Genomic DNA, 144,179 nt, shown 5'->3' on the forward strand with positions numbered 1-144,179 from the left:
GAGATTTATTTTAAAACGACACCTCATGTCTGGATGAACTGGCCTGCAGGAGTTGACAGGCGTTCAGCTGTAGCTCTCTGAAGGACAATTTAAAAATGTTGGTTGTGTTGAGTCTTGTTGTGGGTGAAGCTGCGATCTCTGAATGAAGACAGCCTCTACCCGCTCTATATACTGGTGATGAGTTCAAACCAGACTCACAGGGAAGATTTGCACCAAGGATAAAGTCTGACCTGGCCCCAATAAACAGATTAATAGTGCTAAATAAAACCTTTCTATTAGAAGAGCAGGTGACCCAGAACCTTCATCCAAAGTTATAACATGGACTTTTACAGACTGGACCTCGAGTATTTTTAATTTCATCAAATCAGTTTGAATGGTGCTCTGTCTGTTCATCAGGTGCTCATAACTAAGAACAAAACTGACTGTAACTGTCTCTCTCTCCACTTCAGATGGTCCAGAAATCTGTTAAGCACATACTGTAACAATGAGTTTACTTTAAGTTAAACTAAGAACGTGAAAATGCAAACTGACTGCAAAATGAAACACTGAAAAGAATATTTAATATTTTTTATAAATGATATTTGATGCCATTTTTCCTTCTTGTCCTCTCAGCTCTCAGCCCAGTAAATTAAACTCCAGCGTGCTCGCGTTGCGTAAAATCTCAAAGATTTTAAAAATGTAATCCACTGAATGTCAAAGTCTCTGCAAAGGCAATCAAGAGCCGAATCCATGTACAGTAACTCCTCATGTTTAAGATGAAACTTGTGAATTATTTTCTCTTGATTTTGACTGATACAGTACATATATATATTGAGAGTTTTTTCTTGATGCATAGATGAATATTTTATCAATTGCAAAAATACTGTAATTCTTGTAAGTACCTTAAGATGCTAAAGACACAGCATAATGCCTTAGATCTGTGATTCTCTGTCTGGTGTTTAACTGTAAAGGTTTACAGGAGTATTATATGTCTCTCATACTGCTGAGTGAGTGTCTGTAGGTGTAATCATTAGACAACCAGGGTTTTTATATTTTCCTCCCGTGAAGTGACACAGAACAACCTGTTTAAACCTGCGTATCAATAATGCGTTATGTGTTGGAAGTACAAATTATTTTGTTTGTAGCTGAAGTACGTGCATCAGGGAGATTCTCCCTCACTAACACAGTGTTTTTTTTGTTATTTTTAAAGGGGCATTCAGTGTATTTGATCTCTGTTGGTGACCAGTAATTACTGCAGCAACATCACTGTATATTTAAATGGCGTTTGAACTGCAGCAGCCTGTAAATCACATTAATAACTGTCAGAAATACAGGCAGTGATTTAACCCTTATGCAGGACTGTACTACTAATACAATCGTGCACCTCATTCTGCTTATAAAGTTTAATACTCTGCAAAAAGTGGAAAGAGAAAAGCATGCTTCTTTATGACAGCTGAAGAGATTTCACATTAAAAAAGCAGGAGATCATGTTTGATGTTTCAGTACCAAACTACTTTTCCCCAGTAAACTAATTGTTTTTCATTTAAGCTAAAAAGAAGCTAAAAATTCTCAAATATTAAATGTTATAGCTGTAAAAAGAATGACAAATACCAAAATAAAATTGTCCAAACTTTAAACAAACAAAAAATATTGAATTCACCTGGAAAAACTATTTTACTAAATGAAAGAAAAGTAAAAACTTAACACGATATAGGTTATCCTGACTTTGCTAGACCAGTTATATTTTACTTGGTTTTTGTCAATATTCAAATTTTACTGTCTAAATGTTTCCCATTTAGAGCCACTACATGTAAATGTCTACTCTTATTGTGTGAGTTCTTGTTGGAAGAAAAATGCAACAATCCCTGAAAAAATTGTGAATTTTGCTCATTTATCTGTTTCGCTGGGTTAGGGTGTTTTGTTATGATTCTACCACCAGATGGCGCCAAAGCCTAAATAATCTAATCCTACATGTAGTGGCTTTAAAGGAAAATGTCATCCTTAAAATGATCATTTGTATATCCATTATTCACCCTGTGTTACTTTGAATTCAAAAAGAGAACATTATTGTCTCGTTTGCCTCCACAGTGAACAAAAATGGAGTAAATCCTGGATAAAGTAATTCAAATAATAACAATTTTCTCCAAAATGTCCACCTCTATTGTCTCACGCTTGTGCAGGCTTAGTGCTGAATTATGAAACGATATTTTTTGTAGCTTGACTGAAAAGTTGAAGCATTTTATAGCTGAAATATTTCTTTATACAATAGTTGGTGAGAAGTTATTTTTTGAAAATTTAGATTTAAAATGAAACAAACTGGTGAAATAACCATTGAGTAAAACTACTGGGCCACAGAGACAGACATTTTATTTTTTGTGCTTAAATGTAGCAGAAAACTTACTCATTGTTGTTTTAGAATATTTTCCTGATACACTGTAATTAGGCTGCTGTATAATATTTCTCCTGAGTTTCTTTCTAAAACTGAACATGTTTCACTGTACAATGGTAAATCAGAGTAATATGTCATATTATATTTGATAATTTGAGGGTGTTGGTGTTAAAAATCACAGAATTTGTTTTATTGTCCTCTCTGCCCTGATGTTGATCTTTAAAATCTCAGTGGGGACACAGTCCAGTACATGCAGGTTCTTCAGAGCGTGAGTGTTTTATTATGCAAAAGTCCAGACGTTCACACCACTTTATGCAAGCTGTCGACTCTAACGTTGCTTTTGCCAATGCTGCTCGTTAATTTATGATTCATGCCACTGTAAATAAATTATTTTTATTGAGCGGGACTGACTCTGTCTTTTTATTTTTATCCATTAAAAAGCAGATTTCCTCTTGTTCATGTGTGTACTTCTGCATTATAATATACAATAATGTGCTGCAGAAATGACATTGACTGACATAAATAAAAAAAATTGTTTCCACCTACACTGTAAAAAAAAAATGTTGTTTTTACGGTAAAAAAACAGCAGCTGTGATTGCCAGAACTTTACCTTCATAAATACGGTAGAACTTTTTTTAATATTATGGTAAAAATATATTAGTACTGTTGATTTTATGTTTAAGATTGCCATTTTATTCCATTTTTTTTGCTGTATAAATAAAAGGTTTTTCCATCAAGAGAAACGCTGTTTTGCCATATAATTGACAAGAAAATACTTTATGAATGCTGCATAAATTAAAGATTTTACCATTAAATATTACAGTATATTTCTGTTAGAGATATGGTGTTTAGTACACAACAGTGAGAAAAAGTATTAATTACAGTGGTGGCTTGTGTATATATATTACATTAAATACATTTTACAGTGGAGTAATGTATTTTTCAAAAAACAAAACTGTTTTGGCTTATATATACATTAACGGTGTTTCATTGTTACTGAAACTGAATTAACCCATTAATCATTTTACAGTCTTTTACTGTCATGGTTTTTAAAATCTACTGACATTTATTACAGTGTACAAAGTTGTGTTAAAAGTATTCTGTAAAGCATTATATCTGAAAGTTTCGCAAAGTACTTAGTGTCTCAAAATAATCACTTAATATTGCAAAATAATTGAACAAAATTCCCCAAAATAGTGACTTTAATTTTGACTTAATATCTCAAAATAATGCAAAACTTTCACAAAATCATAAGAAAGTATCTACATAAAATGATGAATTATATTTTGAGAATGTTTATTTTTTCTATACTATCTTTTCATTTTGAGAATTTTTATTATAATTTTAAGACACAAACACATTATTTTAAGACAGTAACTCTAAAAAGTTTCTCTCTCTCTGTGTGTACAGCAGGGGGTGATGTTCTACAAGAATTTAAGTTAAAAGTGGTCATCATTTATTGAATAAGATCTCAAAAGTTCTCATCACTTTCCCCCTGAAGGTTCCTCTTATAGTCATGTGGTGTCATATTAATAATTCTACAGGTCAGTTATAAAATTACAATAAACAAACTGATATTTTACTCACAATAAGCATAATAAATATGACTTTGACCTAGCTATTTTATATCATATAACTATGTCATATACAATATTTATGGGTCAGTGACAAATAAGGGTTGGCAAGATGTCAAATGGTGTAACCACAAAAAATGATAAATATTAAATACTTCATCCACTGACATTGTATTTAAGTGGACTTATACATATAATTAATTAGTTTAAAAAAAACCATCAAATTATTCTTTTTTTTGTTGGTATTTCTACATTTACACATTTCGTCAATATTGAGCAGAACACATTCTAAATACAAGCATTTTTTTCAAAAGTTTTGACAAATTAAAAATTTGTTTTATACCATAGTGTTGCAATGTAAACGTGGATTGTATTTTTTCTCATTTTAGTTCACATTAATTTCCCTGTATATAATCAGATTTTTATGGGGAAAAAATTACTGGTTACACCAACTGACACTGTGTTAGATCACGTCATTGACCCATATAATGTGTTTTCTTATTGAAATTATAACTAAAATGTGATATTTTCAACATTTAATGGTTGGAAAAACATATTTTTGAACAATTTTATACATATTTTGCTGCTATTTATCCCAACATGGAGTGTAAAATAAGGAACACTGTTATGACACACCCAAGTTCCTTATTTTAAAAGTTAAGCTTGCATTTTGGAGAAGTGAGGAGCAGCCAAGTGTCATCAGTCAGGAGGATTGAACACATAATATCATACAGGGGCCACATTTCAGCTGTAAAAACAAGTAGACACACGTTCTTGTACTTCTATCTATATGAGGGCCCTCATTGGAATAGTGTATTCCCTTGCAAGGTAATAATGGTTTGGAATTTTTCATTAGTTTTGAATAGTGGGTTTTGAATTTTTGTTTTCAAATTCAGCTACTTTTAGTTAGTTTTTAGAGTGAGTTTGCTGGTTTTAGTTTAATATTTCTTTTTTGAAATGCTTTAGTTTTAGTTTAGTTTTTATTAATTTCAGTTTTTTGTAATGGGGTATTTGTTGGGTGAAGATCTTCATTATGTATGAAAAAAGTTGACAAAGACGAAAACGAAGGACATTTTCACTATAATTTTAGTTAGTTTGGTAACCTCACAATACATTTTCAGTTAATTATAATTTCTTTTAAAACTCTCATTTTTATTTTTATTTCAGTTAACAAAAATGTTTTTTCAATTCCAGTTTTCGGTATTTCGTTTTGTTTTTGTTAACTATAATAACCTTGTTCCCTAGCCCCTTACCCTAACCCTTAACCTAATCTTCACCATCACAACTAAATGCCCAACCCTAACCCTAATACATGGTTACCTTTACATAAACCTGATGTAACCTGAACCCTTAAACAAAGTCTGAACTCTCAAAAAAGCCTTTAAATAAGTGAGGACTGGCCGAAATGTCCTCACTTTGCAAAAATGTCCTCACTCTGTTGGTTAAAAAGGTGTTCTGGTCCTCACTTTGTAGGAAGTACAAGAACACACACACACACACACACACACACACACACACACACACTGTATTTCTCTGCAGAAAGGAACTTGAAACTGGTCCTGATGTCCTCTGAATGCCCCTTTACAATCTAATCACACAGCAGCTCCACTCTGACATATCTCACTCTCAAATAAAGCTTTTTGTCATGAATATATTGTTATGAAATATGACAAACTGTTGGCCTGAGATGCCATTTTGTGCTCGGAAAGATACAGTTACTGAGATAAAGCTTACAGCATGCAAACTATTGCTCAAGGTCATGAACTTCCCAAAAGGTCAGGAATTCAGATATACTTGTGTCTTACAGGCTTAAAACAATACTGTAATACTTTTTTTTAATTTGGCATATCATAACTTTGGAATATGTATAGAAAATACAAAAATGACCTGTTCCCATAGAAATAGTTTAGAATATCTGAGATTTCAGCATCTGTATTGACTTCTTTGTTGCTGCCGTTACACAAGCTGTGTAATAATCTATTTTCTTTGTGTTGAATTATGTCAACTTTTCATGCTGTTACAACATTTCTGTGTTTGTATTACAGAAAAACTGATGAATTGTAACTGTGGGTGTATTATTTCCTGACCGAAGCCCACCGTCTCTGTGGATTGGATGTTTCCGTACTACGTGATCTGGACGCTGATTGGATAATTGAACTGTCAGTCAGGAAAGCACTTTCCTTATTGGCTCTCTGACTCTGGATCTGAAGACAGGGTCGTGACAGCCAAAGAAGGTAAGAAAAAGTTAAGACATCTCACTCTGATTTATTTTCAGATTGCAAAAGAGAACAGCTTGAAAATATATCAAAACATTATGCTACAGATAATCTCTTTTTCTAAAACATTATAGTTTACTGATTCAATTTGAAGTAATTATAAGTAAGCAGGTGGTTGTCGTCAGAACTTTATGAAATTATTACAAAAATAATCTAGTTTTATTTTTTGTATGAGGTCTTGTTGTTTTTATATATTTATTTATTTTTATTTTTATTTTTTCCATCATAGTTCAAAGTTTTCATTTGTTACAACAGATTTTTTTCTGCACATCACTAGTGGCATCCACCTTTTATGAAAATTAGCTTTTAGCTAAATCTGGTACAATATATGTTAGTCACCCCTGTTAAATATAGAACACTAATAAATAAAAAAATTCAATATAGTTATTTTAAATAAACTAGAATATTTTAACATTTTGATATTCCTAATATATATATATATTTACAATTTTTACTGAAAAAATAGTATTGCCTATCGCAGGTTTATTATATCCATGCATTGTTTTGTCTTAAAATATGTAAAGAATTAGATATAATAAACATAAAATAATAATAATAATAATTATTATTATTATCATTATTATTATTATTATTATTATTATTAATAATAATAATAATAATAATAATAATAATAATAATAATAATAATAATAATGTCTTATTGTTATTATTGTTGTTGTTATTATTATTGTTAAGAATAATAATAATAATAATAATAATAATAATAATAATAATAATCATGATAATAACAACAATAATAATTATAACATAATATAATAAAGGAAAGGAAAGGAAAAATTAATATAATAAAATTAAAATATCCTGTGTTCAATCTGGAAACCATATAAATATGTAAAGAAAAATTGCTCTAATAAAATCATTGCTATTATAAGTTATAATATTATTGATGAACCGGTAATGTTTGTAGACCTACATGAAAAAAGTTAGATGTGAGACCACATTTGTTCCAGCATCAAACCAACTCAACAAACAAACAAACAAAAAATCTACATCTTGGGAGATAATAACTTCACACTATACGTGGTTGTCCCAGCAGAGCTTCCTGAATACACGATCTGTGTTGGGGGGTGTGACCGTGGATGCTGAGGGCGGTGACCACTGCAGTCCTACTACAGTATCCTCCTCCGTTAGATACCGTAAGTGTTACTTTACCGCCGCAGGACTGGTGGTTGAGCTGTACCTCTTTATTTTATTCCTCTGGGACAGGAGACAGGAGACAGGGACAGGACATGGCTGGCGCGGCGGCACCGAAGCGGCAGGACACCCGCAAATTCTTCGAGAATCTGTCCGGAGCTGGTAAATCCATCGCGGTGCTGACCAGCGGAGGAGATGCCCAAGGTAACGCTGCGCTACATCCATTATCGGACAGCTATTATTATCTATTATCTGCTGGCTCTCTAGTCAAATAATTAAAACACACACATTATAAGGTGTTGCTGATACAAAGCAGCAACAATAGCTTCAATTTCAGCTCATTGTTTGTGTCGTTTTTAGATAATGCATGCTTTGATTCGGTTTCTTAAAGCGGTAATATCACACTCAACACTCATTCCCAACAATTTTGTGTAATAGAATATATTTATAGTATTTCCCACTGTAACACTGTTTTTTGTGGATGTTTTACCAAACGTATTCATTCATATTCAGGTGGAGAAATGACACAAGCACGGTATCCACATAGCTGTCCGATAATGGATGTGTAGCTGCAATCTTGTCCGATAAAGGACTCGTTACATTACAGTTACTTTCTCCTGTTAATCAATTAAGGTGTGGTGTAAAACAGCCTCAGTGCACCAATAAAGAAACGTTTATTTCATTAATATACGTGTAGATCATATGTTTTCTTATTGTGCAGCCGCTTGATGCTGCCTCATTATTTATAGGCTGTAAATGAATCTGAACGGCGGTTATGCAACAGCTGACGCTCCCATTCACACTCCTGTCTCTCACAATTACACGAATACTATAATATTAATCACAGAGGAAGCAGTTTAGTGGTATTTAAACCTTATTGATAATCCAGACTTGCCAAAAAATGAGTCCAGGTTGTAATTTCGGTTTCTTTTGGATGATCTTGAAACCAGCACTAATAGCAACAAGTGATCGTGATAAATTAATAATTTATAAACCATCTCCATTTTCATGCATCCTGCATTATAGCGGGTATATGGGCTGACTGCATGGTATAGATGCGTGTCATTGTGCATCCCGCATGTTTAATGTAATTATCAACGCGAATTAATCATGATATTTATATAACATTCACATGATTAGTTCAGTCAGTTTACAATGACCTTGCTGCGGGGATTTTAGGCGATGTATTATTGACTTATAAATGTCAGGAGTTTAAAGGGTTACTTTTGCATTAAAATCCATATAAATATCAAATTTGTATAGACACGTAGTAGTTTATAACAGTTGGATTGAGTAATAAATGAAGTCATCATCCGGGAAATATCTCGTGTATGACAGTAGATGTGTAGAAACACGTGTCCTGCATCACTGAGTCTTCAGAGGACCAGTGTCAAGGTAGACACAGTAAAACATCACGCCTCCGAGTTAACCTTTCACAATAAATGTCACACGTTTCACTCTGCCATGCATCGCTTTAAATTTGAAGGCAGTATATCTATATATATCGACTTCCTGTGTGGTTGCTTCTAACTTTACCCTCCTCATCCCGGTGGCCTAAACCGCCTACGTGAGGAGCTGCGAGTATGCAGAGACGTGTGATGACTAAAAGGAACACTAAACCAGAACAAATAATAAAACACAAAACAGATTAAGTTTTTATCATGTTAAAATCGTTTTTATTATAATATATTGACAACCAATGTTCCTGGTCTGTTTCCATACTGATCTCATGACACATTATTGTGTTTCTGTGTCACTGATGCATCCTTGTAGAGCTTTTACAATGTTCCTGAAACATCATCAGAGCGTGCATTATTTTTTATTGTGACTCATATGATCTGCATATCTTTGGTCTCTATTGTTGTGCGTACATATCACAGCTATTGTTGGCTTACAGCTGTTACATAACACTGTGTTCCTATAGGCTGCAGCTTTGGCTCCCAGTCCCACGCTGCTTACTGCAGCAAGCCTAGTAGTAAGAACGTGTACGTGTACGTGTACGTGCATTTGTTCCTCCTGGCAGCATCTGTGATTTCATTGAAAGTGTACCTCATGACAAAGTGGGGCAAATGTTTCCAGCATTCTAAATTTCTTCCATTCATAACTGCTGGCTGCTGGTTTACAGTCAGGATTCCCATAGGCTCATAAGATGCCACTGAACAAAGTGTTTTTTATTGATAATTACTGTCTAGTTGTCAACATATGTGCCTTTTATGGTCCTAAATTTAATGCAATTAAAACAAAAAATGTTGATGCACATGCACTAAGTACTAATTACATTTTTGAACTATTCCATGCTTGCATACATCTATTTAAAAGCAATTACTTGATCACTGTATTTATAATTAATTCAAAAAAATATTTTGATAAAACACAAAAAACAAAATAAAACAAATAAATAATAAATGTATTTAATAAATAAATCTAATAACAACCACTAGATCTCTGTATTCATAAACACAAAAGCAGTGGAATTATTTCCCAAAAAAGGAAAAAAAAAAACCCATTTAATTAATTGTGTAAATAAAATAAAATAAAATAAAAATAAATAAGGTATGAAATAAAAGTATATATCCTCCATATTAATAATACAAAGGGATGACAGGCATTTGTGCATTTATTCATTTTAGTTTAATTTTTCCAAACACATTTTTAATGTGTTTGCACAGATCCCCTTCCACCGATCAACACTGTCCTCGTCTCTGAGCAACACCAGCTCCCCATCAGTTTGCACAGATTGTTTCCTCTGTGAAGGAAACCTCCCTCTGAGCATCTCTCCTGCGTGTGGTATTATTTATTCAATACTTTAAATAAGGACAGGGACAGGATGTACTTTATCACATATAAACACAATAAAAACATCTTGCAGATTAAAACTGTAACACCTTTATTAAAATAATTTTATTTAAGTTATTTTGTTCCTGAAATTATTAGTCGATTGACAGAAAACAAATTATTTGATAATCAGTATTTTTTTGTCAGACAAATGCAAAACATTTCCTGATTCCAGCCTCTCCCTTATGAGGATTTGCTGCATGTTTCAGGGCTTGAAATACCACGTACATCTGCACGGTCGTGCACGGGAAAATGTCCAACTCTACGCTCACCAGTGCATGTCACTTGATACGGAAGATATGTTGCAGGGTTGCTAACTCTTATGCATTCACTACGAGACTCGTGCAGTTGATTCTTGTCACATGCACTCATGCCACACATGCATTTTCTCACGCAGGAAAAAAATATTTTGTGCTTTAAAAGTTACATGGACCAGTGCACGTACACAGTTTAACATATTGGAACCATAATGTTTTGTCTTATGGGAAAGTTAACTGTTGTAATATCTTGTGGGTTTCTGGCTGAAAAAATAACTGGCATTGAGTATGAAACCATCAGCTGTCTGCACTGCAAAAAGATCACGTTTTACACTCCTGTTGGTCTTATGAAACCTTTTCACAAACCTCGATGGAACACTGTTCATCTGAGTTTTTGAAAATAGATTTTTTTTTTAGATTCTAGATAGGGCTGGGCAAAATGGACCAAAAGTCATATCCCGATATATTTAGGCTGAATATTGATATAAGATATATATGACAATATTTTTATCGCAAAGTGAGAGCAAATGTTCAGTCAAAGTCAAATATGACATGTCACAAGTAGTTTTATTGAAACCGTTTATTTAAGTAAAATGTAAATACTGTATAACAACAGTAGTATCTTTTTCTTTTTTTAAATCAAAGCTCCATAAAAAATTGTCTTTTTACAAAATATATTTATATGAGAAAAGAATAGCAAACATTACAAAAGAACTGAATATGACAAACCCTAGTAAGGGCAGCATTTATATATAAAGACATTATTTTTTTACTATCGATATTGGCTATATGGTCTAATTCCATATAACATTTAAAATATATATCGATATATCTTTTATATCGATATATCGCCCAGACCTAATTCTAGATAAACATTGTTGATGTTGCAGAATAATCTACAAGTCAGGTTTAACTGTTTAGCCAGGAGATTCTCCGTTTATCAGCCCTCAGCTTCAGTGAAATGAACAAGGAGGCTCCGTCTGTTTCATGCAGTGATATTTTTCTTCTAAACAGAGCTGAAATCATGACATTGTCATTGAGTAGTCATGTCCCTTGCACATTCTGCACACAGGGCAGTGAATGGATTGGCTTGTTGGAAGTGTGAGGTGTGGGAGGACGTTTGGCAGAGAGCTCTGTGGCTGTGAGGAGCAGCTTGGGCCTGCTGGGATCAGTGTTTGCCACAGAGAACAGGATCAGGAAGATGTCTTCCTGTCCCTCCCTTTTAAAAAATCATCATTTCATATCAGTTATACATCATGATAAAAGTCTTTGGTAATAATCCGGATGATTTAGGAGCAGCTCGTCTTCAGACCCTTCAGGCTGGTTGAAGTGAAGGTCTTTGTACATTGACATCGCCCCTAGCTTTGAGTACAAATTATTTTTTCATTTATTATTTTAATTTCTCTATCATTTATTTTATTTTATATATATATATATATATATATAATGTAGTATAATATAATACATGTAAATAAATGTATAATAATATATATAATATTTAATATAATATATGTATAATGACTTAAAATAATAATAATATAATAAAAATATAATACACTCAATATATATATATATATATATATATATATATATATATATATATTGTGTCTTTTTATTACATTATTATTATTTTTAATTCATTATATTATTTTATTATTTGGATTTATTTTTTCTTACGTAGACTTTACAATTTATGGGTTATTCAGGAAAAAAAGACCTGTATATGAACAGATTATTAAAATAAAAATTGGTTGCAGCTGTAATTCTCATTTGTATTCTTCTGTCCTTTGCAATGATCATTTATTATCGGCTTTCATCCCCAATTTCTCTAATCATTTTTATGTTTTCTCAGTCTGCATGTATCTGTTGCAGCGCTGAAGCAAAATGTAAACAAGACATCAAAAAGATAAAATCTCTATCGTCCAGCTGAACTTCAGTTGCTTTTATTAGATGAATCAATACCATCAGTGTATCAGTCTGTCTGCTTATTTAAACCTGTGATCAGTGTGTTGATCAGAGGTCTGGCCTGAGATTTACAGTCTGTCCAATTTCTAATTTCACTAAGTGCTCATGTGGCACAATGTTCTCAAGGGCAGTCTCTCTCTCCCTCTCTCTCTTTCTCTGTCTCTCTCTCTCTTTTGACCTTTTTACCTCTCATGTCTGCTGGTCTGTCTGGTTCCTGCTGCTCCCTCTTTATGCTGTTATTGTTACTATTTTCCTCTGTCTCTCTCTGTCATTTTTGACCTTACTAATGGCGATATATAAAAAGTTTGGTGGAAGAAAGGACCTTTTTTCTTCACTGAAATATTGCAGATGGAAAACTATGATAGAAACACTGTGACTGGAGCTTGTTTGTAGTCTCATTTCACCAAGAGTTTAACTGTAAATGTGAAATATATGACCAAACTGTTGTCTGTCGTTGCATTTAAAGTCTATTAGACATATTATTTATTAATGCTTTTGCACATAAATATCTTTTTCTTTTTCTGATACTCCTAAATTGTAGTTTTCCACTTGTTTTTGCTCGTCCAAACATGCTTTGGATATATGCACAGCATGTCCACATGAATGCATATTGAGGCAGTTTGTTTCCGTGGTAACACAAACTCTTCTGTGTCTGTTAACAGGTATGAACGGGGCGGTCCGCGCTGTCGTCCGGATGGGCATCTACGTGGGAGCAAAAGTCTTCTTCATCCACGAGGTGAGTCATGAGGCTCCAGACATGGCCTCTGGGGAGTCTGCAGCCTCTGTCACACTGAACTAAATCAGTCCTGACGAGGGCTCCTCATCGGGCTGTCATTGTCTTTGAGAGGACCAGCAGGACTCAAAGACCTGGTATTACCCTGCATTTGGTGACAGAGTCATGCATGATCTGGCTGTGAGCCTAAAAAGTCTGGATAACTTTTAGTGTTGAGTCATGGAACTGGATTTCAAAAATGACAAACAAACAAATTCAACATTGATTTCTCTTGTATAATGCTTTCCTTTTTTCCACGGCTTTGCTTAATAGTATCAGAAAAAGATGATTATTCCAGCATGTGAGGTTTATACAGGGTTAAAAAGATGTAATAGTGTAAATTCACCAATCACAAATCATATTTAATGCTAGGTTTAATAAGGGGAAAGCCAAAAAAGTGTGCCATCATCATAACATTTAAACATAAAATATCGAAGCTCTCTTTCTTCACAACACCTTGTTCTCCGGCATGTTTCACAGCCAACAATGAAAATAAATGAGGACTTATTAGCTCTTAAACAATAAGGACTAGCTAGCAAAATGGATTAGTAGATGGTCTCATTTACTTCTTGAAAGCAACTACATGAAACTTTTATTTTGGGTTGATTCAGCGACCCCTGTGGACAAAAGCGGTAATGTTTTTTCTTTATTTCCATGAGCACCACCACCTTGGGTTATAAAGATCTGGATCTGGCTGCTTGTGCATTAGTTTTGGAAGCGAGAGGAAGAAAGACACAACTTATTTTTTAATGATATTTTTCTGCTGTGTGCAGGATTCATATCAGTGAGATAATGTATCTATTTGTGGCTCTGTAAGATGAAATTCTATAATATGACAATCTTTGTTTCAGCCTCCAACGTAAATGTATGTAATACATACATTTACGTTGGAGGCTGAAACAAAGATTGTATAAATAAAATGTATTGATATAAAACCATATCTTACAATGTATTTCATAAATAAAATGACATATTACAAACCTGTCTAGGTGCTTCGAATAGTCAAACCTTTTATGAATCAATATGAGAAAAGAAAAGTATCAATAAATCCTGTTTCATTAATATCTCAGAGCTGTTTGATATTGACCGTCTGAGAATAGATGGTGTGCAGTCTGAATGGGCATGACGCCACTGATGACAGTGACCGAGGCAGATAGAGATGATCTGCTCTCAGTGTGCATATAATTGGATTACCAGGGGCAGACTTCATCCTTCACTGGGTGCACTGTCATCCCCATCAGCCTGAATAAGCACAGCACTGAGAGCAATGACAGCTGAGTGCCACCATGCTTTTATTTTGGGTTTTCCACTCCAGCTGATACTTTGGTTCAAGATATGCACCACTGTGACTAAAAAAACTGTTCAAGTCAACTCGGCAAAGATTATGTTAAAGTCATCATAATTATTTTTTTCTTGCAAAAACCATATGCAGATTAATTAATTAGCTGACGAGCAGAACATTTTTATATGTGAATGATCATGTAAGTCATTTATCTTGCAAAAAATCACAAAAATATTCAGGTTCCAGCTCCTTAAATATGAGGTTTTATCATCTTATGTAATTATAAACTTTGAGTTTTGTGCTGACTAAACAAGAAATTTGAAGATGTAATTTTTGCCTTTCTTACTTCTTTTTTACATTTTATAGAGGAAGTAATTGACTAAATTGTTTTCAAAAATGAAGAATAGATAGAATAGAGTAATTGATATAGAGATAGCATTTAGCTGCAGCTCTAAACCTTTTACGGCTTGGGATGAGAATAAAGTGAAATATTGGTCATATAGGCCTAAGATCAGATTTTGTTTGAGTCTTTTTTTGTTTTGTTGTAATTGTCTATGTATATGAATGTCCATTTTTTATTTATTTTCCTTCAGATAATTACAGTGAAACTCCCTGCTTATGTTCAAACTGTTCATACTGTTAATACATAAAAATGTTAAAAATTGGGCCTGGGAAGAAAACTGATGTTGATATATAACTATGGATACAGATGGAAAATCCTGATTGTTATCGTTTCTATGATTTAGTTTTCTTTTCCTTTTCTTATGTATCAGGAACCTGTAAATCTAAGAGAATTTATGTTTATTTTGGGGTTTTTTAAAAAAGGAGGAAAAATATCCTACGTTGTGTGAAACCTGTTGGCCTCAATAAAGATAAAATGAAAAACAAAAAAGAGAATAAAGTGAAATATAAAAACACAGATGTCATTAATCATATGTGTGTCTCCTCTCAGGGGTACCAGGGGATGGTGGACGGAGGAGACAACATCAAAGAGGCGACCTGGGAGAGCGTCTCCAGCATGCTGCAAGTGGTGAGCAGCCATCAGCTTCCTGCTGCTATTTCTGCTCACACACTCTTGATATAATTGCATTAGGCTCTAAAATCCAACTATAATTATAAGACTTAATCCTGCGTTAATGTCGTAAGTATGGCTGTATATTCTAGCACCGTGAAACGATGTGTGTGAATGCTTTCTGACAGAGCAGCAGCAGTGTGTGCCCCGGACCAACACTGTGGAATATGTGCTGTGTTGGTGGATGTCTGTGATGATCAGTGGAAGAGACTTGGCAACGAGGCCTTTAGCTTTGAGCCAAATGAGTCTGGGATTATTGAATTAGACCTTTTCAGTGTTTGTCATGGTCAGAGTTTTATTGTTTAAAGTGGATTACACTCAGTGCAACAGTGAGAAAGTAATATTATAAATAAGATAGATAGATGGCAGTAAAAGGAGCCATGCTGAATTAAAAAAACTCAATAATATTCGAGATGGTCCAATCAGGTTTTTTGGGACCGATACCGATCACCGATCACCTAAAGCCTCACCGATCCGATTATCGATCAGAACCGAACGATCACGTGGGACGATATTAATATTTATATTTTACTCTTGTTTTCCCCATCAATTCATCCACTCATATACAGGCCTATAGTCTCTCATTTATGTTCACCTTGTAATCATTTATTTACTAGATACTACTAGATTACCTAGATTGACCTTTATTTATTGCATAGCAGTAACTTTAATGTTCCTTCATAGCAGCAGTGGCACTATGGAAATTACGCCAAAATGGCCTCTATAGGGCAGTCAAGAACAGACAAGAGCTTTATGTTGAAAGTTCAGTCATTTATTGATAGTATCCATTTTCAATGGCTGTATTGTTGCATATATCGTATAAAATAAAATTCAAATAAAAATTGAGCCTATTTAACAGGCTAAACAAACTCAAAATGCCAGTCTGAATATTGGTGGCATTATTCCACATTGTTACACAGTACAGTGTAACATATTATTATTGCGCACTCTCACACTAACATTTCTCTAAATGTCTAAACCAGGGATGGGCAACTTAAATGCTGGAGGGGGCCACAATTTTTCATCGACACTACCACAGGGCCACATATAGGACCGTGCACTTAACTAGATATGATGAAACTACAATTTCAAATATGTTTACAGTGGTAACTTAACATATTTCATGCTCAAATGCATGTACACTGCAAAAAAGGGGTGTCTAAAGATAAGATAAAAACACTAAATCTGAAGGAAATGATCTTGCTGCATGAACAGATAATTTAACTTGACACGATTTCTTAAATTAAGATTGTTAAATCTAGAAATAAGCATGTTGAACCCTTAAAATAAGAAATTAACTCTTAAAACAAGATAAATTATCTTACACTTCTAAATCTAAGTTTGTTTTATCTTAAGAACCAAATAAGTTGCAGTGTATAACAGTATAAATAGGAATACAAAAGGTTTTTGAAGCAAATAAAAAAGTAACCACTTACTGTGAGCAGACCAACATTAATTTTGTGCATTTTTACACTGCACTTTTAAGAGTTCATGCTCAAATGCATGTAGTACTGAGGGCCAATTCAAGTGAGGGTGCGGGCCGTATGCGGCCCCCGGGCCTCCAGTTGCCCATCCCTGGTCTAAACGCTTGCATACATTTTTTTTATCATACCCTAAATAATATATAATATAATATAAAAAATTTAGATTTTTCATTTCATAGAAGGTCAGTTAAGGATAGCCTGATGTTGTTTTCCTCAGGGTGGCACAGTCATCGGCAGCGCCCGCTGCAAAGAGTTTCGTACCCACGAGGGCCGCCTGAAAGCCGCTCACAACCTGGTGCAGCGCAGCATCACCAACCTGTGTGTGATCGGAGGAGACGGCAGCCTGACCGGAGCCAACCTGTTCAGAGAGGAGTGGAGCGGCCTGCTGGATGAGCTCCTCCAGCAAGGTGAGTGCTCTCTGCAGGACTCTCAGTCTTTAAACCAAGGTTATAATAGCTTTGGACTTTTCATTAGTTTTAGTTTTAATTTCGTTGTGATTTTTTGTTTTCAAATTCAGTTAGTTTTAATTCGTTTTTAGAGTGAGTTTGCTGGTTTTAATTAGTTTTTTTGGGGGGGGAAAATGCTTGGTTTTAGTTTAGCTTTTATTAGTTTTAGTTTTTTGTAATGGGGTATTTGTTGGATGCCATATTCAAAAAAAGTAACAATAAATGTTGCCTTTATTTCCTCTGTCTGATCCATTTCTGCCCCAATAAGTTTATTAAGTCATAAAACCAAATAGATGAAATAGATTTCATATCAACCAAAGCAATAAAATTTCAGTTAGTTATGTTTTTTTTTAAACTCTCGTTTTTATTTTTATTTCAGTTAAGAAAAATGTTTTTTCAATTCTGGTTTTCGTTATATCGTTAGTTTTCGTTAACTATAATAACTTTGCTTTAAACACCACATGGCTCTAATTCGTTCTTATTGCATGATATGACTCTGCTCGACTTCACTCACATTTTGAACAATTAGCTTTTTTTAAATCTAGTGTACGGTATAGTTCTGTGAGCTGCCATTTTTTAGTATCTGGCTCCAGTGGATAAAAAGTGTTCTAACCTTTCAAAAATGTCCTCACTCTGTAGGGAAAATACTAAAATTGGTCCACAACACAAACTTCCTTATGACTTTTCAACATTGGTATTGGAGCATCAGATGTAGAAGAAAAACAACAATTGCTTACGTTTAACTATGTAATATGAATAGTCATGCATGCCTTCAACACAATAGAAACACAGCCAGCTGCTGCTTCCTGTGGCTAGAGAGACGCACACACACACACACACACACACACACACACACACACACATATACATTCCTGTCTCTTTATCTTTGTGAGGACACTGACATGATGTATTCTCTAGCACTTTGCTCAAACATGAACCTCATTCTAACCTGAACTTAAATACAAAGTTTAACCCTCAAACATGCCTTTAAAGAAGTAATGACGAGCTAAAAAAAAATGTCACTTTCCAAAATAGTAAAATTGGTCCACAACACAAACTTCTTTATGACTTTTCAACAATGGTATTTGAGCATCAGATGTAGAAGAAAAACAACAATTATTTACTATTAACTATGTACTCATGCATGCCTTCAACACAAAAATTCCAACCTCGACTCTGGTGGGACTCGAACCCACAACCTTTGAATCACTTCTCAAGTGTTTGACTAGAAGTCCAACGCGCTATCCATTGCGCCACAGAGCCAGCTGCTGCTCCTTTTGGCCAGAGAGTCACACACACATACACACACACATTCTTGTATCTCTATCCTTGTGAGGACACGCATTGACACAATGCATTATCTAGCCCTTTACTTTACTTTAACCTAAACCAGCTGCTGCTGCTGTAGACAGGCAGGGACACACACACATACACACATTCCTGTATCTCTATTCTTGTGAGGACACTCCTTGACATAATGCATTATCTAGTCCCAAAATAAACCTAATGCTAATCTGAATACAGAGTTTAACCCTCAAACATCCCTTTAAAGAAGTTATGACAGACTAAAATGTACTTTTGGATTTTTCAACATTGATCAGATGAAGAAGAAGTATTTACTTTTTCACTCTAACACTAGACTTGACTAGAAGTCCAACTCGCGATCCATTGCACCACAGAGCCAGCTGCTGCATGGTTTAGACCATTGGTGAGCAAGGTTTTCCATAAAAAGAGCCATTTTTGGTGAAAAGTCCATTTGGAGCTGCATCTTTGAGCCTTAAATGAGAGTAATTTTCCAATTTTCAGCCGCAGATCAAGAAGCACTGACGGTGAAAGAAAACAAATCTGTCTAATTTCCTCAGAGACTTTTCTGATATAACTAGTTTTTTTTCTCGAAGAGCCAGATGGTCATAAGCTATGGTGCACATTTCAACTAAAATATATATTTTTTTCTGTCTAGAGGGTACATATTTTTACAATTGGAGAATGTAGGAATCACTAACAACAATCAAAGCATCAGAAAGCCACTGGAGAGGGGCCAGAGAGCCACATCTGGCTCTGGAGTCTCATGTTGCCTACCCCTGGTTTAGACAGACAGAGACAGACACACACACACACACACACACACACACACACACATCCCTGTATCACTATTAGGACACCTATTGACATCATGCATTCTCTATTCCTAACATAAACCTAACATAAACCTTAATCTAACTTGAACTTAAATACCAGGTCTTAATTGTCAGACACCACTTTAAAGAAGTAATGAGCAGCTAAAATGTTCTCACTTTTCAAAAATGTCAAAAAACTAAAATTGGTCCTTGCACACAAACTTCTTGCTAACTTTTCAACATTGATATTGGAGCATCAGATGAAGAAAAAGAATTACTACTTTTTCACTTTGTAAAATGAATAGTCATGCATAGCTTAAACCATTAAAAACTACCTGTCACTATAGACAGACGCTTGGCCACTTGAAACCTTGACTAAGGTGTACCAAAGAAAGTACCAGTTGTGCCGTCATCCCAGGTGTAACAAGAATTTCTCTCTCTCTGTCTCTCTGTGTGTTTCAGGTCTGATCGATGAAGAGGCAGCTCGCAGTAACTCAGCGCTCCACATTGTTGGGATGGTCGGCTCCATCGATAATGACTTCTGCGGCACCGACATGACCATCGGCACTGACTCTGCACTTCACAGGATCATCGAGGTGGTGGACGCCATCATGACCACCGCTCAGAGGTGAACAGATCCTGACAGGAGCGGGTCAAGTAGAAGTGTTAAAAGGCAACAAAAAAAGTTGATTTGATAAGTTCTGACATTTCTTGTTTTTCACTGTTTTTTCAGCCACCAGAGGACATTTGTCCTGGAGGTTATGGGCAGACACTGCGGGTAGGTTCTTCACTGTGTGTTAGAGTATATCACATCACAGAGAAATTAAAAATAATTAAAATACACGAAGCACAAGAACACAAAGTCTCAATATTTTTATGGAAATGTTGAAGTTAGGCCCATGCATGCATGTTTGTCTTCATGTGTGATTCAAAACAATTAATAAAATATGTGTGTGTGTGTCCAGATACCTGGCCCTGGTCAGTGCCCTGGCCTGCGGAGCTGACTGGGTGTTTATTCCAGAAATGCCTCCTGAGGATGGCTGGGAGGACGCCATGTGTCAGAAACTGTCTGAGGTAACACACACACACACACACACACACACACACACACACAATGGATTTGCATACAAACATATGAATGAATTGCCTGTGTTTTCAGTATTTCAGACAAATTGGGAACGAAAGTAGTTTGATCAATGATGTTCTTCCAAAGAACTAAGCACACAGGGTAAAACCTGAATTTGGAACATTTTTAGGAAGATTTTCACTGAAAAAAAAAAATAGCCACAAATTTCAAGTAAGAACTTGCAGTGTCAGATGACCAAATACCTTGGTGAGGAAGATCAATTGTGCAAAATTTCAATTCTGGTGGGACTCAAACCCACAACCTTTGAATCACCTCTCAAGTGTTTGGATCACATCTCAAGTGTTTGACTAGAAGTCCAACGCGCTATCCATTGCGCCACAGAGCCAGCTGCTGCCTCCTGTGGCCAGAGAGACGCACCCACACACACACACACACACACACACACACACACACACACACACACATTCCTGTCTCTCTATCCTTGTGAGGACACCTACTGACATGATGTATTCTCCAAGCTCTTTACTCAGACATGAACCTCATTCTAACCTGAACTTGAATACCAAGTTTAACCCTCAAACATGCCTTTAAAGAAGTAATGATGAGCTAAAATAATGTCACTTTCCAAAAATGTCCTCACTGTTGGGAAAATACTAAAATTGGTCCACAACACTAACTTCTTTATGACCTTTCAACATTGCTATTTGAGCATCAGCTGTAGAACAAACAACAATTATTTACTTTTAACTATGTAAAATGAATAGTCATGCATGGCTTAAACACAAAAATTCTAACCTCGACTCTGGTGGGACTCGAACCCACAACCTTTGAATCACATCTCAAGTGTTTGACTAGAAGTCCAACGCGCTATCCATTGCGCCACAGAGCCAGCTGCTGCTGCCTGTAGACAGAGAGAGAGAGAGACACACATGCACACACACATTCCTGTATCTCTATCCTTGGGAGGACACTCATTGACACGATGCATTCCCTAGCCCTTTACTTTACTTTAACCTAAACCAGCTGCTGCTGCTGTAGACAGGCAGAGACACACACACATACACACATTCCTGTATCTCTATTCTTGTGAGGACACTTGTTGCCATAATGCATTATCTAGTCCCAACATAAACCTAATGCTAATCTGAATACAGAGTTTAACCCTCAAACATGCCTTTAAAGAAGTAATGACAGACTAAAATGTACTTTAGGATTTTTCAACATTGATACTGGAGCATCAGATGAAGTATTTACTTTTATAATAATCTTGTAAAGACACTGGAATGTATCTGGTATAACATCGACTCTGGTGGGACTCGAACCCACAACCTTTGAATCACATCTCAAGTGTTTGACTAGAAGTCCAACGCGCTATCCATTGCGCCACAGAGCCAGCTGCTGCTCCCTGTGGCCAGATAGTGAAACACACATACACACACATTCCTGTATCTCTATCCTTGTGAGGACACTCATTGACAAAATGCATTTCCTAGCCCTTTACTTTATTTTAACCTAAACTGTGAGCCAATTTAAACCTAAATACTAAGTTTTAACTCTCAGACACACCATTAGAGAAGTAATTACTGGATTACTTTCTAGAAATATCCTCCCTCTGTAGGGGAAATACTGAAATCAGACCTGACACACACACACTTCTTTAGGACTTTTTCAACATTGATATCGGAGCATTCAAAGTAGTCTGAACCCCCAAACACGGCTTTAAAGAAATAAGGTCAAGCGAACATGTTCTCACTTTCCAAAAATGTCCTCAATCTGTGCCACAGAGCCAGCTGCTGCCTCTTCATGTGGACACACACACACACACACACACACACACACACATACAGATATTCCTGCATCTCTATCTTTGTGAGGACACTTATTAACTCTTTACCTAAACATGAACTTAAATACCAGGTCTTAACCCTCAAACATGCCTTTAAAGAAGTAATGACTTTTTAACACTTTCTGACATTGAAGAAGAATTGATAATTTTTTATCTAGCTCTTTACCCAAACATGAATCTTATTCTAACCTGAACTCAAATAATACGTTTAACCCTTAAACATGCCTTTAAAGAAGTAATGAGCAGCTAAAATAATCTCACTTTCCAAAAATATCCTCACTGTGTAGGTAAGATACTGAAGTCAGTCCCCCCATACAAACTTCTTCAGGACTTTTCAACATTGATATTTGAACATCAGATGAAGTATTTTCTTTTTAACTTTTTGGGGGTCATGCATAACCTTAATACCAGCTACACAACATTTTTAACTTTGACTCTGGTGGGACTTGAACAGACAACACGCTGTCCATTGCGTCACAGAGCCACCTTTCAAAACCCCAACTCAATTTTCATCATTAACACAGTTTACTACGAATGTCATAACTCTAACATATTTTTTTTTTAGTTGCAGTGTAGTTGTCTAGTTGCTGGACTTCAAGTAGGGAGTGTATTGCAGCAGCTCAATGTTCAACTATAACAGTTTCTGTTAGATTTTGACTCTGGTGGGACTCGAACCCACAACCTTTGAATTGCATCTCAAGTGCTTGACTAGAAGTCCAATGCGCTGTCCATTGCGCCACAGAGCCAGCTGCTGCTGCATGTCGACGACAGAGAAACATATATACACACATTCCTACTATTTTCTAAGTAAAATGCAATGCCAGTACTCAATAGTACAAACACTTATTAACAATATTTCCTGACTCGCATTGATTAGTTTCCAGTAGATCTGATGTGTTGAGTGTTTGTTATTGTCCAGAGCCGCTCTCGAGGTTCCAGGTTGAACATTATCATAGTAGCTGAAGGAGCCATTGACAAACAAGGACAGACCATCTCCTCTGGCTTTGTGAAGGACGTGAGTAGCGCTCAGTTTCAGACTGACGCAGAGGGGGACCAGAAGCTGGACCAACATGCTGGATAGAAATAAGTCTGAAAAAAAAAAACCTACAGTGTAGTGTTTCACATTTTTCTGGTTGGTTTATCTACATTGTTTTGTCTACACTTGCAACATTATGAACAAATGATCAAATTGAATATTTTTGCAAAAATATCATGCTTTGTTGTGTCTATTTTGCGGTACTGTTCAACAATAATACTGGAAACAATGTGTCAGATGATTTTAACAAGTTCACAGCAGCGTGATCAGACTTTCCAGCTGGTCGAAAAAAAAAAAAAAATCCATCTTTGACTGACATGTTGGTGCTGTAAGTTAAACTGCATTTCCTGCCTGTCAGCTGGTGGCAGTAATGAGTATTTTAGTAATCTGTAACTGCTTTTAAAAGGCAAAGAAGAAGACTGTGAGTAAGCAAACAGGAAATCATTGAGTTAAACAGTGGAGAATTATAAATAACCAAAATATATACTTTCAAAATTTTTAAAGAAGGGAAGTCATGCAACACCTCTATTAGACCCTGAAAAAAATGAAAATTTCCTACCAGAATTAGTTTTAATAAGATATAATTATTAATCTGCTCTTCAGTTTTAAAACAAATTGTCCAAATATGAAACTTTTTCCACAATGTAGCAAGTGCCTGCTGAAGAAAGTCAACCAGCCAAATGTCAAACCCCCCTGGTGTTCTCTAAAGACGTGGATGTTTATCAGCAGTGGATCTGAGATTATCCTCCATCACTGGATCCAGCTTTTGGAAATGCAAAACATTTTCTGTCATGTTTTTTCAAATACTCGTGCTTCTTTATATCCCTGCAGAACCGGGCTGATAAGAAAAGGCTGAACATTATTATTGTAGCTGAGGGAGCCATAGACTCCCACAACAAGGCAATAACTCCTGATTATATCAAGGATGTAAGTACGGTGCAGACGCCTGAACACGTCACGGAGACACAAACTCTCTTCAGAAGCATGGATTCTTTTTTCCTTCACGATTTGCTGTTGTTTACTCTCCACTTTTTGGTTTACATGTTTCATGCAAGTTATCCCTTTTTCATTTAAACACCCACTCCCTTACATCTCTTGTTTCCATATATCCTTCAGGCATGAACACATTTTTGTATCTTTATGTAATTTCCATCCAACGTCCCTTCGCACCCTTATTTTTACTTCTGCAGGTTTGCCTCTGCATGCATTATTTTGCACTCGCTGACATGACAGGAGATGTTTTGCATGATTTCTCCTCTGTTGTTTTCTTTTGAATGCTTGACACTTGTATGGTCTATTTTTATTCTGCATTTTATTAATATTGTTTAATTTTAAGATGCTATGATATAGTTATATTTATGCAATATTATCTGAGTTATCTGAGACATGTTTAAACTTTAGTAAGAGCTACTATTTATTAGAATATGTGCTTATGTCATGTAATTATAAGATATAATAATGTATAGTAGATTTGACAGAACATTATTGTATGTAACTCCTTTATTGAGCTCTCAATCCTCACTATATTCTATCACCCTTCTTCGCTCTCCCTCAACATGCAGCTGGTTGTACGCTGCCTGGGTTTTGACACCAGGGTGACCATCCTGGGCCACGTGCAGAGAGGTGGGACCCCCTCTGCCTTTGACAGGATCTTGGTGAGTCACAGTGTCTGCAACACTTCTCAGTGTAAACATTTAAATGTGAAATCTCACATTCACATGATTAGTTGGTAGGCGGGTCAAAATATAATCATCTTCGCCATCTTCGTTTTTATTTACTGACATTGCAAACATCCTGCTGCACAGTATTGACCGTTGAATGACCTTTGACCCTTGCAGGCCAGCCGTATGGGTGTGGAGGCCGTGCTGGCGTTACTGGAGGCCTCTGCCACCACCCCGGCATGTGTTGTGTCACTGGTTGGAAACCAGGCTGTTCGACTGCCACTGATGGAGTGTGTTCAGATGGTAAGAGTGTATGAGACAGAAGTCATGCAGAGACCAAGTGTGCTCAGTGGAGAACAGAAAATCACTTCAATATGTTAGAATATGTGCTTTTAACCCTTAATAGGGCACTCATTGAAATACATGCAAATTCCAAATTTCAACCCTAGAGAATATTGGAGGATATTACATACTGCCAGAATGTGGACTGTGGATTGTGTAAAAAAAACATATGGACCCGGGGGAGGGGCGTAATATTTTGAGAAAAAAGTTACAAATTTATGACAAAAAATCTCAAATTAACGGTAAAAATGTTACAAATTCTTGAGAAAAAAATCTCAAATTTGTGACAAAAAAAATCTCAAAATTTACGGTAAAAAAGTTACAAATTTGTGACAAAAAAATATCAAATTTGTGACCAAAAAATATCAAATTAATGGTAAAAAAGTTTACGAGATTAAAGTGGCAAATCTGTGAGAAAAAAATGTGCAGATTTATGAGATTTAAAGTGGTGAATCTGCAAGAAAAAAGTAGTTTTTCCCCCCACTTTTTTCTCATAAATCTGCGACTTTTTTCGCGCAGATTTGCCACTTTAAATCTCTTAAATCTGCAACTTTTTTCTTGTAGATTTGCCACTTTAATCAAGTAAATTTGCAACTCTAAAAGTCAAGTTCTCCTGGTACAAGTCACTGAAGAATAACTCTGTTTGTACGACTGTTTCTTGCAGATTTTTTTTCTAAATTTTTCATTTTTACATTGGAGGTCAAGGTCAATAAAGTTAATATTATTATATTATTATCATACTGATTGGTCAGATGTCATGGTGTCACCATCTGTGACGTAGCCTGATCTTTGCTGATTAGCTGGAAGAAATCCATGTGGTTCTACGAGCTCACAGAGAGACACGGGGACCCCGTTTTGATAGCCGCTGAAGTTACCAAATATAGTTCTTCGCCCGATAAAGGGTTAATGTGACATTTTAAACCGTCACCCAAAGTAAGCACCAGTGGGAATAAAACAGCACTAAAACCCCTTATTTCTACTTATATTCTGCACATAAATCAGGTGGAACAGTGTTTGGGAGCATTAGATTGGGGTAAAATATGGTCACTATATACCTGCATGGCAGATGGAACAGGCCACAGCCATGGCCAAACAAAACCAGTAGCCTGTCAGAACAGGAAAGCAGACTTTTGTGTATGATGTGTATGATGAAGACACTGTTTTCTGTTTTGTCATCAGACCCAAGAGGTGCAGAAGGCCATGGATGAGAAGAAGTTTGAAGAAGCAGTGAGGCTGCGTGGCAGGTAATTTATGATGATTTATTATATCAAATATTGGATTAATTTGCCCACACTATGGCTTGCCGATACATCAATAAATATTCATTGTCAAAACGATATAAAAATGTTTACTTTACATATTTTCTATAGCATTTATATTCCAATGTCAAGAAGTGCATCAGGATAATATTTGTGTAATTTGACAGACAGAGGTGCTGTTTTGATGACACGTAGTGTGGAATATATGAAAATATATACGAAAATACCATGTGCACTGCAAAAAAAGGTGTGTCTAAAAACACTAAATATTAGGGAAATTATCTTGCTGCATGCACAGATCATTTCACTTAAAATATTTCTTGAATAAAGATTCTTAAATCTAGAAATAAGCATGTTATACACTTAAAATAAGAATTTAACTCTTAAAACAAGATACATTATCTAACACTTCTAAATCAAAGTTTTTTTATCTTGGTAAAAACCAAATAATTTGCAGTGTGGTTCTTTCATATGGCCATGTTTTCTGACTCACCAGAAAACATGCTATATTTTGATATGTATTGTTATAGAGATATGATATTATATTTATTATGATAGAAGGTTCAGGTCATATTGTGCAGCCCAAGGCTATAAACACATTAAAAAGCTTGAAAAAACACATTAAAAAGCTTGAAAAAACACATTAAAAGCTTAAATAAAGTGACCAGATAGTAATTTTAAAAGTATAAAGGAGTCCCTGTATCCTGTATGAAATGTATTTCTTGCTCAGGTTCCAGACAGCACTTACCCTTTTGCCTGTTCATCAGTGTGGCCCAGTTTAGTCTAACTGTGTTTGCATTGATTTCTAATTGACTCTGAAGGTTTGCTCTACAGCAGCAACATAGCTGACATCCACTGTGCATTTTCTACATTGTCTAACTTTGTGTTTTTTTCATGCATGTTTTCTGCAGGAGCTTTGAAAACAATCTGACCACCTACAGACTCCTCTCTTACCGGAAACCAGATTCTGAACTTCCAAATGTAAGTTCCTTAATGAAAAATATATTTAAAAACAATGATTATATCAATCACACGTTTATCACAATTTTAATTCTTCCAATGTATCTTTTCCACCAGCTGCTCTGAGATTTGTACGGTAGCATAAGGTACTTCCTGGTCAGGTGCCTTGTGGGTGCTGCAGTCTTTTTGTGACACTAACGGGAGTCTGTTTTTCTGTGACTGTCTCTGTCCTGAGGGAGAGGATGAGGCCAGGGACACAGAGCATGTATGTGATGAGTAATGAGGCTGCAGCTGAGCAGGCTGTAGAGCAGCTTCTGCAGGCGTAGTTCACACAGCAGACGGGCTTTTCTGCAACTAGTTTAGACTTTCTAGTTGATCTTTTTTTAATCATTCACTTGGCTTCTAATTCCCTCAAGCTGAGACCGAACATTTTAATATACACGAGTGGATTTCAGTTTTTTGCTTTTACTTTTTCAGAGGCAAATTTCTTTTTTCATAGTGACACAGTGCCACAAACTGACAGTGCTGGTGCTCATTGTCTGTCGCTCTGTCTGTCATTGCTTATTTCTTCATGGCTCTGCTTAGAAGAAGAAGAGTAGACATGCAGAGAGCTGCATTAGTGCTTCAGCGAAGTCGTCCCACCAGCCTCCCTGTCAAGGACAATCTCAGCGCCGGCTGTGATCTGCTTCAAATGAACCTGAAGTGGCCCTCCTTACAGTTTACTGTCAAGTCTGTGGAGACTCTGGCTCAAAGTGTCTTTGCTTATTCATGACTCAAACTGGACAGGCTCCATGCTCTCTCTATTTCAAAATCTCCACTGGTGTGGGGGGCTTTAAATATGATGTGAGAAATAAATGTGAGAATCTTGAGATTGGGGAATTCAAATATTTAACACTGGACCTAGGGCTGGGCGATCTGGACCAAAAGTCATATCCCGATATATTTTTGCTGAATATCGATATAAGATATATATCCTGATATTTTTATGGCAAAGTGAGAGCAAATGTTCAGTCAAAGCCAAATATGACATGTCCAGCTCCATAAAGGGCACATTTAAAAAAAAAATCTAAAAATAGCCTATGAAATAAAATAGGCCAATCGAAATAAATATATTTATATGAGAAAAGGATAATGAACATTACAAAAGAATATGACAAACCCTCGTAAGGGCAGCATTTATATATAAAGAAGGATTTTTTTAACTATATCAATATATGCGATATGGTCTAATTCCATTTCACATTTAAAAATATATCGATATATCTTTTATATCGATATATCACCCAGCCCTAACTGGACCTAATTGTAAACCAGAAACTAATGATATTATTGTGGAAGAATGACCGAATCACATTGATTTTAATTTATTTTATCATCTGTCAAACAATCAGAGGATTCCTTGATTTTGAAAATTTTAATGATATTTGATTTGTTGGAACCTTTCTTAAAAAACTTTTGACAATGTTTATCACTCACTAACATTTTTAAAGACTTTAGAGATACAAGGCCTAGAAGAATAGTATTCATCTTTACGATTATTAGGTATTGTTTCAAACTGTTTGATGCCAATGCTAATTCTATTCTTTTCATTTAGGAAAACATGCAAGATTGTAGCGTTTAATGCTGTTGTTAAACATCAGCATCCAAACAAGAACTTGCAGTCTACAGTCTTTGAAAAGTAATGAGAACAGGGGATGTCTGATCTAATACCTGGTATGCAAGACTAAAAGAACAACCAAGACCATGCTCTGAATGAGAAGTCCAGCAGCTGAGAGTTGGACACCTGTCCATTTTGAGCTCATCCACATCCTCTTTATGTCCTTTAACCCAATCCATGTGCTCAATTCTCCTACTGCAAGAGGAACAATCAATCTCAACACACAAAATCTCAATGAGGCCCTTGTGGCAGAGTGTTTACTTCTTGCATTCAGATGTGGGTCATGTGTTCACTATTTCACTGACTGGGTGCATTAGGAGTCGAAAGCTGCTGAGTGTGCCCTGAAATATTAATACTTGAGTTTGAATAGCAAGAAAACGTTGTACAGTGAGTGAACATTTGCATCTGATGGGTGGTATATTTAGTGTTTGTCTTGAGAAAGCAGCTGCTGCTTCCCTGTGTCTGTTAGCAGCATGTGGCTTCTTGCATGCTAGGTGATCTTTGCCTGCTGCCGCTCTGCTCTGAGGCAAAGTTCTGCCTGGCTCCTCAGCAGTTTATGAGACATGGATGGTATTATCAGGCAGTGGAGACGAACAACCGTCCTGCCAGGCATGGAGAAGCATTTGCGAGATGAAAAAAGTAAAAATAAAAAAGCCCCTGCTGTAAGTTATGTCCAATTTCCCTGCTTCATACCTGCTTCAGAATCTGCTTGTCTTCAGTTGCTGATATACCATCCTCTTCACCCTGAGCATCACACATGCTGTGAGTGTGTGTGTGACGGCTGTTCTCTGTCATCCATAGAGCACCTTTAACGTTGCTGTGCTGAACGTCGGCGCTCCTGCAGCAGGTATGAACGCCGCCGTGCGTTCTGCTGTCAGAGTGGGAATCACTGAGGGCCACAAGATGTTCGCTGTCAGTGACGGCTTCGAGGGATTCTACAAGGGACAGGTAAGACTGATATATGCATCTCTGTAGTTTGCTTATTTACTAAGATTACAGTTCTCTAAGGCTGCATCAAGTCCCCTAAATGTTTATGTAACCGGTGGAGGCTACTCTGCGTTGTGTGATTTGACGAAGCTCAGACCAAAATCCTTTTGGAGGCGATCTCTATTTATTCTGACTGATACAGCAAACAAAAACAATCTTCAGTCAGTCCTGCCCTCAACTTCAGCTCCTACACAAATGCGCAAAAGTATATTATAGAACATTTAAGTATAACAGTCGATTTAAGATTAACAAACATACACAGGGAAAAATGCAGCTTACCTCTCCCATTAACGGTGACAAAAGGGGAGAGGTCAGCTACTGGAAATATAGTAGACAGACACGCAAAAATGACGTGGATTACAGGAGCTTCATGTAAAAGATTCCACAAGCAGACTAAGGAGGATACTATGTCAGGTAACAACAATATATACAGATTTGGGGTGATTATAACACAAGAAATCACAACTAAATATTTACTCTCTAATTTGCAATACTTCTGTGCAATTAGCCTTGTTACATTTAGTCTATGAAATGTCAGCAGGAAGCATTCTCATAGAGCTCAAAAATGTCTTGGATTACATGCTTTGTCTGGCCAACTGCCCAAAAATCAAAGATATCCAATATCTGATGACATAAAGCAAAAAGGCAGCTGATTCTAACTTCCAGTGTAAAAGCTGCAACAAGTGAAGGTTTTGCTTAACAAATTACTTAAATGAGTAATAATCAGAGTTATTGTTGGTTCATTTTCTGTCCATCATCTCCAAAATGAATGCCATTTTCTCCAATTAAAACCTGTTTTGAAACATATTTACTCTTTTTTGTTATTTCACAATACATCAGTCAGTAAAGATTTTCCTGCAGTTATTTTCCAGAAAAGGAGCGTTGAAGTCAACATATATAGAAAATCTTCCCTATGATGTGTGAAATATATCTGCATATCTACATCAACTAAAAGCACACATCGGCTATTATATCAAGTGAATATGCATTCTTTTGTAGAGAATAATACCTTGATGCAGCAGCCTCTTTTGCCCTGCAGCATTCACAGATTTATCTGAACAATAGTGCAAGAAATGCATTTTACAGTTTCTTCAGCAAACTCGCAAAAACTATCATGCACTCTTCAGTCAAGAACTCTGTGCTTGCATAATCGTGGTCTCAGTAGTGTGAGAACTCAAGAGAAGTTTATTCACCTTAGATAAATAAAGCTGTCACGCTGTGCACACTGTATCGTTGCTACGTTACTCATGTACATGCAGAACCTGAATTCACCTGAATTTGACACCGCTGATAAGCTGACCTATCTAAAGACGTGATTGGTCAGACTGCTCTGCCTGTTCTCTGTGGCTGTTCCTTCACTCTGCACCTCTCAATCATAAAAGGCTTTTATTACATCTGATGTTTGGACAGTGAGACTTAATTTCCTGCATGTCTCAATAAATCACACTGCAAAAAAGGTGTGTCTAAAAACAAGATAAAAACAATACATCTGAGGGAAATGATCTTGCTGCATGGACAGATCATTTTCACTTGACAATATTTTTTAAATTAAGATTTTTAAATCTAGAAATAAGCATGTTTTACGCTTAAAATAAGAAATTAACTCTCAAAACAAGATAAATTAAATGAACTGGCCCGAGCAGAGTGCACTGCAAATTATTTGTTTGGTAAGCCAAGATAAAAAAAAAACAACAACTTTAGATTTAGAAGTGTTAGATAATTTATCTTGTTTTAAGAGTTATTTCTTATTTTAGGCGTTCAACATGCTTATTTCTAGATTTAATAATCTCAATTTAAGAAATCTTGTCAAGTGAAATTATCTGTCCATGCATCAAGATAATTTCCCTCAGATTTAGTGTTTTTATCTTGTTTTTAGACACCCCTTTTTTGCAGTGCAGGAGAAAATTCTACTCAGCCCGTGAATGCAACTATAAACTACTAGTGCTCATTATTGCATTGAAGCAGCAGCATTCCTCGAAGGTCATAGTGACTTTAGCGACCAATAGCATGGAGCAGGAAGTGGCACTGCAGTCATTTTCCTCCCTCTCTGCTGCACTAGTTACACTGATAAGACTAATGATAGTGATAAACACTGCTACTTAGTGTAAGCCAATTACTCCGCTCCCACAGCAGCTATACCCTGTATTCACACACACTTAGTCTTGGTTATACTTCTATAATTGCATGCATTCTTTCCACAAATGCACACATGCACAATTTCAGCTGTGCAGATAGAAGCAATGACTTGTTGAAGGCGATGAAGCTCAGAGGAGAGATGTCATGTTAAAGGATTCGATTGAAAAGTGAAAACCCCAATTAAGTAGGACACTGATTATATTGTACAGCTGCTGGTTAAATGTAGCTACACTGGCACAGTGACACTACAGTGACAACTAACTGATACATTTAAAGAAGCATTCAACACTCCCTGATGAAGCACTTTAAAGGATCATACAGAGAGTTTCTGCCTCCACAGAATATAATAGATTTTAATAATTTAAAATCTATCATATTCTGTGGAGGTCTCATTAGTCTTATCAGTGTAACTAGAAATAAATCTGTGGTGCTCCATGCATGCTGAAATGTAATTAAAACACTCAAGCAGTCCTATCTTTTCTGAAATCAGTCTCCCTGATAATCCACAGAATCTGTCAACAGATTTCAAAGAACAGTCTCTTCTGTAAAGAGCTGCAAAGGGAAGTTTTCGAGTACACCTGTAAAGTGAAGTAGATCTAGCAGAAATGAATGACAATGTTAATGGTTGTGTATATTTTTATATATTTTGTTTAAAACCAGATCAAGGAGATCAAATGGGGAGATGTGGGCGGTTGGACCGGACAAGGAGGCTCCCTGCTCGGGACGAAGAGGTAAGTAGAAGAGAAAAAAGTGTAGATGTGTGAAGATAAAGTCTTCTTTAATTCATTATACTGTAGATATTGTTTGTATTGTCTTTAATTACATGCTTTGTCTGGCCAACTGCCCAAAATTCAAAGATATCCAATATCTGATGACATAAAACAGAAAAGCAGCTAATTCTAACTTCCAGTTTAAAAGCTGCAACAAGTGAAAGTTTGGCTTAACAAATTACTTAAATGAGTAATAATCAGAGTTATTGTTGGTTCATTTTCTGTCCATCTACCAATCATTTCCAAAATGAATGCTATTTTCTCCAATTAAACCCTGTTTGGAAACTTGTTTACTCTTATTATCCTATTATCATTTTTTGTGATTTTAGTTTTTCCACAGAACATCAGTCCGTAAAAATTTTCCTGCAGTTTTTTTTCCAGACTCGGACTGTTTAAGTCACCATATATAGAAAATCTTCCCTATGATGTGTGAAATATCTGCACATCTACATCAACTAAAAGCACATGTCGGCTATTATATCAAGTGAATATACATTCTTTTGTACAGCATTCACAGATGTATCCAAACAATAGTGCAAGAAATGCATTCTACATGAGTAGTACTGTTTCTTTACATTGCACATAAAATACAATTTTCTCAATTTTCTTAGTCACTTTTCTGAAATTATCCAGTGTTTTAATATTTTATTAATTGCATCAAACCACACTGACAACCCCCCACGTTTTTTTTTCAATTGTAGTTGTATAAATCACACAAATAAGTCGCTGTATATGAGTTTTGGACTTATCAACTGTTTCAGCATTGATGATCTAGGTTCCTATCTGTCTCTGAGCTTCACTTACTCACTATGGTAGGCAGAGGTTATTAGGAATACAAACAAGTGTGTATTTTAATATGTATCAAAATGAAACAGTTGTTTGCCAAGCATAAAAAAACATAATTTGTTACAATCTTTCATCACCTTGAACCTCAATGACTCTACCTGTCACCAAGACAGGTAGATATATATAGATAGATAATATATAATTTACCTTCCAATGGAAGATGAATGCAACCTGAATGGGGCTGAATTCATCCTTTAATTTCCATTATATCTATTTAAAAACAAGGTATTATACAAGTTGTTATTTTTCTTGCATGATTGTGGATTTCATATATCATCAGGGTAACTGGATCCTAACCGACTAAAAAATAAATACAATTTTAATGTTTTCTCATAGAAACTGAAAACAACATCTTAACAAACCAATTAAATGATTTCCTTTCTGCATGTTAGAACTCTTCCAGCTAAACATCTGGATAAGATTGCTGAGCAGATGAGGATCCATAACATTAACGCCCTGCTGGTCATCGGAGGGTTCGAGGTACGTGACTTTTCCTGATATTAGAGCATATTGGCAATATTTTAAATTCATATAACAATATTTAACCTTTCTGAACATGTTTTATCACCTTAAAAGAAAGAAAAACAAGCCTGCTTAATCCCTGTTTTTGCCAATATTGCCAATGTTTTTCAGTCTGACTGTAATATCATTTCAACTAGTAATTATATGAAGGGAAAAATCTTGATTGATCTCAAAAGATACATTTGAATAATTTATTGTACCTGGCATACAGCATCATTAAGCATTCTCTCTTTGAATATTTTACATGCATTATATTATTATATTATTATTATATCATATTGTGTTGTTTAATATTGCTTATTTTGCCACATTTCAATTCGCACAACATGTCTCAACATCTGTATAACCATATCTTCTGAATACATTTAAGACACATATAAATGTTGTAGGCTCTGTCTGTCCATACAAGTTTTTAACTTCATGGCCAAGCTGCAAAGCCAAAGCCCTGCGATTATTTATATGTATATAGAAACATAATGACCTTTACCAAAATTAATATTTAGCAGTAGAATGAACTATACTGCAAAAAAGGTGTGTCTAAAAACAAGATTAAAACATTAAATCTGAGGGAAATTATCTTGCTGCATGGACAGATAATTTCACTTGACAAAATTACTTAAATTAGGATTATTAAATCTAGAAATAAGCATGTTGAACGCTTAAAATAAGAAATGAACCCTTAAAACACGATAAATCAAAGCTGCAAGCAGCGATGAACTGGCCCGAGCAGAGTGCACTGCAAATTATTTGCTTCTTACAATGATAAATACAACTTTAGATTTAGAAGTCTTACATAATAAGAGTTAATTTCTTATTTTAAGTGTTCAACATGCTTATTTCTAGATTTAACAATCTTACTTTAACAAATCTTGTCAAGTGAAATTATCTGTCCATGCAGCAAGATCATTTCCCTCAGATTTAGTGTTTTTGGATCTTGTTTTTAGACAACCCTTTTTTGCAGTGTAGATTTGATAGAGAATATTTCATATTTGTAAGCTCCCATATTTGTTTCCTGACACTAACTGTTGAGGGGACGTTTTGGGACAGAATAAGGCGATTTTCCAAAATACGGCATTTTTTTTACTTTGGCAGCTCGGCCAGAAGATGAACATTTTGTCTCTGTCTTTCTGTGTGTGGAGCCACAGCGTCTACCTCCTCTGTGTGTCTCACTGTCCGTCATGATTGGCCTGGCTCTCTCCCCTTGGCTTCTCCCACCAGTCTAGTTCTCCCAGACCTTTAGCCTGTCCCTCCTGCCATTGTTGTCTCTGGTCTTCCTCCTGCATTACTCTGGAGATCCATCACCCACCAACCTGCCTCACCCACCTCGAAGCCCTCTTTCCCCTACATGTTGCAGGACACACAGGCCCAAACAGCGCTCACATTTAGATCTACATACATTATAGTCTCGCACGGTCCTAAGGGGACTGAAAAAGATCAAATTAATATTCATGAATACCAGTAGCTTAACCTTTTGTTCTATTCTTGATTTTAAAAAAAAAGAAATGCCGTCCACACTGCAATGTGCACAGAAAGTGTAGGAGCTACTCATGGCTACTTTAATTTCACTAGTGAAAAAAGTATTTGGATCCCTTTTGTAGTGGAATTAGTACCTCTCTTGAGTGAGAAAATGAATCAAAGATTTCGTAGTTTCCTTTATTAGACATCAAATGCCTAGGTACAGCGGAGGAGAACACTTCCCAAACACTGTGTCGGGGCATTTAAACAATTCTGTAAACCAGAATTGTAACATCCCACACCTCCAACTTATGGGGCACGTTTTCCGTGCACGTGCACGCTGCTAGGTCTACTTTTAACCTTAAAACGATACAACTTATACTGTTTATATTCTGCTTCCAAATGCCTCTAATATTAGACAAATCACAGACCCTAAAACACGTTATTTGGGGTTTAAACCGACTGTTACACAACCAGGAGGTCAGGATGGTGCCTTTAAATAAAGCAGAAGACTCACATATAAAAGTAATAATAAAATATACCACTTGTAACATAAAATATACTACACTTTTACACACTGTAAAATTACTGCACTACAAGTAAAAGTTCTGCATTCAAAACTGACTGAAGTTAAAGTACAAAAGTATCAGCATCCAAATGTACTTAAAGTATCAAAAGTAAAAGTCCTCGTTATGCAGAATGGCCGCACTTAGATTGTTTTATATATTCTAAATATATCATTTTATTTTTTTATTATTGATGCATTTATGTAAACAGCATTTTGCTAAATCAGCTTTTACTACTTAAAACCACCCTCTTATGTGGTTTAATTCATAAACATGCAAAATCATTTTAAATTTTTTCATGTAACTAAAGCTGTCAGCTAAATGTAATGGAGTAAAAAGTAGAATATTTGTCTTAAAATGTAGTGAAGTAGATGTTTAAAGTTACATATGTGGAAATACTCAAGTAAAGAACAAGTACTTCAAAATTGTACAGTACTTGAGTAAATGTACTTAGTTACATTCCACCACTGTTGAATGTAAAACATAGAAACAGCTCCAGAAATGCTAAAGTTGGAATTCAATCTCAATTTCAAACATCTTGCTTTATCTTGCAGTGTAAAATACTGATAAATATTGCAACGGTCTTGTATGGTATGTCAGCTCAGTACAAACTGGTAAAAGAACTAAGCTGTTTTATGTTAATTAATGCAGATTAATTAACATAAAACAGCTTAGTTCAATACAGAAAAGAGGGAGGTTTCAGGCTCCTTCCATCATGATTTAGGTAGAAGCTCAACACACGTCCTCATGGCCACCGTCCCTGTAAAGACGTTGGTGTTAGGCCTCTTCACTTCTCTCCACACCTCCATTCCCTTTGTCTGTACATCCTCAACAACAACCAATAACACGCTGGCTCTTGCTGCTGCAGGCCTACGTGGGATTACTGGAACTTTCCTCTGCGCGGGACAAATATAACGAGTTTTGTGTGCCCATGGTTATGGTCCCCGCCACCGTCTCCAACAATATACCTGGTTCAGACCTCAGCATTGGCTCAGACACCGCTCTGAACGCCATTACTGATGTAAGTGTAGCTGGGGTAGAGTGTGTATGTAGTCAGACTTATCACACACACCATCCAGCCTGTCAGAGTTTGGGGCTTTGCTGATCAACAGCTCGCAAATAACAACCAGAAGGTGGACTTAATTTGACATGTTTAGACAGTTGTACTGACAAAAATAACTGTGTCAGTGTCTGCTGTAAGGTGTCAGTGCTGCTATATTATGTGTGTAAACACAAGCCGCCTGAACCTGTAGGGAGGGTTCTTTAGACCTAAATGAAACGCACAGGCTTACCCCTGTGCTTTCACATAAACAAAAGCATACCATCATGGAAAGATAAAGATAAAAACAAAAAACCTCAAACACAATTCAGACTGGCGAGAAACTCAAAAATGCTGCAGGAAACTAATTTTGAAATTACAGCTTTAGTTTAACTTACTGCAGAAGATGTTTCAGTCCTAGAACAGTAATCCTGCTGATTATCCTCTAAAGCATTACTTTAGAGGATAATCAGCAGGATCTGGCTCATGTCCACACATGCTGTATCAGGCTTCATACAGCAGAAAACCCTTAAAAGCTGGTTGTTGTTGGGGGGCGAGCTGGTCGGCGGAGGTCCCAGGTAAGTGCTTGGGCATGCAGTGTAGTGTTGTGGCATGTTTTTGGCGCGTGGCCCAGGCGTGTTTGGTGCAGCCCACTTTGTGTTTGTTTGGGAAACAACAGTTGACCGGACGGCAATCTGGTTCAGCGCAACAGGGACACTCTGCTTGCATCCAAAAGGCGCAGAGTCTGTGCATTTGGAGAGTAAGTCTGCATGCTGTGTAGCTATGTTGAAGTCCAGCATAACTGAACACACTCTACAGTCCACTCCTGTCATTATTTGAACCCGGTCAGGCCCTCTTTACATTCTTGCACATAAAAGGAAACATCGCCCAGAGCCAAGCCCAATCTTTATCTTGTCACGTCAACACCGATCCGTGTCAGCCAGGGTGACCTCCCCCCACCACCACCACTCCCCCCATCCCATCTCCTCTCAGCCAATGGGAAGCCAAAGCCCCCGTCACCTGGAGAGAGCCAGCCAGCAGCACACACACACTGCAGACATACACACACATACACAGACACAGCGCTGCATCTTCATGGTGTCTCAGCTTAATTCAAAAGGACTCCCTTTACTTCAGCCATGATGATCTGGAGCTGTTAATTACATTGGAGAACAAATCTATAACACAGAATTTGCAGGCTGATCTGACGATAACAATAAAAACAAAAAAAATTAAATATGTATTTTTCAGGGCTGGGAAAGGTCATAAAGCGCCATCAACCGTCAATGAACTGCTATATTTAACCCAGTATCAGCTACGTCCACGTGTGAGTGGTTCACACTGACTTGATCTGACACAATTTACTTAATTTACATGTTGTAAATGTTAGTGGAACCGCTCTAGAAACATCACTAGAAGAAAATGTATAATGTAAAGTTTTTACTCAGAAACTGAAAAAGTAGTATGTGATATGTGAAAATGAGTTCACTGTGAAAAATGTCTGCAGATTTTACGGTGAAAAACTGCTAAACCATGACAGTAAAAGACCGTAAAATTATAAATGGGTTAATTCAGTTTCAGTAACAATGAAACACTGTATATATGTATATACAAATGTATATATCAGCCAAAACAGTATTTTTTAGAGTTTTTTTTTAATACATTACTCTACTGTAAAATTCACTGGCACCATGTTTGTAACAAAAATATACTGTAATATGTACACACAAACATCCCTGTAATTTTTGCATTTATCTTTTGTAAAAAATATTTTTTCTCACTGTTAAATGTACTAAACACCATATCTCTAACAAAAATATACTGTAATATTTGATAGTAAAATCTTTAATTTATGCTTCATTTATAAAGTATTTTCTTGTCAGTTATATGGCAAAACAGCGTTTCTTTTGATGGAAAAACTTTTTATATATACGATAAAAAATGGAATAAAATGGCAATCTTAAATGTGAAATCAACAGTGTTAATATCTTTTTACCGTAATTTAAAAAAAAGTTGCACTGTATTTATTACGGTAAAGTTCTGGCAACCACAGCTGCTGGTTTTTTACCGTAAAAACAACAGGGTTTTTTTTTGTACAGTGTACATAGTACATACTGTAAATCACCAGTATGGAGCTTCAAATTAGAAAAGAGCTTCAGTTATAACCCAAAACATTTTGGTAACGAAGGATACAAGCAAAGGGAGCCACTGTGCACCATGAAGCAGCCTGTAAAAACACTCCAACACTAAGAACACACTGACAGGCTGCTCAGATATGTAGCGTGCCCCCTGGTGGTCTAACCTTATATTACGGCCACCACCATCAGGCCTTTGAGTCCCTGCTGCAGCTGTACGAGGCCCGGGCCGACTACGAGGAGTTTTGCATCCCGATGTGCATGCTGCCTGCTACCATTAGTAACAATGTGGCCGGCACTGACCTCAGTATCGGCGCTGACACGTCCCTCAACGCCATCGTGGAGGTAAGGATCAGTGAGGGGGAAAAAAATCACAGCTCATAGTGTTACCTGTCTTTTAATAATGATTCTAGTTTAACCCGTGAAGATGCCTTGAAAATAGAATCAGAGTTGGATTATTATCCCAGTTCATCTCAGACATGTTTATGGAAAAAGCTCTGAGAAGTAAAACTACGTTGTGTAAGTACAACAATGCATTTGCATGTCAGTGACTGCTTGTCATGTTGTTTTTAAAAACCTTTATTTTGAAAGCAGTTCATCTCCTCTTTCTGCTAGTAAAGTTTGTGATGTTGCTTGTGTTTGAGGAGCGCATCACTGTGACATGTTTTTAAGTGTGTATTGCGGATTTACCTGCTGCACTGTTGATACCATATGGGTGAAGTCTGTCTAATGTTGATTATTACTACCTGGATCTGATAGACTTCACTCATCTGGCCCAGTATGCACAGGTTAACTTCAAGTTTCTATATAATCACAAAGAAAGAAATCTGCTGCCCACTGCTGATTGCATGGTGTGTTCACTTGTGCGTAAAAAAGGATGGGTTAAATGCAGAGCTTGAATTTCCCCATTTTGCGATTCATTTTTTTAAATAAAGTAGTGAATCTTTAATCTTAAAGCACCCCGATTTAATGTTTTTTACTAAATATGGGAGTCTTCACCCACCTGTGTCTGCAGAAAAAACATTATTTTACCATATTATTTTTAGGTGCATACAAACAGTACAGAAATAAGAGACTTTTATTTTGAAAAATCTTACAGTTCATCTTAATAATGCATGCTTATAATCTTTTAAAGAAAGTATAAATAACTCCTTTGCCTTTGGTTTTTCATGTCTTGCAACAACAAAAATGCCATTTCAGATGTTCAAATTTTCAAACTTGTATTGTCCTAAACATAACAGACATGTTCAATCTAATCAAGTCCAACATTTATTAAAATCTTAAATATACTTGCATTATTTATATGCAGAAGTTGTCCAAATTATATGAAACCATGCAGTAAATACAGGTTAATAGGCCTTTTTTCTTTTTTACATTAAAACCTATGCAGAACCCAAGGTAAATGACAGATTTTCCAAATACAGCATAGATTAAATTACAGTAAAAATAAATAATGCAATGCAAAAACAACATTTTATTTAATAAGAAGTAAACCTGTGCATCACTGAAATAGTTTGATGTGATTCTTCTTGGACTGTAACAGGTAACTACAGCTGCATGTTTATTCTGTCTTTTATGTTTTTTCTGTACTGAAGCAGAGCTGAAAATCATCACTATCATCAATTTCCCTCAATCTTTAGTAGTTTAGGATTTAATTCTAATGTCCAATCCAAGTGACATCATAAGAGGTTTTTACAAACCCAAAAGCCAAATGTATTTAATTTAAAATGCATATTAGAAACAGATAATTTAAAGAAATTGCAACCAGCAAATGATCAGGATCTTCACCATATAAATAATAAATGATCTGTCTGTTGATTGAATTGAACAGATGAATTGACTGCTCAGCTCTCCTTTGGGGATTACATTTCTGTAAATTTTTAATAACTGTGTATTGTGTGCGTGTGATTCAGACGTGTGATCGCATCAAGCAGTCAGCCAGCGGCACCAAGCGGCGGGTCTTCATCATAGAGACCATGGGGGGCTACTGCGGCTACCTGGCCACTGTGGGCGGTCTGGCTGCAGGAGCAGACACCGTCTACATCTATGAGGAGCCCTTTGACATCAGAGACCTGCAGGTCAGAGACACTTTCTGTTATTAAAGCAGTGCTTTTAATGGAAGCACCACCACAAACCTTTCTGTTGTTTTATTTTTTTTATAATGACATAAACAGAGTTCTTTGTGACATTTTTATGAACAAACTATATTCTGACTTGCTCTATGATGTTGTTTTTTTTTTTTACATTTTTATGACATACTACACTATGACATATTGTGATATACTATACAACAACTATACTATACAACAACTATACAACATTCTGTGACATTTTTATGACTTCTGTGACCTTTTTTTAACCTTTTTTTATGACATACTAGACTTTTTTTCTTTTTATAGGTTTTTAAGACATACTATACTGTGACATTTTTCATGACATTTTTAAGACATGCTATATGATGATTTTTTTTATTGCATACTATGCTGTGACTTCAATGGCAAACCATGCTATGACTTTTTATGGCATACTATACTACATCATGAAAATGTCATAGTATATAGCAAGACTATGACATTTTTTAATGACATACTATATTCTAACTGTTTTATGACATACTATACTATGACGTTTTAATGATATACTATACAAAGATTTTATGACATTTTTATGACTTCTGTAACTTTTTTAAACCTTTTTTTTATGACATACTACACTTTTTTTCTTTTCTTTATTTTTACGTTTTTATGACATTTTTTATGACATTTTTATGACATGCTATACTATGCCTTTCTTTGGGGCATTTTTTTGTGATATACTATATCATGACTTTTTTTGCATACTATGCTATGACTTTAATGGCAAACCATAGACAAGTTTTTTACCTCAGCGTGGGGTTTCCCCTAACAGTTCTGCTGTTACTGTTACTTATTTAGGAAGATATTGTACAGCACTTGGTCTTTGTAACAAGTTTTCAAGTGATGTTACCAACAGTGTTGTATGTACATTTTCAATAGGCTAGTGTCACACTCAGTTTCCCTGTGTTATATGTATATTTTAGTGTATTATAGAGCTGAAGTGTCAGGGATCATTCACTCATTTGGATGTTTCTCTGTGAGGAAACCAATAAGAAAAGAGTACTATTCTTTTTGTTATTGGTTTATGGCATACACTACACCATGAAAACGTCATAGTATATAGTCTGCGAGAAAAAAATCATGCTATAGTATGACATTTTTTATGACACACTATGCTTTGACTTTTAAATGGGATAATATACTATGACATACATCAGCAAAAGTCATAACAAATCATGTTCAAGTTATTGATTATCAAATGCACAATTACAAAAGCAGTTGTTGTCAAGGTAAATCGAAGGTCTTAAAAACACATAGTTTGAAATGTTTTGAAATTGTCTCCCGCTGTGATGAAGCAGCACACTTCACACTTCACTTTTATCAGGAGCATTGCCACAGCTTGCATCAGTTCATCACTGCCTCTGTCTGGGTGTTTCAGGAATTTGCAGGTGACCCAGATTATGGCAGTGCGTCTGAAGCAATTTATTAATAACCTGAACTACATCACTCATCCCATCAACACCGATCAGGTCGTGGTGATTAGAGGTGTAGGGGCTGGCTCTGTGTTTATTATGTTATTATGTTACTGTCAAAGCTCCTCATCCATTTGCACCACAGATTTAATGATAAAATGTTCAAATGTATTTATATCCCAATTTCTGTTTAGATAGTTTGTGATCTTTATTTCTAGAAACAGGAGACATGTAACACCCAAACCAAACAGCAACAGAAAAAGTAATAGTAGACTATGGCATCAAATGTTTCAGCAAAAAAAGTAAGAGCATAGTGCAGCATCAAATTTTTGCATTAAGAACAGAACAGCAGATATGGCGCCCCCTCGTGGTGGTACTGCCACCTGCACCTCTTCATTCTGGAGGTGGAGGGGATGAGACAGAGGCCGCCGCCGTCACTCCGCTTTAACGTCAGCCTTCACTTTGTGTTTTCAGGCCAACGTGGAGCATCTGACTCAGAAGATGAAGACGAGCATCCAGAGAGGCTTAGTGCTCAGGTGAGTCTCATATATCAGCCAGTTTGTTCCTTTTTTAAATGTTACATCGCAGTTTCCTTGGCGTTACCTTGCCATACACACTATTTAGTGTGTGGGAGCGTGTGTGTAGGACAGAGAGAGAGAACACAGCAAAAGGAGAGTAAAAATAGTTTTATTGTACATAATTTTGGTTCTGTGCTTTGTTACGGTAAATAGGTATTTATCGCACAAAAACAATTGCTTTTAAAATATGTTTGACAGCTAATCGACCTTACACACTTCACTTCATGTCGTCTGTTGTGGCTATTTTAGTCCACTGCACCATCACGCTGTTTAAATTGCTCCCAGCAGAATGGAGGTCTGTGGAAATGGGACATAAGTAATACTTTGGACAGAGTGTAGGTGACATTGTGTGCCTGTGCTGAGGTTTTCACATGCATAATTTCATTACTACAAGACACACCGTAGCATTGCAAGTGGCTTTGCAGGTGGACAGCAAGCTGATGCCCTGGCTCAAGGACACTAGATGTATAGAGAACCAACAGCTTGAGAACTTTACATAGTCTGCTTAAAGGATTGTTTTTGTTATTTCAGTAAACTAATCCTTTAACTAACATGTTACGTGTGTTTTAGGAATGAGAACTCCAATGAAAACTTTACCACAGACTTCATCTACCAGCTGTACTCTGAGGAGGGACGAGGAGTGTTTGACTGCAGGAAGAACATCCTCGGTCACATGCAGCAGGTTGGACAAACACAATGCTTTATTTTCATGTGTTGAAGTAAATTAGCTGGTGATGTAGGGAAATCTGTTATCCTGAAATCAAGAGAGTCCATAAAAACATCCACAAACTCTTTCATGGTTGCAAAGAGCTGAAGTTTATCCCAGCATGCACCGAGAGAAAAGTAGAGTGCATCAGGGCTTTCATTATATATTTTAAGTTAAGGCTGCATGATAATTCAGTAGTTATGCTTTAATCGAGGTGTAACATACAGTTATTTTTAGGTGATTCTGTTCTCCAAAATAATATTCATCATAACTAAGAAAATTAGAGTTGAGTTTTTGTGAAGATATTTTTCTGATATAATGCAAAATGCACATTTCGACAATATTTTCTTTGCTCCTCATAGGGAGGAGCTCCATCACCATTTGATAGAAACTTTGGCACCAAAATTGCTGCTAAAGCCATGCAGTGGATCACACGAACGCTCAAGGAGTCGTACAAAGGAGGTAAAACAACCTCGATAACCACATTGTGTGAAAATATTTAAATTCCTCTTGGTTACTTGTTTTCATGTGTCCATATCAGTGTCTATGCATGTCGTGTATTTGGTTATAAAGGCTGATGCTTGTCTTCATTGCAGGGCGAGTGTTTGCTAACTCTGAGGACACTGCCTGTCTGTTGGGAATGCGTCGCAGAGCTCTGGTCTTTCAACCTGTGTCCCAGCTCCGGGACGAGACTGACTTTGTGTAAGAAACATTTTAATAATTCAGAATTAATTATTATTAACTTGTAAAAATCATAGAATGTAAAAAATAAATAAAAAAAAAAAAAACCTGATGTAAACTATGTTGTTAAATTTTCACAAAAAAGTCATAATAAAGTATGCCGTTCAAAATCCCATTAAAAAGTCATACATGTCGAAATTTTTCAAGAAATAGTCATAAAAAACGTAAATGCTCAGATACTCTCAAAATGGTCTTATTATAGTCTGCTGATACATGTAGTAGGGTGGATTTTTCAGAAATAACAAAAGAAAAACACTATTTTGAGAAGAGAAAATTAAAAAAAAGAAATTGTTGTATGTCATTCAAAATCACATTAAAAAGTCATCGTAAAGTATTCATGGCTTAGTTTCACATATATTTCTTTAATTTATTACAAAGGAAGTCACACAAGTGCCATAAGAAAGTAATTGGAGTACATAAGATTAATTTTATTGTCATTGCACAGAGTCAAACACTGAGACAATGCAGGGCTGTTTAGCAATTCAATAGAAGCGCTTAGAAATCGAGAGTAATAAAGTATTCATGGAACACAAGATATTATCAGTACAAGTGTATAGTTAGTAAGTTGCTTTATTATCTCCCTTAGGGGAAATTTGTATTGGACACATATGTCACTTGTTCACATATAGCACATCACAAAACACAAACACACACAAAAGGAAGTCTGTTTACATATCGCATAAATTCATATCAGCACAGAACATATACCCCTACAACATCATTAATTCTATTACACTGATTATTCTATTGCACTTCCCTATAGCATTGTTTTTATTGCACAATTCTCTTTATGAATCTCTCACTCACATAACGCGCACGCACGCACGCACGCACGCACGCACTATTTAATAATTTAATGTATGAACATTATTAAAAGTGTGTAAGTTCAGTATGCTGACAGCTGAGGGGAAGAAGCTGTTCCAGAGCCTGCTGGTCCTATTCTGAAAAAAACCTCCCCAACAGAAGGCTGCAAATATGTAAATAGTCTGTGTAAGAGGTGTCTGAAATGGATCAGATGCAGTTGACGAGGATGATGCTCTTGATGGTGCAGAAACTGATAAAACATATAGACTAGAAGTCTAGCCAGTCACACCTATGATACATTTTTAAAAGCCCTGAAACGCTCAAAATAGTCTTATTATACTCTGTTGATACATGTAGTAGTATAGTTTTTCCAGAAATTACAAAAAGAAAGTGATAGTAATGTATCTCATTCAAAATCACATAAAAAAGTCATAGTAAGATTAACATTTTCGTAACATTTTAAAACGCTCAAAATAGTCTTATACTCTGTTGATTTATGCAGTACTATAGTTTTTTGCAGAAATGACAGAAAAACACCATATTTTCAGATGTCCAAAATTTAAATAGTCATAGTATAGTATGTTGACAAACTTTCACAAAAAAAGGCATAGAGTACGCCATGAATACTGTCACAAAAAGTAACAGCAAAGTCACAACAAATGTTATAATAAAGTATGTCAAAGCTTGCCTAAATTTGTCAACATTAATGGCATTAACCTCTTCGTGAAATGTGCTCTACAGCCACAGAATTCCAAAGGAGCAGTGGTGGCTGAAACTCCGCCCACTGATGAAAATCTTGGCCAAGTACAAGACGAGCTACGACGTGTCCGACTCCGGCCAGCTGGAACACGTGACCCGCTTCCGATCCAAAGAGACCAAAAACATGGAGACCATCTGAACCGTCACACCTGCTGCCACAGAAGAGCTTCACTCCCACAAGAAAACAGCTCCACAGAACAGTGACGGCTACTCACAGAGAGATTGACTGCACATAAATTAAGACAGATAGTTGATGATTTTAATGTTTGGTAAAGTTGGCACATTGAGAAGGGATCTTCTATATTCTAGGAAATGAAATTTAAGGGCAAGTCATTAGGAATAAAGCTCTTTACATAGTTTTAACAAGCTAGCAGAGCTCACATTGATTGGAGATCTGGAAAATAAGTTATTATAAATTTATTATAGACTTAAACATATACAAACACTCCTTATTATGTACTGTAATAGTATTTAAGTCCTGATGTAGCTATCTAATTTTTTTTAAAACTACCTAGCTGAGCAAAAACTGTAAACATAGCAAGGTGGGTGATGCATTTCTAGCATTTGTCATTTTTATTCATTTTCAAACGCACTTTGAGCCCCATAATAAATGTAATCCCGTAAAGATGCTTATAAAGAGATAATATATGCCAGGAGGGCCGCATGCCGTCAGTCTAACGCCTGTTCACAACTTGAAAAACGTCTATCATCTTGATTGTAACATGGTAATGTGACCTACAGGACGTTTAGTGAGCTGAGCCGGCCGTGTGTGCGTCCCGTCACCTGCTTATTGTGTGTATGAGTGTATGTATGTATGTGTGTGTGTGTGTGTGTGTCGTGGTGTTGCCTTAGCCGTGTGTATCCACCCTACTACACCCACTATGGATATAGTGTCGTTTGTGAGTAGGGTCCTGCTGTTGCTCTAGTTTGGCAGTGAAGTGGAGAATGTGTGAAACTTGTATGCAACATAAACTTTATGTCCTGACAGCGTGTTGTGTCCCGTCACAGAGTAATAAAGCATATATTGTGTGGAAAGTTATATCATTGTGTGTGATTTATTAATAAACGTCCCCTTTGATTGAGAAAAAGAACTGAAGGTAAAGAGAATAAACGATTTTCTTACCTAAAGTGGTTTATAGCAATGTTTTGGTGTTAACCCTCGTGTCCTCCTGGGGTCCTTTTTGACCCCAAATCATTTTCAACATACGATTAATATAGCTTAGTTTTCATAGAATTGCTTGAAATTTTCAGCATATGTGCCCCTCTGCATCCTTTATAGATAATATTGCACTGATAATACTGTGCCTCCCTGTAGTTTGGGATAGAAGCCAACTTGGAAGGAGTGGAAGAAAGAAGAAAGAGTGCTGATTGCTTTATTTATTACAGTATTAAACGGTAGATAAGGTGTCAACGCACAGCATAACATAGGCCTGCATCAGACAGAATTCTCACATTAACAGCAAGTGGTTTCAGTATCACGGACAGCTCATGCGTAACAGAAAATGCGCAGATCATAGCCTACGGCAACCAGTTAGTGTGAAAACCAGTAAGGACACAACACCTGCCTTTAGACTTTCTGTTGTCTCACGCCAGTGTTAACTTGTACTGTTTAAGATTGAGCTGCCAGCCGTTCACAGCCGTGTTCACATTGTTTTATAAATGTGGTTCATATCAGAGTGCGTGTGAACTTACAGTCCTGAATTGTGACGACTGTGAAATGCGACATGACTGTTCAGCCTGAGGTCGCATTGAAAAACATCAGATCTATATCCGATTTAGGATCACAAAGAGACCTAGTTCTGATTTGAAAAAAAAATAGATTCCATCTGATCTGAACAAAACAAAACAAAAACAGATGCAAGCAAAAGTGGCCCAAATCTGTTTTGGTTTTTTTGCTTATACATATAAGCAAAAAAACCAAAACAGATTTGGGCCACTTTTGCTTGCATCTGTTTTTGTTTTGTTTTGTTCAGATCAGATGGAATCTATTTTTTTTTGTTTTTTTTGCTTATACATATAAGCAAAAAAACCAAAACAGATTTGGGCCACTTTTGCTTGCAGTAGCCCATGTTGTGTGGCAATCTGCCATAAAAATTGTCTGCTTTATTTGAGTCTATATTTTAATGTTCAAAATCCACACCCCAGTCAACTCTCCCTTGTTAAGCCAATAGGAATCTGGCATTCATTGACTTTCTTCTTTAAATACTCGGCAAAAAAAGATAGCTGTGTAATTTACCATACCCTGGACCAGTAGTTCTCAACCTTTTTGAGTTGCGACCCCAAATTTAACATGCATGTTGTCTGTGACCCCCCCTCACTGAACACAATCTCACAGTTCAGATCATACAAACTCAGTTGATACGACAAATTTTGGACAAATAATAAGGCAGAGAAAAACTAAAACATCTCTCTGTCTGTGCATTTATATATTTTTTTATATTTTATTGTTAGTTTTAATCTAAGTCCTTTAAGTTAAAAGGTCCATTCTGACCTCCTGAGTGTGTAACAGTCAGCTTGGAGACTCCTTGGAAAGTAATAACTAAATTACCCAAAAAAGAATCAAATTTACCTCAAAATGACACAAAATTATTTTTAAAAAAGACACAAAAAAGACATAAAATTACCAAAAAACTACATAAAATTAAGCAAAAAGGGACTCAAATTGACTACAAAATGACCAAAAATTACCACAAAAAGACACAAAATGACCAAAAAAGACGTAAAATGACCAAAAAAAGGACACAAAATGACAAAAAAAACTGGTTTGTAAAAACAAAGAGAAAAGAAAAGATAAGTCTAAAACTAAAAAGTGGTCTCCCTCGTCTCGCATGTTCTCAGTAGCAGTCGCTGGTTCGCATGGTCTCAGCGGCAGAGTTACTGGTTCGCATGGTCTCAGCGACAAAGTTACTGGTTCACATGGTCTCAGCGGCAGAGTTACTGGTTCGCATGGTCTCAGCGACAAAGTTACTGGTTCACATGGTCTCAGCGACAGAGTAATCGGTTCACATGGTCTCTCAAAGACAAAGTCGCCGGTTCGCATGGTCTCGGTGGCAGTCGCCGGTTTGCATGAGTGGCACCTGGTTGCTTAGCTACCAAAGCCTCCCCCATTGACTCATTTGGCTGATGACCAAACAACTCTGTGTTTCACAGGAAAGCATCACAGTCAAAACACATGCTGCTGCTACTTTTTCTTATAAAAGGCCTCGTTTAGGAGGAAGAAATGTTTGCTAGAGCATGTTCTGACTTTGCTCTTTTGAAAGTAAATATCTTTTAGTGTATTTATTTAAAAAATATTTATTTATTTTCAAAATTATTTGTTTAAAAAATATTTTTATTTGCAGCCCATGCATGTCATTTTTTTCAATTTTCTCAGATAATTGTACATTAATCATAATTGAGGTAAAAAGTTCAATTCAAATTTGTTTTTAGATATAGATTTTTTCCAGAATCGCTCAGCCCAACCACTGATGCAGTTTAGAGATGAAAATAAGGGAGAAGAAGGTGAAAGAGACAACAAATTAAAGCAATTTATTAGTCTTGTGGTACGTGAAGGACAATGTAGCAAACAACGTGTAGATACATGCATAGGTTAAGTAGTATCACTGTGTAAAAATAACTGTAAATGCCCCTATATGAAGCAAGGGGGGAATTCCCTCACTTTGAAAAATGAGAGAGTAAGAAGTTTTTTTCAGTTATATATAATTTATTTATTTAGACAATGTAGACTGGTCTTAAGACAAATATTTATTTTTTGTTTTCCTTGATAGTTATTGTGAACTGTATATTCATATAATTTAAGTTATATTCATGCAATGGATCATTTGTTGATTAATAAAATCCAGTCATTTATTCTGGAAATTTCCAAAACGTTTCTTGAAACAAAGGTTTGACCGTATATCAGGTGAACTTTCATACCTATTTTGGCTGCAAGCAGAAATGAGTAAAACAGAGAATGAGGAATTCTGTAGAACAGAAAGAAAAACATTGTAATGTATATTTGGAAATGGTGGACTTACTGATGAATATGAACATGTTGGAGGACGCATGCAGAAAAGAGAAAACTGAAAATGAGGCATTCTATAGAACAGAAAGAAAACAGTAATGTAGCTATATTTGGACTGGTGGGCTTACACTTGTGAAGATGTTGGAGGCAGAAAATCAGAAAAGGAAGAGTTGTAACAGGCTGAATGTTGTTTATAATGTTGTGTTGCAATATAATGGTGAATATGAGAATACACTTTTTATTTCACTGTAATATTACTGGTAAGTGAAAGTTAATACAGTCAGTACACTTTATTTTTTGCATTGATCATTGAGCCTACCTATTCATTAGATTCACATTCACAAGAAATGTAGCCCCGAACCCATCCAATCACTTTGGTCTTTTTAATGTCCCGTCCCCAGCAAAAAATGTACATGCAGGTTATGCTGTTATATTGTCCCTACTAACGTTGAGACCAAACCTACGCTCTTGATGTAAAGCAGTGGTTCCCAACCTTTTTCTTGAGGAACCCACATTTTCACCACTGTAAACTTTGGCCACCTGGTTGCTTAGCTACCAAAGCCCCCCCTCCCCTCCTCCAACACAGACATTTTAACTGAAAACAGTTTCCTCTAACTCAACAGACATAATCAACATGGCATTTTTTCATAAAACATGAGACCTTATAACTTGACCATATCTGCCTCAGACTTGTCATGCATGATGATGGTTCATCATTTACCAGTTCTACATAACAATGTTTCATAAATTCCCGCTCTTTTTGATTAGCCACGCCCCCTTTCATAACTAATGAACTGTTTGTCCTAGAAACTTGTATAAAGTGTCAGATTACTCGGCATAGAGTCCCTGTTTAACTGGTGATTGATTACCCCACCCCATTTTATTAGCCACGCCCCCTTTTACTAACTAGTGAACCGTTTGTCCTAGAGACTTGTATGAGGTGTCAGTGTACTCAGCAGAAAGTCCCTGTTTAATCCCTGCCCCTTTTGATAAGCCACGAGAGTCACGGTCCAGAGGCAAGCACACAATCAAAATTTCTTCAGAAATTTTCTAGTTCTATATTTTATACTAAATATATTTGATCTTATCTCTGGTGTTACTTGGCCTATTATCATCAAACCAGTACTTTAGAGGGAAACTGGATGGCTGCAGTAATCCTCTTGGGCCAAGCAAGACCAAATACGAAGCTCAATTCACAATCAAGCAGTGGTTTGAGGTCAGACTGTGCAGGTAATCAATTGCATCTACGGCAGGAAACAGCTGTTGAGAGTTCTACAGTGTGATGTCAAGAAGAAATAATGCACCGACACTTTCTGACTCCAGGGGGTCAAAAAAATCACATCTTTATCACATTGAATCAGTGTTTCTTATTCTTGATCATTCACAGATCTTACCTTACTAAATGGAGCCATCCTTGATGTAACTGTGCCTTTTCTACCTTGGGACAAAACCATCACCCAATCATAAGAAAATAAAGAGTTGAGTCAGATTTAGTTCTGAAATATTTTAATGTAATGTAATTTTTTTCTAATTACAACTGTATTAATATTTACATAGTATTATATATAATAGAAGAGTAATACTCTGAAGAGTCAGATTATGACTGTAACAGTGATCAGTCCATATTCCTCCTCTCTGTATTGTGCGCTTCAGCTTTTTTGCCACCATTTAAAAAAAAAACATCCCGACAAGAATATTTCCTTTGGGTTTTCAGTACATCGTGCATTGTGCCACTGTGGTTCATCAGAAGTCCTTCCTCAGTTTCATTATAAAATACCTGCTGACTGGATTATTTTACAATCCATGAGGGATCTTTTTTAATCGTCTCATTCTCTGGGCCCAAGATAGCAACTCCACACGTTCTCTGACCAACACCGAGGTACCTGCAGGAAAACAACACCAACACTTGTTTTACACTTCATTTGAACTCTGTTACGAGCAGAATTGTTGGATCTTCATTTCTCCTCTATTTCTGTTAAGAACTGACATAAAGACCTACCTTTCAGCCACTTCCACCAGGCTTTTGTGACTAACATCAAAGAGTCTTTCTCTGTGATTCTGTATCATCTCGTCTGTGACTCCACTGATGAAGCGGCTCATTCCTGCAACACAAAAACACGTAAACAGACTAGTGTCTAGCAGCAGAACCTGAACCACTGTTTACTAGGCAAAGCATCCAAATGAAGGCTGCAACTAACAGCTATGATTATTATCAGATTATCTCTTTATGATCAAACAATTGTGATCAAAAATCAATCAAAATCAAAATTACTTTATTCATCTCCAAGGGGAAATTCAGTAATGGGTATTGTGATGTATTGTATTGTGTGTGTGATAGTGATGGGTATTGTTCAATATTTTTTAAACCAAACCAAGTGGTGTCTTTAAATTGACTGACCAACAGTTAAAAAAAACAGAGTTACTCAGTTTGCAACAAGGTTATAATACTTTTGGATTTTTCATTAGTTTTAGTTTTAATTTCGTTGTAGATTTTGTTTTCAAATCCAGTTAGTTTTAATTAGTTTTTAGAGTGAGTTTGTTAGTTTTAGTTTAGTTTTTATTTATTTTTTGAAAGTGCTTGGTTTTAGTTTAGTTTTTATTAGTTTTATTTTATTTTGAATGGGCTTTGTGGTGCGAGATTCAAAGAGGTCGTAATATATTTTTCCTTTTTTTCCTTCGGTTTATCTAACATCCAAAGTTTACTGAGTGTTGAGCCGGTGACATGTTTGCTCAAGCACACTTAGGATTACCATAATAACTGAACGGATTACGCTATCGGAAAATTGTTTTCCAATGTTTTCTGAAAGCTGAGAAGTTGTTCTTTACTGCCAACATGGTGACATAATTTCACTCGCACTTCTCCCGGAAGCCACAAAGCAGGAATACACACACTCGAGACGAGAACAAAGGACATTTTCACTATAATTTTAGTTAGTCTTGTAACCACACAATACAGTTTCAGTTAGTTATCGTTTTTTTAAAAACTCTAGTTTTTATTTTTATTTCAGTTAACGAAAAAAAAAATTAAATTCGCGTTTTCGTTATTTCGTTAGATTTCGTTAACTATAATAACCTTGGTTTGCAATGATATAAACTAGAAGTGGTCAGTTAGTTACCAATTAGGCTGAACAGACCAAAATGATGCCAATGATGCTCAAAAGATTTGATGTGAATTTAGATAACTGGTCCAACTGGTTCACTGAGTAGATTCAACACAGTGGGAGTCTCACCTTTGTTTGCGGGGGCCACAGGTGAGTCTACAGCTGAGAAGACCGACAGTTTGGCCTCATCAATGTCCTGCTGAGTGAACTGTCCCGACTTCGCCCAGTCCACACCTTTACGAAACGCAGACAACGTCTGCATTGAGTTTGGGTCCCTGACAGATGAGACATAAACATGATGTCAATACACTTAGTATTCATTTCACAGTTAATAAGAATGAAGACTCAATCATATTAAAATAGTTGTCGGCTCATTCCATGGCAAAAGACTAATTTTTGCAGTTGCAATTGTAATGTTTCTCCCGTACAGTTAAACGGACTGTGTTCATTCATTATCTTCATAACTTAAGTAGAACATTTCTGTTGGCAGTTGAGACAAGACAGGGGTTAGAGAGAGGGATTTAATGCTGTTTTTCTAAAGGACGAGGGTTCCTAAATGATAATAAAATGTCTAGTGTAGATATGAACTATTAAACTAATGGTATTAATTTTTCCATTGCATTTCCACCACCATGCAATAGGTAATATATTTGTGCAGTTCATGGACCGCAGCCGCTGCCCACCTGTATGAGTAAAAGGAAAAAAGTCCGCCTCCCATCCTGGCCCCGCCCCCGTAGGCTCCCCCCTTCTCTCGGATCTCTCCGTGAAGATATTTTGCCGTCATCATCCGTGCTAAGATGCACAAACTGACAAAGAGAGGAAATTGAGAGAAAGAAAGACGATATCAGACAGAGGATGTGGAAGTAGGCACTATTAAAAAATAATGTAGATAAATATAAACAGTACAAAATGAAGACAAGATGAAGTTTCTCCTTTTTGTCTGTGAATAACATGTCTAGAAAATATGTGATACAAGTGTTAATAAAGAAATAATCATTAAGTCTCAAGTGTAGATGAATCTTGCTGTGTAGTTACCTAGCATAGTCCTGGTGGGAGAACGGTACCGTTCTAATACTCTCACTGACAAAGTTAACGGGGAAGGGCAGCTGGAAGAAAGTTTTCATCTGACATGGCTGGAAATTCAGCTCCTGAAAAGCAAAGCATTGGAGTAAAAAACACTCACTGCTGCATCTGAATTCAGGATTTATCACTGATCAAACAAAACATGTACAGTATTGTCTTAGAGAAATGTCTGACAAAAACTAAAAACAGCAGGTGTTTGCATAAATTAAAAAGGTACAATGTGTGTCATTTTATATGCAAATATGTTGAAAAAATTGCATGTATTCTATTATATTCTATCACCACCAGGCTGGTAATCTTGTAGTAAATATTCAAATCAAATACATAGATGACAAACAAATGCTAAGAGTAACAGTTAAAGACGGTAATCAGCAGGTTAACATACAGAGACGAGTTTCCTGCTCAGTCCGGAGTCATCCAGAGGGTCCAGTGGCCTCTAAAGAAGGAATACAAAACCATCAAAGAAAGCAAAGGAAAATTATATTTTTGACATGATCAACAAAACAATAAGACAAATATTCTGACTGGTTTCAGGCCCAGTTCTCCTGTTGATGACATACCTCGATAATATTACTTCTGACAGGTTTGCGTGACTTCCTGTTGTCGGCGACTTCCTTCATGAAACTCTCCAGCTGTGCTGCTGTGTCAGACATCTTCTGTGGAGTTGTGTTGATTGCACACCTGTAAGGAACAGACATTTTACCAGCTGGCTCAAAAGCAGTAGAGCACTCCAAATATTGGACACATCATTAATATTTATATCAGGAGGTGTACTGTAATATGAGCCCACCTCATGTTGTCGGGGTTCAGAAGGTGTTTTTTGATCCTGGGAAGTGTTCGGATGACTTGGCTCAGGTCTGACTTCTCAGCTACCCTCTTCATAAACTTCACCTGAGGTTCAAATAAGCCAAACACAAAACAGCTCGTTTCACTTGTTGTTTCTGAGTGCTAACAGTTCGTACACTAAAGAGAAAATAAATTAAAAACTCAGCGCATGAAGACATTAACCCATTTAAGCTGGGAAAGCATTACCGCATTTCTACCATTAAAACCGGGGGCGCTGTTGCGTTACTCTACCATTAAAGCCGGGAAAGCGGATACGTCGTTTTGTAGGATTTGTAGTTTTTTCCACCTATTTTCGGTCCCTTGGCCAATGAAATGCATCAGAATACATGCGGGACTGTCGCAATGCAACATTGGACTTTTCCAGAACTTTGAAATCATGGTGGAAGACGACTATAGCGGAGGGAGTTCAGAAGTAAGTGACTGAAGCAATCTTGATGAAAACAGCACCGGCGATTTTATTGCTGATCCGGAATTTGAACCCTCAGAACCAGTCGACCGGGATTTATGGATGAGGAATATGTTTTTAGACGACATATTTTCACCGAAGAACAGACAGATTTGTGGCCATCTGGAGACAATAACAATAATAATAGTAATTGATTGTAACGATGATGTAAGAAATCAAGACTGTTTATGTCTTATATTACTTTATGCGTCGTCGAGTACCCTGAAAAGTGCAATATAGATACAATGTATTATTATTATTATAATTTATTATTATTTATTACAGTAGGCTAATGAGAACTATGTCCATTTCTTCCAATGGTCATATCATGTTTGCATCTTCCTAATGGGCATGTATTAGTATTATGCATAGATTTTTATTCAGTCAAATGTAACATTTGCTGAGTTTGTTGATTTAAAAAAAAAACTTTATTAAAGGTTTGGACAACTTCTCATGAAAGCCACTGGTATAAGCTCTCAAATACTTTTTGAATTTCATTTCTATCTGCTACAGAGGCTGAAAAATCTTCTGTTGAATTTCCAGAAAAACTTCAGGTTTTAGGGGGTTCTTTCAAAATCGCCCATAGGTTTTCCAGGCATTTTTTCCAGGCGTTTTAGGCCTAAATGGGTTAAATGGTCTTCCATAGTAAGAAAATGTCCCATCACTACTGCTAGACAATATGTTTAAACCAAGATCACAGTATTAACAAGGGTACCACAGCATATACTTACTCTGAATTAATGCAAAATAATCAAGTTAATGTTTACTTGATTAAACAAGGTCCCACTCATAGAAACACATATTCTGTACAGTACCTGTTCCATCCCACCAAAAGTCTCCTGGAGGTCCCCTGCTGGAGTCAGGTGACGGCATGCACGTGTCATGGCGTACATGTGACCAGAGTAGGAGATCCCATTGGCCAACTCCTGCGCTGACATCATCACCAGCACCCTAAGGCGCTCCTCGTCTTTGAAGTGAGGACTACAAGAAAACATGTGCAGATGTTAATACAGATCAACATCACACACCGTTTAAAAAAAAAAAAAAAAAAAAAAAAAAGTTGTTTTCAGTGTCGTCTCTAGCTGGTGGTGGTACGAAGTGTTAGAGGACATACTTGTTGAATATGTCGCTCCACAGCTCAAACATGTGGGGAAGGTTCCTCTCCAGGCAGGAGGAAAACAGGAGGACACCCTAAAAGAGAGAGCACAAAGGTTTTAGGAGTTTTAGGAGGCCGTACTTTAACCTGCAGCAGTAAATTATCTTCAACATAACATAACATAATTTTTGACATTTCAAATCACATATTGCATTTTTGGCTGGGAATTTCCCAGCATGCACTGGGCTGAAATCAAGGAGCAAAACTAGACTAGTGGCCAGGTTTGCAGATTGATAATTTTCCTGATCGGCATGTGTGAACTAGGGTTGTCAAAAGTATTGATACTCAAAAAAGTATCGATACTAAAACCTTGTATCCGGATACGATACTCATTTTCAAAAGTATCGCTACCCACACAGTGTCAGTATACATACGCATAGAGTTAATAAGTAATAAATAACAATTTACATAAATGTTGCTGACTGAAAAGTGATTTTTCCCCAGAATGAAGCAGAGAAAAGTCTACCTGCAACCAAACAGCAACAAACACAGCCGAAAATATTGTTCTAATTGTTATTGTTTATTGTATTATTTATTTTTTGCACTACCTCAGACCTGAAGCTTGTTATCATAGTTGCAGTTTCTTTTTGCACAACTGTTTATTATAAGTATTTAAACGTTGCATTTTTCTTGTTAATAAAAATATTTCTGTTAAATTTTGGGGTCTTTGTTTTTATCTTGGTGGTATCAAAAATGGTATCGAGTATCGAATATTTTCCTGAGTATCGGTATCGAGTTGAAAATTTTAGTATTGTGACAACCCTAGTGTGAACACAAAAAAAACTAACCTGTTTCTGCAAATACACATTAAGAGCTGGTACTGACCTGCTCATACATGTCCAGCTGGGTGGAGTCAGGGTTGACCTGGGTGGAGACAGACATGCCTCCTGTCCTCAGCTCCATCTGCTGGGACTGCTGCCTGTAGTCCAGAGCTCCACAGCCCATCCTAATGACACAAACACATCCAGTCTTTAAAATGGGCTTTACATGTTGGGAACCATGCAGAGTCTAAATGCACACAAAAGAAGCAGTCTATTCATCTCAATCACACATTTAAATTACAATACAAATATTATTAAAAAACATTAGTACAATCCTGATACACATGTCAGGGCCTCAAACTCCTCCACTAATTCACTGTTTCTACTCCACCTCAGTATAGATTTATTGAAAGAAGTAGACCAGGTTTAATGGGATTAAACAGGAAAAATCTGTATCTTTCAACCTGGACTCTAATTTCCAACATTTTTGTGCCTGAATGACAAATGGGGACAATATTTTTTTAAACTGGTGTAGCATGAAGCGACGCCACGCATTTTCATCAGCTACTCCTTCCACAAAGTTCTCCACCATCCACTAGATCTCCCAGGTCTCGTCCAAAGCCGTCTGGCTCGCCTTCCACCAATTGGTGCATCCAAAATTTGAAAGCGGTAATTTCAGATCCTTCTCTGTTCAGTAATACTATCTGTACATATCCTGTACATTTGGTGGAAAGACTCCTGTAAGTTTATTAGAGCTGCCAGAGCAGCTTGAAGGTCCAACACGCGGAAATAATCCCATATGCTTGTTTATTTCCCTGTACTGGCACATGTATGTGACGTAAACACGTACGTGACGTGAGCAGATCTGAGAAGAGTTTTGTGTCTTGGCAGTGTAGACGGACACGTTACGGCGGAGCGGATTCAAGTTTTCCACTCTGAAGGTTGATTTCAGATTTTTGCGTTTTTAAGCCCCAAAAACGCCATCAGCGTCTAAACGAAAGGCACTTCCCATAAAATATTTTGTCGTTTTTACCCGCAAGCGTCCTCGTGTAAAAAAGGCCTAAACCTCATCTGTGTGTTCTGGATCTTGTTCTGGTCTTACAGACTGGCCGATTCACTCACTTGGTGATGACACTGCAGAAGAGCGGGACATAAGGCCTGAGGTCCTCTGGCAGTGTGTTGAGACTGCACATGGCTCTGAAGTAAACCAAGCCGTTAGTGGGCTGCTCACAGTACTGAACTGGTACACCTCCTGTGGAGATCAGGAGAGGGAAGGTCTTATCAGATTCACCAAAAACTCTTGACTACAGCGGCAACAGAAATAACAGAAATGACTATCACTGTATGGTACCTGCAGTGCTGATCTGAACAGGAGTGATGGGTATCGTGGGCTCAATGTCAGACACTTTCACTGCAGGCAAACAGGAAACATCCTGGGTTTTACTCTGAGCATCCAGCAGCTCCAGACCTGTCCAAGAAGAAAAACACCACTGTGATATAAAGCACAGATTGAATTTAATGGACTACAAATTCTACTAATACAGACAGCAAATGTGAGGTTTCTGAGAAGCTGGTCCCTGAAAAATGTCCTGAAGAAATATTTCATGCAAATATCCTACTCAACCTGACTGAAGCGGACTTATGACATTCAATACATTCAGACATATTCTCTTGAGTAACACTTTGTGTGTTTTTGCATGGCAGCATTGCATCTCTTACCCAGCCAGTTTGCTTATCTGTCGCTATATTACAGTTTATTTTGCTGTGGCTTAGTATTTGTAGTGTGTCACAGTGAGGCTATACTGCTAATAAGGGTTGGGGGACTGATAAAAAAGCAGATTTAGAAGTTGCAAGGTCAGTTCACAAAGGAATAGGGAGATTTCCTCGAAACATTGAGCAGAGAAATCATAAGCCCCTTTCACAGTGCTGTCACGCACATGTCCCGCTAAAATGCCGGAAAGATCTGTGCCGGCTTTTTGCCTTATGGCGTTCATAGTGATCCCGCGAAGGCAAAGTGATATTTGTGCCCTTTCATAGTGCAGTCTGGCGTCACGGAACAAGGTGGGAGGAGACGATAGTCAGAGCAGCAGCAGTGCTGCATAGTAGCACAGTGCTAATAGGCTACATGGTTAGCTCTGTAGCAGTACAGTGTGTATGTGCTGCTGTATGTGTTCACTTAGTGACCTCCGTTTGTTTACGATCAGCGTCGGAAACCCTGTGTACAGTTAGCATGCTGGTTTGTTTACAATTAGCGGTGGGCGCTATGCCAAGTTGGTGATGGTGGCCGCAGTGAACTGTGATTGGATGACTGTCGGACCAAGTGGGAGGCGTGTTAGACGTCACGCGCAACGTCAAACATCCCAGCTTGCCGGGATGCCGTTCATAGTGGTCCCGCTTCCAACAGTCCCACCAATTTTCCGCCTCTGTGACTACCTCTGGAGGAGGAAAATTGGTGGGATCAGTTGATCCCGGCATCCCACTTCGGGTGCGTTCATAGTGGAGGCGAGACGTTACAGAGCCGTACATGTCCCGGCATGAAAGGGCACAATGAATGGGGCTTATTAAGTTACCTTTCTCATAGATCTCTTTTCTGTCTCTGTCAGACAGAGCCTGAATCTTCTTCTGGAGCTTCTCCTCCTCAGCCTTGGCCTGTTTCTCCAAGTAGGTCTCCTCTGGGCTCATGGACAGCGTCAGTCTGTGTGTGTTGTCCTGCAGGGTCGGTGGACAGGGGGTGAGGGGTTTGAAGAATTAAAGAAAACACTTGAACATTTCATCCTAAAATTCAACTGGAGGACCTGAGGTAAAGCCAGTGGTGACAAGAAGAATCTGTGATGACGGAAACATGAGAAAGAGACTAAAAAACAATAAAATACAGTTAAATAGATTTTAACTCTATTTCATTACAGTTACAGTCTGTATGTGTTCATTTGAGTTGCCTAAAGTTCTTTGTTCAAAACTACCCTCCAAACTCCACACCACTGAGCCAGCTGTGCTGCTATAAGGACATAATCCTGCACTGTTTGAACAAATAAAGTTCTGGATCCAGAGTGCTGCATGCTGCCACAATTTTTCTCAGCAATTAACTTGCAATTATATTCAAGACACCTAAATGCTTGTTAACATATAGCTCATTTAATTTACCTTAAAGTAGTGCTTCACTTTCTCCTGGAGGAAGCGAGGGTTTTCCTTCAGGGCCTCTCTGAATTTGGATACACTGTCACTGATCTGCAGCAGCTCCACCGGGTCGCCATCATGGTTCCACGATGATGCTATGTACTAGAAACACACCAACACACACAAAAAAATATATTAAACCATATACAGCATATATAATACAATGTAATACTGAGGTATTTGTCTAACTGTTAACCCTTGTACTGTTTTGGTGATCATCATCTCAAAGATGAAGGTTTCTTAAAAGAAGCTTAACAGGAAGAAATCAGAAAATAAACTACTGTGCTCTCCCAGAATAATAACTATGGATATGTTTACATTCTTGATTTGTACAGAACTATACAGGAACACGGGGGAAATTAAAAGATTTCATGCTTAAAGAACACAAACTAACATGTTTAGTATTGCTAACATACCTCCCACATGGAGGTGTACAAATACATGTAGTGTCCTTGTGGTTGTGAAAACAAAATCAAGGTTAAAACTAAACAGCAATGAACTCACCGAGGCCAGAGAGAGGCCGAAGTTAGTGGACTGGTGCTTCATCTGGATCTCTAGTTTGTGTAGGAGAGCCTCGATTCGTTCCTCCTCAAAACCTTTCCTGTGAAGGAAGACAAGGAGAAATTATTCAAGCTATAAATATATTACATACTGTGGAAATCTTTTCATTTACCAACATACTACTATCTTCCAATCAAGCACTTTTTAATTACCATTTGTACTTGTAATTATAAATTTGATTGATATAGCGCCTTTAAAAAGGGACTAAAAGTCGCTCAACATAATACATTGAAAACAAATACAAAATACAGAGAACAAAAACAAAATGAGAGTTTATAAGTTCAGGTTTGGAGATGGGAGTCAGGTCTTGTAAGCTGTCTTGAAAACGTGGGTTTAGAGTTGATTTTTTAAGGAGTGGAGTGAGTCTGAATTGCAAATGTGTGTAGTGAGGGAGTTCAGAGGGTTGGGGGCAGTATGTAACCAGTTCACCCTTTTCTACTTAGTTAAACGAAAAATGTACCAGTGCAAAACTCTGTACGCTGCTGCCAGTTTACGCTATATTCTGAATATTTGCAGCTTTACCTTGCAGTCAGACCTTTCAGTGGGAAAACTGAAGCTAGCTGTTGTGCTCTCTCTACTGCTGCCTCAGTTGGTTAATTTGTTTACATGACTGTGTGAATTTGGTGACTTTGAATTGACCCATTAAAACACAGAATGATGGAGGCTGTGGTTGACAAGCAGCTTCTGTGTTCTGCAAGGTTAAATGATCAAAATACTGTTTTTGTGCTGTTTTTTGCAAGGTAAAGCTGTAAATATTCAGAATATAGCGTAAACTTAAACAGATATTGATTGCATTTTTTAGGTGGCTAATACACTCAAGGTTTATACACTTTTTGAGTGGTCAAATTCAAGCACTTTTCAAGGACATATTTTCAAGCTTTTCCAGGACCTTACAACGGTTGTAAGTTGCATGTTTTAGATGACTAATTACATGCCAAAAAGGGTAATTTCACTGAACCATACCGACAGCGATGGTTTTACACTTTTAACAACCAAAAGTACAGTTTGCTAATCTCAATATTCAATTTAGTATTTTTTTCATTGAACATGTGATTATCTATAGTCAGACTGCAAGAGAGATAAGCAAGAATTTCAAGAATTTTCAAGCACTTTATCCAAAATCCAAGCACTTTTCAAACCTTGAAAATACAAAATTAAAATGTAAGCATTTTTCAGATACAATACTGAAAAAGGTGACCAATACTGGAAGGAGGAACTACATATATGAGAGGTGATTGCATATTCTGTGTGGGAAAATCTGTATTTTTTTATTTTAATTTTATAATATTGTATTTTTCCTCTGGGTCAGGAGCATTTCTCCCCTAGTATAAATATATATATATATATATATATATATATATATATGTGGGTGCCTTAGAGCCCCTAGACCTGATTCATCAGCCTGATTTCTGCCAGCCCTTTGTTTAGAACAAAACCTGCCATTGTGTTTTGCTGTAGATGACCCTGTCTGGTGTACCTGTTCTGTGTGTATTATTATATGTTTTGTTTTTTTACTGAAAAATCAATAAAAAGACAGTTTTACATTTTTTTTAAAGAATTTAAGGATTTCAACCACCCATACGAACCCTGTACACTGATCATGGTTAAGTACCTCATTAGGACCTCATTATAATTAAGTACCTTCAATATAATTAAGCACCTTAATTATAATATCGTCAACTCTGAGTCTTACTCTTCATACAAAACAGTGCAGATTATGTATATTATTATATTATATGCCTCCATTAAATAAAAACTATAGTATCCAATATGACTGTGGTACTTACTCTATAATGTCATTGATGGTCTGGCTGATGATTTGTTTCACCTTCTCTGTGTCTTCTTCAGCCATTCCCTGCAGCCCTATGCTGAATGACGCCTCTTTGGTGCTCCCATCATATCTGCACAATGAGACATTATTAGCACTGTGTCAAAGACAAGTTATCAAATGCTTAAGACACTCAGTTAGTAACCATCCAATCCCATGTACACACCCTACGACAGAAGAGAAGTCGGTTCCTATCTTGGGTTCAATGAGAGCTTTGTAGAAGGGAGAGTTTGGTCCAGAGATCATAAGAGATGACAGCAGGCTGAGAGTGAATCCTTCAAACGTGTCAGTGATGCTGCACAGAGAAACCACAACAAGATGTTACTGAACATCAGAACAGACCCAAACAGTCTTTTTGTATTGAAGAAACCACTTAAAACGCTGTCAACATGACATATAAGCCACTGTAAACAAGAGTCAAACAAAAAGATGAGGAGAAAAAGAGGATTAGAGATTTCAGATAGCATTTTTTCCCTCCTGATACCGATTCGGATACTTGTGCTGTAGGTATCGGCCGATACCGAGTACCGATTCGATACCAGTATGTTATAAAAAAAAAAAATCATGCTACACCTGCATGATTGTGATATGATTATCGTTGAGGTAAGACCTGGCTCAGGTTAAACCCTTTGTAAAACATGAATAAATACAGCAAATTAAAGCAATTTATTTCTACATTTATTTTTAAATAAAACAGTATACAAAACAGTAGTGCAACAGCAACTTAAATAAATAAATCTAGGAATATATTTAAATTAAAGTGCAGCCACAATATAAGCTTAACAAAGCGAATCAGTAAAGAGATAACTAATTTAATAAATTAGGTGGTATCAGATCGGTGCCTGGACTCGGGTACTTGCCGATAACGATGCCAGCATTTTCGGCAGTATCGGAGCAATTTCCGATACTGGTATCGGAATCGGAACAACTCTACAGAGGATGCAGATCTGTGGCCCCAGAATCTTATAAATGCCATCCTACTAAAATTATTTAAAGTACAAAAGTAGAAATAATGTGATCTTACTCTCCCAGCAGGTAGCTCACACACAGCGTGTTCTGCCTGGCTGGATCTGGAGCCATGGCATCAGGGCTGCAGGTCACATGGTCTTCTCTCTGGGAAACAATGAGACTCACAGTGTGATCACACTGACTTTTCAAGGCATTTACATATCTAAAAATAAAACAGTGGAACCATGCATGCAAAGTGATAATTAAAAACACGATAACATTGAATAACTCAGCTGTTAGAGAAGTTTTATAATCTAAAATACACTGTCACCCTTAGACGTTGCTGTGATAAGTGTGAATTATGAACTCACAGGGCTGCTCCAGTGTGGCTGGGAGGGAACCTCTGTGTTCGGGTTGATGCGTTCAAACTTGGACAGAGCTTCTTCTTCAATCTGCTTCAGGTGCTGCTCCAAAGGCAAATCTCCATAGGTGAAGAACCTGAAGAACAGAAGACTCCCTCAGGGGTGTATTTCCTCTTTTATTGTAAAAGTTTATTTTCTAGAACGTGTTAAAACATGTTTATCAAATTAAAATACTGCCGATTTCGGTTCTGTCAAGACAGTATACAAGACTCTTTTTATCTTCCTTTATCAGACAGACCAAGAGGAGATTAAACTGCCATCATTCTGTTTCTAATGTTTAACCAAACACCATGGGTTTATGCTTTTCAATGTGAATTTGTGAGATATGTTAGCCTGGGTATACCCATACTGCCTTGCACGCTCGATTTCATTTCGAACTGCGAAAGGGTCTGGTGTTTATAGCCGATTCTTAGCCCTGCTTTTTGGATCCAATCACAGAACGGGGAGGGACGGCGAGACGATGACGCGTACTATTGGACAGACTGAAGCTTGTAGTTTTGTAGTTTTCTTACAGATCCAACATGGCTGCAGCTGACGCAAAGCTCTCTTTGGATCTAGCTGTAGACAGTGTTCTAGATAGTTTAGAGCAAAAGTTTATTGTAAAAGAAGCACAACGTTTAACTTTAAACTCCTGTTTAACCACCAAAAAGGATGTTTTAACCTTGCTTCTGACAGGATTTGGCAAAAGCCTAATCTACCAACTAGCCCCGCTACCGCTCACTGCTGTAACGCCAGTGATCTCGCTACGAGACGACACACACACACACACACACACACACACACACACACACACACACACACACACACACACACACACATTGAGCATTTTAGTCTCAAAGTAGAGATGGGCTAGTCTAGCTATGTAAACATCAGTCGTCTTCTTCTTTGATGCTTCCTCTAATTTCTGTCACTCTACATACGTCATCTGGTATAACTGATACGAATTAACGGCTCTGGAGGATCGTAGCCCACGCCTCCTCTACAGAGAAATGAATAGGTGATCTCCAGACTATATCTCATTTGTGATATAGTCTGGCGTTAGCCAGGCTAGAGATATGTGGTAGTGAATACAAACAAAACCGAAGAAAACATTTTCTCATTCTTTTCTAGTGTCTGGTGCTGTGTTTGTTCCTCTACCTAGCGTTGCTGGGGTGGTAATGTGTGGCGTGGAACTGTTTGAGTTGCTCCCAGGTGAGGTCGGGGATGGCCAGAGGCTCCCCTCCTGACACCACAGAGTAGGTGTGGTCTGGAAACAGCTTGTTCTGGAGGTGCTGCGCATACACACGCTCGTTGTCTGACTGCAAGAATAAAAACAAACACACAAATTATCATCTCAGATTCAGCCACTACAGACATAATTCCAAGATAAATAATGTAAACAAATTTGATTTTTGTGTTGTATTAAGCAGCTGTTTTCCTCATATATAGCCTGCTGTTGTTTTTTACTTGACATTTTGTTCAAGAAAAGCACAACTGCACCAAGGAAACATTTCTGTTTTATTATATTACATCAGAACAATAAGTACATTTTTGGGGCAAAAGGGTGGGGGGCACTGTATTGAACTGATAATTGCAATACATATTAAAAGTTTAATGACAGTGACTGGGAGTGTTGACTTACAAAAACACCCTTCATCTCATTGAACACCACTCCTTTAAACACCAGAGGGGAGTTGAGATCCGTGGGGTCTTCGTTCTCCAGCCTCCAGCCCTCCTGCCTGGAGAATAAAGCATTGAAAAGTTAACTTGAACTTCTGTTTTGTTATAATGCTTCAGTTTAAGCATTGTTACATATAACGGTGTATTATAGTCACAACTCACCAGAAATCCTGCTCCCGTAAACACGGGAAGAAAACTGCGTCCAGATAGACGGACAGAAGATTCTGGAAGTCTTTTCCATTTTGAGTTGAGAACGGATACATGGTGTAGTCACTGGCTGTTCACGGTGAAGCAAACAAACAAAAAAACAAGGCAAAAAGCTCATCAGCCATTTAAGAAATAACCAAACATCATGTCCATTTCTAACTAACTTAATTACCACTATAATAAACGTCCATTGTACTATATAAGGGTGTTTCCACTATCGCCCAATACCCGGAATGAGGCGGGTCTCACTCGCCGAAACGCCCCTAAATGAATATGAGCCGGACACTCGGCACAGTTATCGATGCCGGTTAATTCACAATGAAAATGTTTATGATCAGCGGAGACACATAATTAGCCATGCTGCTTTGTTTATGATCAGCTGTTTATGTTGTGAACAGTTAGTGACGGTGGCCACAGTTGAGTCTCCCGTGTTTAATCCGTTGCGTATGTGATCACGGTCGAAACTGTCGCTAATCGATTATGCGACGATCGAAAAACAAACGTCACCTCCGGAGTCTCTAAATCTCTCTGGGGGCCTTTTTGTAATGGAGACGCACAGAGTGAGTCGACATTTGAGAGGGCGTGGCCTGAGACTTTCCCGGTGGCCACTCTTCCCCCTAAAGGAAATATGGCTTATATAATGTATATGCATTAAACCTGTAAAACTCTACCAGACTGGATCTTTAGTGACTGATTCGTTTTTTATTAAAGATATTCATGTTAACAGAATAAAAAACTTTTCCCACCTTCATGCTCACAGACTCAGAGGTACTTGATACATTTAAGTGCAAATTATTTTTCTGTACCTGTGAAAGCGTTCATGAAGGTAGACAGGGAGCGGTTGAGCATCTTGAAGAAAGGGTCTCTGCAGGGATACTTCTCAGACCCACACAGCACCGTGTGCTCCAGGATGTGTGGGACTCCTGTGCTGTCCATGGGGGTCGTTCTGAACTGGACACTGAAATACAGGAGCAAGAAAAGAGGCATTTGATTAACTGCTCTCTTTTTGTGCAAGAATGTGCTGTTACCCAGTGGAGAAAAATGATGCTGTACAAATACATTTCAGAGTCGTGGTGTGGAAAAGTGTAACTGGAGAAAGAAAGCTAAAATCTGTTGTCAAAGAGGAATATAAATATGTGGTACTGATGAAAAACATGTTAACAAACCTGAAGAGGTTGTTGGAATCATCTCTAGCTGCATGAAGGTACTGAGCTCCAGTTTTATCATGGGTCAACTTCACTGCTGTGAGAAACAAGTCAGGGACCACTGCAACCTGAGGGAAACAGAATTTCAAGCTGAAATTACCATGTTTTGATCCAGAGTCAAGGTCTCGTCTCAGCTATTGAATCAAACATTGTATCAGTTCTTGGTACAAGAAGAACAATGAAATCATAATGAGTCATTCAACCACAAAAGAAAAATTACAGTACCTCATGCATTTAGACCTCAAGAGTGTTTATACAACATTACGTTATGAGTCCTAAATTATTCTACTTCGAATTGAGATACGTTTACCTCTCTGACTGTAAAACCATGGATCTTCTGTCCTGCTTGGTACTGACAGGCTCTCTCTTTCGCTGAAGTGCTCCTCAGCCTCCATGTATGCTGCGGCCCATTTAAACTGTGTGAAGGAAATAGTATAAAAGAATTAGCCCATCTTTACACAAACAAATGCAGGACATTTCAGACATATCTAAATATGTTTTAGTGCGTCAGACACATTGCCACAGCACTGCAGAGCTTTGATTTCAAGTTTCCTCTATTCCAAAATGTGTCTTTCCAAAACTAACTGCAGCCACATCTGTTCTGCATCACTGTCAGATAAATGTAGTTGAGTAAAAAGTACAATTGCATTGCCTGAAATATAGTAGAGTCAAATTAAGAAGTTGCATGTAAAGAAAAGACTCAACATTTTGTAGTTAAGTACAGTACTTCAGTAAATATGCATAGTTACATTCCACCACTGATGGCATGACTAGAACCCCCTAAAGTTCTACAGGTCATAAAATAGAATAGCCTTCATTGTCATTACACAGAGTACAAAACGTTTAAACAAGATAAATAAGGCACAAAATGTATGTTTAAAGACACATGACATTGGAACATATGAAAAGAGATGGAGTAAGGAAGGCCGAAGTTCTGGTAAATATATTGTAAGTGCAGGGTAGAGGATATCCAAGTAACAGATTGACTGAAGTAAAAAGTTATTGCATGTGTTGATTATTGCACATTAGCACATAATAGCACTTAAATGCAGTTGAGTACAAAGTAAATGTATTGCATATAATGTAGTGGAGTAAAAGAAGAAGGTTGCATGAAAAGAAGACTCCAGTACAAATTAGTGAAGTGTAGCTTTGTATTTTTTTTTTTTTACTTTACTAAGTACTGTACTTAAGTGAAGTACAAGAAGCTCAAATTTATGGAAATAAGTATTTTCTTTTCATGCCACTTTCTATTAAACTTCACTACATTTCAGGCAATAAATATTGTACTTTTTACTCAACTGCATTTATCTCACATCTAAAGTGAGTTTACAAATCAAGAATTTTTCACACAAAACATAACTACTGACCATAGGGGTGATTCTCATGAACATGGTACAGCTCATAGCAAAAATCCAAGAGCATTGAATACATATTTTCTTTGACCCTTTATAACATATACAATCTGAAGTCACTGTTTAATATGAATTTATAATCTATTTAAAAAATGTTAAGGTATTTTCTGACATTTTTAGAGGCACTGTGTGCAAAATTCATTACCATAACACAAATTTAAACAAAAAAAAGAAGAAAAAATGGTATCACCAAAATGTATTATTATTATTAAAATATAAACATATGGGATGGTCCGTAGTGTAGTGGGTTACACAGGCACCCCATGTATAGAGGCTACAGTCCTCGCTGCGGTGGAGCTGGGTTCGAATCCGGCCTGAGCTCCCTTTGCCGCATGTCCTCCCCTCTGTCACCCCCTTTCTATCTGTCTCTCGCTTTCAATAAAGCATGTAAAATGCCAAAAAAATAATCTTTAAAAAAAAAAAATATATATACACATATTTTAATGCAAACAATTCTATCATTACCGTAACATTTAACATTTTTTCTCATCAATTTTCATTCAGACTTTGTTCTTTATACATTGCTAAAACCATTATGTTTGATTATATTTTGTTAAATTATACATTTTTAAACAAATGTGTGTACACAATGTGTACATAAATTACCTGCATTACTACCTAAATTATTTTATAATGTTTATTAAATATTTATTGTATATACGTGTGGGGAAACCATGACATTTTTTATCTGGATGTATTACAGTAATGAATTTGTGAATCAAAAATATGTTTAAAAATATAGAAAATCTTATTTTAATACAAAACAATGAATTGTGCCTCATTATGGCTATATTGTTCATTCATATAAAAGTGAGATGTATTTAGTTTAATAAAGTATGTCCTTATAATCTTCACAGACATAACTTAGACTGGCTTCATGAGAATCACCCATAGACTGTAACTACTGACTGTTTACTGAAATTCTACAGGTCATATAATACGGTGTAACACTAATATCGGCTCGTGTAGAAACCAACTGCTGCTGAAGTCGAATTAAAGTTCGTAGTCTCTCATTTGCCTTGTTTTGATAATAATATTTTGACCACAGGTACCTGAATCTGCTATATTATTTACAGTGTAGTAAATAAAAAACTATAAAACAGAAACGTTATCTAGCTGAGACAAGTCAAAATGAATGCGTTACATCATCTATTTCGTCAATTTAGCTAAATGCTATTTCGACGAAGTCAACGCATCCTTTTATCTATAATGTCGTGAAACTACGATGTCAAAGTCTCATAAAAGTAACATTTAATGTATGAGCAACCAGACAGCTGTGTTGGTCCAGGCTAACTTGGTGTTAGCTAACTCACCTCAGACACCGGAGTTTCTGGAGCACCGCCTTCGTTTGCCGAAACATGATGTTGTCAGTTAAAAAAATATTCCAGTATGTCTACTACCAGTATGATCAGCTGTAACAACTACACGATTTTAATCAAATATTGTTAATAATTCCACATTATTTCCCTTTAGCATCCCGGCTCGGTGTCCTCTCATGCCGTGTGTAGTTCAGTTAACTCATTGGAAGCTGGACTTCCGCATACAAACATGCTCGTTCCTGTTTGGTCGAGTCGGAATGAAAAACAGATCGGATTGGCTGATACGTCACGTCACCAATATCACCAAATCATGACCGGTATGAGGAGTTTTTGAAAGGCAGAAATTGTTAAACACATATTGAACAGCAGTTTATAACGATTTACACCTTAAAATGTAACGTGAATTCATTTAAACCTATCTAAGGATTTCTTCTTCTTTTATTCTGCCCTCTAACTGTAATTTAGCCTGTTTTCCAGCAGATGTCGCTGTAAGATCATGTTTAGCCTTTTATACAGTCTATGGTTTCGCCATGTAAGTCACAGGAGTTTTTGTAAGGCGACACTTTTTTCCAAGGTTACATACACTACAGGCCAAAAGTTTGGAAGCAACTTAAATTTTCTGTTCACAATGGTTTTCTTAAAAACCAGTCTGGATTCTTTGGATTTTTAGATGTGTTTACTGCATGATCACACTTTACCTCTATGGAATTGAACCATTTCCCTCAATCTACATACATTGATGTTACCAGACTGAATAAATGTTAACAAAAGAAAAGAAGGGCTTAGTTTTAGGGTTGAGAAGATTTGCAAGAGTCACAACTTCAGTGCAAAAGTAAAAAACAAATCACAGTTTGCATTATTCACTTTAGTTATTTGGCTTTTGTGAGTTTGGATACAAAAATCCCAATAAATCTCAACTGTGTTCATTTCTCTGACGAACTACCACAGAAATTGCTAGAAAGAAACAGCTGAGTAAAGAAACAAGTCCAGATTTATACATTAAGGAAAGAAGGATACATAAAGTCTAAGGAATAAAAACCCAAAGACCTGATAATTATAGTTAAAATGTGTGACTTATAGTCAAAATAAGTGACTCTTTATATAATAATCACGTTTATTCGGTTGCAAAGTATAGCAATGAAACTATGATCTTTTTTGTACAAATATGATCTTGCTTCCAAACTTTTGGCCTGTAGTGTAGTAATAATGTGTAATGTATGCAAGTTTCCTCCTATATGTTCCATTCTGCAGTCCCAAAGTACAGCAAAAGTGAAAAAATAACATCCTGTTATAAAATTGCAACTGAATAACCTTCATGGTAGAAAAAGTATATACAATCCCCGATAATTATTTCAACATTCCCATCACATCTACATACTTTATTAAAAAACAGTCTTAAAGCTGTTATTCATTGTTGCACCTTTAACATTTCCATTTATCATGACATTGCAAGTTGCATTTGTTGTAAGGTAGGACTGGAAATAAAGAATCTCTGTTTTCCAAAGAACCTCTTTTAAAACTATAGGCAGCATTTTTTGGCACATTTTACTATTGGTTATTGATAGTTTTACATTTTCATTGTCACTCCTTCCAGACTTATAAGGTCTGCAAACGACTCACTGGTGTGCCAAAATACCTTTCAGTTATTGACAAGCTTTTGAATTTTTGCACTTTAATCAAAGCATGTGCAGTCTGTAGGCTGAGAAATCCTTCTTCAAACTGAAATACTTAATTTTAATTTCCACCAAAATAAATGGTGTTAGTCCTTCAACTATGTTGCTGCAAGATACATTTACCTACAGTATAATATAACTATATCTATATTCTTATTTAATACATACACTGCATGGTTATAGACGGATAAATCTTAGAAGTCCCTGCACTAAAGTATTTTAGAAATACTGCACCTTGTAGATAACATTCCAGCTTAAATAATGTACGTCTTAAAACTAAATCTTAACACAGGAACCCTTTCAAAACAGACTCTCAAGATCAGTTGATAAAGCAGGGCGCAGTTGTAGACATTTCACTCATGTCAGTTGCTATTGGGCTTTATTGGTTACAAGTAATCAGAGTACCATGAACTGCTACACAGTAAACTTGTGGGCTTTTTCTAAACCAGACTGTTCACAGTTGGTAATTCCAGTCTTGCATTTAAACCCAAGATGCTATTATTATATGGCTTCACCATTAAATCAAATTGAGCATTTTAGATGTCTCTTGCATCATTATAGACATGCTGCCTTACATTTCAGCCTGGAGTTTTGTTGTGGTTGGAAAAATTGGGATATGAAATTGAAAAGAAGTGTATGCACATCCGGAAAAAACCCCAGGTACAAGACGAGAAACACAAACTGTAAAATTGGCTCCAATTTGCAGTGTGCAGACCTTTTCTTGTCTTCTAAACTTTGGGATATCAACAAGGATTCAATATAACATTCACAGAATTGGAAAAAAAGCTACATGAATGGTGTTTGTAAGGATTGTAGAAATGTAGTCAGTTATGTCATAGTGTCATAATGAAATAATAAAGGTGAATCCTCTGCAGAAAAGGTGATGCAGCTTCACCCTGCTGGCCTTCTATTCCTCCTGTGCTGCAACTCTAGCAAGCATGTAATATGCACTGCATAAATATCAAAACAAACAAAAAGTAAAGGTTATAAAGGTATTATATAGTCACTACAAACCTACCGTGCAGAATTGCACACTCACAGGTTCCCAGCATCATGTGGAACTTCCTCCTCCTTCCCTGTAAAAATCACTCTGCTTTTATTGACAGCAACAGTAGAGCGCCTTTTCTATTTCTTTCTTTCTTTTCTTTTAATATCTTTTGAGGCACCCACGGTCATTCCTTGTGTTCCAGCTGACAGCATGTGGGAGATTTTCCAGCAGCATGAATAGGAGGCCTTGGTGAGGAGGCTTGAGGGTTTTGGACAGAGCAGGAGCGTCCTCCAGCATGGTAGCTGCAGCTTCATGTGCATTATCAGGGAAGACCTTGATCACACAAAGTAGGGAGGAAACAGACATGCTGCACAAGCATTCATGTTGAACACCTGATTGCATGAAAAGCAGAATGTGGCCGATATGTGACATAATTTCAGTGGAATTTAACATGTAAGTGAAATTAAAAACGTATCTATCAGGGATTTCATAACATTGTGGCTTATGGTAGTTTTCTTTTATCTTTTCTTATGATACCAATTCCACATCTTCAATCTACAGGAGGTGAAAAAGCGTTTTGGCAGCGTGCATCTTGCCTCGTTAATTGGATGCGCTCCCTTTGAATCAGGATGCTGCAGCAGGACATAATGCAATGACAATCAATCAAAAGTTTAATATTATGAGATTTCAAAGAAATAAAAAAGGACTTTTATTTGCCAGGAGTTTTATTTCCACACTTTCAACAAAGCATGAACTCCCTGCTGTTTTCCTGGGGACTGAAAACATTTTTGGATATAAAAGTTTATACATACTTATTGACACTTATTGTTACATAGGATTATACTGTGTTGTGGGAAAAAAATAGCAAACAACAACTTGAGAAAGTCATTTTTTCATTTCATGGTGACTTTAAGGTCAACTGGAGGATTACATACGCCTCTATAAGGTTGAACAAACTCGACCAAACTCTTAAAGCCCTTATTTGAATAAAGTAATAAACACATGTTGGTCTAGCTATAAACAATATTGTGTAAATATGGCACACTCAAGAACAAATCCTCAAATGTAATGCAAATATAATGTCTGAAACACACTTTACATGATGGAAAATTACTCACTGTACAGTAATGAGTACATGCTGGTGTCAGGGATGTGGTGACTGGTGGTGTTCATGGCTCTTTCCTTCAGTTAATCCAAAGGATTTCATAAAGGTCTGGACTGTTCAGACGCTTGTTCATCCAGACTTAAGCTATCCATCAGTGTCAGATGGAAAACAAAAGCCTCGCTTCTCACGCTCTTCCTCACTTCAGTCTCTTACAGCTCTGTTATCCAGCGACAGTTTTCTGGGCATGAATGTTCCTCCCTCAGCAACCACTTGCTAAATTCTTACTTTTAAATACACTCAAAGTACGAATATTTATTTATTTATTATTATTTGTTTTTTTTGGTTTTATGTGGGTGTATGTATATATGTATATGTGTGTATATATATGTGTATGTGCGTGTGTATGTGTATATATAGATTTTTTTTTTCAGTTATTGTTTATTTGGCTACTGTTCACCCCTGTCCTGACAACCCAATTAAGATATATATGAAAAAAAAAAAAAATTACGAAGATGGTCCTGTCCGCCGTCCCTGATGGTCTGGGGCTGTTTTTCAAGGCTAACCCTCCTGCAGCTCTATGGAATCAGTACAATCGTGGCTAGAAGTAGGAACAACTCAAATGTGTCTTTTGTGCAGAATAACACAGGTATAATGACAAATAAAATTGGGTCTCCACACAATTTCTATAACTTCTACTTGCAACTCCTCGTGTCCTCTCCTCTCTGTTCTGTGTAAACAGCCTGTTCTGATCTGTCTGATTTTCTGTGAATATTTTTCACATGACCGTTTGTCTCAGCAGAATCAATCATGAGTTTGTCCCTTTCCTGTGTCCGAGCCCTGATCTTGATCCCATCCAACAACTTTTTGGGAAGACTGGAACACTGACTGTGAGCCAGGACTATCTGCCCGACATCAGTGCTGGACCTCACTAATGCTCTTGGGTCTGAATGGGAGCAAATCGCTGCAGCAAGAGTCCAAAATCTGGTGGGAAGCCTGAAACCAGAAGAGTGCTGGCTGTCGTAGCAGCAGATTAATGTCCATGTTTTGGAATAACTAGTTCAACAATCACAAAATTGTTGCAAAGTTTGGCCGTTCATATAGTTTTATCCACATATTCACATACAGCTGGAGAATGATGCCTTGCAAAGAAGCTATAAGATCTCCAGTTGTCTAAAATCATAATCTGTAACAATTTGCATTGCATCTCAAACCTTACATTTACATGACACTTTCATCCAAAGCCACAGTCAAACAAGGTGCAATCCAAATAGATGAAGAAGGAGAAGCCATGGAAAATAAGCAGCCCTATATATTGTGAGCACAAGGTTCAAGAGAGGGACACATTTAATTATTAAACACAATGTACAGCAGGCTGATGGGAATGTTATTAGTTCTGCAAGTAATGCATAATAAACAAAAAATATTGGACAAATTTGAGTACCCAATAGACACCGTCAACCTCTAAACCAAACTGTAACGATAGTAATGAAACACGAAGGGACCAATAACTGCTTGCTGATACAACAGTAAATCTAAGTGCCTATTATTGAAATAATTCAGCAGTCTTTTCTATCTTTGTCTGACATTCTGCAGTAACCATATTCGATGCACATGATGCTACCACGTTGGCATTTTGGGCCTGCACTGGTCAGCCCGCTGCCATATCAGTGCTAAGGTTTATCACATCACACCCTCGCCGAGCCTTTATCACACCCCCTCACAAAGGGCAAATAAAGGTTGGGTATTTGATAAAATAAATTATCACGGGCTGTTTGCTTTAAGCTTGGTCCATCTCGGTGAGGCAGAGCCATGTTTCCTCTCTCAATTCAGCCAAATAACACCAAGTAATAGAAGTGAGCGGGTGGGGATGTTTATGGAATCTTGTATTTTCACTGAATCGAATGAGCTGTAATTTTGGGATATTGAACAGTATCTAGCAACAATTTTGTCTCCCTGAAATTGAAATGATTTGAAAAATGAGTTTTGGAATGAAGCTGCGTCAGACTGTATAACAACACGTATTAAAGTATGAAGCCAGTTGCTGGCGGCTGTTAGTGCACATGTAAAAAACACTGAGGCAGGAGAGAGCAGCAAGAATTTAAATGTTCAAGCTGACGCTCTGTGCCTCTCGGGATGTGTCCTCACAGCTGCTCATGCAGGTGTTTAGACAGGATGAAACACTATGCATGTGCAGCAGAGGTCAAATTCTATGTCTGGACATATTTTATGATAAAAGGTGAGAAGATCTGTTATGCAGAGTCTAATTAATACCTATATAATATGAAATATTGAGTTGCTTCCAGAGTGCAAGTCCCACAGGGCTCTTTGCTTGGCCACTAGCCGATCTGACACAGCTTTGCTCTTTTCTGCTCAGAAATGTCAATTTCTCCCCAGACCGTTTCATTAGCGCACATTTTAGATGGATAGTTGGCCCTGGGTCTGCACCCCCCCATCCCATCCACTTTCCTCCTCACCTCTGGGGCCAATTAGGGCGCTGGAGCTGAAAATAAATGAAACGCGGTGGCAAAACAGCGTTTACTTCAAAACCTCGCACTTAATTTGAAGATCTCTCTCTGATCTGAAGTTGAATTAGCAGGCTGATATTCTCTTTGATCTCGCAGGTTTTGCATTTGTTGCCAACTTATTGAGTGGAGACTCCAGAGGAACAGGCAGTGCTGAATGTGTTGATATGTGGGGTGCACACACACATGCACACAAAGCAAGTGAATGGGCTGTGCAGAGTCCAACAGAGATAGATGAAATATTCACAATAAACAGAGTGTGCCCAAAAAGACAACACCATGTAGATAACACAATAACACAAACACATTTGTACGTCTACCTTCGGACCCTTATTGATTTGACACTTTAGCACATAACCTTTTTCTGATGTCCCAAACTACAAAAAGAGAAACCAGAATTATCCTTCAAAGGAAAACTCAACCACAAATCTCTTTTATAAAGCTTTACTCACACTCCTGCAGCCTTTAATGGTTACAAAGTTTGTCCTATAGCTGCTCCTTCATGGAGGAGAGAAGCTTGTTAACTCGAATTCACAACAGGCATAATACAGTGAATTCCAATTGTGAATCAGTCATGAACAAAAACATGTCAAAGCTACTCTACCATTGATCCCTTTCCTCACAAAGTTCCAAACACTCACTACAAAGTTTCTCCACAACATCAGGGATGGGCAACTGGAGGCCCGGAGACCGCATGCGGCTCTCACCCTCACTTGAAGTGGTCCTCAGTACAACTACATGCATTTGAGCATGAAATCTTAAAAGTGCAGTGTAAAATGCACAAAATGACTTCTTGCAATTAATGTTGGTCTGCTGTTCTTGCACTGAAAAAAAAAAGAAATCACAGTAAGTGGTTATTTTTTATTTGCTTCAAACCTTTTGTATTCCTATTTATATTGTTATACATGCATTTGAACATGAAATATGTTAAGTTACTGCACTGTAAACATATTTAAAATTGCAGTTTCATCATATCTGGTTAAGTGCACGGTCCTATATGTGGCCCTGTGTTAGTGTTGATGAAAAATTGTGGCCCCCTCCAGCATATAAATTGCCCATCCCTGGTGTAGATCAACAGTGGAGAAGAGAGTTTAGCAGCAGGAGTGGTTTATATGGATGTTTAAAAGGCCCTGACACAGCAGACCAATGTCTGGTCATCCGAAAGCGTTTCTGGCCCTCTCTTTTGGGGTGTGTCCCACACTATTGGCAGTAGCCACTATTGGCCCTTGTAGATTTTGGTTTGGTGTGTCTGGGCCTAAGTACTTTTTTTTTCTCTGCCTCTGGGAAAACCATTGCAACTGCCATGAGTCAAAGTTGAGCATTAACTTAAAGTCATGACCTTAGAAACAATAGTTTAACAAGTAAATCTTAATTTGATGTCCACAAATCTAGTTTATTCTGAACTTTGAATTCTGAAATATTCTGTGAAAGTTCACAGAATATCGCTCAAAGTTCAGATCACACACATTAAAATGAACTAATTCACGTTCATTGTTCATAATTATACTTTAAAGGAAGTCCTCTGTCCCAAAAATTAAGCAGTTAATGTTCAGTTCTTTCACCCATTTTTGTAAAAGCATCCTTCCCAGTGTGGCCGACATTCTGACTTGTTTTTCAGACCCAGCAGGCACAATTTGCATAAAAATGTATGTTTTTTAATGGTATGTTCATTGACCTCTTTCTAAAATTAAATTGAAGTTGCTTCAGCAGAACTGGTGTTTAAATATAAGTTACCACAGTTGCTCAAAGTAACTTAAAACTGATTAAAGTAAAATGGAAAACTGTGTTTAAAGCTTAACATGTTATTTGTATGGTATTTTGTGTTATGTCATGTTAGTTTGTCTTTTTCTGGTTATGTCTGGCTTGACAATTATCTATATGCAAACACACACTTTTTGTACTTTGATGCCTTTTTTTATGTATTAAGGGACTGGCTCCTTAACACAGTTTTGTATCTATCTTTTATTGTTCCCAAAAAAACAATAGACAAAGCTTAACTCTGGTCATCATTTTAAGCATTCCACCAGAAAAACATGAGCATATTCCACAAATACAAATATATAATTTAGTGCATGCATGCACAATACTCCTTCGGAAGGATAATGATATATATTTTTTTGGTTGAGTAACCTTAAACTACAACCAAACATTAACCTTCATATAGTGAAAATGAAAACTAAACATAAAAAATGTCCTCACTCAAGGTCTAAAACTCAGATCTGTCCTTGCTGAGATTGCAGTATACAAGCACAGACACAGAGCAACAATAGTTTCTAAGTAAAAATCCAAACTGCAGCTTGATGGACACTTGTCCTTAAGTTTGCACACATTCTCTGCACATACACACTCCCCAAATACACCCACAGCGCAGACAGACAGTCACCTGTGTCTGCCCGGTTAAATCCGGAGAGTCAATCCAGTGTTTGACACTAATCTGGACGGATCGTCTGGACGGACGCTCACCCTCGTACCTCAGACTCAGATGTCCCTCCTGACACACAGCCTCGGGCTCTGCTGTTTTTTTTAACTAGGGCTGTGGTAAAATTTTAAAAAAGTAAACATCACACTTACACAATGTCGCCATCTGAGCACCTCTGAGCCGCACATTGTGTCTACATGGAAGGGGAATCGATAACACGTGAGGCCACTGGGTTCAAAACATTATTGGCTGTGAATTCTCTTGTTCAGGTGTTGTGGGTTCAGTATCGAGCTGCCTGCTGGACCCTAATAGTCCCTCAGTGGGTGGGTGCCAAGCTGAATGGGATTGATCTCCATTCCCGTGCCTGAGTATCAACAAAGAAAAACCTGAAGTAATGTTAAATGATGAGAAATGTTTTTATGATTACAGCATCAGAAGTCTAAGTGCAATGTTGTTAACAAAGACTGCAGATTTATCCAATCTCAGAGAAGCCAAACCCTCTAAACGCAACTTTAACCTGTGTTTTCTTAACAAAATCGGCAAAAATACACAGTTTATAACAGAAATGAACTGCAAAATAAGGCTAAATCTTATCGTCCAGTTATTTATTTAAGTTACGAAAGTTACCATTAGAAAAAATTACGAAAACAAAGCTGAAATTTGTGATATTTCTAATTATAATTAATTAATTATAATTTCACTTAATTTTACATGTCTTATTAAAAATGTCTCCAAAAAAGAGAGTTTGCACCTTAAAAACGGTAATTTTTTAAAATTCTGATCCTCAGCGACACTGTGAAGTCATGATTGATTCTGCTGAGATGAACGTTCACATGACAAATATTCATGACACTTGTGGACCCTTGGAAAAGTGTGTTTATATAAATTTTATGATTTATATATTTTATTGATATATATTACTGTGTTATTCTGCACAAAAGTCATGATTGTGCTGATTCCACAGAGGTGCAGGACTTTACAAATTCTATATTGTATATTTCAGTGAAATACAAGGCCACAGTGATTAAAATGTAAAGAGCAAAAAATACCCTGAAAAAGCTTGTTGGGGTTCAGAGGGTTAAATAATACAATAAGTAATACAATAATAAATAATCCAATAGAACAGTAAATGTAATACATTGCATTGAAGAGCAAACATATTTTAAGTTTGAGTTTATAACAAACAGTATTTCATATTATTGTGTCCTTGAAAGTCTGTTAGTGGAGAGGCAAAATAAAACACACTGTCCTCACTTCACTTTATCTGAGAGAGAAAGAGCTGAATGAGGGTTGAAGCCACTAAGATGTTGCACTCTGGTGATCAAATCAGGAATGGCAGGCACAGAACGACTGAGCTAAAGTCAACACACAGATTTTTTAAATAAAAGAGTTTTGATTTCGTTGATCCAGTTTAGTTCTATTGGTTAAAACATGCTTGTATTTATCATAGTGATTGCTGATATCTGGGAACGAGCAATTTCAAGTATAGCTCCTCTGACATTACACGTGTTACACGGTAAAGCAGCTAATTTGGCAATTTTGACAATTTAATTTTGACAACCTGTGTGATTAGCTTTGTTTCCACAACAGTTGAAGCAAATTTTGAAGCAAAATTTTTGAAATGTTGCATTAAAGAAAATTAAGGATATTTCCATTAACTGGTTTAAAGCCGTGTCTCAGCAGGGAGGCAAACCAGGAAGTGCCTTAAGCTGCATTCTACCGAAAATTCCAGCAGGGGGCGCTAAGTTTGACTGCAAAAACATTTCTGTCCATTCATTTCAGTGCAAAATGAGAAAACTTCTCACTTGATTTATTACCTCAGAAAGTTTTTTAGGATAACACAATAGTCTCAATCACTGGCAAAAAATCTTCTTCAAGACAATTTGATGTTAATGGTTCTAATAATGGCCCCATTTAGAAGAAAATAGAAGATAAAGAATCGTATGATTTGGGGCGTGGCTACCTTTGATTAACAGGTGGCTAACAAAGTGAGCCGTCATCAGGAGAGAAGCAGAACAATGCATATCCACGGCAACGTGTCAATAGAGTTATATATAACGTTATATAGATATAAAAAAGGACGTTTAGCGGTTTGGTCTCATAACTTTGACCCTTTCACTGTATTCTCACTTAATGACAGTTTATTTGAATATTTTGTTCATTAAAAATGTCTTGTTCAGCGTTTGGTTGGACTAACAGACACTCCAAGGAGTCACTGTTCAGTTTTCTGAGGTCAGTAACGTACATTTTTATTTTTTTTTGCTAGCCAAAACTAACATCCCAGTTAATGCTCCAGTTAATGCTAACATGAATTAGCAGCAGCTTCTCTGTAGAGAGGCTGTAGTCATTTATCAGATCCCTCTCCTCCTCCACAGTCCAGATATGAGCTGTGTTCTGGTATCCATACTTCCATGAGTACACCTAAACGCAGTACACTATCCGCACTTACTAAGTACGCAGATTTCAGCAGGTGAGTGTTGTTCCAAATCTAATACTCCGTGGTTCACTTACCGGAAATTACGATCGTGACAGCCGCCGCGGCTCGTCACCGATTTGAATGGCGAAAAAAAAACCCTTTGTGTTGTTTAATCGTTGGTTTACTTCTACAATCCTGCAATATGGCTCCATTAACGCAGCAAATCATTTCGGCCGCCATTAAAAAAATGTTTTCGAGCTGAGCAGCTCTGCCTGGCTCCGCCTCTTCCGCTACGTAGACAAGATGGCGGCCGTTGAGGGCGTAAAGTGTACATCGTTGCACACTCAGCGTTTTGACTGTTATGAGGGCACCATCCGGGTCCTTTAGGTACACTTCTTTTCGCCGGCATCGGAACACCCTGCGTACTAAAACTAAGTATAGTAAGTACGGGAAGTATGGGTATCGGAACACAGATATGGTCTGCTCCCCGTATCGGAAACAAGATGGCGACACAAGATGGCGACGAGTGTAACACTGAACTCGATGCTCCCAACGGGCCACAAACCAATGGGTGACATCACGGTGACTACATCCATTATTTATATACAGTCTATGGTTTAAAGCTGCAAAAACGTACTTTGGTCAGCAGATGGCATTGTAATTTATTGCTGTAGGTAATCCGTCTGTAAACAGGAGAAGTAGAGAGGAAAAAAAGGAGTTTGTTAATCAGACAACTTTGGCCACCCACGAGAGAAAATGGAGAGAAGTCTTCAGGAATTAGATTCAACTGGGCAACTTATAATTGTTCTTTCATGTCAGAGGAAACAGCAGATCAATCATGTGACTCAAATGTTTGCTATATCAGAAAAAAACGTTACCATCTCCTGTTTAGCACGTTTACTATTTTTGGATACATTTTTAGACAAAAACCACCTCAAGCAAACGTAAAAAACTTTTATGTTAATTTTTTGTAACATTTTATAGAATTTTAGTTTTACCATCAAACTTTCCTCATGCATATTTCCAAAATTTGCAAATGAGTTGATGGAAACATGATGAGTGTATGATCGCAAACTTTTTCCAGAGATCTCTGAATTTACATTGGTGTCTATGAAAACAACAGCCAGAGTTACAAAAATAAAACAAAAACAAAGTTTCTATTAACCAAAAGCAAAGTAATTTACTTAAAATGAGGGAATGCTTCTAAAAAAAATGGTAGGAAAATGAAAATGAAAATTCATTAGGAGTTTTATTTGTCAAAGTTAGAAATCCCACATTAATGTATTTATCTTCATCTATCCATCGATCTCTCTCTCTATCTAAAGGGCATTTTCTCTGAGGTCTGGGGAATAAGTAAAGGCTCATCGTGCTTCGTGAGTTCAATATGTGGGAGTTTTTTTTTCTTCTTCTTCTGTTTGAGAAGCCTTCCCAGCAGCCTTGGCTGTGACCTCTAGAGAGGGCGGATAATAACTTCACTGCAATGAATGTTCAAAGTTAGTTTGCCCTCCACCCACAGCTATATCTCCAATTTCTGCATTCGCTTTCAAGCTTGCACTCTCCCGGTCCCTCAGACTCCCTTTCACACGTACACACACACACACACACACACACACACACACACACACACACACACACACACACACACACACACACACACACACTTTATCTCTACATCTGTGTGAGCGCATCCAGTCGCTCTCGTTCTCCATATCTGTGGATATAAGATTCAGGCTGTTCCTACACAGGAGTATGTATACCTTCCATTTCTGCATCTACTCTCGGAGCAAAGAAATATCAAGTCTGGAGAGGCACTTATCTTATAATTTCACCTTTATTTTATCTTGCTGGATCAAATAAATTTCCCTTTAGTCATATCATATCAATGAGCTGTTACTTAAAGAGCTAGAGGGCATAAATCTTTTAATGCGGCTGTTTTTACTATGTCAAACAAATGTCTTTAAAGCTCTGTTGAGGAATATTTTTTATAATACAGTGAATCAAATATGAGGAAAAATGTGAAATTAGTTGTGTGAATGAACTCTACTAAGTGTTATCCTCTCTTGTTTTGGTTTTGAATTATGCACTGGGTGGTTCACAAACATTTTTGTTCAACTTGACATGAGGTCAATGTTACACCAAAACCTCTTTCTTTCTCTAAACATAATATCTCAAGTGCTATCTCAGGTTTCTGCAGAACACCGAGATGTTGAATCTCAAAGTTTCTGAACCTCTGCAACCTGTTCTCATTTCCTCCCATTGTGGTAATAAAGGAAAAAAAGAAGAAGAAGAAAAAATGAAACAAGATACATATTGGGTCACGGTTTTAAACATGTAGTAAAAGCTGTAAAAATGGTTATGTTAAGGAAAGGAATGTATTTAGTCAAAAATGTAAAAAAACAAGCCTACTTTTTGAATAAAGAGTTGTAAAGAAAAAGAGCTACCCTTGGAATGCAAATCATACCAGATGCCACACAACCTAAGATTTCTTTAAACAATTTTTACCATTCTATATCGATGAGAGTTAAAGGATAATATAGAATGCCAATAAAAAGTTTTCATCCCCCTTGGATGTTTCACACCGTTGCTTTAACACATGAAATCCTGGTCAATATAATTTGGCTTTTTTGACAAGAATTTGCAAAAAAAACCTCTTTAATATCAAAGTGAAAACAGATATTTACGAAGTAGTGCCAATTAATTAAAAATATATAAGGTAAAGTAAATGATTGCATAAATATTCACCCCGTTTAAGGTAAATGACCTAATTCAACAGAATTCCAGCAGACAGAGCAAACAGAATTCTAGTTGATGCAGCAATGTCACAGCTAGTGAAATGGATGATGTGTGTAATGTGATTTTAGTATAAAAACCATGATAAAAACATCTGTTCAAGGAGGTATTGTGTGATGTCCGGTCACTCGGTGTGTGAGGACGGCCAGCTCTAGGCAGATTTAAACAAGTGCCATACTGCTTCAATTTCTTAGTGATGGATTAACTGAAGTCTATGAGATGTCCAGTGAGCTGGACATTTTTTGTAGCCATCTCCTGACATACACTTTTCAATGATCTTTTAGATCCTTTTAGATATTTAGATTATCTTTTAGTTGCTAGGAGTGTTCTTTTGTCTTCATGTTGCAGTGTAGCAGGAATAGTGTTGAGCCAGAGACTGGACCTCCCAGCCACAGATGTTTTATACTAAAATCATATTACACACATCAGCTGTACTCAGGTGATCTCCATTTCACTAACTGTGACACTGCTGGCATCAACTAGCTTTGTTGAAAGGTCAGTAACTTTAAAGGGGGGTGAATATTTATGCAGTCAATTATTTACCTCATATATTTTTAATTAATTACATTTTTTTTTGTAAAATCTGTTTTCACTTTGATATTAAAGAGTTTTTTTTTTTGTTTTTTTTTTTTTTTTACAAATTCTTGTCAAAAAAAGCCAAATCTATCCATCCATCCATCCATCCATCCATCCATAACACTCATTATAGTACAGCACCAGTGTTAAAGCGAAGGGGCCAAAAAAGTTTCATATCAAAACACATGTTCTTTACAGAAACGCACTGTGGAAACTTGATTCTTCTGGCTACTTGTCTACCTAAACATAATGACACATGCAACACAGGACTGGTGTTTAAGTCCTTTGATACATTCTGTTTTTATTTACATTCACGCAGCACTAGTACAACAACTGAGTGAAAAAAGATGATGTTTCCTCTAAACGTATAAGGTGAAACCATTTGGGTTGTCAGTTTGAAAAGCAGCAATATGTTTGTTTATGACTAGACAACTCTGCAAACAGATCTATTATGATTTGACAATTCTTCAGGGCTCTTTCTTTCACCCCATTTTCTTTACGTTCAGTCTCAGTATGTATGATGCATTATTTATCTCCATATGTTTCCTGTTTAAAAGTCTTTTTTTTGGTTCTGGTGAAGTTTTCAGACAGGACAAACACTGAGGACACTTTCAATTTGGTGTTTGATGCAGAGCAACATTATTTCATCTGCCGTCACTGTCAGACTCCACGCGTGCACACGCTGAGCACGAGTGTTTGGTTTGAAACTGAGAATTGTTTTTCTGTCTGTTAAAACCTGGCCTACATTGAGCACTTGGCAGGATTGTTTCTGAACGACTGTCACGCCGATAAAGTCATTGACTCGTATTAAAGTGCATGAAACAAGCACAGATTGACAGGTGTTTGCCAACACAACAGTGTGCTTCCACCTGCTGCAGCCTCGCTGTAACCTTGCTGAATATTTCATATCTGCCAATATGTTTCTGTGTCACACTTTTGAAGTTGTGGCGTTGAATTTCACAGGGGTGAAATTTTTTGGCGGATTGTTTTTTCTTTTATTGTTTTGCTTCGCCTTTTTTCCACCACAACAATGTCAATTTAGCATGCATCGCTCATCAAAAGCAACCTTGTCTGCCAGCTGCTGAACAGAAACCTTCTCTTTCAGAGCCTGGCTGTTGTCATACATTTAAATTATTCATCCGAATTTTAATAGACAGGAATATGATTATATAGTTTGACAATGAAGAGGAGGGGGGCAGAAGAGAGGGTGGGGGAAAAATCCTCCAAAATTCATTTCAAACATTCATGCATATTTAATAGGCTGGGTGCCAAGACTTCACACAGCAGTATAATCCCAATATGCGGCGAGTCGTTATCGCTGTCATAGGCAATATGCAATAATTCTGCCACTGTGCACCTCTTTGGAAGACCAAACAGTCTGGTGCTGGTGTTCAACAACCAAAAAAATGGCTTCCCAAGTCAAAACCCACAGTTTCCCTCAACTACATACACACGCTCCTCACAGATTCCTTCACTTTGTCTTAAATAGCACTCCAGTCCTCACTGTTGCCATCTCTGCTTTCTGATGGGTGTAAATGGGTGATGCGTGGGGGAGAGGCGTCCCATCTGGTAGCATCTCTTAATAAACCTCAGAGTGCATTTTTACCACTCCATCCAACCTCTCAACAACTCAGGCACTTCGGAGAGAGGTGACAAAGTAAAAATGAGACTTTATTCACTACTTTCCCCCCAAACTCTTGAGACACTCGATCTCAGAAGAGAAATATTCCTCAAATGGCATGTTGGTGAATGCAGAAAGCTTTTCCTCTATTTCTTTTTTGTCTCTTTCCCTTGTGGGAGATTTTAATTGCAGGCATCCTCAGATTGTAAAAAGTGATCAGAAAATATGTCAGAGCAAGCGTTCAATAATGAAGTAGAGCCGGGAGAGCTGTTAAAATACAAACACATGAAGACAGGGTGGGAGTGGAGGTGTTGGTGTGATGATGTAAACCCTCATGGGCTTTCTCCAATGGTGCCACACTGTCATAAAAAAGAGTGGTGATAGGGGAAGACAGCGGCTTCATTTGCACCTTAAAGAGGAGATTCTTTTCGATTTTCGATAGTGTGTGTGTGTGCGAGGAGGTCATGTGTTGTGATGTAAGCCCATTCTGCTGGTGGTCCCATTGCTGCTCAGCTCATAGATCATTCATTAGCCTGGTTCAGTCAACAGGTAACACACAGGTTACTCAGCGTAAGTGTACATAGATTTATGGCTGTCACACCTGCATAAATCACAGCGTTTTTCTATGCTCTGTATGGATTGCATTCCATAAGGCCTGAGGCTGAAACTTACACTGGTGGCTGCATCGTCTCATGTCTTTTGAAAAAAGTTGTAGTTAAAAGCAGTAAAAAATATTATTGGCCAGTTAGAGGCAGCAGAACAAGGTGTAGTTTTACTACAGAGCTGAGGCCAGCAACATGTAGGAGGCCATATTTCAGTCAGAGTGGGAGGGACGAAGATGCACAAGGTGCACGTTAGCTTTTACTGGAAAGTTCATGTGTTTGGTGGGCCGACGAGAAGGGACAGTGCAGAGTTAGTCCCAAAGAAAACTAAAGCTGTGCCAATATTGGATTTGAATCTGATGACATCAGCTTATATACTGCATAAAAATAGCGACCTTGGTTTATGGACTTCAGCATTAAAGCCTCGAGTTCGGCATTGTAGCCATTACCATATTCTTGAAACCAGTGCATGTGCAGAACAGATCAAGGGCTGGTATAACGCTACGTCATCAGCTATAGCTAACACTAGTCAGCTAGCTTGGTTCACAAGGAGCTGTCATCACTGAAAATGAACACGCAATTTCTTAGAGTATCTTTAAGTTCAACCAAACACCAAACAGAACATTTTTAAATGAACAAAATGTTCCAGTTAACTTTAATAAACTGAAAACAAACTATGAAAAGGTAAAAGTTATTGTTATTGTTTATTATAATCTAGATATGATCATAAACTTATCATGAGAATGTTTACTGAGGTAATAAATCAAGTTAGAATAAACTAATTTTCCTATTGTCTTACATATGAATGGACTTCTTTTTTAAGCCTCTGCTGGCCACTAGAAAGAATGCAGGATTAAGCCATTTCCATTTCTTCTTATTTAGTGTTTAGTAGTAGTGGTCTCTAAGCCTCATTATGTTAGACTCAGGAGGAGCTAATTATGACACCTAGTGGTAAAAACTGGTATACCGCTCCAGTGTTTTGCACAATATCATATTGATTTGAAGTTATACACGGCCCTGAAATTTAAGAATGAAGTTGCATAATTACCTTTTTGTTCTGGTGTCCACCACCTACTGAGGGAAAGATTTGGCTCTTCAGTTCTTAATACGTTTAAGTATTAAGAAGAATTAAGAGCTAGTTATCTGTATACAGCTTCCTGTTGCTCATGAAGTACATTGTCTTAAAACAACACTTATGACCAAATTGGCCATTAGCATCACTGCTAAATAACATTTATTGCTCGGGCAGTAACATACAGCACAGACTTCCCATCTGCTAAAATAAAAGATGTGCAGCAGGATTTACAATTTGACTCCAATTAGCGTTCACATTTGCAGCTGTGACATATCTGACTTTTCTCTCCTATTTCTGAGTCAGGCTACACTAGGAGCAGATCACACACGCCACTTTTTAAATAAGATGGCAGAAAATTACCCTTTTCATACTCTACTGAACAAAGTAATGGTGAAATGACAAGTGGTTACCAGCCAAAGTGGTTCACTCAGAGAATATACTGTACCAGCTGTTGTTAGAATATGAAAAAAAACTGCAAATTCATCCGGTACAAAGTCAGAAAATAGGTTTAAACTTCTGGAACATTTACTTTTCTTGCCCTCTAAAAAGGCACATTTGAGGAAGGTCCCCTCTTTTTCAGAGTTCACTTGTGTCATCTGGAGATGAATCTCCTGGTCATAGTACCTGACCATTTCAAAATGCTGCCAAGTCTGAACAAGCCCCCTGTTACCTGTTGGAGAGCCAACGTCCAGCAGCCACCTGCTTCCCATAAGCCTCTGGTGGGCCGTTGGCCTCCATTCATAAACGTCGGGGAAATTACACATGTTGGCTCTGACCCGGTCGGCCGTCTAATGGGCAGCACGCATAATTAACCCGGAGAACATTTATTAGTCCCGACGGCACTGTACGCATGCTGTGGAGGTGTGTGGGGAATTGTGTGTGTGTGTGTGTGTGACAGAAAGTGAGTGCATGTGTGGGTGGGGAGACATTCAAAGCGTCCATGTGAGTACGAGACAAAGCATTGGGCATGTACTGTACGTGTCCTTGTACTGGCTTTCTAGTGGGGAATCAATGGTGACATATATGTAAGTGAGGTATTTATAGAGGTGAAGGACATCTTTAGAAATGTTCTGTTTTCAGTTCGTTTGTACGTTTGTCAGCAGAATTATGGGGGAAAAATATGTGAGCCAAGAAAGAACTCGTTACATTTTGAGTAGATCCAAATCACAGGGAGAATATCTAAAGATATTTAAATTTTTGTTGGCGTTATGTATATTAAGTTCTCTGCATGCCAATCATTTCCCAAACTACCAGTAGCTGGTTTAAAACTAGACTAACCAACACACCATGTACTTAAATAGTGGAATATTTATCTGTTGATGACATGTACTGTTTTCACTTCAGTCATGTGACAAGTATACAATGAAAGTCAGACAGAACTGTTTACACAGAGCAGAGAGGAGAGGAAAGGAGAGGTTGTAAAATTGTAAATAGTTCAATATGTAGAATGAGTGGAGACCCAATACTTTCCCTCAATATTCATGGCACTTGTGGGCACTTGGAAAAGTGTTGTATATAAAAGTTCCAGTTTATTTATTTTTCTTTTTTTATGATTAAAAAAAAAAAAAAAAAAAATGATTGTGTTGATTCCATAGAGGTGCAGGGCTATATCTTTTATTTAATATATTTTATCCCCCCCACCCCCCAATATTCGTGACACTTGTGGATTCTTGAAAAAGTGTTTATATACACTACAGGCCAAAAGTTTGGAAGCAAGATCAAATGTATACAAAAAAAGATCATAGTTTCATTGCTATACTTTGCAACAAAATAAACGTGATTATTAGAACACATTTTTACCATAATTATCAGGTCTTTGGGTTTTTATTGCTTAGACTTTGTGTATCCTTCTTTCGTTAATGTATAAATCTGGACTCTTGTTTCTTTACTCAGCTGCTTCAATTTGAGCCATTTTTGTGGTAGTTTATCAGAGATATGAACACAGATGAGATTTATTTTTGTATCCAAACTCTCAAAAGCCAAAGAGCTAAAGTGAATAATGCAAACTGCGATTTTTTTTTCACTTTTGCACTGAAGTTGTGACTTGCAAATCTTCTCAACCCTAAAACTAAGCCCTTCTTTTTTGTTAACATTTATTCAGCAATGATCTGGTAACATCAATCTTATACCTAAATGTTAATTGAGGAAAATGGTTTAATTCAAAAAAGGTAAAATCTGATCATGCAGTAAACACATCCAAAAATCCAAAGAATCCATACTGGTTTTTAAGAAAGCCATTGTGAAAGAAAATGTAAGCTGCTTCCAAACTTATATATAAAAAATTTAAAAAAGTATTGAATGAGAAAATGTGTCAGTCAGTGCAATAAGGAAGCAAAATATCACAGAATAAAGTTTGATATCTTTCTGCTTACTAGATGAAACACCTCCCTCTACAAAAAAAGTTTCATGTTGTATGTAATCATTGGAAGCCAGTGTGTTCCTGGTGGAGAGATACAGGACGTATAGCGTGTGACAAGCCCTGACAGAGTAAATGTCTTTTAATACTGAAATTCAGCCTCCGTTCTGTGGTGAAAGCTCTCATTCAAATTCTCCATCACTCACTACTTAGTTCCATCAATCATCTGATTTTTCTCTCTGCGCTGACAACAAAGTGAATCTCGTTTGGAAGCAAAACAATTACTCGGGCTCTGTCACAGATAGGTCTGCCGAGTGCCTCAGCTCCTGTGAAAGTATGCCAGGTTTTTGATGCGTCTCTCGCTGCTCCCCCCTCCCCCGCCTCACCCGTCTCATGGAGATGTTGGCTGGCTATCGCTGTTGGCCAGTCGTCCCGCTGTTTGAGATGTGCTCCCTGTGCTTCAGTCTGGAGGGAAACGGTGACAGGCTTATCTCCCCTGACGCTCACTCACCTGGAAAAAAGGAAGAAAAAAGGAAAAAGGAGGCTGAAGGGGTTCGCAGCTTCACTGAGCACCATCCTCCAGAGCTGAAACCCACACTGGGAAAAAATGTCCATTTCAAGAATTTATTTCATGGAATTAAGTCTGTACACTAAGAGGTGTGAGGGAAGGCAGACGAGAGATATACTGTAGAAGGATAAATATTACAAATTACAGACATATTCTTAGTTTTGAAAATCCTGTAACACTCACTTGTTGAGAGAGCTTTGAGGGAAAGATGCAGAAGGGCATTTTGGCAGCTAAGATGTAACATTTGAGTTCTTTTTAAATCACATCCTTGACTTTCTTATCTTTTGACTTTGCTCCAACAGAGTTGAGCCAGGCAGGGTTAAATGACCAGAGCCTTTGCAGGGTGAGTGGGGACTGGTCATTGACTTCCACACAAATACAAACACATCAAGCTAAATCAAGCTGGAAGAAATAATTTCATACTAATTTCCTCCACGTGCACATGACTGCTACATTTTGGCCAAAGTTACACAACTAAAACACTTAGAAAAGGTTATTCATAATTTTATCAATGCACTGTGGGTAATAGTTGGAGTTGATTTCTGCAACTTTTTTTCCTCTACTGGATTACAGTGATCTGCTTTTCATGAATGCAACAACTCAGAGCCTTAAGAAGCTGGACTATGTTTATCATTGTGCTCTGCGTTTCATTACTGGCTCGGGAAATCTTACACATCATCTGAAATGCCATCTTTGTATGTTCGCAGGCTCTCATTGGTTAGTTTTTATCTATAAATGTATTCTTGGGCTGCTTCCCTCTCACCTGTGTACATACATGTGTCGAAACAAAACTCAACATGGTCTACGATCACAAATCACTGTACAGATGCTGGAGCCAAGAGTGAGAACTGAGTTAGGTCAGAAGGCTTTTATCATGGAACAATTTGCAAAAGGACTTGAAATTGTCTGAGTTCATCACAATCGGTGAATTTAAAACGATACTTAAGGATAAAGAAATAATTTCCCTTGGTCAGTGTGACTGCTCCTTATAAGTCTCTATTGAGGCTCCTTCAGTGTTGTTGTGATGCTGCATTTGTATTTAATTGTTTATGATAATGTGTTTAAATATTGTAACTTGTCTCTTTTTATGCCGCTTTCTTGGCCAGGTCTCTCTTGGAAAAGAGATTTTTTTAATCTCAACAAGACTTTTAACTGGTTAAATAAATAATATATATATAATTTTAACATATTGGAAGTGACGATTAATGAAATAAATGATGTTTATGTTTGCTTTTGTTTGGTAAGTAAACCACTCCTGTCCCTTGCATCTGCGTTAACAGTTTTTAATTGGTCACTTGGGGTGGCAGAACAAACATGCATGCTGAACCTGTTACAAAACAGTTAGTTGCAACATCATTATTCCTAGAGTTGTGTTGGTGTTCCCCAGATGAAAGTAAGTCCAATGTTCACTGTCTTTTAGCTCTGTTGTTTGCATCCAACTCCTGAGTAAAATATCTGTGTCTTTAGCAGCTACCGTAAATACTCCACTGTGTTACCATCCATTTACCAGCTGCTGTTTCAGGCTGGGCAAGTAGTGTACAGCGGGTTTTTAGAGTTTTATTTTTGTTGAAAACCGCTGCCTTCTGTGGCCAAGTGCTATGTGTTTCGGATGGATGAACTATGAGCTGAAAGTCATTGTAAAGCTCTATAAAGCCAGTGAAATGGTAGATTCAAGTGATAATTATCTGTAGGTTCACCACTACAATGATTTTATATGGAGTCACTTTAAGTTTTGGATGAAAATGCTAGCATAACTGGTAGGAATGATGAATGAACAGGATATGAATAAGTTGGATTTTCGTGTACAGTAAATGAAAAAGTCAACAAAAAACAGAGGACACATCACATACCCATGCATCCATCCATACTAAATCAAGTTTCCTTTCTTGAGACACAACTGAGTTACAAAATCCGCATTTTAAACTCAAGTTTATGTGTAGTTATCATGTAAATAAATATGGATTCAGCTGCAGTTTATCTGCCTCTGTAATGTGAGAAACAGCTGATGCAGATCCAGAGCGGACCCCTGCTCAGCGTGCTGCTGTGGCTGCAGGTACAGGTGAACATTTGGCGGTGCTTACACAATCACAAAGTCTTTCATTAACACTTTGCCCCTCAGGTTTCCATGGAAACAAGCTTGGCAACTGCACACATGTGAACGTGTTGTAGCGAGGAAGGTCTGTCTTCTCACTCCGTGTGTGTGAGAGAAAGATAGCATATGGCAGCAACAGCAGCAGCAGCAGCAGCAGCGTGTGCATGACTGTGTCACTGAGTAAATATTGCTGCGTATGAATGCATTCTGGAGATGGCTGCACATGCATTTTCAACATGCATGTGCTGCACATGACCATGTGTTCACTTTATGTAGTATGTGTGTGTGTGTTTGTGTGTGACAGCATATGGGTGACTGCTTAATCATTTGCATGTGTGCATTTATTTGCATTTTAATTTATATTAATGCAAATAAGCAAAAGTACAGGACTGCAGGAGAGTTTATCTCTACCTGGGTACAGTTGTTTACATAAGTATGCACACATGTGGCTGTTGCTGATGCGTCAATGCCTGTACGGAGGTGTGTGTGGTTATGACTAAGACTATCATGTTAACTCATTTTTTCTAGACTATATGTTGTCCCAGAAACCCTTTACATCTATATAAGTCATGCAGCTCTATGGAATCAATCAATGGCTCAAAGTGGGAACAACTCACATTTATGAAAAAACGGTAGTTCATTTTGTCTGATAAATTATTTTTTAAAAATTGGAATAAAATGTAATCACTATACACATAATGTTTCCAATTGCCCACAAGTGTCTCCACATGCTTTAAATAGTGACTAATTTTCATTTTTATGACCTCCACTTGCAACCTCTCCTGTCCTCTCCTCTCAGCTCTGTGTAAATACATTTTCAGTGAATATTTGTCACATGACCATTCATCTCAGCAGAATCAATCATGGCTTCACAGTGTCTCCGAGGATCAGAATTTAATGTTTTTAACCGGATCTGGTTAGTGCAAACACTTTAAACACATTTTCATGACAATAAAGTGATTTTGACAGAAATAACATATTTTTAAGCATTGTTTTGATTACTTTTTCCCAATTGAAACTGTCATAACCTATGATCATTCAAGGACTGTAGGAAAGTTCAAACTCCATCAATAATGCCTGTTTTTACACTTTATTTCTGTGATAAACAGTGTATTTTTTGACAATCTTTTAAAGAAAGCATACTTACAAGTATGTATTTTCAGCCCAGAGGGTTAAAACCAATTCATGCCACTAATATAATAATGGTACTGTAGGATTATAATACAAGTACAGCATTTCAAAGTGCAATTAACTTTTAATTCTTTGTGATATTCACACAAAAAATAACAATAAATACAGGAACAGAGCAGATGCAGTTTTCATGTTCTTGAGTGTTTGGTGCATATATGCGTGTTGGTGTGTTGCTAGCAGAGTGGCGTAATGTGTGTATGTGTGTGTGTATTAATGTGGTTTAAATAATGTGTGTGTAGTGGCAGTGTGATGGGTAAACATGGCAAGAAGAAAAGTAAACAACCAATTTGATGATGAACGAAGATTAATCTTTCTTTTGAAAAGCTGCTGATCACCTTCCTCCACACACACACACACACACACACACACACACACACAAACATAAACACACAGATACACACACTCACTCACTCACTCACTCACTCACTCACTCACTCACACACACACACACACACACACACACACACACACACAAACACACACACACACACACACACACACAGACAAACAAACACACAGATACACACACTCACTCACACAGACACACACACAGACACACACAGACACACACACACACACACACAGACACACACACACACACACACACAAACATAAACACACAGATACACACACTCACTCACTCACTCACTCACTCACTCACTCACTCACACACACACACACACACACACACACACACACACAGACAAACACAGACAAACATAAACGCACTCACTCACTCACTTACTCACTCACTCACTCACACACACACGACTCGTCCGCTGTCAGTAGCATCTCACACTATCTCGCCCAGCAGACGCAAATTACCCTCCTGTGACATTTCAGTGCATAAAAAGAAAAATTTCATTTCACCAATTTGACTCTGCCGGACAGCTGCTCCACACTCCACCAACACACATGCAGTCACACACACACATCAACACTAATAACTCCAGTCGAGCACTGCCCTGAGGGAAAGAAAAAAAGAAAAAAAAAACAAGAACCGGAGGCTAATGGGAACCTGGGGCGAGTCAGACGACTTTTACATACATGTCCATTTGTGAAGGCTTTGATCTCAGTGGTATTATTTATTAAAGTCCACTCAGTCTTCATGTCTGCACACACAGACACATGTGCACCTCATGCTGCGTGTTTTTCTCTAAAACTCTTTCTTTCATTTAGGATTTCTTACTCTCATCGGCATTCTGCTCTTTGACTTTCATTTTCACATTGTCTCTGTCTGTCTGTCTTTCTTTCTTATTATCATCCTCTTTGATATCATTTTTTGTCCCTTGATATATTCTCAACTTCAATTCTGTTCATCTTTTCTTCCTCTTACTATTTACACCTCAGGTTTCAGTATGTTCTTCTGTATATGACACAGGAGACTGGTCCACCCTCAAAAACGACTATACAGGGCAGACCTGGGCTTTAGGCCAGTGTGAGGTCAACCGGAAATTAGAAATCAATACAACAGTAGTGCTTTTATTTTGAAGGCGATTTATGTATGTGCGTGCATGCATACGCACCTGCACAGAAATGCGTTCCACAAAACACTGAGTTACCTTGTGAAAAACACTAATTGCTTTTTGCATGAAGTTAACAAATTGCTTGTATACTACATAACATATTCCATCCACCCATCCATTTTCCTCCACTTATCCGGGGCCGGGTAGCGGGGGCAGCTTGCTAAGCAGGGCATTCCAGGCGTCCCTCTCCCCAGCCACAACGTCCAGCTCCTCCTGGGGGACCCAGAGGCGTTTTCAGGCCAGATGAGAGATATAATCCCTCCACGTTGTTCTGGGTCTTTCTGCATAACATACATGTTCTATATTGTTGTTGAGGTTTGGCTGTATGTTGTGTTTAAAAAAAAGTTGATAAAGTGAGTTGACGATTGAAATTTTTACTATATTTTTACTGCTATATTTGACTCCGCAATAACATAGTCTTATCATATCATGTATTCTTACTAGCACCAGCTCAAAACCAAATAATTTACTGCACTTATGTGGCTCCTTGGGGAAAATTAATTCATTTTGAAGGCCGTTTTGACAGGCAGAAAAATACAACTGATATTTACGTTTCAGACTGTCCTCCGCTGCCACCTTGCTGACGTAGTAGTAATGATGTTTTTGGTGTTTTTTTCATGTAACTTCTGTGGCTCACATCACCCTCGTAACTACCTCACTTCCGGCATTTACGTACATTTATTTCCTGTTTAAACTGTCTTTTATAACGCCTAACCCTAGCCCTAAATCTAGGTCAGTGGTTTTTAAGCCTAAATTTACAGAAACTGCAGCTTTTTTCTACAACCGAGAAACTTACGTGTATGTATAATGTCGTGTTTGCTATTTTTTGAAGGCTCAGCCCTGTATCGTGGGCCGCGAAACTCATATGAGTCGTTATGGGTGGTACCGATAAATGGTCTCTTCTGTCGTTTAGGTTGGAGCTCTTGTTGGAAACAGTCATTCATCTCTGTTTACATCGATCTAACATTATCTTCATTTCCGACCATTCAGTGGCAGTGCAGACATGTCTTTCCTCCTACACTTCTACCAAATCTGTCATTTCTATAAAAACTGACTCACATCAGCAGTTGAGGATGAATCCATTTTATGGCTGCCTGAATTTTGCTTTTTTTTATCAACCTGCTAGACGTATATCTTCTACATTTACTAGATTACTCCATCTACAGCAGCATATTCTGTTTACTAAAAACCAGGATACAACACTCATTCTCTTTTCCCTACTTGTGTCTTTCTTTCCATCGATCCCACTCTTTAAGTCTCCCCATTTCCTCCTTCTGCATCATATTCCTGCATTGCTCTCTGTCTCCTTGTCCTCCACTTGGACTGTCTCACCTTTTGTTCCAAGACATCAGCCATGACCATGTTCATTCTGTATTTCTTCCTCTCTCATAGATTAAACCTCCCCAACCTTTTTTTTTAATGCTCTCAATATTTGTCCCCTCTCTCTTCTCCTTTCTTTCTTTCTGTTATAGAGTCTTTGTCTCTCTTTTCATCTGACTGCTCTCGTCTCTCACTCCCCTGTTCAGATTTTAATTCTCCATCTCTCCGTCCTTGTGTCACTGTCTTCTTCTCTCTTGCACTTTCTTTGTTTGACTCCTTCTCCATATGCTTCACTTTTTCTCTGTCTTTATCTTTGTGAGTCAGTCTTTCCCTCTGTCTCTCTTTCCGTGTCTGACTCACTCACTGTCTATTTTAATCTCTCTGTCTGCTCTCCCACTCTTTCTTTTCTTGTCTCAATGTCCAATCTGTTCTGTTTGTCTGTGTCCTTCATTCCCTGTTTTACCTTTCTCTCTCTCTCTTTCTCTCTGTACTCGTTGACACCGAATATGGGCGCAAATCCTCTCCAGCCTTTTCTGTCTATCATCCCTCTCCCTCTGCGTACAGCCTGATTGACTTAGACCCCGCCCCCCCTCGCCTCCACAAACACACGTCCCCCCGAAAGCTCGCTCCACGCATATGTATCCGAATTAGCTTGGGTTTGCCCGCGGCGACTTCCATCTTAATAAGTACGTTGTTTATGGGCCTATAAGCAAAATGTTGCCTGCACAGCTCATTACTGTTGAGTGGGGAGGGAAACTCCCAGGAGGCAGCACACACACACACACACACACACACACACACACACTCCCATCACAGACTCTCCTGCCTGACACACACTCCTGTATCCTTCATTCATCCTGCATCAGTCCTATGTGCAGTCATTCACTGAACATTGTACAATGGAAGGGACTTTATATTTTGGTACCACTTTCTTACAAGACACACTTTATATATGGTTTATGGGGTAGTTACAAACAGCTTTATAAAAGATTATTAAAGCATTTTATATTGATTAATACATAATTCATAAGCAATTAAAAAGGACAACTTTTGGGTTGCCAGGTTGCCTGTTTGAAGAAAACTCATGGACCACTGAATGTTTATTACCTGAAGTGGTACAAAACATCTGCATCTGAATAAATTATTTATTGTTTCATAGTTGATAACCTAATAATATTTATAAAGGCAGACTTAATGGCTTGTTAAAAAGTGTGAATAACTCAAAAGATGATGCAACCAATGGCTTCACTGATCAGTTTATATCTATTTTTTGAATCTATATGTATTAAGGGGTAGTGTGAATATTAACAATACCTCTAAGTTTAACACAGCAAGTCCTCCAACTCATATGAGCACATTGATGCCCTCTGATATGACCCAGAAGCGTTTCCTTAGCTCTTGTGGCAGGACATCAACAGATCCTCATACCTAAATGTTACGGTGACAACATGTGGTTGATGTTGTGAAACAGTTGCAGTTTAATAAGGATTATGTAGCAAAACTGCTTGGTAAGGTTAAGCAAATGATCAAGGTTTGGGGTAGCCCCTGTAGCTCACCAGTTAGAATGCTTACCAGTAAGGCTCAGTCCTGCTATATTGCCGGAAAGATCTGTGCCCGCCGGAAAGTGATATTTGTGCCCTTTCATAGTGAAGTCTGGCGTCACTGGACGAGGTGGAGGAGACGATAGTGACGTGTGACAGAGCAGCAGCAGTGCTGCTCAGTAGCACAGTGCTAACAGGCTAACAGTTAGCTCTGTAGCAGTACAGTGTGTATGTGCTGCAGCAGGATGTGTCCAGTTAGCAATCTCCGTTTGTTTACAACAAGCACAGGACACATTTTGCACAGTTAGTGATCCCGGTTCGTTTACGATTAGTGGCGGACACTTTGTGTATAGTTAGCATACCGGTTTGTTTACAATAAGCGACGGACGCTGTGCAAAATTTGTGACAGCAGGCGCAGTTGTTGTGCATGCTGCTGAGCTGAACAGTGATTCGATGACTGTCAGATCAAGTGGGAGGTGTTTGTTAAACATCACGTGTGTCGACAAATATTCCACCGTGCCGGGATGGCCGATTCATAGTGGTCCCGATTCCAACATCCTGAATCACTTGATCCTGCTGCAGCTTGTTGTGGTTTCATAGTGCAAACGAGACGTTACAGAACTGTACATGTTCATGTACATGTAACAGCTTTTTGTTTCAACAAGATCTCTAACCAGAATGCAGAATAGACTGTTTGTCAACACCAGCCATAATGACACATGACCACTGACCTAGGCATTATAAAAGACAGTTTAAATAGTAAGTAAATGTCCGTAAATGCCAGAAGTGAAGTAGTTATGAGGGTGATGTGAGCCAGGGAAGTTACGTTAAAACCGTAAATTACATTAAAAGTCGTTTACTTTTGTGTTTCACACAGGTCACAAACCCTGTTCTCCTGGTTGAAAGTCCGCCATTTGTTCAACCCATCCACCCCATATAAACTTCACATCGCTGTCAATTATTACTACTACATCAGCACGATGGCGGTGGAGGACAGTCTAAGACTAAAATATGAGTCGTATTTTGCTGCCGGTACAAACACCCTATATTGTTGTTTTTGAATATAATAAGCTTCTTGTAAACAATTGGGTTGTTTTTTAGGGGAAGGACAGTCTTCACAATACAACAGCACAAAAAACTATATGTTCCAAAATATCTGTAATGTTGAACAGATAAAACATTAAAACCTTCATGAAAGTAGGATTTTTTTTGCAAAACTGCTGTTTTACACTGCAAAGGTTTTAGGTTCTGTAAATGCATGTAATAAACTGCCAACTGAAAGTCCTATCAAAAAGTGATACCGATATCTTTTAAAGAGAAGCTCTCTGTAAGCTCATTCTGCCAGAAACCACATCTAATTTTTGTAACATCACTTGGATGAAAAGAGAGAAAAGCTTTTTTTGCCTCACTCAATCTGTTATTCTTGGCAGCAAAAGTGAAGGTTACCTCTTTAAGTTATTGACAACAATTTCCCCATTTATGCATTAGTGCTGTTTTTTTCCAAGGTATTTTTCTGACCTTCCAGGCTCCCATTGGTTTCAGTGGTTTCAGTACACAAAAGCATTGTGCAACTGGCTTTTTTTCCTCTTCTATTACTCAGATTTTAATTATTTAAGCATGGGCAAAATGTGGAAGGCTAAGAAGGTTAATAAAAACTAAATTGCAACATGTTTATAACATTCAGGAAGAGAAACAGAGTAAATTAACTTGTAGAAACAATACCACAACTGACAACATTTATCACCTTTGATTTATGGGAACTACACCAAAATACCATATTTTAAATGATAAAACAAGAAAATCATGTCACCAGAAAGCTTTATTACAAAAAAAATGTTTTAATTCTAAAAATTGTAAAACAAAAAAGTAAGCTTCCATTTTTCGACCACTAACCATTCTAACAGGTGTCACATTTCATTACAACTCATCCAGTTGAGAACCAGAGAGCTTATTGTCATATCTTCCACACTGCTCCCTCCACAGACGGCTGAGTAGGGAGACATTGTGACTGCAGGAGCAACAGTATGTGACACTTGAACACATGTCGAAACTGGGATCGAGTCGTGGAAACAGATGGCAGTGCAGTGCAGCAGGAAAGACTTAATGCCCGAACTGTGTGTGGCGGAAAGCTTCCCCCCAAGTGTGAGATCAGGCATGCAGAGACAAACATACAAATTAATACATACAGAAAACACACAAACAAGAACACAGATAAAGTGTGACAGCTGCGGCATCACACTGGTTATTACCGTCTTCGGTCCCTCAGGAGCGGGCTGATGGATCGGCAGTGTCGAGAGACCCAGGTCAAATGACTCAAGACAGCACACTAAACGCACAAACAAAGAGATAATCTGGCTCTTTTCTGCAACTTTTACAACTGTGAAGTGGTGATTATATACAACAGATACAAACCCCTGAAGTCAAACTTTAACAGTGATTTGAAGCCTTTAAAAAACATAGAAATGCCTCTCTCCTTCTATAACTGAATGCGTGAAGTGCGCATTTTTATGTTGTAATTATATCCTTCAACTAGTGAATGTTTTTCCCAACATGTATGCTTCACCCAAGCTCAAATTTTGAACCTGGTTATTAAACCTAACTATATTTTCCATTACTTTCTCTTTTCATACATAATAACATACATTTATGTTGCACAAAACAAGTGGGGAGATAAGTCACCTATTTTTATTTAGCTGAAGGAATGCTGTTGCACATCATGTAATTAATTAAACTCTTTGAATTTGTGTGGAAGATGTGGAAGGCACAAGTGTGAAAAACAAACGTGCTATATTATTGCATCTTAATCTCTTAAAACCCAGGTTGGTTGGACCAAAAACATTATTATTTGTTTGAACTTGTCTAGTATCGGCACATTTTCAGAAACTATACATGTTTTTAGAAGATGTTACCTTATATCTGCAGGATGACTTTGCAGTTCTACTGTTAGAAGCTTTGACAAAACAACAACAACAACAACAACAACAACAACAACAACAACAACAACAACAACAACAACTTAACTCTACCTGGACAGGGGAGTTTTAAGATTTTAAAGTTGACACAGCTAACATTTGAGCAAAGGACTGGTTGTTTTTCTCGCCACCTGATTAAAAACAACATTTAACCTCCTTTCAGGTCAGGTTTGGTCTCCACCAACTAGTGGTATGTTGTTCCTTCCATTCACTTTGACCTGATCTTTTATATGATTGGGTAGTAATGAGTAGTCTCAGAGAGTGATTCATTAATTTTCACGCAGTACGTTCCCTCGTCACATGGCAGCTGCATCAGCTCATTCAGGACAGGAAACAGAAATGATTAGTTAGCGACTCAACTATGCATCCTCAAGTTTGAGTCTCTTCATGACCGATTGGTCTTTTGTTCTTTTGTCATATAACAGCTGCCCCGTCACTGTACAGGAGCTTAATGATCAGCATCCCAGTGGTCCCAGTACTGTACAGTCCTTGGTTTTCACATGATTTGAATTGATTGACATTTGTGTATTATACTTTATCAACTGAAACAAATCATGTTGCCTTCAGTGTTTGAGAACCACAATCCTTTTTTTTTTTTCTACATCACCCTCAAGAAGGGTTCAGCACCGCACTAGTTCATATGAACGCAATAAACAGAATAAAAAAAAAAAGATTTGATCAATTTACCATCTAAGAGTCAGTGATCCGAGTCAGTAAAAAGACTCAAACTTCTCAACACTACCACTAACTCCTGAGAATAATATCTGTCTCTAGCTGCTATGTTACCTACTTTGCCTGATGTTTGGTCAGCATACAGTGGATTCATCTGAACTTTTTTCACTAGAAACAGCTTCCAGCTGAAAACAGAAACAACTTGATTCAGTGACAGACGATTTTGAAATGTTGAGTGTTGAGTATTACAGTAAATGTGTCCTAAAACCAAAACGAAGAGAGAGATTAAAATAGTTTGTAGAGTTTAGTGGGACATGGATTTAGTCATTAGGACCAAGCTCTTTTTACATTATGTGAATTATTTTGATCTTGAAAATCATAATTTGAGCTCAAAGGTCTTTAAACTGTCTTTAAAATATGAACTCAAAAGAAAAACATGCAGGCACTCTGGTGGATTGACAAAAGTTAAAAACCCTTTATTTTACATGGGTTACATCTAAAAACACCAAGGCGTGTCGGCTTGTGCCTTCCTCAGGGTGTATGGAGACAAAAGATAAAAACACATGCAATTATAGGGGGATTCAGTTCTTCTGTTTTCTGGTCTTTAAAAATGTTGCAACTGTTGTAAAAGTGTAACTTACATTTACAATATAACTGAAGAGTTGAGACAGTGGCTCATATTTTGAGTCATGCAGGCAACATCTTCTAATGTAATAACCAGCACAAATGTCTCAAATGTAAAAACAATGATTCCATGACAGGCACAAACTGGGGATGGGGTAAATCACAGTCAACAACAGTTTCAGACTTATTTCCTCCATCTAGGTTCAGTCTCTGAGGCACACAGCAGCAGTAAGAGTGTTGGAGCAATGCTGAGGAATCTGCTCTTTGTCTAGACTCCCAAGAGACAAAAATAATTACTTTTCCATGTAATCCACACATTGTGAATTTTGTTTTCTTCTATAATTTTGTCGATAATTGAATTCAATACCCTAGAGACATTGCATTGCCTCAAAAACTGAGAAAGAGAAATCTAAAAATTTGTCTCAGTGTTGACTTATTATATCTGTGCCATTAGACGACTTATCTGAATGCGCTTCGTGTCAGCCAGGATAATGCCGGATTGACTGATGCCGCCAAAAACCAAAATAATTGCCTTAAAAATAACACAAGCAATCACGGCGGATACACACACACACACGCGTGCACACATGCACACACATACACATGTAGACACATTTTTACACATATACTCTTGCAGACGAGGGACTACAAAGCACTTGGCAGTTCTGCATTTGCTTGTTGAGCTTTCATTAAGTGTGATGGAGGTGTGAAGGTTTCGTTTGATCACTGTCTTATCCATCTCCCAATTACTCCAGCCTGTATGCTGCCAACGGGACTGTGTGGAGGAGCTGAGACAGCCTTGAAGTCCATCTGCCTGCCCCCACTTTTTAATTTCAAATAAGGGTTTCTTTACACTTTCTCTAATTGAGTTTTTAGCCCGACATATATTTGGCTTTTGGCTGGTGAACGCATGGGGGAATCACCTCTTTACTGAGCTGGAGATGAAAGGAATGGGATATCTCCAGTGATCTGATCTCATGTCAGATTTAAATTCACTTCAGTCAGCAGCTCAAAAAAATGTAAACAAATGAACAACATTATGTGTTGGTGTCACTGGTGCTGAGATAAAAACTTTATAAAAACGCGGAGCATGCACACATGCGTTGTCTTGTCATACGGCAAAAATCCTATTCTGATCAGGAACTCTTCTACTCTGTTTAGTTGTGAATTACAGACAGGATGTCCTGATCATTTCACTTCGAGCTCTTACCCTCAGGCCGCAGACACAAAGTTGCTGTTCAAAGGACCAAAAATATTCAAATTGTCTATTGTCTGCACGGCAATCAGAAGCTTGAACTCACACATGTGGTCTATGCACTTTATACCTAGCCTGGGTATACCCAGCCTTGCGCGCTCGAATTTCATTTCGAACCTCCAGGCAAGTAGACGGTAAGACGATGACGCGTACTACTCGGCAGACGGAAGCTTGTAGTTTTGTAGTTTTCTTACGGATCCAACATGGCTGCAGCAGACGCGAAGCTCTCTTTAGCTGTAGACGGCGTTTTAAATAGTTAAGAGCCAAAGTTTATTTTAAAAGAAGAACAACATTTGACTTTAAACTCCTGTTTCACCACCAAAAAGGATGTTTAGCCTTGCTTTCGACAGGATATTGCTAAAGCTTAATCTACCAACTTGCCCCGCTACCGCTCACTGCTGTAACGCCGGTGATCTCGATACGAGCCGGGGGACAGGGGAGCTGCCCAGAGACCCGCAGCAGTTCGTCTATTGCCCATAAAATCAGTGGATGTGTGTGGCTGAATGACATGAAGGGGAATAAGGCGTAAAAATAAATAATCTTGCAGAAAGCAAGAACTGGAGAAGCAAAGCAGCAAGCAACACTCTCTCACAGACACACACACACACACACACACACACACACAACAAACATCAATTTCTGTTTCTGTCTCTACATGCGTCATCTGATATAAATGATACGATTGGCTAAGAGCTACCTACAGATGCTTTTGATAGACATTCTAAGCGCCCAATAAACGGCTCCGGAGGATCGTAAACCACGCCTCCTCTACGGAGAAATGAATGGCAGGTTTCCAGACTAATCTCATTTGTGATTAGTCTGGTGTTAGCTACTTTATACCTGCACCGAGTAGAGAAAAATTGCACATTATGTATTCTGCACTCAGTAGTTTTTGTCTCCTTGTGTCACCATTTATACCGTTTGTTTGTATAATTGTTTTATTGTTTATAGTTCTTCCCTTTCCAGACTAGCTAAAAAACAAGCTATATTTATGAATTTCACCGTCCGCTGTAATGCGGTCGCTGCTTCTTGCTGGCATTATTGGTGATTGACAGCCAAGCAAAGTTTAAAAGGGCGGATTCCCACAGTTGGTTGGAGGTTGGAGTGGTGGATTGGTCAAACAAGCAACAGACTTACACCCCAACCCGTTCTCATTCCCGAAGCGTAAAATACCGACGATTTGTCACGCCCCTGAACGTATCATACTGACGAAAAGGGTACCCTTCCACGTGTGTGGGGAACGCTCTGGGTTCTCAATTGACTCCAATATAAACCCGCTCGCGGTGCTGACAAACGCTTAGAGCAGAGGCTTACTATTCACTCCAATAATATCCCGACCACGGCCCTCCATTACGCTGCCAGCGACAATCTGAATGGAGAACCGAGGACCCTGTGCACGGAAGTATTTTTCTCCCTATTTTAAGGATTTCTTTTAATGACATCGTCAACATTTCTCAACACAAACACATCAAAGTCTCACTGATAATTCAACAATAAAGTAGCTTCATGTTGTGGCTCTCAGTATAATTTTTTTCTCCTTCGATTCTGAGAAATAAACTTTTATTCGTTTGTTTTACGGCATTCCACTGGCGGACATTTCTCTCATTTTTAGTGAAAAAAAAAAAAATATTTTGACTTTGTTTCTGCATAAAAATTGATTTTGATTACATTTCATGCGAGAAATATATGTTTTATGTTCTTAATATTCACTCAGTGAATGTACATAATCACTTTGTGGCGAAGATCTCGCCAGAAAAAGACGATCCGCTGTGTTTTATTTTGAAATCTGTTTTATTTTGTAATCTACCGCGATCATAGCGGATGTGGTCCTATCCTCGCGGATGTGCTGTGCGATCTCATTGAATCGCGCTTCACTGTAAATGGCCCCGACTCTGCTCTCCTGTTTTAGTTAAAATATCTTCATTAAACAAACATTGTTGTCTTTTTTTAGCATAGATAATATACATACAGTGTAATTATTTATTAGACAGTGTGTGATATTCGATATATTGGGTAGAAATAGGTTTTCACAGCCCTAATAGGGAAGAACTACAAAACGAGAGGTCTAGGGAGTTGTAGTTTTTTTAATAAAACAGGTTTTTCCCTCAAATTGGAAGTTGGAAATACTTAATTAGTGGCTTTCCAGGGGTTTGAGGGGATGTCAATCACATTTTTGGCATCAGAATTTAAATATTGTCTTGTTCAATGGGGGATTTGTTGTTTTTTCAGCATATCCTAAAGCCCCCCCACTCCCACCCCTTAGTGACTATGCTCACATTATAGTCCATGTCAACACCTTTCTATAACAGTAGGTCTCATGTCTGTAACCCTTTTTGTCTCTTAGTTATAATCATTTAAATATGCCCCAGGGTTAAGGTTCAAAGGTCAATATCTCAAAGCAAGAATATTATAGAACCTTGAAATTGATATATGTTACTCTCCAGGCCAAGACCTTTCCGGTGATGTATTTGGTTTAGCTCTATGACAAAGTTTTATTTTTTTCAAACCTTGGAAATCTGCCCTAACAGACTTAGATCCTCACAGCCCTTTGCGTGCGAGATGTGAAAAAAGGGTTAGGGTTAGGGTTGTCATAGAGCTAAACCAAATACATCACCAGAAAGGTCTTGGCCTGGAGAGTAACATATATCAATTTCAAGGTTCTATAATATTCTTGCTTTGAGATATTGACCTTTGAACCTTAACCCTGGGGAATATTTAAATGATTATAACTAAGAGACAAAAAGGGTTACAGACATGAGACCTACTGTTATAGAAAGGTGTTGACATGGACTATAATGTGAGCATAGTCACTAAGGGGTGGGAGTGGGGGGGCTTTAGGATATGCTGAAAAAACAACAAATCCCCCATTGAACAAGACAATATTTAAATTCTGATGCCAAAAATGTGATTGACATCCCCTCAAACCCCTGGAAAGCCACTAATTAAGTATTTCCAACTTCCAATTTGAGGGAAAAACCTGTTTTATTAAAAAAAACTACAACTCCCTAGACCTCTCGTTTTGTAGTTCTTCCCTATTAGGGCTGTGAAAACCTATTTCTACCCAATATATCGAATATCACACACTGTCTAATAAATAATTACACTGTATGTATATTATCTATGCTAAAAAAAGACAACAATGTTTGTTTAATGAAGATATTTTAACTAAAACAGGAGAGCAGAGTCGGGGCCATTTACAGTGAAGCGCGATTCAATGAGATCGCACAGCACATCCGCGAGGATAGGACCACATCCGCTATGATCGCGGTAGATTACAAAATAAAACAGATTTCAAAATAAAACACAGCGGATCGTCTTTTTCTGGCGAGATCTTCGCCACAAAGTGATTATGTACATTCACTGAGTGAATATTAAGAACATAAAACATATATTTCTCGCTAGAAATGTAATCAAAATCCATTTTTATGCAGAAACAAAGTCAAAATATATATTTTTTTTCACTAAAAATGAGAGAAATGTCCGCCAGTGGAATGCCGTAAAACAAACGAATAAAAGTTTATTTCTCAGAATCGAAGGAGAAAAAAATTATACTGAGAGCCACAACATGAAGCTATTTTATTGCTGAATTATCAGTGAGACTTTGATGTGTTTGTGTTGAGAAATGTTGACGATGTCATTAAAAGAAATCCTTAAAATAGGGAGAAAAATACTTCCGTGCACAGGGTCCTCGGTTCTCCATTCAGATTGTCGCTGGCAGCGTAATGGAGGGCCGTGGTCGGGATATTATTGGAGTGAATAGTAAGCCTCTGCTCTAAGCGTTTGTCAGCACCGCGAGCGGGTTTATATTGGAGTCAATTGAGAACCCAGAGCGTTCCCCACACACGTGGAAGGGTACCCTTTTCGTCAGTATGATACGTTCAGGGGCGTGACAAATCGTCGGTATTTTACGCTTCGGGAATGAGAACGGGTTGTACACCCGGGACAGCAGGGTTCACGTCCCGTGTGGAAACATAAGTAAACCATTTTTAACTTAAGTTACGTTTTTTACATAATTTACGTGCATCATAATTTTAAACGTAACTTACGTTTTTATTAGGGCCGGGACTCGATTAAAATAATTAATCTAATTAATTAGAGGCGTTGTAATTAATTAATCAAAATGAATCACGTTTTATATGGATTTTTAGTATACCATTGAAGAATGACTGAATACATAAGCTTAAGCAACAAAAATATTGTTTATTTTTGGTCAAGTCCAACAGACCAGTGCAATTTTTGCCATTAAGTGTAGCAATAGTATATTTAAAATCTTGTTGCATAGCTTGCACACAACCATGCTCTTATCGACGCTTCCATCCGTTAGTTTTTTGTAACAAAATGTCCCATCATCCACGGGGCCAACCAAAGCGTCTCATCAGCTTCTTCCTTCATATTCACTGTGGTTTGTTGTTGTCTGAACTCATGAACGCTAGTTGGTGCTCCAGTATAATCGGTCCGCCTGAAACTCATCCAGTGAGAAACGTTCCGTGGTGCAAATATAAGTGCAATTAAAATGCGTCAATTTTTTAACACGTTAATTTTTGTGTAATTAATTAATCTTAATTAACGCTAAATTAACATTCTTCATTTATGTCCGCATTTACGTACATTCATTTAACTGTTTAAACTCTCATTTATAATGCCTTACCAGACGTTTTCTGCTAAAAAAAAAAAAGGTCAGTAGTTTTACAAAAAAAAATATATATATTTTTTTTTTACAACCGGTGACCATATGTGCGTGCTATTTTTAGAACACACTGTTGAGCCACGAGCCGCGCCGCGATACGTGCATATGTGCCCTAATTTGTGATACTGACACACGACCTCTTCTGCCGTTTATGTTGGAGGACTTGTTGTCCCTTTCATCTGGCTGCAACAACATTTATGGGAGATAATAAAGTTTGCCTTGACTTTGTCGCCTATAATGCCAATTAGCTTAGCAACTAAATAGAAACACAGTTAAATCGAGCTTTTCACACATCGTGCAACCACAAGCACTGTGAAAAACATTTGGATTTGACGATGTGTAAATGTCTATTGGTTCCAACAAGCAGCTTGGTCCCCTTGCTGTTGATGCAGCTCAACTTCTTGAACCCACATTCTTTGCTGGGTCTTCATATATATTTTTGTCGTTATGTACTTTAATATTTTGTAGTCCATAACATTACCTTGTTTCTGATGACTGCCTGGCCTCGTTGCCCAAGGCACAAACATACATCAAGTACAAAAATAAGCATCATGGCCGGGAGAAAAACATGAGTCCTGCGTGTCCCTGGTGGACTGGTGTAATAACTGCAGTCAGTCATTCTGCATTATATAACAGCACAGGGTGCCATGATATTGTACAAGGCTCAGCTGTAGGGAGGTCAGGTGTGCACTGCTATTGACCTCATTTACTATTCTAATCACACACACACACACACACACACACGGCTGTGTCTGCTCAGTCTGAAGCCTCCAGCCCGAGGCCATGTGGGTGTAAAGAGACAAGTGTTGGGATGAGAAGTGACAAGAGGTTGCACACCGGGAGGAATAGTCCTCTGTCTGCCTCTGAGGTCCATACTTACAAGTTAATAATACGAGATCTGTGTACATGTCCCATGATGCACTGCTGCAATGCATAGCTGGACTGTCATGACCTCCTTCCTCTTATACATCTGGGGTCACACACTGGCTGAATAATACATAAAATGTCTTATGTTTAATTGAAAAGTCACGTGTTGAGCATCATGCAAATTTATAGTTAAAATCCAGAGGATGTTGTCTCTTTTTTGATGTATCAGGTGCATATTCATTGTATAGTATTTAACTGAATTATGATAATACATTTTTTTTTTACTAATTTCAACCTCTGAAAAATTCAAACAAACTTGTCAGGGCACGTCCTCAACACGTACATCTTTCTCTTTCTTCACTGTAGAAGATCGGGTCATAGTCAACTTGCCCTTCACTGTAATGCTATTTCATTTCACATTTCTCATTTTTTAATACATTTTAGATATATTTTTTCATTGTCCAGCTTTTACATAAGGCTTTTATGCCTTATGTAAAGTTTTTTAAATTGCCTTGCTGTTGAAAAGATGCTGCACAAATAAACTTGCCCTGCCTTGACTTGCCTCCTGGCTGTTTTTTTTCTCTCCTCAGGCTCAATATTTGCTTTTTACTGAGCAGATTTTCTCAGCTAGCAGCACTGAATCAAAAAAGTTGACAAGAAATTGACAAAAAGCTGAAATATGTAGATGCCAGTTTTGCAGCCCAATTTTCACCTCTTTTTATGGGCTTTTTAAATACTTTCAAGGTAATCTGTCCATTTGCATTTGTGTTTTTTTGTTATTATATATTTTCCTTTCAGACCACACAGAAAGATAAAAACATGGACTTCTCTTCGATGAGAAAATAGCAGTGGATACGCAACAGAGAGACACTTGACACTGAAACAGTGAAGTGAAAATGAAGCAGCTGGGGACAGATTAACAAACAGCATGATGACATGGTCACATCCAACTCTCATTATATTGTTGAAAAACCTATTTTCTTTGATTGTAGCAAGTAATCATAGAAACATGATTGCACAGTTCTCCTGGAGGATGTACTGTGAGGGCAGTTTTTGAGATTCTAATTTTAGAAGATTGTCTGTGCAAGATAACATTCTCACATGCCTCCTTGTATCCAAGAAAATCACATTCAAAGTTGGACAAGCACTTTACATTTACATTACATGTAACATAGTCAGCGGAGGCTTTCAATCAAATAATCTACAGATTAACTACTAAATCAGGGACAACTGGACTTGTTGGTTGGACTCGATGACATATAAGGGTTGTTTCCACTACAGCCCAATAACTGGAATGAGGCGGGTCTCACTCACCGAAACGCCCCTAATTTGAATACGAGCCGTCCGGAGCTGACTTTTGTCGAGACTTTTTTCATCCCTGTCGAAGAGCAGGGCCGTTTTTCTCCCCTGAAAAAAGGCCAGTTACTGATAGATAGCTAAGCGGGATGTGACGTAGTACTCTACACGGCTGTGGCTCAGTTTGTAGAGCCGGTTGGCCCCCAACCGAAGGGTTGCTTGTTCGATCCCTGACCGTCGCAGCCTACATGTCGAAGTATCCTTGAGCAAGATACTGAACCCCAAATTGCTCCCGATGTGCTGTGTTCATTGGTGTGTGAATGAATTCCCAATGGTGGCAGGTGGGACCATTTAGGGTAGCCTCTGCCAGTATGAATGTGTTTGTGAAAGGGTGAATGAGCGCAGTCTGTAGTGTAAAGCGCTTTGAGTGGTCGCAAAGCGACTAGAAAAGCGCTATATAAGTGCAGGTCCATTTACCATTTACACGATAACAACACAAGCTGGCAGTGTTGCCAACTTAGCGACTTTGTTGCTAATATATATATATATATATATATATATATATATATATATACATACACATACACACACACACACACACAATATATATCCGTGGCAAGTGAATTTACTGCGGCCTGATTTGGTTGTGATTGGATTTTGTAGTTACTGCAATTTTTATATAATTATTTCTCTGAAATAAAGCAAAATTTAAATTTAAAACTTTGTCACAAGGACATCAAGGAGTTCATTTTTAATTATAACTCAATTTCGCCCCAAAAATTTAGTTACTGCAGTTAGACTTTGTAGGGCAGCATACGTGTAAAGTTGTGTTATTTGTATGCAGACTGAAGAGACCAGGTTGAGTAGTATGTGAGATTAGCTGCAGATGGACAGATATACACATACACACGTGACTTGCTGCATGATCCCTGCAGGCTTACGGCCAGCGCCTGCTGGAGATAAAAAGCTAATCCAGACCTGGGTGAAGCTGAGTTCTCTGGTCGACTGTACAAATGACAATCACACTTCTAATCAAATCTATTGATCATCTTCACATACATGTTTGAGTGCACCTAATTCCAAGATGATGAAAGGCTGCTGCTTCCTTCTTCAGGAGTGAATGTTTGAAGAGTCCTGTGTTTCTGTGTTGATGTGAGTTGGCTTCAGCTGTTCACACAACTGACAGAAGAAGGGTTTTGACTAAAGTCCTTGATTTTTTTCTTTGTCGGCAGCATTCTGCATTGATGCAAAGAACAAGAGAAAAATCTCTCGTCACGACGAAATGAGCTCATAAACAAAGACTTGTGTGTAGCTGCAGCCGCACGCCTCCAAACAGAAACCAGATTGTTTCTGTGTAGTTCTGAGCATCGCTGTCGTGACGACAGCGACTGTGTGAAGATTCAGAGTCCCAGCACGTTGTGTAAAAACCAATAAGGTCATAATTGTTTCGCTGCTTGGAACAGCGAAGAAATCTCTATGAAGTTTAGTTTCTTGGTTGCTGTGTCTACAGAAATATCACGGCGTTAAGTCTCGGTTTCATCATAGCTCATTATGTTGTGAAGAATCAATAAAATCATGCAATTAAGACTTTTCTGCCTTGAAACAAGCCTTTTATTTGAGGAGTGTGCCCTCCTCTCCATCAGCAGCTCTGGATCACACACCTTTCCCTTTGATGCTGCACATTTCCCTCATTAAATTATGGGGTAATAATAAAACGATCAAATAATTTGCTCTTAATCTAAATTTACTGTCTCTCAACAGTTTTTTTCTTTGTGAGTTTCATCTCTACACTTTAAGAAGCCATGAAATGATCTTATTTGTTAAGGTACAGAGAGCGTGCAGTCATTGAAGAGAAGAGAACCACAGGGGGTGGACGATATATGGGGAACACCCTCCTGCACCTGGAACCAAAGACAGTCCAGTAATTTTACTCATTATTGAACAGGCATCCTCTCCACTATTCCATGAGATGTGCCGCTAAACATGCAATGTCTGCTGTAAGATGTAAGAAAAAAATCTGACTTATAGAAAACAGGGCTCGGGAAATCTGCCTGGATCGGTTATGGTTAGGGAACAACTCTGATAATTGTTAAAAGAAACCCCTGGCAGAGCATTAGCCACTTAATTTCCTGCTTTCTGGTGATTTTCATGCATTCATGGTGTAAATGTCTGTATTTATGTAAAGGAAAACATAACATGCCTGGCTAAATATACGTAGGAACAATGTTGTCCTCCCAAAACATTGTTAGAGACATGTCCCTTCAGTCCATTTTCAAACCTGAAAGAATCCAATGTTGGGTGATGTGTTGACCCATTCAACCACCCTGATCTCCGTCTGCAGACATTTTTCTTCCTTTGCTCCTGATGGATGGAGATAGTCTTGAATGCTCAAGATTACAGCATATAAACTTGGTTGTTGTAACTGTTTTTAATACCAATTTTGTTTACACTGTTTCTTGCTATTTTTGGTATTATGTCAAGTGTCTATTGCCTTTTTAATAACTGTACAAATAAAATGTTTTATTGTTATTATTATTATTATTATTATGAAAGAATGGTGAAAACTAGGGATCCATCGGTATGCGGTAAAATACCGAACTGTTCGATCCGCTCTGCATAGAACGATACACCCTTATGGAACGCAGGTTTTCAGTTTTGCAATTCATTTTGCACTGATGCTTTACAGGCCACCTGTGTGTGTGTGTGTGTGTGTATGTGTGCCTGTCCAGGCAGTCGAAGCCCTCCTTGCGAGATAATGTCCAATTACTGTTGTGCCTCCACTCACGCTGTCACACTGTTGTAACTGAAGCCGGGTTCAAAGTGCAGCCATAGTTGCCAGATCTGCCTATTATAAGCTACTCTGGGCTTCCTTTTTTGAAAAGTCGCTTGTAAATATCGTCAGTTGCAAGTTGCATTTTTTTGGGCTTGTTCCAAAAGCGCAGTTGCTGTTTTGGTCTTCTTCTGCTCCCAAACCCAGGAGTGGCCCAAAGTGTGATAATCATGACCAACAACACCAACTCAGTGCTGTTAAGAGAGACCAACTAAAAATGAGAATCAGTCATTTATTTGATTTGTTTATCTGCAATGTAATTGATGCGGGTTAACGGGTTTTAGCAATAGCTTGCCAACATTATAGGGCTTACGCTAAGCGTTACCTTACAACAAAGTCCAACATTAACATCTTACATTCAGCGTTAATAAGAATGTAATCGCCGTCCATAGCATCAAGGTGAGCAGCACTGATGTGTTGTACATGTTGTGTTTGGATGCCAATGTAGGCTTACTGGGGATTTCCACTGGGCGCGGAACCGCCGCGGAACGGCTACGCCACGATTTTGCTCCGTCCTCTGCCTGGCGTCCACCTGTATACACGCGGGATAACAAGAACACGTGATAATCCTGAACGTACAGGAGACCGCAAGATCCCGTGATGTGTATATAAAGTAAACAACAACAACAAACAGCTTACTTTGCTTCTCCGACGTGGAAGATCTGTTGATCTGACCATCTATCCTTATAAAAAGAATGTGTTATGTCATAAATGATTGTATGCTGTTCCACTTCAACAATCAGTCTCTAGTCGTCCATGTCTCCGACCCTCTGAGACCCTTTGATTGATTGATTGATTGATTGATTGATTTCTGATCTGGTGCCCCTGGTCATAACATAACATATGGCGCTGCAGAGCGGAGAGCCTGGTGGAAATGGTGTCATTGATTAGAGTGGCGGCAGCAGCAACAGTGACCGCGGTGCAGCCGTTACGCGCCTGCTGGAAATCAGGCTTTACAAAGACAGGAGCAACATTTATAAAAAGACGATGTTGTCTGTCACTCTTGTCAATATATTTGCCGGGAGGGCAGAGACATATACAGACATAAACTGTGACATAATGACGTGGCTCTTTCCTGTGGAAAAGTGATATATTATTCAGTACACCAGTCATACTGGAATTACTTTACTGTGATATGCAATTTTTTGCTGACAAGCTAAATAAACAGATAATTTTAGGAGAAAAAAAGTTGTTCTCTTTACGCACAAAACACGTACCGAAACCGTGGCCCAAAAATCGAGGTACGGACCGTACTGTGGGTTACCTGCACCATGGCACCCCTGGTAAAAACTATGAGCCAAGTTGAAATAAACTGAAACTATTCTTTGTCCTGTACTTTTGTTTCTCTTCTGTTCTTCTTGTTTTTACAGTAGATTCATAAATTTATCAGTACACACGCAACACACCTTTTTTTAAATGTATGTCAATGCATTATGTACAAGCAAAAATGTTGTATCTAATCCCTCTTTTGTGCTCTGCATCACAACTGTAATTTTATTTTTTCATCCCTAATCATTTACTTATAGAAAAATCTAATTATTAAAGCCTACAACTTGAAATAACCATTCTACCCCCACCTATCCTGCTGTGATCCCTAGTGCTACTGTATAACACACACACACACACACATTTTTTCTTTGACTGTGCGCTGCGTTGCTCCCAGTGACAGAGGACTTTTTGATGTTGGCAACAGTGCCGGATCAAAGTCAAACACAAAAGCTCAGTGTGGGGGGGCAGAGCTGCAGAGGGAGAGACAAGAGAGGGCAACCCCCTCCTTCAACACGACCCCTCCCCCAACTCCCCTCAGGAGTCACCCAGTCAGCCTGACACACACAGTCTCCAAGGATACACACCGATGAGATCATTCCTGATGAGATCATCATCTCTTGCTCATCGTCTCTCCACATTTCTTTCACATAAAATATAGAGTTTAAAGAACAAATTAATGTAATATAACAGTTAAGATGTCACATGCAAAAAGAAAAAAAAGAAAGAAATACGAACAAAATAATTTAATGATGCGATCATTTTTAAACTCTGTTTCTCTCTGTCTCTCTCACAACAGACAGAATTTTAAGATACACCAAAAGTTGTAACAGTTGTACATTTATTATTGATGATTAAATGACTAAATAAAACACATACATAAAAGATAATGAAATGGCAGATTTGTGTTGCTTCAGTTCAAACATTCTACTGTATGTTGAACATCAACGTCAATATATATAACATCAGTGATGAAAAGCACAGCTACTTATTAATTAAAAGTTTCGTAAACTGTGTGTTTTTCAGGCTGATTGTTAGGTTGTTTAATTCTAAGGCTTTAAGAGGATGTATTTTTTTTAAATTATTAATTAATTATATTTCTAGAGCTGCAATAAAGAAAATATATAAATATACAACTTTGGAGGTTTTTGATGTGACAAACTTATTAGAGCCTTTTAGCCTCTTATAATCCTTTGTTTTAATTTTACAGCTTATTTAAAAAAGCAACAATAGCAATAAAAACAGCTCTATGCAGGGCCTGCCCAGATGGCAATCTCCATGTCTGAGCATGGAGGCCAACCAGGAAGTGCCTTAAATCTGCAATCCACTGAAAATTCCAGCAGGGGACGCTAAGTTATCTTCTTCCACAAGAAGATACACTATGTTCTCAATCACTAGTAAAAAATCATCTTCAAGGCAATTTGATGTCAATAGTTCTAATAATGGCCCCATTTAGAAGAAAATAGAAGATAAAGAATCATGTGATTTGGGGCGTGGCTAGCTTTATTGACAGGTCACTGACAAGGCGAGCCGTCATCAGGAGAAGCAGAACAATGCGTATCCACGGCAACGAGTCATTGAAATTATATATAACGTGACATAGATAGAAAAGAGGATGTTTACCGATTTGGTCTCATAACTTTGACCCTTTCACTGTATTTTCACTTAATGACAGTTTATTTGAACGTTTTGTTCTTTAAATGTCTTGTTCAGTGTTTGGTTGGACTAACAGACACTCCAAGGAGTCGCTGCTCAGTTTTCTGAGTTCAGTAACAAACATTTTTCTTTTGTTTTTTGCTAGCCAAAACTAACATCCCAGTTAATGCTCCAATTAATGCTAACATGAATTAGCAGCAGCTTCTCTCAGTCGGGTTGCCGGTGTAGAGAGGCTGTAGTCAGTGTCGTCAGATCCCTCTCCTCCTCCACAGTCCAAATATGGTCTGCTCCGCGTATCGGAAACAAGATGGCGATGAACTCGAGGCTTCCAACGGGCAGTCCATAAACCAATGGGTGACGTCACAGTGACTATGTCCATTTATATACAGTCTATGGGCCTGCCGAGCACCAAATTACAGAAACTAGTAAACAAGTTTTAGGACCGTTTCACACCTAAAAGTGAGAACCAAGGTTCGCTGAGTCTTTATACTTGTGATTATGTTGTAACTGGTGATGTAGTATTCATAAGTGATGGTGATGCTGAGTTTAAATGGTGGATGCTAAACTCAGGAGAGAGGGAGGGGAGGTGGATGGGTTGTAGAAATGGTGGACATTCAACCAGGAGAACAGGGATCCCAATAGTGATGGGAATTACGGCTCCTTTTAATAATCCGGATCATTTGGCTCAACTCCCAAATGGCTCTTCATTTTACCTTTTATGATTCAGCCAAATTTAGCGCTGTTTTGACTTTGATTTGTATTTTAACACATATATCACTTACATTTCAATAAATTGCTGTAGCCAATTTTATTTACAGTTGTAAAATCCCTTGTTAACTCTCTAACTTGCTTGAAGAACCACTCTGCTACACAAAGCAGATAGAAAATGCCTATAAAAACCAAAGCATGGATTTTATTTATTTATTTATTCAAACACATACCTAGCAAAACAAGTAAAATACTGAAAAAATAGAAATGAAATACAGAAATCAAAATGTTTTTGCTATAGAGTAATAATAATAATAATAAATAAACAACATAATAAAAAGAAAAATAATACAAGGTGCAAAACGGCAGCATCCAACAGTTTTAGGTGTCTCAGTGCTGCCTCAGTGCTGGTTTGATCCTTGTCAATCCTCATATGATTGGTTCACACAGCATGCATGTGACACCCATAGTCAGCATCGGCAGCATCCACAGGTACTTTTTATTAGGAGAAACGAAAAAAAATGTTTTAAGCATGTCACCCTACCACTCAACTACTACACTTCCGGCATCAACATACATTTATTTACTGTTTAAATTGTCTTTTATAACCAGGAAGTTGTTTGCCCTGAACCTAGATCAGTGGTTTTGTAGCCTAAATTCACAGAAACTGCAGCCTTTCTTACAACCGCGAACCACACATGTATGTATAATGCCATGTGTTCTATTTTTATAACGCTCCCCTCTGTACTGGGAGGCCTGAAATGCTCATATGAGTCGTTATGGGTGGTATTGACTTTGGTCTATGGTCTATTCTGCTGTTTAGGTTGGAGATCTTGTCAGTCACTCTCTGTTCTCTCTCTCTCCTGACATCACAATCTCTACGCACTGAGCTATTCCTTAAAGAAGTTTCCCTGCACTATAACAAGATGATGGCCATGTAATTTGTCTAAAAGTCCGAACCATCTGAAAATGCTTTCACACAAGATCTGAACTGAACCCGTGTTCAATTTGATTAGGACCAACTGTATCAGGCCAAGGTTTGGCTGTTTGGGTCCAGAGGAGGTATCACACCTGTAATTTAGTTTCAGATAAAACTCAAAAGTTAGAAAGTCCAGATGAAATTATGTAAGTATGAAAGGGGCGTAAAAAACAGTTGAAATAATTATTTGGTGTTTAGTGCAGCCCAAATCAGCTCTAGGAAGACTGAATATTAGATTCACTGTTCAATGTTTGAATTCTTGATTCACCAAGAGACAAACGGTAGCTCCTAACTTGGCGAGGCGTGTGTGTTTACAGGTTGGACAGGGTAGTTCTGCTCTGAGGGGGCCAAAAATCTATGAAAATCTTATTAAATCTGGAACTTATTTTGTCAGAAAGGGAAACTGATTAGAGCAGCAGAAAGCAATGAATCATTATGTCATTATATTGAGAGAGACTAGCAGATATTTATGTGTCATTATGGCAGACTTACTTTAATATTAAGTATTAACTGTTGCAGCTCACAGTACATTTCTCTTTGTGTGTGTGTCTCTCATGGGTACACAATAATTGTATCTGTCTTTAGTCTGTTTCTCTGTGGTTTTCACTCCTGTGTTCCTCCCTCCTCTCTACACATCTTTATATTTTACGTCTCTCTCTCAGTCTGCTGCTTTTGCTGCCACTTTGTTTTGCTGTATTGGCATCACCACTCATGAGAAACAACATTTCCAAGGCAGTTTACAACATTTTTTCGTTCTCTATCTGCCACACAACACCCAAGACCACAATGAACACGCTCGACCCTGCCAACAACACGCCAGCACACACTCGCTAGCTCCCGGGGTGACTCGAATGGAGTAACATCCCTCCAAGGCCACGCAACTTTCTTAATTAAAGGCATAAATTTCTTCTCCCGCTTTCTTTTTTTCCCTCCACGACAGAACTACGGGGCGTTTGTTTCGTTTGCTGCAGCTGAGCCTGTATGAAGACAGCGGTGATGAAAATAAATAAATAAATAAACAGCAAACCCTCAGCGACTCAGATGTGCTACTGTAGCAAGTCCTCCAGGAACCCTATCCTGAGAGTGCCGTCATTTACATATTGCTTTGATGAGAGAATACATTTATTTGGTTTTTATTTGCATCAGTGGGACAAGAGTATCTTTATTCCGCCCTCTCATTCTTCTACCCCCCTACGCAAAACCTGAAAACAGAAGGGAAAATCTATGTTTTATTTTCAGGTCGCAGTGAGATGCCTAGGTTAATTTTAACGTGTTTGAAGCTTTGTTCAGGCTCTGCTTGCTGAAGGTGTGTTGTGTTGTTGTTCAGTGCAAACTACTGTGATCAGTCTGCTTCTATTTCTGTCAGAGCTCAGTTTTAGGACAGCCTCAGCTGGGTTTGTCACTTTGTCAGTATTCATCAGTCTTTTCCGATATTTCTGCCTCAATGTGATTACACTGTGGTCCACATTTTAAGCTGTCAGATGCAAATAATGGCTTAATGTTCAGGGATCTGAAAGAAGCACTGATTTTAAAAGCCATTTAAAAGTGTTACATGCTCTTCGGAATTTAATTGGAGTTATTGAGTCCAAAACATTTGGCTTAACTGATTTTGAAAACTTGAACTGGCTTGAAAAGCCACCATGTGAACCAGACTCAATATAAATGGGTTAGAGGTTACACACACTGCTCCCATTGTTAATATCAATGTTTAATTCCTCTGATGAAAACTGAGCACTTGTGGTAAATGTGGTAAAATGTTGCAATCACAGAGAAAACATTCATACTTGGTGGCTTGAACTGTGGAGCATGAACGTCAAAACTGAGATAGTAAAAACAGTAAATGCATTGTTGGCACCAAGGTTACAATAATTTTGGATTTTTCATTAGTTTTAGTTTTAATTTCGTTGTGATTTTTTTGTTTTCAAATTCAGTTCGTTTTAATTAGTTTTTACAGTGTGTTTGCTAGTTTTAATTTTGTGTGCTTGCTTGCAAAAGCACACTAACTACTATTCACCGGGTCTATTTTTATTCTTCCGTGTCATTTTTCGGTCGACTACTCCTCCCAGAGTTTTTGCCACACATACACAAAAAAGGTATCAAATCGACCGGCTCGCCCATGACAAGTGTGCTATGACTTTTCTAAGGGTTTCGACAAACGTTTTTCAAATTATTGGGCAAAAACACGTCAAAACATCTCCCCAATGTAACCCTATGGAGAGTCTAGAGTGGTGATGTCATCAAGCAGAGTGGAGAGGGAGAGAACGAATTGTCAAAAAATATATTTGAAAACTGCGCTCCAGGCCGCAGATTTCACTCTACAGAAATAATTTATACATAGAAATGTAGGAAAATTTGTCCTCTCACTCACAATCCTCTGGTAAAGCTGTCAGAGTTATAGTTTGGGCGTAGGACGCACAGATGCCCCAACAACACGCACAAACTGCCTCATTCGCTCCCATATTAAAAACGCAGGAAGATTTCTGAAAAAGGGAGATCTAACATTTTTTTTTAAAATCGCTCTGACAAAGCCATTTTTTTATTTTTCTTAAAAAAAACAAACATATGTAGACGTTGAGGAAGAACTCAGGGCGGTCAAAGTGAAGTCGGATCAATGATAGGTATTATGGTTTTGCCAAAAATGCTTTCTGTTCGAGGCCAGAATTTCCACTTTGTCGACCTCTGGCTGCTCAGTGTGACGGAACTGTCTCCACCGTCAGTTGATTGCTCTGCTCTGATTGGTTGACTCCACCTGGCCACCTGGTTGCTTAACTACCAAAGCCCCCCCCCAACACAGACATCTTAACTGAAAACAGTTTACTCTAACTCAGCGGTTCCCAAAAAACGTTTTTTAGCCACGCTATTCTATGTCCCAACCATGTTGACCCACCCCCAATCCCCCACACCTTAAAAAAAAAAAAAAATGCAATAAGCTTTTTTATAGCCGTATTAAAGGCGGCATGTTTAATCATGCTTAAATGAGAACACATATAATAAAATAATCACCATCACAACAATGCGGTCTCGCATTTGAATTAACCTGAACACAGTTTCAATATTAAGAGCAAAGAGGATGATGACAGGCTCAGGATCAGAGGCAGAAAGCACATAAGTTGGGGAAAATGTTATAATATTTTGAGCCGCGTTGAACAAAAATTGCAGCGAGTTTAAATGAGCGTGGAGCTGAACAACCAGTCATAATCGTATCATCATCATAATAATCAATCATAACACAGGTTGGAAAAATGGAATAAGATAACTTCTTCTACGCTTCATTTGAAGATGAAGTGTATTTTGAATAGCCTGCATTTATTTATTAATTAATATTACAGTTTTGGATTTTACATTTTACAAAGGAAATGTTAATTTACACTTCTTTATTGTGTGGGGGGAAAAAATGTAATTGTGTTATTATCAGACCTCCATTACATTTTTCATCTCGCACACCCCCTAGTGGCAGCTCGCGCACCCCCAGGGGTGCATGCACCACACTTTGGGAATCCCTGCCCTAGACAATAACAGTAACTTTGTCGCTGAGACCCTGTGAACCACTAACTCTGCCTCTGAGACCATGCGAACCAGTAACTCTGCCGCTGAGAGCATGCGAACCGCCGACTGCCACTGAGACCATGCAAACCTGCGACTGCTACTGAGACCATGCGAACCGGCGACTGCCACCGAGACTAATGCGAACCGGCGACTCCGTCGCTGAGAGACCATGTGAACCGGTGACTCTGTCGCTGAGACCATGCGAACCAGTAACTCTGCCGCTGAGACCATGCGAACCGCCGACTGCCACTGAGACCATGCGAACCTGCGACTGCTACGGAGACCATGCGAACCGGCGACTGCCACCGAGACCATGCGAACCTGCGACTGCTACTGAGACCATGCGAACCGGCGACTGCCACCGAGACCATGCGAACCGGCGACTCCATCGCTGAGAGACCATGTGAACCGGTGACTCTGTCGGTGAGATCATGTGAACCAGTAACTCTGCCGCTGAGACCATGTGAACCAGTGACTTTGTCGCTGAGACCCTGTGAACCACCAACTCTGCCTCTGAGACCATGCGAACCAGTAACTCTGCCGCTGAGACCATGCGAACCGCCGACTGCCACTTAGACCATGCGAACCTGCGACTCTGTCGCTGAGAGACCATGTGAACCGATAACTCTGTCGCTGAGACCATGTGAACCAGTAACTCTGCCGCTGAGACCATGTGAACCAGTAACTTTGTCACTGAGACCCTGTGAACCACGAACTCTGCCTCTGAGACCATGCGAACCAGTAACTTTGTCGCTGAGACCCTGTGAACCACTAACTCTGCCTCTGAGACCATGCGAACCAGTAACTCTGCCGCTGAGACCATGCGAACCTGCGACTGCCACTGAGACCATGCGAACCTGCGACTGCTACTGAGACCATGCGAAACGGCGACTGCCACCGAGACCATGCGAAGCGCCGACTCTGTCGCTGAGAGACCATGTGAACCGGTGACTCTGTCGCTGAGACCATGCGAACCACGGACTGCCACTGAGACCATGCAAACCGCCGACTGCCACTGAGACCATGCAAACCTGCGACTGCTACTGAGACGATGTGAACCGGCGACTGCCACCGAGACCATGCGAACTGGCGACTCTGTTGCTGAGACCATGTGAACCAGTAACTCTGTTGCTGAGACCATGTGAACCAGTAACTCTGCCGCTGAGACCATGTGAACCAGTAACTTTGTCGCTGAGACCCTGTGAACCACTAAGACCATGCGAACCGGCGACTGCCACCGAGACCATGCTAACCGGCGACTCTGTCGCTGAGAGACCATGTGAACCGGTGACTCTGCCTCTGAGACCATGCGAACCAGTAACTCTGCCGCTGAGACCATGTGAACCGGCGACTGCCACTGAGACCATGCAAACCGGCGACTGCCACTGAGACCATGCGAACCTGCGACTGCTACTGAGACCATGCGAGATGAGGAAGACCACTTTTTAGTTTTAGACTTATCTTTTCTTTTCTCTTTGTTTTTACATAATTTCATATGAAAAATACTATGTATCAATTTCTTTAAATGAGATTTGAATTTAAAGTAAAAAATAAATATTTCACCTGAAATTAATATATTATTAATGTAGGCTTATTAAGGATGTTTAACCCATCATTTCAGGACTGTCAATAATTTTTTATTTTATCCAATGAGACTTGAAGTTTATTATTGTGTTTGTGGTAATCTACATTTGAATGTCATTATAGTTATGTTTTAGAAAATAGACACCGGTGTTGGTCTCTTGCATGCAATGTTTAGACTTACCCTCTCCGCCCCCTCCCCAGAAACAACAATTACAAATCTCACAAAAGTTTTGTTAATCTAAAAAGTTACCATCAAGATGTAACCTCTCCTTGGATGGAAGTGCGTGCAATGGTTGGTTTAAAAAAAAAAGAAGATGATGTTTAGTATGATTGATTTGCATTAAGTTATGTATTTAAATATACATTTCATGTTTGTGTTTGTTGAAATGGAAGACATACAATGCTTTGTGTATCACTTTGTGCAGAATTAACAATTGAAGAATTTTTAAAAAAGCCTATCTTTTCAACTGGTGAACGGGGGCAAGTGGGTCCAGAGGTCATCCAGCTGTTCTTGGACTGTGGGGGTGTCTGTATTTTCAGAACCAGATGACACACAATACCAAATTTATTCATACATTATAAATACTCAATTGTGAATTAATATTTTATTATTCAAAGGAAGTAGTTAAGACAGCAGATTTTATTATCAGGCCATGTCTGTGTCCACTGTGACGGGGAAAAAAACAAACCCATACCTTGTAGACTGGAGAAGGAGTTGTGGGTGGGTATCCATCATCCACAGCCGGCTGGTTGACGGAGGTCTTTGAGGTACCCCATGGTCGGAAGTGGTTGGGCTAAGTGGGGCAGGATCTGCAAGGTCGAGACTTGTCCAACACACTTTATGAGCGCGGCATCTTGGAAGCATTGGTCTTCCTCGTCTCACTTGGTCCTGCAATATACAATAGCCTGTACAACAATAACTCACAAAATAACACAATTGTAACAATAATATGCAACTGTAAGTGATCTGAACTAAATTAATTTGCTAACTTAACTGTCCCTAGACCAGCATAAAAAGCTAAACTATACAAACTAAATACTCTACTATAAACCTAACCTACTCCTAACCTAACCTAAATATAAATGTGCAAAAAATATGAAAAGTTAGCTTAGTCTGTCTTGAAGATGCTGGACACAGGAAACCTGGAAAAGTCAGAAAATACAGTGACTTCTATACTATATATTGAGGACCACATGCTGAAAAATCTGCATCATGTGAAATACTTATTCTGATGTGAAACAACAACATGGTGATGGCTTCTCCGGTTTTAGCCTACAAAATAAATAAATACATTAATACATTAATGAGACAGCAATACTTAATTAGATGAGAGTTTGACCAAGCGTCAATTAATGAATGAACATTATTGTTACCATTTTTTTTTTACTCGTTACTAGTTTTTGTACTAATAATCTATTTTCCCCCATTCTCTGATTTAAAAATGAATTACATGAATAATACTAATAATATCGATTATCCCAAATACACCTTTCCTTCAGATATATTTGTATATCACTATACATGACATCACAGAACAGTGGTTGAAAGTCCTTTATGAATAATAATTTCAGTGTTTCTCAACATTACAAAAGCATTTTTTTAAAATTGCTTACCTGAAAAGGTGAAGACAAACAACTGAATGCTGAAGGTCAACGAAGAACTGGATACTCAAGTCTCCTAGGTGAAGTAGTGTTCATCTAGAACAGGATGACAACCGTGAGCATTGCAGCAATGTAATAATAATGTGTAATTAATGTTTTAAATAACTGAATTAATGCATCACTTATTCATAAAAATCAGTATGAAGCTGAATATAATCATTAGAATTAAATACACACATAGCACCTCTAGAAACACAGCAAAATTTTCAGCATATGTGCCCCTCTGCATCCTTTATAGATAATATAAATTTTAACTTTCTTCATACATTTTTACGTGTTTTATACATTTTTATAGCACCCATGGTCCTCAGGGGTCAAAAAGGACCTCATGACATTAGACTGGTTTTAGGAAATGTAGAAAAACATTTTACCAACTTTTTTTTCACCTTTTAAGGTAACTCGTGACCAAAAAAATGTATATTTCATTTTCATATTTTTTTCATTAATATTGGTCAATTTTATTCAAATATACAAATATCAAAACATAAGTTTCACTAAAAGTTGACATGACCTACTTTGTGCATTCCCATCAAGAATTATTTTTTTCCATTACTATTGAAAAAAGTATTCAGGGTTTTTTAAAACTTTTTTCTCTCTTGAAATGAGGCCTAATTTAAGCCAATGGCTATGACTCTGGTATTACAAATACACCTTATCTGTTAGCTGTTTAAGCCTACATTTTCAACTTCCAATCAATCTCTCTCTCTCTCTCACACACACACACACACACACACACACACACACACACACACAGAGTACATTAATATTAGTCACAGGAACACATACTTCAGGTACCAGTTGACATGACAAATTGGAAAAAAGAAATGGTAATAGTTTGGGTAATAGTCTGCTAACAGTAGTGAGTAACACTGACATTGCCACAATGTAAATCTTAAATGGTGAAGTAAACTACCAGTTCATCATTACAGTACATTTTTACAGCCCTGACTCCATGGTTAAATGTATATCCCCATGATTATCTTTTCTTTTTAACCTCTCATTACCAAGTGACATGAGTTTCAGTTTAATATTATCCAAATACACCGAATGTTCAAATTTAGCCATTGATGAGTATGACATTGGTATTACTATTACACCTTATTACATAAGAATACCAAATCCACATACAATTAGCTACATATCACAGTTAAAAAAAAATTAGTCAGGCCAACATTGTACACAAACCCTACATTAAAAATGGCATTTAGACAACATTAATCAAGGAAAATAGCATAAGCTGGCAATTTTTTAGCATGACACCTTCCCAGATAGACACAAGACAAAACACAGCAATCATAAACTGTTGTGGCCTAGATTATCAACTCACAATGCATTATAGGCTGTCTGTCAGTAGCATCAAATCAGTCAAACCATGCAATGCACTCTTAGAATCAATAGTGTTTGCTAACACCAGACACATCTACTGTTAGCATCATGGTAACTGTAACATGGAGTAACTGTAAAGATATTCTGCCTCGACGGACCATTTATAAATTGCTTCGACATGATGCTAAAGCTAGCTCGCTAGAGAGCACTAGTTCAGACCTAAGACCAGTAGCCGCGAATAAATTAGCAAAATAAAATGACAAACATCGTCCAAATGAAACTCAAATAACTTGCAACTACATTTCACAAAATTTTCGACAGTAGCTTAAAAGTTCAAATATGAAAATGCTAACATTATAAGGCACAATTGTAACAGTAGTATGCTAGTAGTATGTCTTCTTACCTCAGACGAAAAGCCAGAAAGGCCGAGTCCCGCCAGCTTTGATGTAAATCCTGTCGGATTTACATCAAAGCCAAAACACAAGAAGCCAATCAGATTCGCCCCATAACTGTGCTCCAATCCTGTGATTCCCAACAGCTGTTCCTAAGAAATCATCAGGTGTGCCGTGGAAGATTATCCAATCTCTAAGTGAGCTGCGTGAAGTGAGAGGCAGAACAATTAAATGCTCTTCTAACAGAGTGCAGTGTATCAGTGAATCTCGCGAATTCACGCGTAATCAAGTGATATAACCGGAAGAGAATCAACATCTCATTAATGACTGGAGACAAATCCAGGGACTCTGCTCTATGAAATCTTCCTCCAGAAAATGCTAACTACAGACGCTGGAGTGTTTTTAATTTCACCGCCGTTATAACCGGACAGGTCAAGTGAAGTCAGCAGGTATTAAGTCATCAACTATGTCCATACTCCAAAACGAACCGTATACACAAACACAATAATTGAAACGCAGCTATCCGACTCTCTCCCTCTGTGAGCCTCTTATTAAACACACCTTTCACCTCAAACAGCAGCCCTCATAAATACCCTCACCACTGTGAGCCTAAACATGAACATATCTACAGGTCAGGATTGGTCTGAAATGACTGTCAAAAATGAAAAAGTAACCACAATAATAAATAATTTAAAAAAACACCTGTCTTAAAACCCAAATAATTCCACATCAACATAATTTAATTCCTTGGCCAGAGGAGCTCATCACAGCTGATGCAAACCTCTAAATAAATGATTATTTTTACTTATTATTTCTTACCGTGACTCCACGTTCTCCACGTCAGTCAGTCGGGTTATCCTAAATTCCGCGACCTCCCTCACCACATCTTGCAGGCTATATTCTTGTGATGTGTGCAGTTTAGCATGCGCTATTCCTTTACTTGGCCTAACTGCTTCAAATGCGTCTTCATGTGTAGTGGCAGATTTTTAAAATAAAAAAGCAGCTTCTGCTCAACAGAAGTATTGACAGTAGCTAGCTAAAAAAAAAAAATCATATTGTCACCCAGACTTCTCAGACATGTTTTGCATCACACTCTTTCGTCCACAAGAAAACGTGTTCTTTCAACCTAGCCGGCCATTTGATGTCATTGTTAGCTAACGCTAATGTTAGCTAGTAATTAGCCATTACCGTTAGCATGGAGCGACATAAACTAAAACGTTTTCGTCTGATAACTATCGCTCCGGTGTCTCCGCTCGGACATCCTTCAGGGACAGCACGTCCTCTTCCCGGCACAGTACTCCAAATGTGCGAACATTTGTTACACATGCTTCACCACGCACGGTATGGTCCAGATCAGCCTCCTGACAGCAGATTCAGACTCAGGACACAACGACACCAGGTGCTGCCGAGCTCCGCCCCCCAGAGCTCCGGCTCCACATCATCCTCTCTCCGGACCACCGCTCCAGTCTCTGATCAGAAAGTCTTCCATTGTTTGTGGGCTGTCTGAGAAGACTGACATAAATTAAGACTACCGCCAGCCGCTGCTTCAGAGAGACTGCAGGTCTCTGCTCGGTGTCACGGCAAACCCATGGATCTAACACTTTAACTACTGTATGATCATTTAGAAACAAGAAACAGCATTTTTTTTTTAACCTTTTCATTATCAGTGATGAGGCGTAGAGTTGTGGTCGTGAACGTCATGAAACAACCGTTGTTGTTGTTTAATTGATGCTGCCGCTACCAGCTGTCAGCAGTAAACTGAAAAGGCACCCACGTGGAGGGCTGGAAAATGACCAATCATAAGAGGCCTGGGGTCAGCCTTGGCCCCGCCCCCAATGTGTAAAGAGTCCTCGCTCCGCGGGAGCAGAGCTCCACCGCGAGCGAGCACGGGGGAGAGTCTGCTTCACTCAGTTGCTGAATATGTGCGCGAAGATCAAACAATGACTCAAATATGACGCTATAGTCCACCTCTGCCTGCTCACTGTGGCGGAACTGTCTCCACCAGCAGTTCATTTCAGTTGATTGCTCTGCTGTGATTGGTCAACTCCAGCTGGCCACCTGGTTACTTAGCTACCACAATCAAAATTTCTTTAGAAATTTTCTAGTTAGTTTTTATTCTTTGGAAAATGCTTAGTTTTTGTTTAGTTTTTATTAGTTTTAGTGTTAGTTTTAGTTTTTTTGTAATGGGGTATTTGTTGGGTGCCAGATTCGATTAGGTCACAATAAATGTTCCTTTATTTCCTTTGTCTGATCCATCTCAGCCCCAATAAGTTTATTAAGTCATAAAACCAGATAGATGAAATAGATTTCATATCAACCAAAAGGTTTACGTATGAAAAAAGTTGACAAAGACGAAAACGAAGGACATTTCACTACAATTTTAATTAGTTTTAGCACAAATACAGTTTGAGTTAGTCATCATTAAAAAAAACCTCTCATTTCTATTTTTATTTCAGTTAACAGAAATGTTTTTTCAATTCTAGTTTTTGTTATTTCGTTTGTTTTCGTTAACTATAATAACCTTTGTGTGTGTGTAAAACTAGCATTTCCAAAAAATAAAAATTAATTAAAACTAAACACACTGTAAAAACTAATTAAAACTAACTGAATTTGAAAACAAAAAATAAAACAAAATCAAATCAAATCAATTTTATTTATATAGCCCAAAATCACAAATCACAGATTTGCCTCAAAGGGCTTTACAGACTGTACATGGTACGAAACCCTCTGTCCTTAGACCCTCACATCGGTCAGGGAAAAACTCCTCAAAAAACCCTTTTAGCAGGGGAAAAAGAAGAAGAAACCTCAGGGAGAGAGACAGAGGAGGGATCCATCTCCCAGGACAGACAGACGTACAATAGATGTCGTTGTACAGGGCAGATCAACAGAGTAGAATAGAGTAGATAGAGGTTGAAGGGGGAGAGGGAGGAAGGATAGAGAGAGACGGTGGAGGGAGACAGAGGAGCAGGAGTTCTGGGAGGGCCACAGCAGCAGGGGATGAAGCGTCACCATAGGCCAGTAGTGATGGTGAGGGTAGAGTGGACCAGGAGAGGAGCATTCCCATCTGGGGCCGGACCAGATCCATGGCAGTGAGACCAGCAGGAGTGATGCCGAGCAGGACCACAGCACGACACCCTGTAAAAGAGAGAGCAGAGAAAAGTGCGAGTACTCTGGGAAAATAAGAGCTTATGACATGTATTATTGGGACATCAGAGAGAGAGAGAAAGAGGGCCCCGGTGTATCGTGTCCCCCGACACATTGGGCCTATAGCAGCATAACTAGGGGCTGGTCCAAGGCAGGCCTCAGCCAGCCCTAACTATAGGCTTTGTCAGTTTTAAGTTTACTCTTGAATAAAGAGAGGGTGTCTGCCTCCCATACTGGGAGATGATTCCACAAGAGAGGAGCTTGATAACTGAAGGCTCTGGCTCCCAGTCTAGTTTTAAGGACTTTAGGAACCACAAGTAACCTAGAATTTTGGGAGCGTAGTGCTCTAGAAGGGTAATATGGCACTATGAGGTCTTTAAGATATGATGGTGCGTGACCATTTAGAGCTTTGTAAGTAAAGCCTGATTTCCACCGGGCGCGTTACTGCAGCGTAACGTCAGCGTCGCGTATGACCTTGCAAATAGGTAACACTCTAATCAATGAGAGCATTTCCACCGGGCGCGTAGCGTAACGTTACTGCAGCGTCGCGTTAGCGTCTCTACGCGAGCATTAGGTAGGACTTCTATTTCTCCGCGAGACGCTGCCAAATCGCGTGAATCTCAACAGAGCAGATCGCATCAGACAGGAAGTCCGACTCAGAATCAGCGTAAAACACTTCCGCCCCTTTCAAAATAAAACACAATACGCAGTTCATGCAGCCTAAAACTACTTCACATCAACATTATGTTATGACCGGGGCACCAGATCGGCAATCAATCAATCAAAGGGTCTCAGAGGATCGGCGACACGGAAGACAAGAGACTGATTGTTTTTTTTTTTTTATTGACTGATTGTTGAAGTGGAACATCATACAATCATTTATGACATATCATATTGTTTTTATAAGGATAGATGGTCAGATCAACATATCTTTCACCTCAGAGAAGCAAAGTAAGTTGGTTTTTGTTGTTGTTGTTTACTTTATACACACAGTTTATCCATAGACTGTATAAATAGAGTTTAAAGTTTATCACGGGATCTTGCGGTCTCCCATATGGTCAGGATTATCGCGTGATCTCGTTATCTCGCGTGTATACGGCCGGCTCGCTAAGCTGACGTGCTGCTGCTGTAACGCGCCCGGTGTGAATTGACAGACGCAGCAAAAACGCTGTGGAGACGTGCTGCTGCTGTAACGCGTGCGGTGGAAATCCCCAGTTAGAAGAAGGATTGTAAACTCAATTCTGGATTTTACAGGGAGCCAGTGCAGCGAAGCTAGAACAGGAGAAATATGATCTCTTTTCTTGGTTCTTGTCAGTACACGAGCCGCAGGATTCTGGACTAACTGAAGAGTTTTAAGGGATTTATTGGAGCAGCCTGATAGTAAGGAATTACAGTAATCTAGCCTTCAAGTAACAAAAGCATATACTAATTTTTCTGCATCCTTTTGAGACAGGATGTGTCTAATTTTTGTAAAGACCAAGTCCCGGTCCTGTGGAAGACTTCCTGTGTGGTCCCGGTACCAAAGACTGTGCACCCCAGGGAGCCTAGCCACTTCAGGCCTGTTGCCCTGACTTCCCACCTCATGAAGACCCTGGAGAGGATTATACTGAGACATCTGCGACCCCTGGTGAGCACACTGATGGACCCCCTGCAGTTTGCTTACCGACCTGGTATAGGGGTGGATGATGCAGTGATCTACCTGATGCACAGATCACTGTCGCATCTGGAGAACACTGGGAGCACTGTGAGGGTCATTTTCTTTGACTTCTCCAGTGCGTTCAACAACATCCAACCATCACTGCTGAGGATGAAGATGGAGGGAGCGGGAGTGGACCAACAACTTGCTGCATGGACAACAGACTACCTAACAAACAGACCGCAGTATATGAGGCTACAGCACTGTGTATCTGATGTGGTGCTGTGCAGCACAGGTGCCCCTCAGAGTACGGTGCTCTCTCCCTTCCTCTTCACCTTTTACACTTCCGACATCACACATAACTCCACAAACTCCACAAAGTTTTCCGACGACACAGCCATTGTTGGATGTGTCTCGGAGGGGAACGATCTGGAGTATAGGATGGTCATCAAAGACTTCGTCAGCTGGTGTGAGACCAACCAGCTCCTGCTGAACACCAGCAAGACGAAGGAGATGGTGATCGATTTCTGGAGGAAAAAGACACACTTTACTCCGTTGAACATCCAGGGTTTGGACATTGAGGTAGTGGAAAACTACAAATTCCTGGGTGTTCACCTCAATAACAGACTGGACTGGACTGACAACAACCATGCCTTGTACAAGAAGGGCCAGAGTCGCCTCTACCTGTTGAGGAGACTGAGGTCCTTCGGGGTCTGCAGGGTCCTTCTCAAGACCTTTTATGACTCTGTGGTGGCTTCCGCTATTTTTTACGCGGTGGTCTGCTGGAGAGGGGGCTGCACGGACAGGGACAGGAACAGACTAAACAAGGTGATTAGAAGAGCGAGCTCTGTCCTGAACTGTCCACTGGACTCCATAGAGGAGGTGGGTGAGAGGAGGATGTTAGCCAAGCTGGTATCCATCATGGACAACCCCTCTCACCCCCTGCATGACACTGTGGGGTCTCTGAGCAGCTCTTTCAGCAACAGACTATTACACCCACGGTGTTAAAAGGAACGCTTCCGCAAATCATTCTTTCCAGCTGCCATAAGACTGTACAACACCAACACAACCTGAACATTTTTGCATAAATCTGCACTCTGCACATTTCTCCACTTAAATTTGCACTAAGTTGTATATAGTATATTATTACTATTATTATTATTGTATATTTGTATATTGTTAAATGTCTTTTCTTAGATTGTTTATTTTTTATCTTTATCTTAATTGTGTGAAACTTTGCGGCTGTAACAAAGAAATTTCCCCACTGTGGGATTAATAAAGTCAAATCTGATCTGATCTAATATTACATAGGTGAAAAAATGCAGTCCTTGAAGTTTGTTTTATATGGGAGTTAAATGACGATCCTGATCAATCACAAAATCACAACGAAATTAAAACTAAAACTAATGAAAAATCCAAAACTATTATAACCTTGACACACACAGGGATAGACAGACAGAGCTGTACATAGTAAGTGAATGTTTATAGTTGTTGTTTACTTTTGTTCGGCTTGGAGTCAAATTCCTATTTGTTCATAATAATAATACTAATAGTAATAATTAAATAATAATAATACTTATTATTATTAAAGCACTTTTCATTTGTTAAAAGCAATCCCAATGTACTACAGAGTACAAGAAGATTTAAAAACACAGTTCTTTGATCACACTTACTTGGCCATAGACTGCAAAAAAGCCAACTTGTATTTTTTGGCCTAAAACAGTGATTTAAATTGGTAAAACTTGGAAATATAAATTATTGATATTCAGGGCAATAATGTAACTTAGCACAACAAAGCAAGACAGTTGTATGCTCAAAAACAAGTTGGGGAGTTGTTGTTACTTATATCTTTAAGTTGGGGTTCAAAACAAGGAGCAATAGTTCTGCTAACTCTTATTTCTTTGTTGTGAAATGCGGGAAGCCAAGTTGCAGAGTTGCCACTGCACTTGAAGTCTCAATGTGGCTGTGATGTGCTGCCTCGAGCTGGAGTCCACACATGTAAACAACCCTTATCATGTTTCAAATTACAGTTGAGTTGACAAAAATCAGAATTCAGTGTTGAGCAAATTCAAAAGCAAAAATTAAAATATTTTATTTAAAAGTCCAACTTAAACTTTGTTGCCTTGAAATTTTGAGTTCACCCCACTTTTCTTTTTTTGCAGTGTAGCTGATTTAGATTCTGATAATTAATCAACATATAGATAGAGGTTTCACCGGCACGCACAAAGACAGAAATATGTACACTGTAAAAAAACAACTGTTGTTTTTACAGTAAAAAAACGGCAGCTGTGGTTGCCAGAACACTGCAAAAAAAAGCCAACTTGTATTTTTTTGCCTAAATTAGTGATTTAAATTGGTAAAACTATTGATATTGACATTTAGGGCAATAATGTAAGTTAGCACAACAAAGGAAGCCAGTTGTCTGCTCAAAAACAAGTTTGTGAGTTGTTGTTACTTATATCTTTAAGTTGGGGTTCAAAACAAGGGACAATAGTTCTACTAACTCTTATTTCGTTGTTGTGAAATGCGGGAAATCGGTGAAATTCGGTCATTAGCTGATGATAGCGGCTAACTGATGCTAGCGGCGCTGCTTGTTACAGCTACAAGAGTAGCCATTAGCGTACCAAAGCTAACTCAAAATTGTGGTTGCAACATTAGCTGACATTTCATAGCGGCGTTACAATCGAGCCAATTCAGCACATTGCAGAAGTTAGCAGAAGTAAGGATTAAAAGTTAATACAATGTAAAATTATAAGTTCAAAAATCTGAATTCAGAGTTGAGCAAACTCAAAAACAAAACGTAAAATATTTAGTTTAATTGTCCAACTTAAAATTTTATCGAAGTTTGTTGCCATGAAATTTTGAGTTCACCCAAGTTTTCTTTTTTTGCGGTCTTTTACTGTCATGGTTTAGCAGTTTTTCCACTGTAGAATCTACAAACATTTTCACAGTGTAGTGCACATGCACAAAGCCAACACAGATGTAAAAGCCCTTTAACATCTGTTTGCATATCGATAGTTGCAAGCAGACTCAGCATATGCAGATTTCTGTTCATACAGATTATGACTCCCCTAACACTAACTACTACTGTACTAGAGAGTGAATTCTGCTTCCTGTTTCACATCATCTGATAGTGAATGACAGCAGGTTAGGTTGGAACCTTTTCAGTTCCTGTTTGCTGTTGTAATGTCAGCTTTCATTGTCATTGTTGAATATTTTGCTGGATATTTATGTATTAATTCGTGCAGGTAACGTAGCAACGAGAATGTGGGGAAAGAGAGGTGGTCAAGAAATGTGATTAATTTAGATTCTAATCGGCATCATCAAATTTGTTAAAATCAAGATTTTATTTATTTTTTTGTAGCTCAGCCTGAGAATTTAATTAATCCTGCTCACAAGTGAATGAAACAATCTCTGTTTCTATCACTCTATGCACACACACACACACACACACACACACCCTGAACCTCCTTTAGGAGAGTTTGTCATTGTCCTCTTGCCTTTCAACTGTGTAAACATGAATTGCAGTTGTAAAAGTGTTTGTACGAGGAGCTTCGCCTTGAGACCAAAACTTTCATTGTCATTTATTTTACACACCATTTCACCGACCTTCACTTGGAGGCAACATTGTTACTGCTAAACTTGAACTATAGTCGACCCGATAAACAATGTTTGAATCACCTTACAGGCTGTGCAGTGCAGCCTGCTATTTCACATTTAATGATGCAAGCGCATCATTACATTTTTAAAACAACACATTTAAGTCTTGCTAAAACTGAAAAATGTAAATACTTGCATAAAACTAACAGTTAGCTCACCCTTTTAGCTGGAAACATGATGTATGTGGTCCATGTTGTCACAGATAGCCACAGAGGCTTGGAGTAGAACGATCCAGAAACTTGGCTCTGTTTTTGTAAAAACTACCCTTCAGTTTTACTGCACACAGGATGCAAAGGCATCATAGTATAAATAAAACACGACATAGGGGCTCACATGCAAACATCTAATGAAGGAAACAGCAGTTTTAATTACTTTCTGGTCAAGCCATTCGGAAATTGAAAGTGTAATATATAAAGCTGTTAAATCAGTTAGGAAAAGTTAGTTTTTCCATCACTTGAAAATAGAGAGATGAAGAACACTTGGCTTCTGCCTTCCCTCAAATCGAACTTGGTACAGTCCAGATTGATCATACCTAGTTCATTATCACTGTGGACAGTTTTGCTACTGTTTGAATGTGCGATTGAATGAAATGTTTTCTGTCTCACACACCAACCAAAAACTTCAATACTTTTTGTCACGTATACATTTATTTGCTGGCTTAATGACTCATCATGGGCTTATAAAACATATGCTTTGATGAAATCTGGACTTTTAAAAGGGTAATGCGTATTCCAAACACAACAGGGTGTTGAACGTACCGTTTTTGTATAAATGTTTTGCTGCCTTTTGTCTGTGCTGAAATGATGCTGGAAGCCATCATGTGTCATGAAGGCATCATCTTCAACCAGCAGGAAGAGCTCAAAGTAAATAGCAACTTTGAACAAGTGAATAAGAAACTGAAGAAAATACTGCAGTGAAAAGATCATGAATACAGCCAATGTTTTATAGAAAAATAAATTATGCATGTTTTCATCTTCATACTTGTAACATTGGTTTTGTACTAGAACATGTTTACATGCTTTGATGTTCAAAACCCATACAACCCCATAAAAAATGTTTTTATTGCTTAAATTCTACTGATCTGTGATTAGATTTAAATGTGCAATATGTATTGTTGCATTATGAGTATAACTATGGGATAAGAAAATGCTGTTTGCTTTCTTTTATGTCTTGAATGCAGACTGTAATTACACCGGTCCAACGAAATGAATGGCCACGATTCATACAGATGTATTGAAGGTTTATTTTCTCTCTCCCTGTGTACTTCAGTGTGAAAACTACAATAAATAAAGACATACAAGTTTGAAAACACATGCAACTCCCACTCACTGTTAAGTATCATTGTAATGTCCGAAGCACATAGACACAACAGAAATGGCTGGAAAAAATGAACTTCAAATACATCACAAAATATCCATAATAGGGCACATTAAGATCGTTTTAAATAAACGTAAACATATGACATATAAAAGAAAAGTTACCGTGTGTGCCACTTGGACCACATGTAGAATTGTTACTCTGGAGCTGCATGCTCTTCTTTAAAGCCTTCTCTACTGCTCTGACCCATAATGCAACTGAACCATAATAAACTGAACCAGCCTCACATTTCGACATCACATTTCCCACAATACCCTCAAATCAACATTTTATCTAAAAGACATATTTATAAACCTTTTAAACATCTTATTTATTGCATTTTAATCACCTTTTAATGACTTTATGAACTTGAATGATTATAAATTTGTATGAAACAAAAACAAGTACAAATAAACTTTCTCAGAGACAGTTCCACGGACAACATGACATACAGTATATCTGCAGCTGCAGAGTCTAAAAACTGTATCCAAGTAGTTCACTAAAACAAAAACTTCTCATTCTGTCGTCTCCTTGTCACATTTCCACTGAAGCGAGCTCTGCTGTTACTTTCCTCACCGCCTCCTCCGTCTCTCCCCAGTAGTATTTTTGTCTCCGTTTGTGCTGAATGAAAGAGTCGTTCCTATTCAGGTTTTGTTAAATGTTCAGTGCGGCAGAAACCCACCACAGTGGTGCCTGTGAGAGCAGAGCTGCACTGTAAACAGGAATGAAATGAAAGCAGATTAATGATTTCCACAAGTCAGTCGTCAACTTAACAATTAGCTTTGAAAATATTTTCTTTATGAGGACTAAATAATCTTTTGAAATGCTAACGTTCTTAGAGATCTGTTTTGGCTCGAAGGCAGTCAAATCTTTTATCCACCCTGCCAAGTTGGACAAAAACTCCCAACACCCCCCCATCATTTCCCTCGGATAGATTTCCCCCTAATGAGTAAACATTTATTTGCATACTTGACACTTACGACCGATCGGTTATTCCTTAATGGCCTCATATTTCTCTAATTGGATGAGTGTGCAAAGCTAATTAATTAGCAATTACCTGCTAATGGTTGCATAGTCATGAGCCTGAAGCCTATTAGCTTCCAATAAATACTTATTAAGAGGCCCTGATTGCTAAGTAGCTAATCATCAACATGTTCATCGTCTGATAATTGCAGCGTGTCCACTTTCTTTCTGCAGTTTGTGTTGATAAGAATACAGTGATGGGACTGGAGGATAAATGGAAAGATTTTCATAAACTCTGAGAATAATAACTGGTCAGTTACATTAAATACAGGAGCAGAATTATACATTTAATTGCAGCTTGTGGGAGCGGGCCCGGTGAGCATTTTTATGACATTTTAGGGAGTCACTTCTTGACAATGTCAATAAACCAGTCAGTTTGTCGAATATTCTTTGCCAAAACATTTAATTTTGTGCTAAAAGTTGCTAAAAAGGAAAATGATGGATGACTATAGGAAATCCACAGAGTAAAAGCACATCCTCCAGGTTTCTGCAGCCACACCGTCATACTTATTTTCATCTTTGAGGAAATACCACACTGTATCGAAATGCTGTGTATTTACAGTGAATTTACAACAGTATACTACTGTATTTTATAATAATTGTAAAATACTGTTAAATATTCATCCCTCACATGTAAACTAACAGTTAAATCAGTCAATTAACAATAAAAGTAGATAACTATAAATTAAAAGCATGAAACACTATTTGTAATGAATTGCTGTAAAATAACACACACCATTATCCTACGATCATATACTGTGAGCCAAAATACTATAATATACTCAGGCTTTGTACGGTTGCTTGAAATCTTGAAAATGCTTGAATTTAAAAGTTGAAAAGTGTTTGGATTTTTGAAAAAATGCTTGTAAATGCTTGAAATTCTTCCTGTATTTCTCTTGCAATCTTACTATATCCATCTATAGACTATAGATAATCACATGTTCAATGTAAAAATAATGAGTAGCCTATCTGAAATGAAGACCGTTCCTCCTAAAAGTGTAATACCATCGCTATTGCTATGGTTAAATGAAATATCTCCCTTTTAGTATGTAAGTACTCATCTAAAACATGCAATTTACAACAGGTGTAAGATACTAGAAAAGCTTGAAAATTGACCTGGAAAGTCCTTGAAAAATACTTGAATTTGACCACTGCGAAAGTGTACGAACCCTGTATACTGTTAAATAAATTACAGTATGTGGACTGTAAAATTACAGTAAAAATTGTAGTAATTTAGCTTGAGTGAAAATGTGTGAAAATGCTGTGTTGAGGATATAAAGAAGATGATGAATATATGAAACTAGAAGATCTGTGGAGGCTGTTGCACTGTAAAAAATGTTTGTAGAAATTACAGTTGGGCACCATAGCCGGACACTTTTAATTACTGTAAATTAAGAATAGCACAAAACTTTAACTTTTACAGTCATAAACTGCAGCAAACACACAGTTTTGCTGTAAAAATATAACATTTTCATGTAAAATTAATGGAGAAATACCATGATGTCAAAATTACTCAATTACCCAAAAAATAGGGGAATTTTCAGTCTAAATTAGTTTTTCTGATAATTACATTTAAATTTACAGTAGAAATCACAGTAAAACACTGTCAAATTACATCAGAAATAGGCTGTACATTTTTAAATTATATATCACCGTAGTCGACACTTTTAATTATCGTAAATCAAAGAATAGCATATAAAACGTAACTTTTTAAAATAACTTTTACAGTCATAAACTGTAGAAAACACACAGTTTTGCTGTAAAAATATAAGATTTTCATGTAAAATTAATGAAGAATTACCATGATGTCAAAATGACATAATTACCCTGAAAAAATAACAGGATTAATCAGCCTAAATTACAGTTTGTGCTGATATTTACATTTAAATTTATTGTAGAAAACCCACTCACTGTCTTTTTTACGTTGGAGTTCTGGCAACTACAACTGCTGGTATTTTACCAGCATTATCAATTGGTACCAAATCACAGCATGGATTTTTCTAATTTTATCCATTCTCAAATTTTAAAAATAAAGACCTAATTCAGCAGCAACTGTGTGTTACAAATGGTATCAACCCAAAAATTGATGGGACATAGTTGGAACAACTTATGGGACATAGTTGAGGTGGAAATGGACTTCAGACAGCCAAACATTAATGTTCTGAACCCTTATACACCTCAATAGGTTTACTTAATTGACTAATTAATTTTTTTTTTTTTTTACCAGAACATCTTGAGACACAGTGCTGCATCTCAAATCAATCTTCAGGTACACAGCTTTCAGATGATGGACAACACTGCGTGGCATTTATTGTTGAACTGCTATCTCCCCCTAAAAGTGGGAAAGGGGGCAGAATGATAAGGTGTTACTTACCATTTTAACTTCTACAATCTACAATCTACAATGTCATTTAACAGACGCTTTTATCCAAAGTGACGTACATTTGAGAGATCACAGAACACAAGCAAGGATGAAGTCAAGAAACAACACAAGAATAAGCAAGAACAAGTGGCATGGACTACGTTTAGTGCTGTTAGGACGTAAGTGTTTTTAGGATGTAAGTGTTTTTGGGACGCAAGTGCAGGTTTTTTTTCATTTTGTTGTTTTTTTTTGTGTGGGCTGTGTGTTGATTTTGTGTTAAGGTGATCAGTAAAGAGCTGGGTCTTCTGTCTCTTTTTGAAAATTGAGAGGGATTCAGCAGATCGTATGGAGTTTGGAAGGTTGTTCCACTACCCGGGCTCTACAGAGGAGAAGAGTCTGGTTTGGGACGTAGATCCTTTCAGCTGCGGAGGAGCCAGACGTCTTTCACTTGAAGAGCGTAGTGGACGGGAGGGTTTGTGGACCTGAACAAAGGAGTTCAGATATGTAGGAGCTGTTCCTGCTGCTGTCTTGTAAGCAACTTGTTGTAACATTAACGTGAGGTAGCCAACGCCAGCCTTATCTATTGCTGTGGCTGACGTTAAATAAGGGTCCTTTTTTACTTTATTGTTTTCTTGACCTTATTTTAGTGGTGTGTCTATTTTGGCTATTTTTTGTGTGTGCACGGTGAACAGGTGCTTATCAATGCAATGGATTACATAAACGAACTATCAGCCTGGCTGGAAGGATGAGGAAAGTTGGCCAAGGTGCACAACAGTGCTGTTTTTTTTACCAAGTACAGCTTTGCTTTGCATTCATGCCGTGACAGAAAGTCACATCTGCTGTTGGACAATAAGCGGCTCCACTCATGTTCTGCTCAAGGGCACACTGACAGCGTGCAAGGACAATGTTTGTCTTTCACTTGACTTGTCGTACGATTCAAACCAGCAAACGTAGAGTGAAACCTGCTTCTCATTGAGATTTAATGACTAGAAGCACATAAAGGCAAAAATTTTAACGAACTAGCTTCTCGAGGCATATGACCCTGGCAGCTTTACACTTTTACACAGCAGATTCTCTGTGTTTCAGAAAATACTGAACTTTTATGTATGTTTCCCCAGGGTGAATTTAAAGCATTTTGGTACAGAACTCTTCAAATACAGATGAAATACAGCGCTACAAGGACGCAGTTGCACCTGTGAACAGCCTGACACCGTTTTGATCAAAAGAGCCAACTTTTGAAAGTGCATAATCAAATAAAAGGAATTATTCATACAAAATGACACCCGGGCTCGACATCTCCCCGCTCTGAATGCAGCTTTTTGAATTTCCAAATCAAGTGTTGTCATTTTCTGCGCTGTCTGTCCGTGTGTGTGTGTGTGTGTATGTGTATGAGTGTGTGTTTTCTGCTTCTTCTTCTTCTTTTTTAATCACCACGTTGCTCTTTCTCTGTGTAAACACAACATATATCCTCATGCTCGGCACCCAGAGACGCCCGTGGCTTATGAGGTTACGATGGCAACGGCGGGATGCACTCAGGCTTGCATCCATACAGCTGGGACCCATGCTGCGCTGCAACCTCAGGGGGAATGCTGGGAAAGTGAAGTGGAGGGTCAGGGGTGGGGGGTGCAAACTGGGGATTAATTGTGTTGAATCAACTGTCAGGATTCAGTATGAGAATACGCCTTTGATATTTGTTTGTTTTCTATTAAAAGCAGTTTAGTTTGCACGCTGGAAAATCATAGATGTGACAGATGAAAACAGTATGCAGAGGAAAATGAGAGGTGTCTAATCAAAGCAAACACAAAATAAATTTAAGGAAATGCATTAGATATAAAGGAAAGTGTGTCAGTGGAAAGTGTGTGGTAGCGAGTGGGAGGATGTGTGTGTTTGTGTTCAAAGACACACAGACTTTATGCACCGAGCTGCTGAGGAAAGAGCTTCTGAAACCTGTCAAGAAAACATTGAATCAAAACTGCTTTACTGCAACGTTCAGGGAACCGTTTGCATCTTTTTTCTTCGGCAGTTTTATCACCAAACACGGCACATTAAACTACACTTTGCACATCAATTGCAGAAAATATTCCTCCAATATGAAGAGTCTCATATTGGAGGGAATATTTCTGCTCCTAAAATCAGTTTTATGAGGATATTTAAAATGGTTTATCTGAACTTCAGAATGTACCTTCAGATTTCTGTCATCTAAATATGAAAAGTGTTCTCTGGAACTGGAGGCATTTGTACGTCTTTTGATCTGTGATGGATATGAACATTTCCAATTAAAGACATAACTTTAAAGGGATGATTGCCTGTTAAATATCTCGCCAAAACTAATACACTCTACTTTTACAGCCTTGCAATGAAAACTGCCTTAATGATGTTTTTAAATCAGTTTTTGTTCAGTCTTCGGCTGAAACTTCACAGGAAAAAGCCAAATGTGTTTCTAAACATTTAATAAGTACAGAACAGAACACACCAATCTTGGTTTTTATGAGTTTTTACAGATTGTTGTCAGTTTTCCAGTGAACAAACCATAAAACCTTCTTCGAATGATTATATAGTATAGAAATGGAACACAGCTACACCAGCTTGTTGCTATTTGGATTGAAAAATCCATGCAGACACACAGGAAATTATGTTTTACATCTCCAAGAAACAAAATAAAAAAGTGCCATCAACAGAAACCTCCTTGAGGAAATGCCTGTATGATATTGCATCCGGTTCTACTTTATACGTTTTTCCAATACTTCCAAATATACTTTGCTAAACAAGTTCTAATCCACAGAAAAACAAATCCACACACAATAAAATAAATGAATAAGAATTCTAGACCAAACTATCTGAACTGTTCTCGTCTTGTCCCTCTAGCTGCTGCTGTCTTTTAATCGTGAACTAAATCTTTCCTGAATCTGAAACATATTTCTTTTGCTCTTAATAATCAGGTGTAAAGCTGTTCAGCAAGCTTTACATATTCATAAGATTTAAAGGCATACCGTGCCCATAATTTATGTGTCTGCCCCATGATTCAGATCCACTCAAAAATCTAAATAGGTTCTTCCTTGGTCCATGCTACACTCTTCTACCAAGTTTGATGAACATCTGGCCAATAGTCTCCCCCTAATCCTGT

The 144,179-nt window shown here is 38.0% G+C and overlaps 2 protein-coding genes, 1 long non-coding RNA gene and 4 other non-coding genes across 14 annotated transcripts; 1 reads left to right on the forward strand and 6 right to left on the reverse strand.

The window, feature by feature from the left end:
* Positions 1-7,361: 7,361 nt before the first annotated feature.
* On the forward strand, positions 7,362-48,080 carry LOC131979976 (ATP-dependent 6-phosphofructokinase, platelet type-like). 5 transcript variants are annotated; one of them, XM_059344069.1, is made up of 23 exons: positions 7,362-7,576; positions 13,092-13,165; positions 15,436-15,513; positions 17,257-17,446; positions 20,065-20,230; positions 20,336-20,380; positions 20,568-20,676; positions 24,403-24,498; positions 25,134-25,226; positions 25,410-25,535; positions 26,754-26,818; positions 27,745-27,814; positions 30,252-30,398; positions 33,234-33,304; positions 34,582-34,669; positions 37,601-37,753; positions 40,099-40,251; positions 41,820-41,984; positions 43,928-43,989; positions 44,602-44,713; positions 45,100-45,199; positions 45,334-45,439; positions 47,024-48,080. In XM_059344069.1, the coding sequence occupies exons 1-23, from the start codon at positions 7,468-7,470 to the stop codon at positions 47,178-47,180; spliced, it is 2,535 nt and encodes an 844-aa protein (XP_059200052.1). In that variant the 5' UTR covers positions 7,362-7,467; the 3' UTR covers positions 47,181-48,080. The 5 variants fall into 5 exon arrangements, with proteins under 5 accessions (XP_059200052.1, XP_059200054.1, XP_059200053.1 ...); XM_059344071.1 differs by lacking the exons at positions 24,403-24,498; positions 40,099-40,251 and adding an exon at positions 23,455-23,550; XM_059344070.1 differs by lacking the exons at positions 24,403-24,498; positions 37,601-37,753 and adding an exon at positions 23,455-23,550.
* trnar-ucu (transfer RNA arginine (anticodon UCU)) lies at positions 18,657-18,748 on the reverse strand. The gene is given in 2 exon segments: positions 18,657-18,692; positions 18,712-18,748. It is a non-coding gene; the product is annotated as a tRNA-Arg (tRNA).
* trnar-ucu (transfer RNA arginine (anticodon UCU)) lies at positions 21,487-21,578 on the reverse strand. The gene is given in 2 exon segments: positions 21,487-21,522; positions 21,542-21,578. It is a non-coding gene; the product is annotated as a tRNA-Arg (tRNA).
* trnar-ucu (transfer RNA arginine (anticodon UCU)) lies at positions 21,991-22,082 on the reverse strand. Its single transcript is given in 2 exon segments — positions 21,991-22,026; positions 22,046-22,082. It is a non-coding gene; the product is annotated as a tRNA-Arg (tRNA).
* On the reverse strand, positions 23,190-23,281 carry trnar-ucu (transfer RNA arginine (anticodon UCU)). Its single transcript is given in 2 exon segments — positions 23,190-23,225; positions 23,245-23,281. It is a non-coding gene; the product is annotated as a tRNA-Arg (tRNA).
* A 4,453-nt stretch (positions 48,081-52,533) lies between the features above and the next one.
* pitrm1 (pitrilysin metallopeptidase 1) lies at positions 52,534-71,458 on the reverse strand. Its single transcript, XM_059344494.1, has 27 exons — positions 71,166-71,458; positions 68,751-68,856; positions 68,402-68,508; positions 68,042-68,193; positions 67,191-67,305; positions 66,991-67,087; positions 66,507-66,667; positions 65,319-65,445; positions 65,024-65,112; positions 64,166-64,294; positions 63,959-64,072; positions 62,115-62,211; positions 61,578-61,712; positions 61,007-61,145; positions 59,788-59,904; positions 59,559-59,688; positions 58,501-58,621; positions 57,634-57,710; positions 57,335-57,500; positions 56,019-56,119; positions 55,789-55,909; positions 55,614-55,664; positions 55,181-55,293; positions 54,829-54,951; positions 54,275-54,420; positions 53,044-53,146; positions 52,534-52,927 (listed from the first exon to the last, which is right to left on the reverse strand). The coding sequence occupies exons 1-27, from the start codon at positions 71,210-71,212 to the stop codon at positions 52,834-52,836; spliced, it is 3,078 nt and encodes a 1,025-aa protein (XP_059200477.1). The 5' UTR covers positions 71,213-71,458; the 3' UTR covers positions 52,534-52,833.
* Positions 71,459-118,559: 47,101 nt separating this feature from the next.
* LOC131979836 (uncharacterized) lies at positions 118,560-129,235 on the reverse strand. 4 transcript variants are annotated; one of them, XR_009395152.1, is made up of 6 exons: positions 127,886-127,928; positions 126,109-126,192; positions 125,190-125,767; positions 124,894-125,022; positions 124,745-124,760; positions 118,571-118,880 (listed from the first exon to the last, which is right to left on the reverse strand). It is a non-coding gene; the product is annotated as an uncharacterized LOC131979836 (long non-coding RNA). The 4 variants fall into 4 exon arrangements; XR_009395150.1 differs by lacking the exon at positions 127,886-127,928 and adding an exon at positions 129,063-129,235 and having other exon boundaries at positions 118,560-118,880; positions 124,745-125,022; XR_009395151.1 differs by lacking the exon at positions 127,886-127,928 and adding an exon at positions 128,694-129,055 and having other exon boundaries at positions 118,560-118,880; positions 124,745-125,022.
* Positions 129,236-144,179: the final 14,944 nt, after the last annotated feature.

Source organism: Centropristis striata, chromosome 11 (genome assembly GCF_030273125.1).
Source record: "Centropristis striata isolate RG_2023a ecotype Rhode Island chromosome 11, C.striata_1.0, whole genome shotgun sequence".
Classification (NCBI taxonomy): Eukaryota; Metazoa; Chordata; class Actinopteri; order Perciformes; family Serranidae; genus Centropristis; species Centropristis striata.

Coding starts and splice junctions, on each gene's coding strand:
- pitrm1 (XM_059344494.1), bottom strand. CDS start 71,212: ATGTTTCGGCAAACGAAGGCGGTGCTCCAGAAACTCCGGTGTCTGAG. Junction 57,711..58,500: donor AGCTGGACATGTATGAGCAG/GTCAGTACCAGC, acceptor TCTCTCTTTTAG/GGTGTCCTCCTGTTTTCCTC. Junction 57,501..57,633: donor TGGAGCGACATATTCAACAA/GTATGTCCTCTA, acceptor GTTTTCTTGTAG/TCCTCACTTCAAAGACGAGG.
- LOC131979976 (XM_059344069.1), top strand. CDS start 7,468: ATGGCTGGCGCGGCGGCACCGAAGCGGCAGGACACCCGCAAATTCTTC. Junction 20,677..24,402: donor TGTGTCAGAAACTGTCTGAG/GTAACACACACA, acceptor ATATCCCTGCAG/AACCGGGCTGATAAGAAAAG. Junction 34,670..37,600: donor TGGTCATCGGAGGGTTCGAG/GTACGTGACTTT, acceptor TTGCTGCTGCAG/GCCTACGTGGGATTACTGGA.